General features: G+C 42.2%; 1 protein-coding gene across 1 annotated transcript; it reads right to left on the bottom strand.

Annotated features, from left to right (window-relative positions):
- Nucleotides 1-36,878: 36,878 nt before the first annotated feature.
- Nucleotides 36,879-138,916, bottom strand: tgfbr1b (transforming growth factor, beta receptor 1 b). The gene is made up of 9 exons (XM_084049024.1): nucleotides 138,621-138,916; nucleotides 93,335-93,586; nucleotides 77,798-78,061; nucleotides 75,286-75,516; nucleotides 70,002-70,169; nucleotides 69,453-69,609; nucleotides 54,118-54,242; nucleotides 53,517-53,647; nucleotides 36,879-42,860 (listed from the first exon to the last, which is right to left on the bottom strand). The coding sequence occupies exons 1-9, from the start codon at nucleotides 138,688-138,690 to the stop codon at nucleotides 42,735-42,737; spliced, it is 1,524 nt and encodes a 507-aa protein (XP_083905150.1). The 5' UTR covers nucleotides 138,691-138,916; the 3' UTR covers nucleotides 36,879-42,734.
- Nucleotides 138,917-144,179: the final 5,263 nt, after the last annotated feature.

Raw genomic sequence — 144,179 nt, 5'->3', positions numbered from 1 at the left:
ACAACTTCTCTTTTGGACTGCTTCAGGACATCTGACAGTAGCACAATGGACCATTGATATGCACGAGTCGAGTCGGCAGCTTTTGTAGCTTGGTAAAAGGTGCGAATGGTGCAGCCAATATGTATCTATTGTTGTCGGAGGAGCACTTTCTTTTTTCTCGCCTCCATCTTTCAGCAGCTAGACTGGGCAAGAGCTCCATTGACTGGGCCAAAGGCCTGAGTAGCTCAACGGACGCTACGCTTCTGATTTATACATTGGCTTTTCAAAAATAGCAGATACAAGCTCACAGCGTGTCACGCACGCACACACGCATGCACACACGCACACACGTACGCATGCATGCATGCACACATTCACTCATGCGCACACGCGCGCACACACACACACACACACACACACACACACACACACACACACACACACACACACACACACACACACACACACACACACACACACATTAAATCAGCACTGAAGTAAGTTGGTGACAAAGCTATGTGCTACATGATGCCAAAGCCCTCAGGGTCAGTTGTTAAATAAACACCAATGTAGGCAAGCTGGTCTTTATTAATTTATACTGACATAGACATATAGGATGCAAGTGCAACATGTAATAATTCAATAACGATAATAATTTGGTACATTTTGTCACTATATCGTCTGTTTTCGCTATCTTGCGTGACACTGTCATAAGACGAACTAAGGCGTTCATTTATGAAAAGACATAACAAGTTGAAATATGGAGATACAAGGTTTCTGCCCGACAGCAACGACATCCTGTTACAAGGATGAAGTCTTTTTGAAGGTCAGCTTGGAAGTTATTCCCACCATGGAGTCCCACACCACCAGATTGCCAGTGAAATATTTGCATTGAGTTATGCATAAATTAAGAAAATAAGCTCAGCAATAAACAAAAGGCTTATGATATTAACACGTGTTGTTCTATAACGAATCACCCCAGGCAATTATTACAAGCTTAACCACTTAAGCCTTTTGCTGCAAACCATTTTGTTCCATTAGGGAGGGGTTTAGGGTTAAATATGAGACATTTAGAGGTTTAGGTTTAAGCCTGGTAGGGGATAGAGTTTTCTCTATTTTAGGCTTAATTGAGAAAAGGCTGATCTACAAGCTTGTAGATCTGCTATTTTTGGGCTACATGTATTTTCAGATATTTTCAATGGCATCCTAAAATGTTGACGTCCACACCACAGGACTGTGTGTGTGTGTGTGTGTGTGTGTGTGTGTGTGTGTGTGTGTGTGTGTGTGTGTGTGTGTGCGTGTGCGTGCGTGTGCGTGTGCGTGTGCGTGTGTGTGTGTGTGTGTTCTCAAAATCCAATTAGGACAACATTTTCAGAGGAACTTGTGAAACACAGCGGTTGCAACAGCGTGATAGAGAGCTGTGTGATCTCTCCTTTACACACACACACACACACACACACACACACACACACACACACACACACACACACACACACACACACACACACACACACACACACACACACTCCACCCCACTGACACACATCATTACATTCATGTTAGTACACCTACTCCCAATGAATGTATTAGGCCTGTGGGTCCTCAAACCTTTTTGTGTCAAGGACCTCCAAATTGATAATTGATATATATCTGGCCGGGGACCCCCATCTGAAAACGTTTTGTGCCAGGGACCCCCGGGAGAGAAGATTTGTGTATTTTTTTTTTAAGATATTCAAAATTGTCCAATACTTTCAAGATTTAAAAAAGTTTTAAAAAATTGCAGATGTACAAGTTCACAGCGCGGCACGAAGTGACAGGACATCAACATTTTAAATTACCGGTTTTATGAATGCAAATTTTAAATCTACAATCGATCTACAAGCCGATCTACAAGTGATCTACACTACAGGTCGATCTTCAAGCAATCTACAAGGCTAAGCCGATCTACAAGCTCACAACACGTTGTGCTGCTGTGACGTGTTGTGAGCTTGTTTATTTTCAACCCTGCTAACCCCCAAAACCTAACCTCTAAATGCCTATCCCTAACCCCAACCGGAAACTTTTCCTAATTGTAAAATAATTCTAAAAAAGACGTTTGGCCCTCACAAGTATAGATATACAAACACACGCACACGCACGCACACACGCGCCCACCCACCCACCCACCCACCCACACACACACACACACACACACACACACACACACACACACACACACACACACACACACACACACACACACACACACACACACATGCCTAATGGGGAAGCCCTGTCTTAATTAGCTCAGTATCAAAGAAGGCAAAGGTTTCATAGCAGGCGAAAACACCAGGGAAGTATCACTCCTCTGCACACTGCTTAATGAGATTAATGTTTTTTATAAGACTGACACTGTTTCTCTGTGTGTGTGGGCGTACGGTCATTGGGGCCAACGAGGCCATGGCCCGGTCTGTGTAAACCCAGATCCGCCAGGGGGAAAAAACAAAAAGTTACATTAGCAGCCCCTCACCCTTTAAGTCGCCTTTGTTTTCAAATGGGGCTCATTTGCATTCGGCCGAATTGTTAATGAGTGGCCATTAGGAAACCAGTTTCGCCGTCAAACTGGTTCTCCATTGCGCAGAGACAAGCACCTCTCCATTCAGAAATGTAATAGAAGAAGAACCGTCGTCCTGAAACACCCTGCCCTGCGTCTAAACCGGCGGCCTCGGTCCGCGAAAGAAATGGGGCAGTGTGTTTTGGGTCGAGTGTTCCGTTTTCCACCCGGAATGGCTCGTTAATTTTCAATAGACTTATCAGCCGTTGTTGCGCGAACCACCCCCTGGCCCGGTCAACGATAAAATTCACCATACGCTGTGTGTGTGTTTCTCTGTGTGCGTGTGTGCGTGCGTGCGTGCGTGCGTGCGTGCGTGCGTTGTCGATGTCCTTGCTTATGTTTGTGGCAGCATACAATACATGCTAGGGGTGTGCCGATATATCGTCCCGCGATATATCGCGATACGTTTTCGCGACGATATGTATCGTTTTGGGGAAAAAAAATATCGTTTTTGAAAAAATATTTTTTTTTTTTTTTTTTTTTTTTTTTTCTACAATCATAATAATCAGGCATGCAAACGGCCCCAAAGTGAAAAGAGTGACAACATGTTTTTTTTTCGGGTCAGGTGTCATACTATTTGGATTCAAAACGGCTATTGTAGCTGAAAAGCTACAAGTTTGCATATCTGAATAATGCAAAAACAGAATTATTTGTTTGCATTTTCTTTTTTTCTCCTCCATATATTTTCATAATAAAAAAAGTGCGTATCGTATCGTATCGAAATCGTATCGAAGTTGTGAGCCAAATATCGTATCGTATCGTTTTGTGAAATTAGTGTATCGGCACACCCCTAATACATGCGCTTACATACTGTAGTGACCCCGCAAAAGACCGGGCCGTAACTTGCTCCTTCCAAGCGAGCTAGCTCTCTTGGCGTTGTTTGTTAGCTGCTGGTCTGCCGAGCTGGAGACTGGGGTTAGATTCTTGCTCGGTGCGCAAAACGTTACATTGGTGTCAGAAGTGGGATTCTGGTGGAGCGTGCCCTTGCGTGAGGGACGTGAGGTGATGTGGAAAATGTGATGGGCGGGGCCTATTTGGGCTTAGAAGCCCCATGGGCTCGTTCATATACAGTGGCCCCACCTGCAATACCTCAAATGGCCAGCATGTCCATTCCGCTTCAATGCAACCACTGGGTTCTGGGGGCTTGAGTGTGAAGCGTGAGGGCGCGCTTCTGGAAGGAGGGGGTAGTGTAGCGACCCCACAAGAGACCAGGCCGTAACTTGCTCCACCAAGCGAGCTAGCTCTCTTGGCGTTGCTTGTTACTGGTCTGCCGAGCTGGATTCCAGTTCGATTCCAGCTCTGTATGCAAAATGTTACAGTACGTTAGGCTACAGCAGTCAGTTTCCCAAATTTTCATGTGGAGTCTGGTTCAGATGAGGGTCTGGGACCAAAAACGTAACCCTCAAATTAATACGTATTTGGTCCCAGACCCCCATCTGATTTTTTTTTTGCCACCAGTGACCCTGATACAAGATTTGGGGGACAACTGACCTACCGTGTTATTTTTCCTTCCAAGCTCATGTAACGTACATCACATTATTCCAGAAGAGTTTCTACAATCATATTTTTAAACACTCACTTGGTAATTGTTTTGTCGTTTTTTTCCCCCCGAATTAAAATCTTTCCTCATGAATAACAATGGATGTGCATTTAGTCGAATACATGCTTTTGTGGACAGTCATCTTGCCTATAACAGTAATCTCTTAAAGATTTAGCTTGTTCCTTGTAGAAATGTTTTGGGACAAAGACACATTCTACATGCAGGTAATGTAGCATACTGTACAGTATATAATGACTTCAGCTCGACTGTTGATAATGCAAGTCAAATGCATTTAAATTTGCAGCGATGTTTCCGGTCCACTTGGAATTTGTATTCGGCTGGATGGAAACACACATACTGTTATGAATACACAGCAGCTCCAGTATTTTATACGAATTTGCAACCTATGCTTAATGTCAACAGAGTCAGTGATAGTACTACAATACTATGTTTTCCAATTTCCACACTTACCACTTTGAAATTGTATTTTCAAATTAATTCAATGGTTGGCAACAGTTGATACACCTGACCAATTCCTTCCCCACCATTATACTGCACTTTGAATTTAAATAGTGTTTCTGCAGGGAATATAAGCTTACAGTAAAGTGTTGCGTCATGACGCAACACCAGTTAAAATATTCATATGGACTACTCCAAACATCAAACCGGGCACAGATAGAGCAGTTAATGTAAGCAATGTGTAAACACTATGTGGAAAATATTAATGTCTGTGAAAGATGAATCCAGAATATGCAGGGAGGGAGTGTGTAATGTTATTGTATGTACCAGTATGTATGTATGTATGTATGTATGTATGTATGTATGTATGTATGTATGTATGTATGTATGTATGTATGTATGTATGTATGTATGTATGTATGTATGTATGTATGTATGTATGTATGTATGTATGTATGTATGTATGTACAGTATGTATGTATGTATGTATGTATGTATGTATGTATGCATGTATGCATGCATGCATGCCATATGTATGTCATTGTCAGCAATATACCAAGGATATGAGTATGTGTATAATACTACTACTAATAATAGTTATGGGCTGCTTTAGGGATAGAACGTATAAGGGAGGAAGGGGTAGGCTACTATGAAGAGAACATGGGATGGTGGTGCACTTTTCCTAACAGGGATCAATGAAAACAATCAATTCCAATCAGATGTGAAGTAATCCAATCAAACAGCAGCCGGAGAAGAAGCAGGTAACAAGGATTGATTGAGGAGTGATGAAGACAGATGGAGCTGGACTGATGACAGGAGAACAGAGGGAATCTGATGTGAATGAATACAGAGTGATGTAGGCCTACTGTAACAATCTGTCTGAAAGTTTGACAGAGGAACATTAAAGGGATAGTTCACCCCCAAAATGTTTTTTTTTCCTATCGATTAGTCACTCCATGGAGACTTGAATTCATGGGTATTTTTTTGTTTTTGTCGCATTCCTAAGCCAAGAGACGTGTGTGTGCTTGTGTGCGTGCGTGCGTGCGTGCGTGCGTGCGTGTGTGTGTGTGTGAACGCACCCCACCAGGTGAGCTACTGGGGGGCCCAGATCGCACATGTAAACATATTTCATTTACAGTGTTAGATGCATTTAGCTGACACTATACTGCATTATAATCAACCAACAGTATAGATCATAGTGCCTAGAGACTATTGTTCCTAATGAGTCATCACACGAATACACCACTGTACCACAATAGAGGTAAGAAGGGAGGAATAAGATTTCTATTGACTTGTTTTTAGTTCGAAAAATGTCTGAACATATTTGATTTAGTGACATCACTATCTATTTCATTGTACTAGTAGTTGCTGCAGTTGTTGCAGTCAAGTCAATAGAACCCTAACCCTTGGGCCTTTGCTATCTCAGTGTCAAAACCCACTGACTGAGAATGGGGGAAAGGCTCCAGAACGTTCTGATATCCATTCTGGCTGAATGCTCTGTTTGACTCTGTCGGTCTGTCCTAATAGTGGTCAGTGGTGTAAAGTAACTAAGTACATTTACTCAAGTACTGTACTGCCTGCCTGTACAGAGCAGCAGTGATATGGCAGACAGCAGTGCCCCCTGCTGGTGGTTTTCTACAGGTGGGACAATGGCAAGTCACTGAGTGCAAACCTATTGATTTAGCTTTCTGAAGAAAATCCTCAGCTTGTTTATATGGTAACAGCAGTCTGTGTTAGACATAGGTGGACAGTAACAAAGTACATTTACTTGAGTAGGCCTACTGTACTTACATGCTGAGTATCTGTACTCAAACCTGGGTATTTGTCGGCCTATTTGTGGATACTTATGACTTTCACTCCACTACATTTCAAAGACAATATTGTATTATTAGTAAATCAATTAACGACATAAGCCGTATTTCAAATATAGTGAATATAGCCGATCTACAAGCTCACAATGTATCGATACGTTGTGAGCTTGTAGATCCAACACAAGTATTAAAAGCAAGTCCACAAGTACACATTTGACAGAGCACTCTCACTTGTAGTTGAGTAATGATATGGAGTATTTGACTCAAGTACTGGGTTGAGTACTTTGTCCACCACTGGACATAGACATGAGACCACTGCCTGTCATTTTCCAGTGCATTTACAGGGTGCAGTGTCCTGTCATAGAAGTGACTAATGCAGATGAATCTGTACATTCAGCTACTCACGTATGTATTAGTTAGATTAAAGGATGGGATTTGGATGTTGAGAGGTCACATAGACATCTAACGTGTCAGACGATGATTTAAAATGATAATATACATCAGTGAGCCATCCTCCCGTCTTGTAGGCATATTTGTAGCACCTTCAAAAGTTAAGTGAAGGAGTTTTTCAGTCCATTTCATGTGCAGTCATATGTATTCAATGCATATTTATATGCATGAAAAATAATGATAGATGTACTACCTCTCTGGATGATGATTGCGTCAAACCAGCCAACACCTTTGTCAAGGTGAGGTTTTTGAACCGAGGAAGCGGAGGTAAGGTTGGTTGGTTGAGGTTTTGGAGTTAACAGAAGGTGTTAATACAAAGTCCATGAACAGAAGATCCATTACTGAAAAAAAACCAAGCAGGCAAACACAGAGGTCAAATCAAGGTACAAAATCAAAAAGGCAGTAAGAGAATATGAAGCAGGCAAACTGGTGGGACAGAGGTAGCCTGGCGTAGACAGACTATATCACTGCGTGGATATGAGTCTGGTGCTTCCATGAGATTTTTTTTTTCCCCAAGGGGCGGGATCAAAACAATGGCCCTCGACGCAATTGGTTAGACCTACAACCAACTACCAATTACAGTCTCCCATATTCGAATACTGGGCCCTGATTGGTTACACACGTCTTCTGGAGCAGGAAATGGATTCTCTATGGAGCGGTGCCGGACCCAAATTGCAAATTTTTGCACTCGCAGATTCGTCTGGTCCCAGGCTAGGACAGAGGGACGGACAGAGGACACAGCACAGGACAATCTGCCAGAGAACACAGAGACAAGTGTGCAGGTGTGAACATCCACTCTGACTGTGAATGAGCAGATGAGCGGGCGTGACGGCACTAAAATGACAAGAAATTGACAATTAGGCAGGCCAGAGAACACACATGGTAACAACTTGCAATCAGTCACACCCACAGACAGACCCAGACTCAAGCCCAGTCCACACCAATGAAACTAGTCGCAACTTGCAACCATTCGCAATGAATCGCAGCGGTCTGGACTGACCAGTTGCAGACCGGTTCCATTTGGGGATAGTAGTTGTAAGTAGTTGCAAGTAGTTATCGTTGCAACGAGTTGCATTGGAGTGGACTGGCCTTCAGATTGAGACTGTGTAGTCCATAACAGCCTGGCTGTTATAGGCCTAAAGTAATCACAAAAATAATAAACCAAAATATAATGTTAAAGCATATTTGTTGTCAAGTGGGCAAGAGATAGCATTTCGCCAGAGTTTTGGGTGTCTGTGTATAGGCACTACATCATTTATGTTAATTAATTTCAGACCCCTCCTTATCTTAATTCACTTAATACCCCTATAATTCACTTAACACCCCTCTTTCGGGAAAAAAAAGTTAATAGGCTACTCTCTCATTGAGCCTGCCCTTTGAGCATGAGGTGGCTCTGAGCGCGCTCTCTCTCTCTCTCTCTCTCTGCAACGGGAGCCTGTATCTCAGACAGATGACTTGTAGCTTGTGTACTTTCTGAATCATACATCATGTCGTATTTGAAGCTATAACTCACAGTTATAGCGCTTTGCAGAGATGCAGATGGAAATGTCATCATCACCGGTGTAGCAGCTATACAGTTGAAAGAGGAGACGCTGGCACCAGGAAGATGGTTCAAGTGTTGAGGCTCCTTATGTGGTTGATGTTGATGTATTTTTACTAACTTGCTACACTGGCAGTAATTGGAAGACATTTGACAATGTAGTTAGTAGCCTGCCCTACTGCCAAAGGGCATATAGTATCATGTAAACCTGCACGCCTAAAATAGACAATATAGCTCACTAGATTTTATTTTACGTCCAAAAAGTTAATTGGGCTGTTGCAGCACCAAAATGCATTTTAGAAATGTAAGTAGTTGTGGCAGTTTTTCCCTGCCCCAGTAAGAATGTGCATGCGTTTCACGGCAATCGGAAGCTGTGTTTATGATTTGGGCCACCCCCGCAAACTTTGGAAGCCAATCGAAAATGGAATCTGAAAAATCTGATCACATAGCTACAGAGATAAGTGGATTTGACAAAATATGTAGCAGTAGTAGCAAAAACTGTGTATTTATATGAGGAATCTGACAGATTGATCACATGACTACAGAGATAACATTTGTGTGATATTTGGACAGTAGTAGTAAAAGAAATGTTTTGCAAAAATCTGCGTCATGGTGGCGCTTTAGCAGGCTTGAACATTTTTGGGTGGAGGGTCATCCTTGGCCTGGGAGTGGGCATGCAAAGCTTCCTGCCGATCAGTCCAGCGGTGCTTGTGGCATTTTGGGCAAAACGGGCCCCTCCCAAAAACTTTTAAAGCCAATCGTGTAGTCAATGAAAATCTGATCACATAACTACAGAGATAAGTGGATTTGACAAAGCAAAAAGTGTGTTCTTCAGAGCCAGGCCCAAGAATTTGCACCGTGCAAATGGGCGTGGCCTATTTGGGGAGGCTATGGTTCAAGAGGCCCAAATGTGAATCGGCCTGTTATAGCACCACCATTAGGCAGATTTGAACAATCTGACAGATGTGTCTTGATCACATGACTATAAATGATAAATGTAAAAAATCTGCCTCATGGTGGCGCTTTAACAGACCAATGTGAAAAAAAATAGGTTCTTCCTTGGCCTCTCGGGAGTGTGCATGCAAAGTTTCATGCCAATCAGTCCAGCGGTGCTGGAGATTAGCTGTTTACAGACGGACGGACAGATGGATGGACTCACAGGAACAAAAACATAATCCCTCGCCTCTACCCATTCCGGCCTGGCGGGGATAATACAAATGATATACAGTAAGATAAAAATAAAGTTAAAGTAGCCTACAGGTAGAATGCCAGGTACGATGATATCTTTAGTAGCAGTGTCAAAATGTGCAGGAGCAGAAGGCATATCTAGCAGCAGTGTCAAATGTGCAAAGAAGCATAAGGCTCACATAAAAATATCAAAATCACTTGTCTACAGTACATGGTGCAAGTAACATTTTGAGCAGCTGCTCAGGATTCTTACAGTAGTTTTTTTGTTTTTGCTATTTTTTGCTCTTTTGTTGTTCTTTTGTTTGTTCTTTCATCACTTCAACTTTTTCAGTCTGACCCAACTAAATGATCTCTAATTAAAAACATAGTTATGTTAGATATTGGAAAGAAGACATGATATTTTTAGCCTAACAGTCAACACACATTGGCACAATATCTGAACTCGGTGACCGATAGATTGTATGATATTTTATTACATAGTGAAATACATAAACATGTAGAATAACAGTGGCATGATTTGGTGATTGTTGTCACACAGTGAAATGATCAATCTATTTCGTCCGGTAATGTGTGGAATTTCAATGCTGTGCCAATGGAACAGAACATTTGAATTGACTGGAGAGAGTCTCAGAGAGATGTTTTGTGTTACACTCTTGGGCCGTGATTTATCTGTATTGTTTTAATGATCATTACTGAATAGGTTACATATTTTACACATTACACCTCAAAGAGGTACATAACAAAGAACATTATCCTGTTTAAAGACTGCCTAATGGTTAACCACTTAACAAAAAAGTCACTTGTACAGTATAGAGCCCAGAGGGCTCTACAGTACAGTACAACGCTTGCACTGTAGATCTGCTATTTTCCTGCGTGTGAAATCGGGCTTAACCCTGCCGCACCAACACCTCTCTGCACAGGGCTGTGCATTGCAGAGTCTGCCCACATTCCAGGTCAGATGAGAGAGAGAAAGAGAAAGTACAGGATCCTATAGAATTCTCCTCCTGCCTCAGAAACTGCAGTGGTTCCCAGAGTTACTGTATATACCAACACTGCAGAGCAGGGGAGGCAGGGACAAAGCTAATGATTTGCAGCATTGATTTCCTATAACTTTGTTATTGACTACACTGCCTCAAAAGCTGCTGAAGGCTGCACGCACACGCACGCACGCACCCACACAGCTTTAATGGCCACTGGCAGCCTTTGAGCTATGTGACATTATTTGGAAATCCAAGCTCTTCATTCAGATATCAGAAGTCTGAGGATAATCCACCACAAGGAAATAATCGAATAAATGAAAAAAAATGTTTAAAAGGATCCCTGGCTAATAAGCCTTTTATGTCTTAATACATTATAGTTGCCCTCTATAACAATTCATTTTTTTTGAGTGGTGCCGAAGGCAACCACTCCTATACATGGCTTTGTCTGTGTGTCCGTACAGTGGGGCAAAAAAGTATTTAGTCAGCCACCATTGTGCAAGTTCTCCCACTTAAAAAGATGAGAGAGGCCTGTAATTTTCATCATAGTTATACATCAACTATGAGAGACAAAATTAGGGGGAAAAATCCAGAAAATCACATAGTCTGATTTTTAAAGAATTTATTTGCAAATTATGAGGAAAATAAGTATTTGGTCAATAACAAAAGTTCATCTCAATACTTATATACCCTTTGTTGGCAATGACAGAGGTCAAACGTTTTCTGTAAGTCTTCACAAGGTTACCACACACTGTTGCTGGTATGTTGGCCCATTCCTCCAAGCAAGATCTCACCCCGTAGGATTTTTTTTTAAGAACGGTGAGCAAAAATCCCAGAACCACACGGGGGGACTTAGTGAATGACCTGCAGAGAGCTGGGACCAAAGTAACAAAGGCTACCATCAGTAACACACTACGCCGCCAGGGACTCAAATCCTGTAGTGCCAGACGTGTCCCCCTGCTTAAAGGAGGAGTTCACCCAAAAAATGACTTATTTTCTATCAATTGCACACCCTATGAAGCCTTGAATCCATGGGTTCTTTTTTTGTTTTTGTCGCATTCCTAAGCTAATAATTTGATTCCCGTCTCCTACCGGCTAATGTATCCGGTAGGAGACACAAAGTAGATTATTTGTGTCTCCTACCGGAAATACACACGGTCATCAAATTATTATACACCATACCTACTGTGAAGCATGGGGGTGGAAACATAATGCTTTGGGGCTGTTTTTCTGCAAAGGGACCAGGACGACTGATCCGTGTAAAGGGAATAATGAATGGGGCCATGTATCGTGAGATTTTGAGTGAAAACCTCCTTCCATCAGCAAGGGCATTGAAGATGAAACGTGGCTAGGTCTTTCAGCATGACCATGATCCCAAACACACCGCCCGGGCAACGAAGGAGTGGCTTCGTAAGAAGCATTTCAAGGTCCTGGAGTGGCCTAGCCAGTCTCCAGATCTCAACCCCATAGAAAATCTTTGGAGGGAGTTGAAAGTCTGTGTTGCCCAGCGGCAGCCCCGAAACATCACTGCTCTAGAGGAGATCTGCATGGAGGAATGGGCCAACATACCAGCAACAGTGTGTGGTAACCTTGTGAAGACTTACAGAAAACGTTTGACCTCTGTCATTGCCAACAAAGGGTATATAACAAAGTATTGAGATGAACTTTTGTTATTGACCAAATACTTATTTTCCTCATAATTTGCAAATAAATTCTTTAAAAATCAGACAATGTGATTTTCTGGATTTTTTTCCCCTAATTTTGTCTCTCATAGTTGATGTATAACTATGATGAAAATTACAGGCCTCTCTCATCTTTTTAACTGGGAGAACTTGCACAATGGTGGCTGACTAAATACTTTTTTGCCACTGTATGTATGTATGTATGTCTGTATGTCCGTGTGTCCACCAAGCTAACATTGGTCAAGCATCACGTGACATGTGACAATATGTTGAAAGGGTGTGCTTTGATTGGCTAGCGAGACGCATGACGAAATAGAGCCCTATAAATAGGTGTGTCACTTTGAAACATTGTTTACATGTTTCAAAGTGACATCAGTGCCATCAGCCAAGCTAACATTGGACATGTTAGCTTGGCTGATTGAACATGTTAGCCAAGCTAAGCAAGGCACCACTCACTTCACACAGGGTGTGATTTTTTAAATTAAAAACACCTTACATATTTTATTTATTTCATAAATAGTTTATCTTTCACTCAATAGGGACAACTCCCGTCGCAAGTTGATGACGTCATTTGTCCATGTGTGGTCCAGCCCTATAGAATGTATGGAATGCATGTGCTAATAAAAATATTACAAATATTCAAGTATTCATTTGTTTTTTATTAGCACATGCATTCCATAGGGCTGGACCACACATGGACATACAACATCATCAACTTGCGACCAGAGCGGTCCCTATTAGTCTAGAACCTGGCTAAAATATGTATGCTCTTGATTTAGGAGAGAATATCTCAATTGTTCTTGGCTAATATGACCCCAGGGAACAACTTAGGAACTGTGAGTAATTCTCTATCCGGGACGAAATACCCGAAAATGACATTGGTCATTTTTGGCCAAAAATGACCAATTCCTAAGTTGTTCCCTGGGGCCATATTAGCCAAGAACAGTTGAGATATTCTCTCCTAAATTAAGTGCATACATATCTTAGCCAGGTCTTAGACTATCATGAGTGACAGACAAACAATTTCTAAAATAAACTAAATATGTTTATATGTGTTTTAAATTTAAGATTTGAGTTATATAGGGTAATTATAATGTATTAGGGCATATAATAAAAATAAAAAAGGGCATATAAGGCTTATTAGCCAGGGATCTTTTTAACACAATCCAACAAAGTGATTCTGAAAGAGTATTAAAATGCATGGAGAAATAGACTTTATTCCGAAGATTGTTGATGATATACAGTACACATACACTTGGGAGGAAAAAATGTAAAAGAAAACCCAAACCAACATCCATAAAATAACGATTGGATGCAAATTGTTGCTCAGCTCAGGAACATGGCACTTCTTTCCCCAGCTTTATTTCACAAGTTTACATTTAACATTTTGTCATATATACAATTTGGATAGTATGTTTCAGAGTGTTACACATGATAAGATACACTTTGGACAAAATCAAATGTGGATACTAAATCAGGAACACATAGGAATTAATATATTTAGATTACAGTAGTTTACATTTTCTTAGATTATATTTTTTTCTAAACAAGATGTATTCAAAGAGTATTTGTACAATACAATTTGGCATACACAATATCACAATATCCAAGACTATACATAACCTCCCACCCTCCCACATGTCCGAGGCCTAGAGGGAAATAATACATTTTTATAAACACTTTTGTACTCACCAGCCACTTCATTAGACACATCTCTCCAACTGTATATTAACGCACATTTCTAATCAGCCAAGCATATCGTCTCTGTCAGGTGGAAACCTCATTATGTCCAAAACTGACTTTTCAGGATTCAAATTTAAAAATAGCAAAAGTAGCAGCAAGCTCAAAACGTGTCACTTCGCATCGTGTTTCAAGCTTTCAGATCTACTACTTTTGATGCTTTTGTGCGACACTGTAAGTGTGCTAATGTGCTAAAGTAGGGCGCAAATTTACGTAAAAACACAATAAGTTACAATATGGAGATTTCTGCCCGCCAACAGCGCTATGGCAGCAACTCAAGAGTCAAGATGATCTGCTGCAGTTCCTCCTCCTGCGTTCCTCCAAATAGGGTGGAACGTAGGGATATTGACGCTGGTTTGATTGCTAATTAAAGCAAACAGAAGGGGAGTTAAAGGTCAATCTTGGCATGTACCAAGTGATAGTGTAAAATGTTTCTGGCGTTTAGTGTATAGAAGGCAGATCCAATACAATGATCACCAAAGCCAAGAATTTAAGAGCAGCAAACAGATATTCCCATTCCATTCTTTTGAAGCCTTTTCTGTGTTTATAACAACTTCAGGAAGTTTAGAGGTTTGCCCTAACTAAATTACATCCTTAAGCAGGGCCAATTAACCCTACGTGTTATAACCCTGGCCTAGGGGAACCAGGGAACATAGCAAGTTCAAGGGAGACACAGTGTAAAAAGTAACTTTAGTGTTTATTAAAGATCAAAACACAAATCAAACAAACTAGAAATAAACAGATGAGGTGTGGAAATCAGTAGTCAGTAATGTAATGCGTGTATGGATGCATGGATGGTGTAGTGTGGGTGCGAGTGTTGTATGTATTAACAAATGTTGGAAGGAGTGCAGGTCAGGGAGGTGCAGAAGACAGGGATCTGCCAAAGGACTGGGGAGCAGGCTTTTTATAGGGGCGTGAGCACCTGGGCCCAGGTGCACGCCAATTAGCCTGATGACCTGCATCACTCTGCTCCCAAAGTCCTAGGAACCAAATAGAAACACACAATTAGAAAGGCAAAGCAAGCCAACTCATAACCAGATAACCTAAGTGAAACATATGAAGGTGAAATACATATAGCAACTACACAACATATAACCTATTACAGGGAACCGTCACAGTGGCCCCCAATACCCTAAAAAACAACATTTCACACCACTCAACGCAGTCAACACTCTTAACACTAATAATACTTTAACACGTTTAACTCTACTAATACTTTAACACAATCTACACGTTTAACACTAATAATACTTTAACACTTTCAACACCTTTACCACTACTAATATTCTCACACTTTTAACACTACTAATACTTTAACACTACTAATACTTTAACACTTTCAACACCTTTACCACTAGTGTCCTTGAGCAAGATGCTAAGGACCCTAGCTTGGTGCCTTGCATGTGTGTGTGTGAATGGGTGAATGTAATGCACAATCTATGTAAAGCGCTTTGGATAAAAGCGCTATAATGCACCATTTACCATTTTACCACTACTAATACTTTCACACTATAATACTTTAGCACTATCGACACGTTTAACACTACTAATACTTTAACACTTTCAACACCTTTAACACTACTAATACTTTAACACTTTTAATACTTTTAACACTACTAATACTTAAACTCGTAACACTTTTAACACTATCAATACTTGTCATCAACATTCTTAACGAGCCCACACTGTTTCTTCAGGAACAGTATTTCATAGTTGTGTCTGGAGGGTCAATAGTGGGGGGGGGAGGGGGGAGAGAGGGAGAGAGAGATAGAGGGAGAGAGTGAGTGAGTGAGTGAGTGAGTGAGTGAGTGAGTGAGTTAGTAAAAAAAAAAAAACGTTCAGAGCCACTTCATCACAACTCAGGCTTAAAGAGTTGCTTAAAACGTTACAAGTTGAGTGAGGAGTGTCAGGTTTGAAATATTTTTATCAGACTGCAGCAGCAGGCAGGAAGAATGACATTGGGACGGTCATTTTCAGTGCACTGTATGACGCTCAACAGGACCACGGTTGGTTCAGGCGCATGTGCAATAGAACCAGCTGATGGCCCTGGATTTGTAGTTTGAGTTGCAGCGTTTAGAATTTCCAGAACTTGACAGGCAGCCTTCTTGGGAAGGGGGGACTGGATTTTGACGAGGGAAGCAAGGAGTGGGTCTTCATCCTGGTGGTCAGTGTCTGTTTGAAGCCTTTTTGTCAGCAGCAGTGGCAGCGGGGGCTACACAAAGAACACAAGTTAAAAACACAGCCTCAGCATCAGTTAAACCACCGTTTCTCGACATCCGGTCCGGGGACCACCAAGGGTCCAAATGGACCCTTACAGTCTGTAACTCTCAGAGCTAAACTAACACTGAGGATTATTCAAAGTAGATCGGGGTCCCCGAGGTAAAAAGAAAGAAACTAATTCACTAATCAAATGGGAGTCTGTGGTCTAATACAGTACATATCAAATTGGGGGTCCTTGAAATTCAAAAGGTTGATAACCACTGAATACGAAAGCCTCGATCACTGTGTTCATTCAAATAGAGTGAGAGGGGGAGACAACTGAAGCTACACAGAGTAACAAGCTTCCGTTTGGACTAGTGGTGGTCCCCGGGCCAGATGTTGAGAAACAGTGGCGTAAACGACAGTAGTAATTAGCCTTACCTTTAGAGCAGAGCGAGGGAACTGCAAGGGACCCAGATCCCTGTCCTGATGGACGTATGGCAAGAAAAAGTGAAAGAGAGCATCATGGCTGGCATCGATGGGAGCGGAGATATTGCGGTTAAGCAGAGATGGTGAATAGCACAATTAGCAGCAGGAGCAGTGTGTGTAACTGTGGCCACCCGGCCAGACACAGGCCTGCTAAGTTATAAAGTGCAAAATGTGCTGTGTCTGAACCTTAAAAGAATAATACCGACTACGCCACCTTTTTTAAAAGAGGTATTTGGTCCTCTGAAATATCAGTCACTTAAAAAGTGACATAGGCAACACAGGTTCGACCAATAATTTAAAAAGCTTTGGCAAAGAAATATTTGAAACAGGCAAGGTTGACTGGTTTAAAAAAGGTAAATACCTTTTTTATTATAAAAAGCCCTTTACAATATTCTAAAGAATAAAACATACAACTTTAATTAAACACTTTAAAATATTCAGATACCACAAATAAAACTATGAGACCACTAAAACTAAATAAAAACACTAAGCTAAAATTGTAAATTAAAGTGACCGTGACTGGGAATGGATTGGAGTGGGGACAGTTCTGTTTGGGGAAGTGTGGAGATCTTCTGACGCGGCGCCGTCCACAGCTCCTAGGGGGACAGAGAGCGTAGCGGCAGATCACTCGAATTTCAACAGTTTGCACAACTCGGTTTCTCAGATAATGGCGTAGCCAAATGTTGTTAATCTTCGACAGTGCGGGCCGATTCAAGTACTCACCGACAAGGCAGAGCTATTGCTCTGCCGCTGCGGTAGTTGCGTGTCGCACTGTTCAGTATTCTCTCTCCGTCTCTGAGGTGATCCACGCCGTCTGCTCGTCTCTCTGCTCTTATGTTGTGCTGGCCGTCGCTCTCCCCACTCTCCACTGTCCGTAAATGTTCCTCTCCCTCCACGGTGTTGTCGCTCCTGTGTGTCTCTCTGCTTGTGTCTCTTTTCCCTTTCCCTTTCAAACATTTCCCTGTTCTCTGTTGTACACACCCCCTGTGTGCCAACTGGCTCCGTGGGTTTCCAGCGCGTGCTCTGGTTGGCGGACCGTGTCTGTGCGTCTGTGCCCAGCTGTAGGCGTTTCGCTAATTCCAGTGATTGACAGGCTCAGTTCAGTCAGTGGCAGAACAAAATCATTAATACACACAACACAAATAAATCAACTCAAATAACTCAACATGCAGCAAAAGTAATAAACAAAATCACAGCAAAGTAAGTATAATCGAAATCACAACAAACCAAAATAAATGATATCACAGCAAAGTAAATCATAATAAAAACACAGCAAAATCATAATAATAATAGTAATAGTTCTGCCGACTGACATAACATCATTGAGAAGCAGCGATCAAGTGAATGAGGAACCATTTTTAAAGGGGGCCCTTGTTGAGATGATGAGCTGTGATTGGTGGTTAGAGAAGCATGGCATTTTGTTCCTAAAGTGGTCCCGATGGATTCAAGCAAAACAAGTTGTTGCGTCATACTGTACATGATGGACTGGCCTCCAAATACCTCTTGACAAAGGGTACTAATTCATTGAAACTAACATTTATGTTGAAAACAGGCAAGTAAATGGCCTTAGCAACGTTGTCGGTGAAACCACTTTTCCAGTAATGAGTTGAGCAACCTTCAGCTGCTTTCTGATGGCTATTTCTCCCTCTCCATTTAGCAAATCACTTCTTCAGTATTTCTGTCATGATGTGCATCAGGAGAATAGGATCCATGTGCATGACAACCAGAGGAAGAGCAGGTTCAGTACAAGCAGTGTCCTAAAATATCACAATTTGTTGCAATGCGACATGTTATGAGCTTCTACATCTTCTGTTTAGCTATTTTAATTTTTAATTTTGAAGAAGTTTGAAAATTCTGATATCGTATTATTTTTTGATTGATTGAATACTTTATTAGTCAGAAATATAAACAGCACATGGTACAGTAAGACATTAAGACTAAAAGCATAACACAAAAAAGTGAAAAGAAAATAATAACACAGGGTTCCCACAGATTTTTAACAACGAATTTTCCCAAATAATTTCACCCCATTTCTATGCCTTATAGCCAGTGGTGTAGTGGTGATTTTTTTTACCAGGGGGGGGGTCGGTTAATTTGGTACAAAAAATAATAATCTTGACAGCCTACACACTGAGGACGGGCGGCGGTAAGCGGTGGAAAGCGCCTGTGGTCGAAAATCTGTTGTTGAATGGCCGGTGCGAGTGTCGTGTCGGGTCGTAAGTTTTAGGGAAGCGTCGAAAGCCGACCCAGGGACCCTTTCTAAAATGCAATACAGAGTAGCGCTACTTGGAATTCTACACAAATGCTCCAAATAATTAATTACATCATGCCCCCCCTGAGTGCATTGCACAAAAGTAGATCAAATGAATTATCCTGTCACTCCAACTGAGCAGGTTCAAAGCACACTACTTACGACACTGGACAAAGTCGTTTTTGGTGACATTGAGATGTTGGAGAACCAAGAGGTGCAAGCATACTCAAAATGGCATTGATTGAGGCTCCAGCTATAGTCTTGAGAGCACTTTTGTTGACAAAAGAGGAAATGTCTTTCATACCTTTTATGTTCACATGTAGCCTACTTTTCTTCATGCCACTCTCCATTGACAGCAGGTATTCAATTTCATCTGAGTCCTGAGAGGTTTTCAACAGTTCTATGAGAAGAAAAAAAAATCATGATGATGTTTTTAAGTGGGCGGCTGTAGCCGGTTCTTCCTGGCTTCGTGTCGAAGTACCCTTGAGCAAGACCCTGAAGCCCTAATGCTTATGTTATGCTTATATGTCGCACAGCGGTGTGTCGCACTGTAAATAGCAGATCTACAAGCACGCAACGTGTCACATCTGTGACTTGTAGACCAGCTATTTGCAGTATGCGAAACAGTGGTAGAAGTCAAAGAAAATAGCCGGTCGTACGGTAAGCACAAAATGTGACGCGGATGCAACACATTGTGTGCTTGCAGATCGGCTTTTTTCGATATGCGGAACACTGAGTCTAAAAGACTAAGTATAAATCAGGCCTTACTACTCCCACGTTTGAGCAGGTTGGTGCCTTGCGTGGTGCTGTCAGTGCACAAATGTGTGAATATAACACAAATTAAAGTATAAAGTGCTTTGAAATGCTATAATGCTATAATCAGCTTTCTTTGTCATTCTATCGGAGAGCTCATTTAGAAGTCTGAGAAAGTGCCTTTGTTGCTCAAGACGTCACTGCATTCAATAAAATCCTCTCAATGGGAGTAATTTGGTGGATCTTTATGCTTTATTCCTAAAAGCTCTTTTCCTCTCGCCATCATCCCTGTGGATCAAGGCCAGCAAATGTACTTCTTTCTCACAGTGGATTCACTCATGTGGGAAACTCAATGGTGAAATTAATTGTGCTGCATACAAGAATATCTTTCTTCCAACCAAATGTGGTTTACTATGGTATAGAATGAAAGCTTTCAGCTAGTGTCATTCATTGAAATCGGAAAATATTTGAAGAAGATATGCGCATTTGAAGCTTGTCGAGGTCAGAATAGTCAAAGCAGAGAAAATGGCTTCTAAAGATTTAACACGTTTGGACCCCTTAGGCCGGGCCTGGCAATGGGCATTATAGGTCATTTAATTCAACCCCTAACCACTCCTCTAATCACTCCCCACTAGCTTACTGCCACCTTTCACTGAAGCCGTCTACTCCGAAACACACTTGAAGCAACACAATTAAAATTATATTTTCACAAAGTACTACAATGTTTAGAAAATAGAATTTAAGTGATTTAAGTGATACTTAAATCATAATTAAAAATGTCAGATGGGTGGGCCGTGTGCATTTTCAGAGCATGTTTATTTGAATGATCAATTCATCGATTGTGTGATCCATTGTTTTTCTCCCCGGGGTCCCCGAGGTAAAAAGAAAGAAACTAATTCACTAATCAAATGGGAGTCCGTGGTCTAATACAGTACATATCAAATTGGGGGTCCTTGAAATTCAAAAGGTTGATAACCACTGAATACGAAAGCCTCGATCACTGTGTTCATTCAAATAGAGTGAGAGGGGGAGACAACTGAAGCTACACAGAGTAACAAGCTTCCGTTTGGACTAGTGGTGGCCAGATGTTGAGAAACAGTGGCGTAAACGACAGTAGTAATTAGCCTTACCTTTAGAGCAGAGCGAGGGAACTGCACGGGACCCAGATCCCTGTCCTGATGGACGTATGGCAAGAAAAAGTGAAAGAGAGCATCATGGCTGGCATCGATGGGAGCGGAGATATTGCGGTTATGCAAAAACTCAAGGATCTTTGTCACTGGCCAGTTCTCAATGGCTGGAGGATTTTGTCCAGCCAGGCGAGAGCAACAGTGAATCGAGGCACCCTCCTCAAATCTTACTTCTAGCTTTTTCTCATCGTTCTGGGTGTCAGGGCTGCAATCGTCGGAGCCGGATCCATCATCCAGCTTGATATGATACATGACAATTGCAGAGATGGTGAATAGCACAATTAGCAGCAGGAGCAGTGTGTGTAACATCATTGAGAAGCAGCGATCAAGTGAATGAGGAACCATTTTTAAAGGGGGCCCTTGTTGAGATGATGAGCTGTGATTGGTGGTTAGAGAAGCATGGCATTTTGTTCCCGAAGTGGTCCCGATGGATTCAAGCAAAACAAGTTGTTGCGTCATACTGTACATGATGGACTGGCCTCCAAATACCTCTTGACAAAGGGTACTAATTCATTGAAACTAACATTTATTTTGAAAACAATCAAGTAAATGGCCTTAGCAACGTTGTCGGTGAAACCACTTTTCCAGTAATGAGTTGAGCAACCTTCAGCTGCTTTCTGATGGCTATTTCTCCCTCTCCATTTAGCAAATCACTTCTTCAGTATTTCTGTCATGATGTGCATCAGGAGAATAGGATCCATGTGCATGACAACCAGAGGAAGAGCAGGTTCAGTACAAGCAGTGTCCTAAAATATCACAATTTGTTGCAATGCGACATGTTATGAGCTTCTACATCTTCTGTTTAGCTATTTTAATTTTTAATTTTGAAGAAGTTTGAAAATTCTGATATCGTACTTATTTTTTGATTGATTGAATACTTTATTAGTCAGAAATATAAACAGCACATGGTACAGTAAGACATTAAGACTAAAAGCATAACACAAAAAAGTGAAAAGAAAATAATAACACAGGGTTCCCACAGATTTTTAACAACGAATTTTCCCAAAGAATTTCACCCCATTTCTATGCCTTATAGCCAGTGGTGTAGTGGTGATTTTTTTTTTACCAGGGGGGGAGGTCGGTTAATTTGGTACAAAAAATAATAATCTTGACAGCCTACACACTGAGGACGGGCGGCGGTAAGCGGTGGAAAGCGCCTGTGGTCGAAAATCTGTTGTTGAATGACCGGTGCGAGTGTCGTGTCGGGTCGTAAGTTTTAGGGAAGCGTCGAAAGCCGACCCAGGGACCCTTTCTAAAATGCAATACAGAGTAGCGCTACTTGGAATTCTACACAAATGCTCCCAAATAATTAATTACATCATGCCCCCCCTGAGTGCATTGCACAAAAGTAGGTCAAATGAATTATCCTGTCACTCCAACTGAGCAGGTTCAAAGCACACTACTTACGACACTGGACAAAGTCGTTTTTGGTGACATTGAGATGTTGGAGAACCAAGAGGTGCAATCATACTCAAAATGGCATTGATTGAGGCTCCAGCTATAGTCTTGAGAGCACTTTTGTTGACAAAAGAGGAAATGTCTTTCATACCTTTTATGTTCACATGTAGCCTACTTTTCTTCATGCCACTCTCCATTGACAGCAGGTATTCAATTTCATCTGAGTCCTGAGAGGTTTTCAACAGTTCTATGAGAAGAAAAAAAAATCATGATGATGTTTTTAAGTGGCCGGCTGTAGTTCCTGGCTTCGTGTCGAAGTACCCTTGAGCAAGACCCTGAAGCCCTAATGCTTATGTTATGCTTATATGTCGCACAGCGGTGTGTCGCACTGTAAATAGCAGATCTACAAGCACGCAACGTGTCACATCTGTGACTTGTAGACCAGATATTTGCAGTATGCGAAACAGTGGTAGAAGTCAAAGAAAATAGCCGGTCGTACGATAAGCACAAAACGTGACGCGGATGCAACACATTGTGTGCTTGTAGATCGGCTTTTTTCGATATGCGGAACACTGAGTCTAAAAGACTAAGTATAAATCAGGCCTTACTACTCCCACGTTTGAGCAGGTTGGTGCCTTGCGTGGTGCTGTCAGTGCACAAATGTGTGAATATAACACAAATTACAGTATAAAGTGCTTTGAAATGCTATAATGCTATAATCAACTTTCTTTGTCATTCTATCGGAGAGCTCATTTAGAAGTCTGAGAAAGTGCCTTTGTTGCTCAAGACGTCACTGCATTCAATAAAATCCTCTCAATGGGAGTAATTTGGTGGATCTTTATGCTTTATTCCTAAAAGCTCTTTTCCTCTCACCATCATCCCTGTGGATCAAGGCCAGCAAATGTACTTCTTTCTCACAGTGGATTCACTCATGTGGGAAACTCAATGGTGAAATTAATTGTGCTGCATACAAGAATATCTTTCTTCCAACCAAATGTGGTTTACTATGGTATAGAATGAAAGCTTTCAGCTAGTGTCATTCATTGCAATCGGAAAATATTTGAAGAAGATATGCGCATTTGAAGCTTGTCGAGGTCAGAATAGTCAAAGCAGAGAAAATGGCTTCTAAAGATTTAACACGTTTGGACCCCTTAGGCCGGGCCTGGCAATGGGCATTATAGGTCATTTAATTCAACCCCTAACCACTCCTCTAATCACTCCCCACTAGCTTACTGCCACCTTTCACTGAAGCCGTCTACTCCGAAACACACTTGAAGCAACACAATTAAAATTATATTTTCACAAAGTACTACAATGTTTAGAAAATAGAATTTAAGTGATTTAAGTGATACTTAAATCATACTTAAAAATGTCAGATGGGTGGGCCGTGTGCATTTTCAGAGCATGTTTATTTGAATGATCAATTCATCGATTGTGTGATCCATTGTTTTTCTTTCTTTTTTTTTCATATTAATGTTATATAATCATTAACATCTTAGTGTTTTGCCAGTTATTTGGGGACCCACTTACAATAAACTCACGGCCCACAGGTTGCTGTAGAGTAGACAACGAAGGGTAGATAGCACTAGAATGACCTGTTGTTAAAACTGATGCATGATCCACTAATAACGAGTGATTGGGATCTGCTATTTTTGTTGCGTGACACCGCAATGTGCAACCAAGTATAAAGGTGCTTTAAACTAACATGGCAACACTGTTCAACACTGGTTGTTGTGCAGCTGCTGTTTGACTGATCAGGAATCAACATCAACAGGAACGAGATGCAATGAAACAAAGGCATAGACCTAGACATAGAAAATAGTGAGCGGATTTTATATTGTTATATCCTCAATTACAAAAAAACAAACAACAACAACAACAACAACAACAACAACAACAACAACAATAATAATAAGGGTAATAATAATAATAATAATAATAATAATAATAATAATTGAGCTGAATAAAACCTGGAGAGAGACCACCTTAACTTAACTAAACTACTTTTAAAATAAGAAAAATATACTTTCCTGTCTGAATATAATTGTTAATATCTCATCATCATGATATTGGATGATACGGACTGTTCGTAATGCAAGACAAGTTGTCTGCTGTCCATTGCTGTACAGTAAAAGCTCTCCTTCAAAATAATTATTTCCTTGGAAATAATTATCCCTGGCACTGAAGTGTCTTTTATAAGAAGAGTGGTGGAGGCAGGCTGGCATAGTTCAAGCGAAATATTTCCATGTCCTGGCTGTACCTGGCTGATAAGGGCACAAACTCTGATAAGGGTACACTACAGTAATACAAAATAAATCTTTATTTCATGAACCTTCAGTTGAGAGTTAGACAATTATTCAGCCCAGAACGCTATTGAGTGCTTGAACATAACTATTAGTCCACTCAAAACTCAGACATATGATTCTAAACGAGTCTCCATAGATATTTTTCTTTGATCATGTGAAGGACAAAGTCCCCTCAAAACTCAAACTGTGGGCACTCGGGTGGTGCAGTAATCAAGTGGGCGTGTGCACCAAAACCCTGTCTCAGCCGCGAACAGCCTTCTAAGACCTGAGGCCGATTCTACAAATGCCTTCTAAATCAGTAGTTCTCACTTTCAAGATTCTTTAAAAAAAAAAAAAATCTAAAATAAATAGCAGTTGTACAAGCTCGCAGCACGGCACGAACAACTCATTAAGCAACAACAACAACAATATTGTGGGTTGTGCAGGTTAGATTTAGAAAACCCCTGTGGGATTTATACGGTTAATCTCACCTCATTTAACAACAAAAATACAATACAAATGGGAAGTATTACGAAAAATTGTTTGAACCCCGGCGTCTCTTGGATTTGTGTCATAAGTGTCCTTGAGCCAGACTGAATACCTATTTTCTCCCTTGGTGCCTCACATGGTTTCTTCTGCCATTGGAGTGAATGAATAGGGGAATGTGACTGCAGACCACTTCAATCCAATATTTGAATGTAGAAATTCAGTAGTGTTATCTGAATGTTGACGTCTACTTTTTGGTATCATTACTGGACTTGAATCAATGTCAAATGAGCAAATATTTCTCATAATGGCCTGTCTGCTACGTTCACTGCTCTGAATGTTGCAAACAGGCTTGGACTTCGAGCAGACTGTGACGTAATTGCAGCAGTGGCATTTGACTAACAGTAATGGTCCTGGCACACTGGAAGTGTCAATGACGTGAGCCAATTGAGGCCAATAGCTGGAAACGTGAGTGGGATGGGTTCTATGGTTTTGTTGCTTGCGGTGCAGTGTGGTATAAAGGCTGCTCCTGTTCTCATTGATCGGCATGACAGAGCTGATTATGGCAAACCTGGCCTGAGGAGAGAGACGACTCTTAAGTTAACGCTGACACTGGAAAAGGCCTGGGTGAGGTTTAAGCACTTAAACCCCTGTAGTCTCTTGGAGAGAACTGGACTTGAGTTACAACTGTGCTTTGACCACTTTTTTCCATCTACACCATCTCTTCGCCAAAAATAGCAGATCTACAAGCGTTGCGACGCATTGTGAGATTGTAGATCTGCTATTTTTGGCTAATGTTCCCCCCAGAAAATGGACGCTGGGGTTGAAGTGGTTAACTCTCTGCCACACAACAAAGCACAGTGTGCTCGCGCGCACACGCACACGCACACGCACACGCACACACACACACACACACACACACACACACACACACACACACACACACACACACATTTCTTGTCCTACATCCAGGCCAGCTAGATACAGCAACATAGCATCACACTTCACAAGGCCAATGCATTGACAGACATGGAGATTGGTGTCAGAAATACAGTTGAGACTGGAATAGGGTTTATATACACCTAAACCCTATAGTTGACCGGGGTCCCCCAGGGCTCTATACTAGGGCTTCCGTGCCCTAAATCAAATTATCACCCCAACTTGCATACGGTTACTGGTTTCACAGGTAGCATCTTTGATGTTCATTAAGATAAACATCTCAAAGGTTATGGGATCCAACAACATTACTGAGAACAAGAGTTGCAGTCGCATCATACAAGCCCCAATTGGTGTGGGCTCGCTTGACTGTTCTGAAACTACTGTTGTGAAACATATATGTTTAAAAAATAAGTGATGTTGCATAATGTTCTTCAAACTCTGAAGCTGTTTTTTCTTCAAAATGAAGTAGTCAAAGTAAACACAATTTACTGATTATTTTAAGTTTACTTGTGTGTACTTTTTTTTTTTACACACAACGTGTAGAAGGTATTTTGGACAATTTTCTCCCACAATGACATGCCCAAAATAGGGATGCAAGGTTTTATTGTACTTTTATTTTTGTCACACTTTTGAGGAGAAACAGGAATTTCAATGCCGGTAGCTGTATTGTAAGTGCTTGTGACAATAAAAACATTGTATGATCATTGTGATTGTACATTTTCATTCCACACGTCCAAAACTTTTAGTTTTTAGGAAATAACCTGTGTTCCAATGTATCCAATGTAGTTATTATTTAGTCACAAGCTCTTGTTAATACCTTTCATTGATTAAATATTCATCAAACCCACATACCACTTTCAACCTGGCATCCTTAATTCCAATTTTGGGCATGTCATTATAAGCAAAAAATAAATAAGAAAATCCCCCAACAAGCTCACAAGGCGTCACATTATTGCGTGACTTAACTTTATGCTTAGATAGGGATTTCATTCATGGAAAAACAAAAAGGCTGGCAGCATCAATATACTGTATTTCTTTTTTCTTTTTTTGAAGTCTAGTAGATAGTAGGAGAGACAGATGGTAGGAAAAGCTGAGAGGGAGACAAGTGTAGGAGAGCGGTATAATAGGAAAGCTGAGAGGGTGACAGTGCAGGAGTGACAGATAGTAGTAATGCTTAGAGCGAAACAGTGTAGAGACAAATAGAAGAACTAACTGTGGCAAGCGAACTCATATATATATATATATATATATATATATATATATATATATATATATATATATATATATATATACACACACACACACACACACACATATATATATATATAATGTAAAATATTTAAATAACTACTTGCTCTCAACAATGAGCCAGGAGAGTCTCAATAACCTGGAAATCCTTGCCGCTGAGTGTGAAATGGCTTAGTGAAGTGCCTATTCATTGGAATTTTTCAGGGGCCCGGCTATTGCTGTGGGCAGCCCTGACTAATAGTTTATTCATTGAAGCCACTAGATTTTTGGTAGGGTACTTTGCATCTACTTGATTTGATAGGCAAGCTGTGACAACTTTGGACCGTGTCAGCTGTGTGAGAGAGGTTATGTATGCAATTACACATTAGAGTAAGTGAACCCTGTTAAGCGCTTAAACTCTATACTTCATTGACCAGAATCCCCTAGGGTTGCTGTACATTAATAAGCACCTTTTCCCCTCTCCACCAAATCTCTTTGGCAAAAATAGCTAAAAAATGAGCAGTGGTGGAAAGTAACTAAGTACATGTACTCAAGAACTGTACACATTTGAGGTGCTTTTACTTTACTGGAGTATTTCCAATTTTCTATTCTTTTACTCCTCTACATCTCAGAGACATATATTGTACTTTCTTGTGGGCAAAGTACTGGGTTTATGTGGGCAAAGTACTGATGCTGAAACGTAGGCTACTATGGTGACCTGTCAGGGACCGAGTTGGTTTTAAAAATAGTTGTTTTTTAAAATGTATTTTTCTTTATTTTTCTTTGATTCAAATAAATGGTTTAAGGAATAACAAAAATAAGCGTGCCCAAATCAACCTAAATAACTAAACAAAAACTGAACTGATCCATACATCTGAACTGAACTCTGGACTACCCAGAATAACGCATGAGGTGGACATATATAGGGACGGGTCAGACCACTGTTAACACAAAGGGGGAAAAGACACAGACTACCACTTAAGCACCATAGACATATAAAGGTAGACGCCTCCTTCGGCTCTGAGGCGTCTGTATCTCGGGCGCGCACCAGCTTCCGCCCTTAGTCTCGTGCGTCACAGAAGGGGACCACTGGTTGAGAACCATTGCACTGACAAGTCCCGGAAAAGACGCACTGTGATTGGCCAGTAGTCAAAGCGCTGTGAGCGCTGTGATTGGCCAGTAGTCACTATGAGTGGACTAAGGGCGGAAGTGATACAAGTATTGCGATACAGGTTGCTCCAATGTACTGCAGAGGCCAATGAGGTATCTAGGTTTCTATATCTACAGTATGTTAAGCACACTCTAATAACCCCTGCCCCTCCCCATGGTGCAGGGAGACTGTGGTGCAGTCCAATTGTCCACATTAGCTTCAGATATGGAGCAGCTGATTCCCATTAATTTGGCCAGCCCATGTCCATTTCTGTCAGCAGCTTCCCACAGAACTGGTAACTCAAAGAAAACTCAGTCAACTCAAATGCGAATGAACTCACAGAAAAACAACGAAATAAATGATGTTATTTCAACTGGTTAATAATGTACAACTGAAAATAAACACACTAAATATATAAACCAAAAGGAAGAGTTACCATACATTTTTAGTCTCAATGGCCCTCATTTATCAACGCAGCGTATAAACCGGCGCATATTTTTCCATATATTCGGCCGTACACCAACGTCGAAGTCACATTTATCAACGCATCCTACACAGCTCGTCCGAGCGTACACTTGGTCCCAGCGTTGATAAATGTCACGGCTGAAACCGAGCGTCATTTAAATAACACGCCCTTAAATTTTCTCAAAACGCCCCGATTTTACGACATTAAGACGAACCAGAATACGACCAAAGACATGAAAAGCCAATAAGAAATGTTTCGCCTCGCCACACACGCACACGCACACGCCCCTCTCTCGCTCTCTCTCTCTCACACACACACACACACACACACACACACACACACACGCGCGCCCGCCCAACTTTGTCTTTCATGTCCGTGTCCGTAGCGTAGCGGTACATGAGACTCGGGCGGAATGCAGTGATTCCGTGCCGCCACGTTAATATTGGAGCGTCGGGTTTATATCCTTAACCCAGCCAGGATGTGTAGCCTACATAACTCTCTATGACATAACTCCATAACATAGGACAAGCTACTGTAAGTTTGTAAACCTCACTGTCCATGAAAAGGTGCCGTCCCGACCGCGGGACTCCCGGCGCAAAAGCGCTTGTACATTTTTGAAAATAGCAGATCTACAAGCTCACAACGCGTCGCGATGCAATGCTTGCTTGTGAGCTTGTAGATCTGCTATTTTCAATACAGACAGATCTACAATCTTATCTGAATGACTGTTAAAGCAGTTTGTTTAAATTACTTTATAAAATGATATATTTTCACAGCGATTATTTATTAGTGTAGATATACACATTTAGGAGTGGATTATGTGTCTAGATGCCTGTCAGACAGTCAGACAATGCTGCTCCGCAGGTCTAGGATGGAATAAACGGGTGCAGCCAACGTCAACAACTGGTCTCGACCAGACGTGAGATCTCAGCGTACGGTAGGGTGAAGCCCACGTCAGGATATATTGATAAATGCTGAAAGGTGCGGTGATTACGCCGTACGCTCATTATTTGGGCTGCACCGCGTTGATAAATGAGGGCCAATGTGTGGCTGCTGAGTCAGCCACCACAGTTTACTGTATGTGATGAGCACAAGGAGGGAAAATAACATTAGGTGAGCCAGAAGTGGGTCCAGTAAAGGATTTAAATACCAGGGCTGAATTTGTGCCCCGGTCCAGCCCTGGGGGGACATACTGACATGCACACACTCACTGACTCATTACCAGTGGTGGACAGTAACAAAGTACATTTACTTGAGCGCTGTGCTTAAATACATTTTTGACGTATATCTGTACTTTATATATATGTAATTTGTAATTACACTTTTACTTCACTAAATTACAATTTACTTCACTACATTTGGAATAAGAAAATGATACATTTGTGATTGTAAATCTCTCATCATCATGATATTGGATTATCCCGACTAGTAGGTTGCCTGCTGTCCATTGTTGTACACTAAAAGCTCTCCTTCAAAACATGTAGCTAGCCATCCTTGGAAAAACAATATAGCGTTTGTTGCATGGGTAACTCCATGGCAATGAAGTGTCTTTTATGAGAAGAGTGGTGAAGGCAGGCTGGCATGTTGCAAGCGGAATGTTTCCATGTTCGTGTGAATCAATTCTTTTTGGTTCATGTTTGAGTACCTGGCTGACAAGTGCACAAACTCTTGAGCTGCTCCAGTCCTCTCCTCCTTCGCTGCTGTCAGTCCCGTTCCTGTGATGCACTGGACCTGCCTTGTTCTGTCTGAGGCGCAGTGGTACTCCTTTCTTCTCAAGGGTGCAAACTCGTTTGGGAAGATACACTAACCTTCAGTTGAGTTTGACAATGATGCAGACTGGAAGGCTAATTAGTGATTGTACAATTATTGTATAAAAGGTACAAGTGGACAGAGTCGGAGACTGAGAATTTACTGGTGCTGAAAGAATCGTAATAGGGAAAAATAATCCAATCTCTTTATGGCTTTATTTAAAGAATTTCTGTCTTAAAAAATAATAATATACATTACTTTTGATACTTAAAGGTGGATATATTTTCTGAAAATAAGTGTTAATGAGTAGGGGTGTAACAATACAGTAACTGTATCAATGCATCAATTTTAATTTCAACAATCCAACTATGTCGATATGTAAACGTCAACATATCAAATTGTTTTACTTTGTATTGTATCGTTTTGCAATGCAAATAATCGATTGTATCGATACTTGTACGTTGCATTTAGCAATTTTAAGAGGAACAAATAAAGAGGGGTTGAATTACTTTTCCATTCCATATCGCTACTCGCTACACTTGGTCTATCTATAAATGTGTGTAATCGTGTTCATGTCAAGGTGCGAATTTGTCCATATGTGTTCAAATACAATGTCCACGTATTTGCCAGAGAATCACTGGCCCTCATTTATCAACGCAGCGTATAAACCGCCATATATTTTTCCATATATTCGGCCGTACACCAACGTCGAAGTCACATTTATCAACGCATCCTACACAGCTGATCCGAGCGTACACTTGGTCCCAGCGTTGATAAATGTCACGGCTGAATTTAAATAACACGCCCTTAAATTTTCTCAAAACGCCCCGATTTTACGACATGAAGACGAACCAGAATACGACCAAAGACATGAAAAGCCAATAAGAAACAGGTTCCCCCGCTGGCCTCGCCGCACACGCACACGCCTCTCTCTCTCGCACACACACACACACACACACACACACACACACACACACACACACACACACACACACACACACACACACGCGCCCGCCCAACTTTGTCTTTCATGTCCGTGTCCGTAGCGTGAGACTCGGGCGGAATGCAGTGATTCCGTGCCGCCACGTTAATATTGGAGCGTCGGGTTTATATACTTAACCCAGCCAGGTTGTGTAGCCTACATAACTCTCTATGACATAACTCCATAACGTAGGACAAGCTACTGTAAGTTTGGAGACCTCACTGTCAGTGAAAAGATTGTCGGGCTCCCGAAAATTCTCTCGCAGAAGCACTGCTGCGCTGCCGCGCTGAAAATAGCAGATCTACAAGCTCATAACGCGTCGCAATGCGACCTGTTGTGAGCTTGTAGATCTGCTGTTTTCAAATAGCCAATGCAGCCATGCAGATCTGCAAGCTTAACCGAATGACTGTTAAAGCAGTTTGTTTAAATTACTTTATAAAATGTTATATTTTCACAGGGATTATTTATTAGTGTAGATATACATTTTGGAGTGGATATATGTGTCCAGATGCCTCTCAGACAGTCAAACAATGCTGCTCTGCAGGTCTAGAATGGAATAAACGGGCGCAGCCAACGTCCACAACTGGTCTCGACCAGACGTGAGATCTCAGCGTAAAGTAGGATGAAGCCCACGTCAGGATATATTGATAAATGCCGAAAGGTGCGGTGATTACGCCGTACGCGGCCCTGATTCATAAAGGGATTTGCGACCATATTTTGTACGTACCGGCATTTAGGACAAGTCGTACATTTCCACCTGATGCATAAAGATTTTTTGGTCTGTGTTTTGTGCGTCAGGTGCGCACGTTCTCAGGTCAGCCCCGAGGCTGGCGTACCAGGGCTGAAATGTGCGTATGTCTTTAGAATGCTTTATTCTTCATGCCAAAATCTATTACAACAGTGGCAAACCTCAAATAAAATATATATGTGCCCAACATTTGTCAACACATATATATATATATATATATATATATATATATATATATATATATATATATATATATATATATATATATATATATATATATATATATATATATATATATATAAAGGCTTTTCTAGGCTATGAGTCGCATTTAGAGGTCCCTCAGTGTGTTTGCCAGCGGGCCATCTCAGCCAAAGTGTCACATAATAATGAAAATAGGCTATCATGCCTTAATGACACTGCGGAGGGACGGACGCACTTCCAGTGTCCGTCCTGCGGTATTAATTTGTAGGCTAATAGTCTACTGTAGGCTACTCTACTGTATATTGATCAAATGAACGCCACACACAACAGCCTAATAAATGTTACCATCTGATGAGGAAACAAGCCTAATAATAGTGGATGAAAGCTGTGTCCAGAAGATCTATTCCCCATTCCGACGTAGGACAGTGATATATTAATAAAAAAAATAACGAATTTAATCAATAAGTAATCAATAAGCTCTTGTCCATAATCGGATAGCAGCGTTCCATTTGTATGCTGGATTTCATAATCTTTTTACCTTGGTAAAGGTGCGCAATGTTCATTAGAAAAGGCTTATATAAAATCCTTTCCACATTTTAATAGCCTTTTATTTGGTAATGGGGTTAAACCTTGTAAACTTCTTTATTCTCATTACGCATGAGAGCATTTATTACGTGATCCGCTTCCAGACAGAACAGTAAGTTGTCAAGGCGATGCGACACCGCATATGTTATCTTTAGACGAGAGACGGCAGAGTTGAACTTGCATCAGCGTTGCCAGATGTTGTGAGAGAAATAAGCAACCAGGTCTAGGAAAACAAGCCCAAAAGAAGCAACTGGCACTTAGGCCATTATAAGCACTTTAATTATACCGTTGTGAGCTTGTAGATCTGCTATTTAAAAAAAACTGTGTGTAATAAAATGTGGAAGATTTGGAAGATTTTTAAAACATTTTAACAACACAAATCTGCCTCCAACGGGCACAAAACATTTTCAGATTAGCCTACATATTAACTTGGGGGTCCATGACATAAAAATATTTGACAACCACCGGTTAAAATAATTGAACAATTGTGAAGCAAGCCCAAATAATGAACTACACTTTAGAAACAAGCCCAAAAAAACGCACCCCACAGCTCCCAATATTTACAAGCAACTTTACAGAAAAATAAGTCCAAATTCGCTTATAATAAGCGGACATGGCAACACTGTTTAACACGGTTCAGCACGGTGACGTTGAAGTTGGATGCTGTTGGATGCAGCCTTCCAGAGAGTAATCATCACACCTGGTCATACGCACTGGTCATACGCACGTCTCTGTCATATACGACACCCCTTTTGAATCGCACGTCCGTTAGTGAGTACCAGAAATACGACCTCCTTTACGAACTTCATTTAGGCTACACCATATTTACGACCCTCGTTTTGAATCGGGGCCAATTCGGGCTGCACCGCGTTGATAAATGAGGGCCACTGTGTTTACTTATTTATATCCAAAATAAAAATAAATTGCCTTAAAAAACCTGCACTATCCACGTTTCACACAGATATATTTATTTTGCTAAATAGTTACTGTATCGATTTTAAATCATTGAATCGTATCATATATCGCCATGAATGAATCAATATCATCCATGTATCGTGATGCGTATCGTAGCTCTGTTAAAATGTATCGTTACACCTCTATTAAATAGCTCTATATTTTCATAGTAATCATTGACACACAGTGTTCAGTGACATCTCCGTAGCTCTGTAGTAAACAGAAAATGCATTTTCAGGGCAGGATAGCAATTTCATCTATACAGGATACACCCTCAACTTGCTGACGGTACTCTCTGGTGGCAAGCTACCAGACTTATCTATAGGGCCTGTTTGTCTAGAACTGCCAATCCGACCAATATGCCCTTATATAGGCAGAAATGGAAATCCGGTTGTCCAGAACCGCCGATCCAACCAATATATAGATTGGTACATATACTGATGACATCAGGGCTCTCCATATATGGTCATATAAGGGACATGGACGTGATGTCCCCAGTGGGAAGTCGAAGTTGGTCGGATCAAAAACGCAAATCCCCATACATGGAGTATGGATGTCATCAATATAACATCATAGACTGGTCCAGACATATTTGGGCATGCCTAACACAGAACTCCATATGGGCATAAAAAGGGACACAGACAGAGATGCAGCAATGTCCACATCGGCATAAAGGGGACACAGAGTTATACTCTACCTGTTCAAAGTTTGCATTTTGAATTGATTGCTATAGCGCCACCCTTTGGCAAATGGTTGTGAGTTTCATTTCTCTGGCGTTTTTCATGACACTCTACCATGCTGTAAAGTCTCGTATAAACCGACAGCGTAGATAGTGAGATAGCGGCAGAAGAATAAAACCAACAAATACAAAAGGGTGCCTACGCACTGCACGCTTGCCTCTCAAATAATAATAAAAATTGAACACCCAATAAGTAAAACAAATGGACACACAGTTTTTGGTAATGAAACATTTTCTTTATTCACACCATTTTCTACTCCAACTATGTTAAAAGTTAACATACGCATCAATCCTCTACGTTCCTATGCTGATCTCTCATTCGTCTGTACAGGCTATATATATATTTATATATAAAAGTCAAGATCATAATATGTGTTTTAGAAATCTGAGAGGGTGTGATGGGAGGAGGGCCCGGGTACAGTTTGTTCAGGGGATTCAGCTTCATGGGCCCTCCTCCACATTTTGACCACTTGGTTTTTCTTTTCTTTTGAAACAAAACAACATTGCGGAACAAGGCATTTTGTACCAGAGCTGGGGAAACAGGGTAGCGGGGGTACATGGACATTGGTAAAGCGCTTTGACTGTACAGCTCAGGCTGAACACAACTGACAGGTCATTAAGAGCATGGTATAAAGAGGAATATCGTATACTGCTTGAGCACGACACAAACACCATACAATGTCATCTGACAAAAATAAAAAGTACCATTGACAACAAAAAAAAAGTTTTATTCTGATATTTTTTTTCTTTTAACATTTCATAGAAACAAAAAAAAAACAAGATAAATTGCAAACTTGAGTAAACAAATTGAGAATATATACAGTGAGGTAAAACACATTGGTCTTCAAAGGAGGTATTTTCTTTTTGATTTAATGACCTTTTTCGATGTTAATGCTTTTTAGGTTTTTTTATTTTTAAGCTTTTCAATGATTTATCTATAAAGCAGTTGATGCGCTGATGCAGAGACACAATCACATGCAGGCTGATCATTCAAGGTGAAAGAAATTAGGAAGTCTCGTCTCCCCAAAAAATGTGATAAAGCTTTATTCTAACCTTGTCAAGGTCGCGACAGCCTTGACGCACCAGCTACGCACACACAGCCTGTCTGAGAGAACAGCTCAAGTTGCCAAACCACCGCCCTCTCGTGACCCACATCGTTGGTTTGATCTCAAGTTACATTTCTTTACATTTTAGTCATTAAGCTGGCACTCTTATCCAAAGACTTGCGAGTGAACACAACACTTTGACAGACCATCAATTTGTAGATGAACCTGTTGGCCCTTTTGGGGACCACATCTGTGGCCTTCTAACCAGCACCTTGCTGCCTCTTAAGTCTTAAGGGCCGTTCCACACCAAGCACTATAACTATATTGTTGACCAATTAGTGCTGGGCGATATGACTTCAAGTCAATATCACAATTATTTCAATCTTTTGCCATGATCTTAAGATTAATGAACAATAAAAATCAAGCTCACAGCACATCTCGACGAGTTGCGACGAAGTTAATACAGACTAATCGATTTAGTTGATTAAAAACAATTTATTAGAATCGTTTCTGTGTCCATTTGTTGATTGATAGGTTAAAAAAAACAGCTTTTCCATCATTTTATTAACCTACAGTACTGTATATGAGCAAGATTAAGTCTGTTATTGGTTCTAAATGTCAGTTTCAATATATTTTTGGTTAAATACCTATCACCAATGTAGTTATAGTTGGGGCTTGCACTCTGCCATCAACTTGAGATTTTTAAAACAATATCTTTGTAGTTGGTGCGGATGGCCAATTAACCTCCCTACATCTGCCTCGCATACACACAATGTTTGTGAGAAATTGAGATCAACCCTCTTGTCTCTGTAATTGCGATCCCTGTTACTGACAGGGATGTTTTCCATTTTTTTCCTTCTTTTTTTTTAGTTTGTTCTTTTTTTAGCTGAGGTCCGTTTGAGGTCCTCGTCACAGTGTGTGGATCGTGTTAGCATAGACAGACACATTTTTCAACCTGTGTGAGACGGCGGGACCGAGTGAGCGGACAAACATAGGAAGCCCCGAACTTGCATAAGATAGACTAGAGAAAGAGAGAGAGACAGGGAGAGAGAGAGAAAGAGAGAGACCCGTGTGATGGATATTTGCATGCTCATGTGTAGCTATGGCATTTGGGCTTCATTATACAGATTGTGCTCTGGCTCGGTTCTGCCGAATTGGTTGAAGACCCAGTGAGGGCTGACCCACTGGAGTCAATACATTCACGGCTGCTTGAAGTTTTTCAGTGCGTGGTTAGAAACGGTAGTGCTGCTGGCATATTATCTCATGTCCTCGTATTTGGCCCTCTGTTAATCTATAGAGGACAAATATCGTTAGATTAGCTAATCTTTTTTTTCTTTTCCTCGACTAAAAAAGTGCAGTATAAAAAGGCTGCATATTGAGTGCTTTGCTCCAATCATCCAGGGAACAGACATAATAAATAGATCATATCTCTTCCACTGGCTGTGAGTCACGAAAGGGTCTCATCTAATCCATTTAAGATATTATTATTTGTACGGGATCGGCTTTGTGTGCTATCAGCTGGTGCAGTGTGGCCATCGCGACCAGAATATACCTGGATGTCATGGAGAAGAATGGGCTGGAAAAGACGATGTTGACAGCGACATGAGGTGAATGACAACGAGACGGGTAGAAAGCTAGCAACACCTAGAGAGACAAATACCCGGTGTGTGTGTGTGCGCGCACACACACGTGTGTGTGTGTGGTATGTACAGAATGGTTCTTTTTACAGGTAAGTCACCTTGGGTTTGGAGCAAGGAAAAGAACAAGGCTGCTGGTGATTCTTAAGACAGAATGAAGTTTGTTTGTTGTAGTCGTTATCCTTAAACGGTAGAGGCAATACCAGAGGTGGTGTTGAGTTGAGCTGTTGCTAATGGGTCAAAGAGGATGATCTTGCAGTATACACGTAATACATACTGTACAATCTCGATAGCCTGCTGTCCACTGAAAGCTTATAGCAAGGTGAGCATGTTCAGAAATTTGCTCTGTTGGTTTTCTTACATTAGACCTTTGTTACATTATGAAGGAATTACTGTCCGTATTTGCCCTGCCAGCTATATGCTACAAACCACTTAATAGGATTGTTACCATTTCCACTAGCTTTCGAGCATTGTTACAAGTTCCCCATTGAAAGTAATGGTTACAGCTACAGCAGCTGGTGAGTGAGCTTGGTAACGATGCTTGGCCAACGATGCCGACATCTATTTTCTTCAGTTCTTACCCTACAATGCAACAGTGTCTGGTGAGGGCATGAACGATTCAGTAAGTCAAGGGAGCTCCTACATACCCCTCCCACATTACCCCATGTCACCCTGGGGTACAAAACTCCTTCCCTGGCAAGCTCCAGTAGGCTCTACTCAATGCAACGGCTTTCTACACAACACTTAATTAAGCAAAGACTTCCACCCCTTTTCTGTTAAAGATAGCAGCAATATCCATTGACTTTCTTCCACTATTATGGTAGCTTTTTTTCTTCTCTTTCTTTAATGTCAACTGTGTCTTGCGGTACACAAGAGAAAAAAAGAAGCAGATATTTACAGGTTTAATGTAATTTCTGGCCCTTGATGACTACCTGCCTATCACTTTGAGCATACTTCATCTTTTATTGTAGAGGACATGGTGGGGCTGTGGAGTCATTTGCATGTCGACTGGCATTCATCAAGTGGTCCATTATACTCAACTCTTGTTGAGTCAAGCTGTCTGGGGTTAACCCCCAGATGACACTCAAGGCTGTTAAGACCTGACCAAGCATTTATAACAGGGGCTTAGAGAGGAGCTAGCTCTCTTTACAAAATCCATCACAGCCTCCGAAAAGGACTTGGAAATCTTGCAGCACTCGTCCCTTGTACAGATTAGTCAACACAGACTGTGAATGCATTCCTAACAGGGGTTTCAGACGTGAGTGTTGCGAGTGGACTGAAAAACTAGCTATCCCGAGACCAGTCTGACCTGACCTACAGAGATCTCTCAGAGGACCGGCAGGCAAACGGCAGTGTTGGCTTGACTTGCGACAGAGAGCAACATGGCACAGAATAATCAAATGTAGGCATTTCAAGGATATGTACATCCAACGGTGGCCTTCGCCCCCCCAAAAAGCGAGGCAGACAGCTAAGTAGCAGCACATCAATACATTAATGCATCCATAAAGGAAATGATAAAGACAGCCAGCCAGATAAGACTGACTGGCTGACTGACGTCCATATTGCCACACATTTAAACCTTGCAGTGGTTCTGAAGTGCACTTATTGCTGAACAATTGTATAATCTGTAGTGTTTGATGCAAATGAACTGCATGGTGGCCAACACTGTTATTTGTGCCCGTTTATAAATGTTTGCGTTGTGTACTAAAAGACAAGTGCTTGTTCTTGAACACAAGCGTGAAACTTATTGGTATAGATATTTTGAAATGCGTCTGACAGGTTTAAGTGTATGGCAATATTGGCAATAGCACAGACACTGAATGAAACAAAAACAAATAAAAACAACTGTTAAATCAAGTGCTACATTTACTTTTTTTTGTTCTTTAGATAGAATAATGACCCTATTATCATCATAGTAAAGATTTTTTATATTTTTTACGATATAAAAACAAGAACAACAAAACTTAAAGAGCAAATCCTGACTCTTTTGTGTTGGTCCCTTTAAGGCTTGCTAAACTGAAATGACCAGAGTCATCCGTGTTTACTTATATTTCTGGGTTGGGTTGTTTTCAGAAATGTACATTCTAGTAGAAAACAGATGTTGCCACCAAAAATGCTGGAAAAACCTATGGCTTTGTAAATATCCATTTTTCTGTATTTAAACGAATGTACCTCATGTTTTTCTAAAGAGGATTTTTCTTTACATCTTCCTTCGTCAGAACGAGAAATGAAAAAAAAAGAAGAATATAATTAAGAAAACGCATGAGCCTGCTGTTTTGGGTACCCACGCGTTCCATTACAGACCAAAACAACAAACAAAAGAAAACAAAAAAAAGTCCAACAATATACATTTATAGGGCAACTTTAGTAATGCTTACAAGTCTTTCTTTTCTTGTTTGAGTCTCTCTTTCTGAAGCCACTGTGGACTTTTGCAGTGACCTTAGATACACTCCGAGAGCTCGCCTTCCACACAGCCAACCGGGATGCACTCTGTCTCCGTTACCGGGGGGAGAGATGACAAAAACAGAGGGACATCCCATAAATAGTTGGATCGATGAGCTGATGGGTGAACTTGTTGGGGCGGGGGAAGTAATGGCACCAGTGAGTCGGCTGGTGTGGTGTGACGTGTGGCGTGTCCCTCCCGAGCATCCTTCCTTCCAACCTTTATTCCCTCCTCAATCCTTCCCTCTCTGTACACAGCACACGGGTGTGACCATCCATCTAACGGTCCGATCTAATCGAAGCAAAGCTAACGTATCGATTCTTGTTTCAAACATTCTTGTTCCGCAAAAAATACATTGTTTTGAAATGAAAATCCCACAGTGCGGCATGGTTTGTCATTGTTCAATGCATTGATTTGCAGGCTGCCTTTCAAGCGTCATTGGGGGGAAAAGTCTTTGCAAATTAAAAACAAGCTAGAGTAATTCTGGTTCAAAGTTAGAACCAAATCCAAAATGGCAAGTACCCATACATTTAAAAAAACAAATTGGTTCCTACAGTAAATGTGTGAAAACCTGTTTATTATTGCAAACAAAGCTACATATCTGCAAGGACGTATGTAGCTTAGTGTTTGCCATAACCTGAACAAGTTAAGTGGCTACGTCACACATCAACACAACAGATGTTTAATGATACAAGCTGTGTGTACCATGTGCTACATCTGTTTAGATACGTTCATGGCCAATGGAACAGTGTGTAGTCCTTTCACCACAAATGCAGTTACTAGTTTGGACTTTGGGTCACTCTTCAGTTTTCACTTTGGTCAGCTTTTCAGTAATACAAATGAGAGAGGGGCGTTGTGAACCCCTGTTTTTGGCTCTGCTAGCAAGATGCTAACATTGCTAGCACTGGCTGAAAACATAAAACTGTACACGCTTTCAGGCCTCTTTTAGATTTCTTTCTCTTTTTTTTTTTTACCATTTTAGAACCAAAACGGGGTATCAATTAGAACCGTAATCAACAAATGGACAATACCGTTCCCTACAAGCAGCATGCATAATGGCCATCATAATTTAATTCAGGGATCAACTTAAGCCCTATTTAAAAAAGTATCACTAAATACTATCATTGGCATCTATCAATATCTCTTTTTTCTTTTTACTTGACAGTGATTTAATCTGCTAGGGGATCACTAATATAGCTCCAGTAATAAAATGTTGTGGTGAAAATAAATCACAAATCATTTAATCATTTTTGATCACTTCTTTGAGAGCCGATATAAAATCTAAAATAATTTTGTCTATCTGCAAATATGGAGTCACTATCTGAAGAATGTATGTAGTATTGTTGCATAGCATTTTTAAAACGTTTTTGGACACACGCACGCACGCACACACACCAGCGGACATGAGGAGAAACAAAGGTTGTTTTTTGTTTTTTTTAACCACTTCAGCCCTATTTTCCATTTTCTTTGAAAAGAAAACAAAATCTATTTTTGAAAATCTTTTGCAATTTTCATTGAAATGATATGTCCAAAATAGGGCGGCCAGGGTTAAAGTGGTTAAAAGCAGTGGCACTTTACGGTAACCTGGCTTGAAGGCATGGCGGCGGTTGATTGTTGCTGTTGTTGTTGTAGTAGTAGTTGTAGTCATGATAGCAGAAGAGCAGAGCATAGAAAATAGACCACGTTTGATCTGTATTGCATACTGTATGTTGCAGCATGTTTTCCACTGAGAATGAATGAGGTCGAGTCCAGTTTTTTTGTCTTGCAAATAAAAAACTGCTAAAACACCCCCTAAAAAAGGGGGAAAAAAACTATAGCACAGACAATAAACAAACTGAGAAACAAATAAATAAAAAAAAACTAAAAAACTAAACCGACCTATCAACACCCCCCTGACTGTAACATGGGGTTACAGGATTAACGAATAAAAAAAAAGGGGGGGGACACACACACATCAACTGACTGTGTTACTGTCCGTGTCACCGTGGTACCATGTGTAACACTGGCCAGACAATGTCACCGGAATGAGGGTGGGGCCCATGGCACGAGAGGGGCGTGGGGGGGGGGGGGTCGAGTTAAGGGGGGGGTCACAGGGAGTTACGCAGCCTACACAAAGGGGGAGGAAGGAGTTGCGGTTTCCCCCCTTCCTTCCTTCTCTCCTTGGATCCACCCATCTGGTTATCAATCCGTTCATCCATCCATACATACATCTATGTATCCGTCCGTCCAGTGGTTCCCAAAGTGGGGTGCAGGGACCCTAAGGGTTCCTTGAGGGAGTTCTCTAAATGGACCCTTACAGGTCAGTAAGTCTTTGAGAGTGTAACAAATGGAAACGCTTCCATTTGTACGCTCTCGAAGAGTTATGACGGAGGGGGGTCTTTGTGGTTTCAGAACCATTGCATCCATCTTTTTATCCGTCCGTACGTCCATCCATCCATTTGTCGGTCCGTCCATCCATTTATCCGTACCCCCTCCATCCTCACGTCTGAGTGTGTGTGTGTGTATTCACACACACACACACACACACACACACACACACACATGACAGGATGATTTCAATACAAGTCCACCTGCACAATGTCTCTCAGCAATGATCCACTTGTCAATCAACAACAACAAAAAAGAAAGAAAATGCAATAATGAAAAGAACAAAAAAAAAAGAAAGAAAGAAGAGAGAATGGGGTAAGGGAGATTCTTTCTCCGCCTCCCACACCTCCCAAACGAGGTGGAAGGAGCCAATCAACCATAATCAAGGCAATATTGTTTATAATAACAATAATAATAATATTAATAATAATCATGGCGGGGAGATGGGTGTGTGTGTGTACTGTGTATGTGTGTGTGTGCGTGTGTGGTTGTGTCTACATCTTGATGCCCTCCTGTTGGCTGAGCTGAGACAGTGTCTTCTTGATGCGTAGCGCCGTGAGGCGGGCGGCTCCGTTGGCATACCAGCATTCTCTCATGATTTTAGCCATCACCCGCAAAGCCTGAGAGAGAGAGAGAGAGAGAGAGAGAGAGAGAGAGAGAGAGAGAGAGAGAGAGAGAGAGAGAGAGAGAGAGAGAGGAAGATCGATCATGTTTCCAACGTATATATCGTCACTCTCGGGTAGAAACCTTGTATGTCCAAAACCATAATTTATGCATGCACACACACTGATTCACAGGTGTTTGTGCTCGCACACACACACACACACACATAGGTGTTTGTGCTCGCACACACACAGATTCACAGGTGTTTGTGCTCGCACACACACACACACACACACACACACACACACACACACACACACACACAGGTGTTTGTGCTCGCGCACACACACACACACACACACACACACACACACACACACACACAGGTGTTTGTGCTCGCACACACACACACACACACACACACACACAAACAGGTGTTTGTGCTCGCACACACACACACACACACACACACACACACACACACACAGGTGTTTGTGCTCGCACATTCACAGGTGTTTGTACACACTCACAGGTGTTTGTGTACACACACACACACACACACACACACACCCACCCCAGGGTGAGGTTCTTAACTGGGTGAGCGTGAGTCAAAACAGACCCAGACATTTTGATTTGTTGCCATGTAGTAGTGACAAGTGGGAAAATAAACTAACCAATATACTATATATACACATAACACAATTAAAGTTGCTCTACATACAGCATGTCTGTGGTCCTCACAACACATATCTGGACCTTGCGCCAACATCTGAGAAAAGACCATCTTAAATGAGGCAATTAGTTTTGACAGGTCCCCTGTGTGATGGCTGTGGGCGGATTTACGCTTTTAATAAGCAAAGTGTCTCCTTGGCTGAGACACATTCTCCGGTGGAAACTGGGTCTTCCCTTGTCGGCGGGGGATGTGAGGAGAGGAGTCGTTAACTGTTATAAACAGCAGCTTATATGGGCACTTTGCAAGTGTAAAAAAAACTAAAACTAGTCCAAAACGGGAGCTAACGGGAACTGTGCTGGATCCTGTTCTGCTTACGTCTTCAGGGGCAACGGTTACAGTTGTAGTGATGACAGGAAAACTGACATTACTACAGAGACTCCATCCCTTCGCTCCCACTATGTCTTACATATCGTTGCTGTCGGGCAGAAACCTTGTATCTCTGCATTTCAACGCATGTTTTTTTCCTATAAGTTAATGCCCTACTTCTTCATGCAACAGTGTCGCACAAAAGTAGCAAAAATAGCCGATCTACAAGCTCATAATGTGTCGTGAAGCGATGCGTTTTGAGCTTGTAGATCTTGTAGAGGACAGAGAACCGGAAAGAGAGCGGTACACCGATATGTACAGTAACACTGGTTCAAACTCATTAATGGGGATGGCAACCGTACATTTGTATTGATTCTTCTACCAGACAGACGGCAAATGAGAAGAAGGTCATAATGATGTCATTGGTAGGCAAAGAGTATACATTCTGATGTGCAACGTTGTGGTTGCTTTGATATTGACGTGTTCAACTGAAATCAACAATCTTATTAGACAGTGTGGCCCAGTTGTACACAGGTGATTTGATTAAATAACATGACTCTCGGGCTTTCGACACAGACCCGCTAGACTAGAGAATCGATAAGCCTAAACGTTATTGATTTTTAGGTCTCAATCACTTTGGAACCGTTTCCGCAAAAAGAGCCGGTTCTCGATCCCCATCCCATTAACCACTTAAACTCTATATACTCCTTTTTTTTTGCCGAAAATAGATAATCTACAAGCTCACAAGGGGGTGCATTATGACGTGTTGTGAGCTTGTAGATCTGCTATTTTTGGCGAATGTGCACCCATGTTCATTGAATGTTCACTTTATTATATCATGCCCAGAATAGGGACACTAGGGTTCATGTGGTTAAATCACATTAAAAGGACTTGTGTCCTGGAGCCTGAGCTGTGTGGGACACACTGGTCCCAGGACCAGCACCCATGTACGACTGACCCACAAAGAAAACTGCCACAAGCTACTAACAATCGTGCCTCCACGTCAGAACAGATTTTTTTTTAAATGTTATATTTGTCCGTTTTTGAGTCCGGTCCTCCACCCTTTTTACACTTTCGTTTAGACATTCCTGACTTAATTCCCTACATCTCAAGCCCTTTTTTGGCAGGGTGTTTAGCTAATTGGGAACAAGTGGTATGCGCTTTCAAGCTACGAGGACAATGGGATTCATTATTATAAGAACACAGGTACGAACAATTCTGCAGCTTAAGAACACGTCATGTTTTCTTGAGAAAAAAATATTGGGAAAACTAAATCTTAGAAAGATATTAGTGAATAAGGCCCTTTTTTTATATAACGCGTTGTGCTGTAAAATCAGTTTCACCTTTGCCACTGGGGCAAAGTTTAAATCTACAGCATCTATTCAACAGAGTCGCACTGCATTTGAGTCAGTGGAAACACTGGAAAACCACAGAAGCTTCAAACAGCTACGCGTGTATACACGTGCGTGCCTGTTCGCACGCTTGTGTGTGTGTGCATGATTGTGTGTTAATGTTTTGCAGTAGCTCTCAAACCATACTGATACTATTCCCTTAAATTCTTCATATGACACATGATGTCTGGTTTCTGTATCACACACACACACACACACACACACAGCTCCCCAGACAGACATACAGGTTAAGCGGGTCCAGGCTAGACAGAACATCCATCTGTGTGGTAAAGTGGGTTAGCGAAGGACATCCTGCCTGCTGCTTTATGACAGCAAAATTAGACATCATCACTGTCGGGGCAGAAACCTCTTATCTCCATATTTTTACTTTTTGGTCAATTATTACCCTACTTGATCATACTACAGCGTCACACAAAAGCATCCAAAGTAGCAGATCCTACAAGCTCAAAACGCGTCGCTTCGCGCCGCGAATGAAAAGTAACAGTTTTGGACATACAGTATGAGGTTTCCACCCGACAGAGACGACATGAAAGTAAGATCTTGGTCTACAAGGTAAAAAACAGCCCTGAAATCTCTTAGATTTCTTCTGACACATTTATTACAGGGTGCTTGCCCTTTTTCTAGAAACAAAACAAAAACAAAACACCTCTTTTCATTTAATGACTCTACTTTTTAGAGTTTTCTACGGCAAGCATGTATTTTTGTTGGGATTGTGACTGTTTCAATGTACAGATTACAGATATTCTACGGTTAGACTGATGATAGGTTCTTGGTTTACTTATGTATTAGTTTATTAGTAGATTACTATTGATCTACAGATTGTGTTGTGAGCTTGTAGATTGACGTAGGGTCAGGAGTGATCCAGGTTTTATGTTATTCAGTATATCCTGTGTATTCATTTACGGAAAAGGTAACGGTTTTGGCCATACAAACTACAAAGCGACGATACAATCTGATCATCACCAAAGACATGCCAGTGCCCCTGCCACCACTGTGCCAAACACAAGACCTTCTGCAGAGAAAACGCCTGACAGAACACACTCCCTATTGTGCCTGGCTCTGCATGATTGCTCACTACTCCACATTATTGTCTCTATGTCGAGTTGAGTTTAACCACTTAAACCCTCTACTATACTTAGTCAACTTCACCTGAGTTGGCTCTGTACTTGGTCCACTCTATTCTTTTGCCCATTATACCAAATCTCTTAGCAGAAAACAGCCAATCTACAAGCTCACAAAGCGTCACAAAGCGACACTTTGTGAGTTTGTAGATCAGCTAATTTCGGCTAATGTTCCCCACAAAGTTAGGGATGCTAGTGTTCAAGAGGTTTTGAACATCTGAAGTCATCCACCAGTGCACCAGATGTCAGCCTGACATTTCTGGAGGAGTTTGTCTAGTGAGTGGTTAACCACTTGAAACCAGTGTCCCTATTTTGGGTATGTCAGAACCAGTGATGCCATGGGGGCCACACAGAGTAGGACGGCGTGTGGCCGGTACAATTTTTACGCGCAAGGTACGGCACGGTACGGAGAACGCCCTGCAAATTATGAAGACAAAATGTTGGGCAATAAAATGAATTAGGATTAATATGCCATTCTAATGTATGGCATATTCATTTGTCTTGTTACCAATCTTGTTGCCATCCTATTCCCTGTATGCCAGCCTCTCAACTGCCATACAACCCAAGTTATTAAGTAGTCTCTTATTTACATGGAAGTTGAATAGTTCTGTAACTATATTGCACTTTTCTTTTTCTTTTTTAACCAATGTTGTCTGCTTTCTCTCTACTTTGTAATGTTTTTAGTGCCTTCACCTCTTTTTAATGTGTCTGTTTTCAAAATGTGAAAAGCACCATGAGTTGCGGAGAACGGTATTTTGCTCCCTTGTATGCCTAGTGTGTATTATGGAAGTAACAATACAACTGATTATGATTTCTAAAGTGTGAGCCATTTACTCCAACTCCCATGTGTGTGTGTTTTGCGTTCTTGTGAAACACACTGAGTTTGAAATTGAATACACAAGTTGGGACTGTACCAACGTTATGACTGGTGTAATACCCGAGATTGGAACCTGGAGTTCTAGCGTGGGGCTAGGGTTAAAGCCAAACAGAGGGGATCCACGCCTGGCCAGGGGAGATATTACGATGTTTTGGCTGCTGGGCTAAAGGCTCTACTCTAATTATTACACTGGCATATTTTGTTGCTGTCGGCCAGAAACATTGTATCTCCTTTTTCTTTTTCATGTTTCTTTAGTAAATTAATGCTCTACTTCGTCATACAACAAATAGCTACAAGCTTGTAGATCAGCTATTTTAGATTTTTTGTTTTAAGTGAAAGTGAAAGTGGTTAAGTGTATCTGTGGTCTCTATAAAGATTTGAACCAATGAACAGTATTACAATTTTTTTTCAATTTCCTGAAAAGTAACCGTTTTGAACATACAAGGTTTCCCCCAGAAAGTGACGTACAGTGTGTACGATGCATATTTTTGACAAAGGTAAAAAATCGAAACCAGCGAGAGACCCTTGTTAGGCTACAAACCACAGATCACAACAGATTCTGCTTCCTCAGAGTCAGAACTATTGACTTTTTGGAGGGTTGACTTGATCGGTCAGAACCCAAAAGGCTGCATGATTTAGCTCAGTCATTGACTCATTGGCTACATTCCCCGAGAAATCAGCAAAGGAAGGAGTGAGTTGGTCCACTTTCCGACTGGCGTTCAATGTGTTGTCTACCAACTGTAAACAAAGGATTTTCTGACATTGAACGCAGCCAAACAAAGCAGAGCAAGTTTATTGACTTAGCCCTCTTCTCGACTCTATACCTACTGGATCTTTCTTCTTTTGTAGATAAAGTCAGAGACGCAGTGTGAGTTTGAAAAGCTAGACCTGTCTATGAAACATATTGGTTCACCGTCTGTGTTATTAGTGTCAAAAGGTCTCACTCGCTGACAGACAGAGTGCTATACATTATTCATACTTATATTTCATTCTTATTATTTCACTTTTCTGAACCTTTGGTCATTTTTATTGTTTTTTGCGTCTTCATTATTGTGTTTACTGCTGTTTGTTTCATAGGCAGGGTGATTTCAATTATTCATTGATCTTCATATTTGACCTGTTTTGCCTCTTTTGTTTTGTTTTACTAGTGTGATTTAAATTATTGTTTTTATTATTTTATTATTCTTTTCGTGTGGACCACAAGGAGACTAGAGACCACTTTGTGGCAGTTAAAGTGGATAAAAAAAAAGAATATCAATATCATCACTGTCGGGCACAAACCTTGTATCTCCATATTTCAACTTTTAATTATTTTTTTCTCAAATGAATGCCCTACTTCATCATAAAAGTGTGTCAAACAAAAGTAGTGAAAATAGCTTATCTACAAGCTCACAAGCTTGTAGATCAGCTATTTCCACTTTTTAATTAAAAATAATAATAAAAAAGGAATGGTTTTGGATCCGACAGACGGGTTGTATCCCAATGCCAATTTCATCTGATCATATTCTATTTTAACCTCAAGGTTCAAGGTTGTGTTTTATTGTTACATCTTGTGCACATAAGAGTACAATTATGTTTAGTTCCTTCAGACAATACAGTAATAGAGGTAATAATAATAGTTATCACCGGGTAGTCCATACCTGGTGGTGTGCGCGACCAAGAGCCCATGGCTGCGCATGTGCAGTAACTCAGAAGGTCCGGTGCTTAGAGTTACACAGAATTGACACAAATGCTGATAAACTGAAAATTGCGTTTCCTTCTAGCCTGATTAATTTTTATTCTTGTCAGATCGTTCATGCGCCCTGAGACTGCGTAGCCATTTGTAGACAAATCTCCTCTGTTCTAATTGGATATATTGATGCCTCTAAGGGTTTCGCCCGAGTTAATCGCCAATAGTTGTTCCGGAAACAGAGTCAAAGAGGCCGTGTGTGGCAGCATGATGAAAATCCTGAATGATTTATCAGGCCAACTAAGACGCTGCAAAACAGGCTGTATGATTGTTATCACTAATAACCATCAGACAATCTGGCTATTATTTTTCCAAGCAGTGCTGGGTTTCAACAGCTGCTTAATTTACTAAATGCTATGTTCATTATGTGGTCAAACATGATGTACATAAATTATGCACTAGAAGAAAAGGGGATAAGGTCCTCAACTTTGCAGATTCTTATCAGCCAGCGAGAATACTGTGTGTTTGTAATAAAACAAAAATATCTGAGGCACTTCAATACAGATCAATAACGTCGTATAGTATATGCTAAGGCTAACATTTTGGTAAGATCTATCTATCTATCTATCTGTCTATCTGTCTATCTACCTAAAAATAAATGTTTGTTCAATGATTCTTTTTTCTTTTCATTTTCCTCTCCTTTCCAATATGAATATAATTTCCAATACTTTCTGACAGTTGAACTGAACTGAACTCTTATTCTTCTTTTTAAATGTAACTGCTTCACTGCATTTAATGAGAAGCTTTCACAAAATAATTTCACCCACTCTTTTATAACTGGTAAAAAGTAAACTTGTGATGTTTTTTGAAGGGAGGTTTATTCAATGTCATGTACACATGACAGTGCGTTCATTTTACAAAAATAAAACAACTCTTTGGTTTTATATTTTCTCCCACAACCCCCTTCCACACCACCCCCACTCCTTCCCAACCACCCACCTGTAAACTGAGAAAATAAATTGAACACTTATCTGGAGGAGTTTGTTTAGAGAGTTGTGATGCAAGAAGCAGCAACTTCATCTGATACTTCACAACAACTAGGAGTTGAAGGAGATACTTCAGTCTAAACTAGGAGAGACTATTGTTGGGATACAAAGGACGAGTGATCCAGCTTCTGGATCACTCGTCACTGGGGGGCTCGATCACTGGGGTCAGAACTAGCGTTAACTAAAGCATTTTTAGGGTTTTTTATGTGTCACGTGAAGCTTGACCAATCACTTTGTTGACGGGTCTGACCAATCAGAGCGTTGACGGGTCTGACCAATCAGAGCGTTGGCGGGTCTGACCAATCAGAGCGTTGACGGGTCTGACCAATCAGAGCGTTGACGGGTCTGACCAATCAGAGCGTTGACGGGTCTGACCAATCAGAGCGTTGACGGTGAACACGGACAAAGTCAGGTAAAGAGCAGGACCCGCTCTGGCTAGCGCCGCTAAGAATCACACCCTGTGTGAAGTGAGTGGTGCCTTTGATGAGCCCCGTATTGACCCCCGTATTGATGTTGTCATCAATGTTTGTGGACAGACAGACATACATACATACATACATACATACATACATACATACATACATACATACATACATACATACATACATACATACATACATACATACATACATACATACATACATACATACATACATACATACATACATACATACATACATACGGACACACGGACAAAGCCAGATATAGGAGTGGTTGCCTTCGGCACCACTCAAAAAAAGACTAGCCAACTTCATTAACACATTGCCTGCCAGAGTTTTTTCAGAAAAGTCTGTAGCCTCTGCCAGGGTTTTGCCATGATTTTGGTACCTGTTCGCGTAGCCACAGATTTTTTTCCTCCAGTATGATTGATCCCCAGATGGTTTCTAATCACAGATGAGATTCAGGTGTGGTTTCACAAATGTCAACGTTGACATGTTTGGTTGATGTTTCAATATAGCTCAAAAGCAGTAGTTTTAAACCAAAAAACAAAGTGAATTGTTTGTCCGTTTGAATTTTAACATTGAAGTGAATGGAGCAGCAAATCTTCGAACATTTTTAGCTCCTAATCTGTTCATAATTCGACAAGGGTTGAAATTATAAAAAAATGCAATATCAACAGCTGATAATTAAAAGACGTATATATACGTCTTTGGCAGCTAATGTGTTAATACCAGTCGACGCCCACCAGGAGAAGTCGAAAGTCATGTTTTTATAATATTCAAACTGTAGGATTGGTTATTGTCAAGGACTGAAGGGATTCTTTCCTTTTCCAAGCCCAACTGTGTTATGTTATACTGGTTTTGTTTTTCAATGGAACCAGGCATCAGGAGTTGTCAGTCTCAGCCATTAATTAACAAGCCCTTTGCAGCTGTGCCTCTGCCTTCGACGTGCCGAGGTCCGCTGCTGCATGTGTTCTGTTCCACTGATTGACAGGCTGAACTGCACTGCGTGAGAAGTAACACAAGCCGCAAACTTTATCGTGTTGGATAAATGCATCCAAAATTATGTAGGCCTATTATTATTATCCAATGTAGCAGGTTGCCATGGAATCTATAATATTAAAATCAAAACAAAAGCCATACATTAAGGGAGAAAGGATCGCTTTAGGCTATTCTATGAAATCCAGGTAAGTCATATTCGATTTGTTTTCGTCCACCCTAGGCTGTAATGTGTACTGTGAGTCTGTTCAAATAATTTTGAATTTTATAAATTATAATATTCTTGCAGAATATTAACATATTCAAGGCTTCGTAGTGTGAGTAATTGATAGAAAAACGTATTTTTGGAGTGAAGTATGAGTAATTGATAGAAAAAAGCATTTTTGGGGTGAAGTAGAGTTCTCAATTTCAGCCCGGACACGATCCCACCTGACGGGCTCGGGTCGACAATTTAATATTCAAGTTGATCGGGTGTATATAGATTTGAGCCTCTGCTGACATGCAGCCGTTTCTGGCATAATTTTTATTTAAAAAGAATCAGTCCGAGCCGGGGTCGGGCTTATTCCTTTAACCCATTAAGACCTGGAACTGTGTCATGTTTTGATTTGAGCTAAAAAGCATAATTTTACACTTTGGGCTATTCAAAAATAGCAGATATACAAGCTCATAGCGCGGCACCGAGTGCCGCGCTATGAGCTTGTAGATCTGCTATTTTTGAAAAATCGTGAAAATGTGTGCAAATCTTTGAATACATATTTTTTTAAAGCGAACATTTTTAACTCAAATCTTTGCTTCTGGGGGTTCCTGAAACAAAATATTTTGATGGGGGTCCGCGGCCAAATACATGTCATTTTGGGGGTCCTTGACATGAAAAAGTTTGAGAACCACTGATATAGAAACATACGTTTTTCAGAAAACTGTGTGATTTAGGAGACATGTAGAATCGGCTTAGGACCTCTTCTCAACTCTGTATCTACAGAATCTTTCTTCCTTTGCAGTAATGCATTGCAGGTTTGAAAAGCTGACCACGCTACCAGAAGATATTGGTTCACAGCTGCCGTTATTGATGTCAAAAGGTCTCACTCACTTCAGAGACAGAGTGTTATATATTATATATGATGTGTCGTCTCTAGTGTAGTGAACCACTAGAGCGGTGGTTCTCAAAGTGGGTCCGGGCGTCCATGAGGGGGGTCAAAATTAGTTAATATAGCGACAGTCAGTTTAACCACTTTAAACCTACAGTATGTATCGACAAGCTCACAACTCATTGCGAAATTGAAAAACCTTTTTTTGGTTGATTTCTTTTGTTCTTTTTCTGCCTTTATTGATAGTAAATGGTCAAATAAATGGTAAATGGTGTATTTATATAGCGTTTTTATCCAAAGCGCTTTACATAGATTGTGCATTACATTCACCCATTCACACACACACACACCGATGGCGGAGGAAACCATGCATGGCATGCAAGGCACCAACCTGCTCATCGGGAGCAATTAGGGGTTCCATGTCTTGCTCAAGGACACTTCAACACTAACTCTGGGGGAACCCGGGATCGAACTGGGAACCTTGCGGTTTCCAGTTCACTCTACCCGGCCACTCTACCCCTGAGCCACATAGGCATAGATAGTATACAGTAGACAGGAAATGGGGAGAGAGAGATGGTGAGTGACACGCAGCAAAGGTCGTCGGGATCGGGACCTGCGACACGCTGTCAAGCTGTCAAGTGCCAGGACCACTACACCAGCCGTCAGGGCCGCGAAAACCTTTTAACAACCAATTACACATTATTTGCCATTAAACCCACAACGGTTAAGTTCTTTCAAAGTGCTAGCCATGGCTGTCAGCTCAGATTTCACCCTTTTACAATGATGGATTACCTCTAATTCAATTATACTGCCTGCAGTAGACAAAAACACGCACACACACAACACACACACAGCAATAAAACACAGGATCCTGTGTGTGTTTAACAGTAGTTGCTGCGGTTAGCATTAAGTTGAAACCTGAGAACGTGGGCTAGTGTGTGTGTGTGAGTGTGCACAGTCTGTAATATGACAGTGTGTTGTTTACCTCGCAGCTCTGCCAGCGGTTGGGGATGTTAGGCCTTAGTTTCTGTTCACACACCACCTTCCTCATCTCTTCCACAGAGGGGTCAGACTGGACCAAGTCATAGTAGGGAAGCTGGTAGTCCTCGTGGATGCCTGGCGCGCGCACACGCACACACACACACACACACACACACACACACACACACACACACACACACACACACACTCTCCGTAAACAATCTGAAAATGCCTCAATAAAAAAAGCATACATACATAGCTATCTTCCAACTGATTCATCAATTGATGCATCAGTTGCAAGTTAGCAAAAAACTACAACAACAACAAAACTTTTGCACGTTGATACTTGCTGATATTTGTAGATCATCTATTTTCACAGAATGTTCGCTCCAGATTATAGGGACGCTACGGTTGAAGTGGTTAAGCATGTCTCAATGTCTCACCTGATCAAATATTTGCTTTATACTTTGTTTATACTTGATTGCACAAAGCTTTTTTTCGTTTACTGTAGTAGCACTATGGGTTGATATAATAATGGACAACATAACGTCAAACATTTATGCTGTGAAAATGTAGACGCATGCATTCTCTCTCTCTCCCTTTACCTCCCATAGAACAGCGGCTGGCGATCTCCCAGAAGACCAGTCCCATAGCATAGATGTCTGCCCTCTTGAAAGACTCAAAGTGTTTCATGTTGATGGAGTCGTCAAGCACCTCTGGAGCCATGTACCTGAAAACATGAACAGCGCAACATGGTTTATTTATTTTTGCTATCTTTTGCTTTATTACAGTGGTTCTCGAACTTTTCAGGCTGTGACCCCCCAAAATAACCGTATTTTAATTGGGGACCGCCCCAAATAATCATATCTGAACTGGGGAACCCCCACCCTGACAAGCACTTGGAATTGTAGAAGTTGAGACATTACATTTAATTTGACCCTGTTCCACAGATAAATATTGTGAAAATAGCCGATCAACAAGCTCACAACGCCTCGCAATGCAATATCCGCACGGCCCCCAGGTTGAGAATCGCTGATTTAGAAAACGTTCAAAATTATTTAGCATCATTTGGATGCTTCCCTGTGTGTGAAACATGCAACACGAAGATTGACTTGATTGGCCACCCTGGGCACCTAAAGCTTGAGTTAGCGTGTGAGCTTATAGATCTGCTATTTTTGGTGCGAGACACCGGCGCACAACTAAGTACAAATCAGGCATGAAACAATCTGTGTTAACCCATTAAAACAGGGAAAGCATCCGTGTCATTTTAGATTTTAGCTAAATATATTTTAGCAACAAGTTTTTCAGAAAAGCCTTAGGATTTAGAGCAATGGTTTAGAACAGTAGTTCTCAAAAATAGCAGATATACAAGCTCACAGCTGCTATCTTGTACATCTGCTATTTCTGAACATTTTTGAAAAATCTTGAAAGAGTTTGAAAAACCTCAAATACATTTGAATCTTTTAACACAAATCTTCTCTTCTGGGGCTCCCTGGCACAAAACATTTTCAGAAGGAGGGCCCGCTGACAAATATATATCAATTTGGGGGGGTCCTTGGCACAAACAAAGTTTAAGAACAACAGATTTAGAAGGTATTTTGTGGGTTAAGGGTGTGGATTTATTCTCATCCCACAAATCCCCTGGTGCTGCATCTGGTGTTACACAAGCAAAAACAACCACGCTCATCCTCAGCTCCAATCAGTGAGGCGCCAATCAGTGAGTGCGCACCCCCCTCCGCCCTTCCCCCCAGGGGCAAAGCAAATAGTGATGGAGACTAGAGGCAGGGTTTTTCCTGGCTCAGAACAGGCCTTAGGGGGGGTGACTATGCGTAACAGTAAGCATGATTGATCAATGTCGTGATTACAAGTAGCAGTTAAGGAAATTAGCCGCCTTTTTGCATAACTGCATTAACCTTTTGATAAGTTCTTATAATTTTGGCGCGGCTGATTTTCCTTTGAGGCTGAAAATGTTTTTGGTGGGGCGCCAGAAACTCTTAACTCATTACTCATTACACAAGTATTTGTGTAATTTTTGATTTTAGACGGTTGGGCGTTGGCTATGCAAAAATAGCAGATCTACAAGCTCACAGCGCGTCACTTCGTGCCGCGCTGCGAGCTTGTACATCTGCCATTTTTGAACATTTTTGAAAAATCTTTAAAGTGTGAGAAATTGTGACGGCATTTGTAGAATCGGCCTCAGATCTTAATGCGAGAAACGTTTCCTATATCTTGGAATGCAATGAGAAATCATACAGCTAAAACTTTCAATTACCGATTTGCATGCACGCACACGCACACACACACACGCACAATTTGTAATGAGAACGCCTGTGATCAAATAACTTCCACAGTGGGCATGAGGGAGAAAAATCTTAATTAAATTCTTTGAACAAGAGTGTTGTGCAGATAACGAATGGCACCCCAAGAGCCTGGGTGTTCTGCTGTATTAGATGTGCTTGCACGACCACCACGCCCACCGAGTCTGGCAGCACCGCTGCTGCTGGAAGCTTTGCATAAATTAGTAACACCAACACAATTATTTGCATCGTAAGACCTTAATCAATATTAATATTAGCTATTAAAAAGGCAGCGCATGCACTTGGTCACGCACGAACACACACACACACATACGTTTTAAAAAGCTTCTTGAAGAGAAAATACCCGCTTGGCATGGCCTATATGAACTACTTAAGCTCTATTTTATACTTTGGCTATTCAAAAGTAGCCATAACTACAAGCTCACGAGACGTTGTGAGCTTGTAGATTTGTTATTTTAGAGACAAATCTTGAAAATTTTCTCAAAACATTTTGGAGTAGCCAATTATTATTATCATTATTATTATTATTATTATTATTATTATTATTTTTATTTTACCACTGCCAGTGAGGAGCCCCCAAAGGGCGGAGGTAGTTCAAGTACTTTCATTCACGCTGGGCCTGCGGACCGAAACGTCCGTCCGTGTATGATCTGCTGCTGGTGCTTATGATTGATTAAATAAACAATAAATCCTGAAAGGATCAAGTGAGTGCTCGTGTTCTTTTCGAAGATACCATTTCTGCCAGAACCGTGCAACCGATACACGTGAACTGTGAACTATTCTTCTGCTGAGTGCTCACAGCTCGCCTCTCTCTCTTTTTCAAGTATTTTTTCAACTACTTTACTGTACAGATGATTTTTGCTGAGCATAATTTGTGGCTGAGAGGAACAAAAACAATCCATCATATCACAAGCATTATTCGTATCTCATTTCACCACCTTTAACCACCGAAGCCCAATTTTATACTTCGTCGTTCGAAGTGGAAATAGCAGATCTACAAGCTCACAATGCAGCATATTGGGACACGTTATGAGCTTGTAGAGCTGCTATTTTCGTCATTTCTGAAATTTGAATCACCTACTGTATAATGACACGACCCAAATAAGGCTGCCAGGTTGATTTTATTGTGTTACGGTCTAATCCGTAAATTTGGAGAAGTTAGGGGCTTGTATCGCGGCTTAGTGTTGGATTCGATTGTGGCTGAGTGATTTCTGTCTGGTTGACTGGTGTTCTGCGATTTATCAATACAGAATAAGTGAGAACCTGTGATGTACATTTTTGTAATGCTATGTTGGTAATATTTTACAGAGGTGGATGACCGCTTAGTCATCATTGTATTGTTCTTATTGTTGTTTTGTTGATTATGCTTGTTTGGGCTAGATTGGGCGACTTATGTGACTTAATGTTTGTCTGTTTTTTTATGTTGCACTTCACTATATGCTGCAAAACAAACTGCCCTTCTGGGAAAAATAAAGTTCAAGGCTAAGTTGAATATACCGAGACACGTACATTTTGCACCTGTTAGTTTTGTGGGGAAATGTATGGGCCTCTGAGGAGGCGGTGTAAATGTCAGTCTGAGAGCTGCTTCAGATGTGAAGGCCATTGAAATTATTGCTGCAGGCAATAACAGTCTCCTTGATAAAAAGAAAATATATTTCTATGCATTTCCAATATGATTAAAGTAGCAAGGCTTTTATTTTATTTTCTGGACAGGCTAAGAAGCTGTCTCAGCTTTGTCCATCCATATGGTGTTGAAAACATTTAGAAACTAACCCTAGTTATATTTACTCTAAACTCATACCGTTCTTTTATCATATTACTCGCTCAATATTCGCTTATGGGAGAACGTCCCTGGGCGTGATCACAGAAGCATTTATTATACACTCCAGGCAATACTATTGGCTGGACCAAGGTTGCGTGCTGGCGTCATCAGCAGGTACCACCCCCTGCGTGCCCTTCATAAGCACTGAAGAGAGCCAGCCGCGTCATTCAAATTTCCCTTCTCTGAATCACAGAGCAAACTCAACCTATCTCTCAGACGGACATCGCGTAGCTTAACAGCTCGACCCGAGACAAGTGAAACACCTTGGACTCAGAGCGTTACCGATTGTCACTCAGAGACTTGGTGGTAGGCTTTTTAAGCTACCTTCGCTCTAGAGAAGAGCTTGTGTTTAGCCTCAAAAGCTAAACGACAAAAACACTGTGTTAAGCCTCAGAAGCTAACACACAATAAAGTGATAATTCGAGCGACAGAAATAAGCCGAATTAATTACACATTTCCCTTTGAGCCTAAAACGCCAAACCGAAATAAAAAGAAAATAACACCACGTTTGTACCTCAGAAGTCGAACCACCGTGTTACAAAATGGCTAGCCCACAACCCCCTCAGAACGCTGCGGCAAATAAGAGCTTTTCCCCCGCAGCCAGCGGGCCAAAAAAGCCCAGCCAAAGGCAGTGTCCCTGTGGGAACAAAATGTCGGGCTTTGACACCCACACCCGCTGCTTAAAATGCCTGGGTCTGCTACATGCAACCATGGGCCTGCGGCCGGGTTTCTGCGAGCACTGCGATGCGATGGAAATGAAATTTCTGATCCGACGGCTCAGCAAGATAGCAAAGCGAGCTAACGACCCGGTGCTCGGGGAAACCATGGATACAGAGGGAGGCGATATAGACCCCGCTCCCCCTGTACATGACTGGGCAGAGAACGCCGACGAACTCCTACCTCTCGGAGAGGAGGAACCCGAGATGGTGATGATGGCGATGGCCCAACCAGAACCGGAGGCAGGCGATGACGGTTCGAGCCCATCCGACTCCGTACTCTACTCCGAGGATAGCGGTGATGAAGACGATGACTTCATGCCATCCTCCTCACAGTTCGCCCCGATGTCAGCTGTACTGGAAATGCCAGGCGACAGAGGGCACCCAGGAGCAGCGAGTAGCACCAGCGGGATCGATGTATTCGACCTGCTGAAATACGCAGCGGCGGACCTAAACGTCCCTTGGCCCGCGGTGGAGCTCCAAGCAGGACCCACCCAACGAGGACCTAGGTCCATCTCGCTCCGTGAAGAGGCTGCTGCCTATGTTCCCCAGCTGCCCAGAAGAAGTGCAGCGCTACGGGTGGACACAACCCTTCACAGCGTCCTCTCTAAGCCACCCGTCCATAGACTGCGTGGATATGAAGGAAGAAGGCATACATCATCTCCCCCCGATAGAGAGAGTGATGGCCGCCCACCTCACTGGCTCAAGCAGCTCATCCGAGCTCCCCACACGGAGTGGACGCCAACAGACCCTCATGGCTAAAAAAGCCTACGGCGCAGTGGCTCTGTCTGTGAGGGCCCTCAATGCCTCCTCTTTCCTTCTCCACTATGCCGGTAAGCTCCACGCAGCAGCGGATGGTGCCCCGACCCTGGAGACTATGGCTCGGCTCCGCAGAATCTCCGCGGAGAGCCTGAAATTCACCAAAACAGCGATCCAGTGCTCGGGACGCGCGCTGGCCGCCATTGTGGCACAGGAAAGGATCAGATGGCTGGAACTCGCGCAACTGACCGAGGCGCAGCGGAAAGAGATCCTCGACGAGAAGGTCTCCCCCACTGGCCTCTTTGGCGAAGCAGTCGCCAAAATGCAGCGCAGATGCGAGGAAAACAAAAAAGAGGGAGAGGCTCTCCAAGTTTGCCTCCCCAGGAAAGCTCCTCCACCACAACCCCGCCGCAATTACGCACAAGCTGCTACCACGAGCGGGTTCAAGATTCCGCTGAAAGCGGCGCCTTACGCAGCCGCCGCTGCGGCTGGACCGACAGGTACCAGACCCCCACAGGATCCTGGTGCCAGAAGGAAGGTCCCTCACGGCCCCCCTCCAGCTAGAGGCGCCCCACAGCGCCCAGCTGACCACAGGGGTGGCAAGAAAAAGCAGAAGCGGGCATAGCAGACGCAGCCCGCGAGGGAGAGTGGAGAGGTTACTACCCCCCACCCCCACTCTCCAAACCTTCATGTTCCACGGGGCACTCTGCTCGGACGGACCATAGTGACCACGGGCCTCACGGATCACAGTCCAGCAAAGAGAAGAAAGACTGTTCTTTTGCAAAATGTTTATGTTCCAAATGTAAATGCAAAAATGTGTCACAATGTTTCTATATTAAAACAAATAACCCCGTCGCAGCCAGGCATGTCGCCAAGGGCACGGGTGAAAAAATATGTGAAACAAAACAAAACAATAAACCCCAGAAACATGAGCCCGTCACTACGGACCTCTCAACGAGGCACCGTAATGACGGGACCAGCGCACTTTGTCCCGGTGGGACAAAAGCGTTCCTATCCAACGCGCCCGGCGCGCTCGGGGCCTGCGGCCCCGAGCGCACCACGGGTGGGCGCTGTTGGACAGGTCAGAGTGGCTCTCATACGGTCAGGCCCAGACAGCCCAGGCCTACCGCTAGAGGGCGCCATTGCACTCCCCTCGAACGAGGAGATACTTTCCCCTCTAACTATGCATCTAGATGCATGGGAAAAGTGCAAACCACACCCCTGGGTGTTACGCACGATCACCAAGGGTTACAGAATACAATTTGCCTCAAAACCACCGGCATTCGAGAGGATAATCTTCTCTCACGCCAGCGGGCAGGCAGCCAAAGTACTTCAGGAAGAAATCGTCTCCCTATTGTCAAAGAAGGCTATAAGGGAAATACCGAGGGATCAAAGCCAGTGCGGGTTTTACTCCCGGTATTTTCTCGTGCCAAAGAAGGGGGGGGGGCTGCGTCCAATACTGGATTTGAGACCCCTCAACCGCTGTCTCAGAAAGTACAAATTCAAGATGTTAACAAATCCAACCCTACTGGGCATGGTAAAACACCAGGATTGGCTCACATCTATAGATCTAAAAGACGCCTACTTTCACATCCCCATCTCCCCACCGCACAGGAAATTCCTGAGGTTCGGTTTTCGGGGACGAATGTACGAATACAGGGTCCTCCCGTTCGGCCTATCACTAAGTCCTCGGGTGTTTGTGAAATGTACACAGGCGGCGCTGGCCCCGTTGAGACAACGCGGCATTCGCGTGGCAAATTACATCGACGACTGGCTTTTGCTGGCAGAATCGGCATCGTCAGCCCTAATACAAACCACGGAGGTGTTGAAACACCTGGTGTCTTTGGGTTTTACGATAAATCACGAAAAAAGCATACTGACGCCAGCACAGTCCATCAATTTCATAGGAATTTCACTGGACACAGTAGCACTCAGAGCGTGCCTGTCGCTGGACAGAATGAGATCGTTTATATCTTGTCAAACTCAGTTTCGCGTAGACAGAACAGTTTCTTTCAAAATGTGTCTAAGGATGCTGGGACTCATGGCGTCAGCCATCTCCCTCATCCCATTAGGAAGGTTACACATGAGGCCATTCCAGCAGTGGGTGGCGGCCCTGGGGATTCCCAGTCACCAGGGACGCCGTCGGGTTGCCGTGACAACCGAGTGCGTCATAGCGTTACGTCACTGGGGGAATCCCAGTTTTCTCTCGGAGGGCGTAACCATAGAGATGATCACGTCCAGGAAAGTCATCACCACAGATGCAAGTCTTTCCGGATGGGGGGCTACACACGAGGGCAGAGCCGTGGGTCTGAGATGCGCGCACATAAATTACCTCGAACTCATGGCTGTTTATCTCGCTCTGAAACACTTCCTCCCGTTCCTAGGGGGACGGCATGTGTTAGTCCGAACAGACAACACAACGGTAGTGTCTTATATCAACAGGCAGGGAGGTCTCAGATCCCTTCTGTTGCACACATTGGCTCACAGACTGATTATTTGGGGCAGTACTCATCTACTGTCGCTCAGAGCCACACATGTCCCGGGAGTCCGGAACCTAGGTGCGGATCTCATGTCCAGGGGCAATTGTCATTACAGCGAGTGGGTTCTCGACCCCGGAGTGGCAACCCAAATTTGGACACGCTTCGGTCACCCTCAGGTCGACCTGTTTGCGTCAGAGGAGAACACAAAGTGCCCACAGTTCTTTGCGATAAGGGGTGCAGCCCCATTAGGCCTAGACGCACTAGCATACACCTGGCCGAAAGTCCTATTGTATGCGTTTCCCCCCCTAACTCTGATTATCCCCGTACTCAGGAGGGTACGGGAACAGAAGCTGTCAGTAATTCTGATAGCCCCGAGGTGGGGACAGTGGGTAGCGGAAATAACTCCTCTCCTATGCGGACAGCCATGGCCCCTCCCACTACGCAGGAACCTGCTCTCACAGGCGGGGGGGGAAATATATCACCAGCATCCAGAGCACCTGGAGCTATGGGCCTGGCTCGTGAAAGGATGAACCTATCTGCGGGGGGTCTCCCCCAGAACGTCATCAACACAATACAGAGTGCTAGAGCTCTATCCACTAGGACTCTTTATAGCTGTAAATGGAGAGTCTTTGAGGAATGGTGTGAAAATTCACACATCATTGCATTCCAAGCCTCAGTCCCAGACATCCTCTCGTTTCTACAAGAAATGTTGGATAGAGGCAGAGCCTTCTCCACTATAAATGTATATTTAGCAGCCATTTCGGCCTGCCATATAGGTTTTGAAGGCACAACATCAGTGGGGTCACACCCACTAATATGTCGCTTTATGAAAGGGGCTCGTCGCCTTCACCCGGTGGTTAAAATCCTGGCCCCGTCCTGGGATTTGGCCCTGGTGTTGGAATCACTTTCACAACCACCATTTGAACCTCTAGGAGGGGTGGATATGAAATTTGTGTCACTGAAAACGGCACTGCTGCTTGCCCTGGCAACGGCAAAACGGGTCAGTGATATGCATGCTTTCTCTGTACACCCAGAGTGTACTAGTTTAGCTGCTGACAACATGTGGGTGGTCTTAAAGCCTAACCCTGCTTTTGTACCTAAAAATCCTCACATGGAGTGCGTCCCTGTAAGATTGGAGGCGTTTCACCCGCCTCCTTTTGCGTCACAGGAACACCAAAGGTTACATTCTCTCTGTCCTGTCAGGGCACTGAGCATATACATGGAACGGTCTAGGCCTTTTAGGAAGGCAGACCAGCTGTTTGTCTCATGGGCTACCCAACGGATTGGTAATCCCATAACTAAACAGCGTCTATCCCACTGGATAGTTGAGGCTATCCAACTGGCTTACTCTAGTAGGGGTCAACGGCCGCCTGAGAGGCTCCGTGCACATTCCACTAGAGGAACGTCTACTTCCTGGGCCCTGTTTAAAGGGCTTTCTATTCAGGATATTTGTGCCGCGGCAAGTTGGGCTTCTCCCTCAACTTTTGCCAGGTTCTATAGGCTAGATGTGACTGCACCGCCTTTGGCACACGCAGTCCTTAGTGTAAACTCCAGATAAGAAGGGGCGATGACCTCCCCCTTGAGGCTGTCAAGGAACTTCGAGATAAGTAGTTTGGGCAATACGGGAGTTTATAAAGTCTCCCATAAGCGAATATTGAGCGAGTAATATGATAAAAGAACTTTAGGTTACGAACGTAACCCCTGTTCTTTGAATATTACGAGCGAGATATTCGCTAAGACGCCCTCCTTGCCTGATTGGCGAGAAGGAAATTGCTTATTTTGAATGACGCGGCTGGCTCTCTTCAGTGCTTATGAAGGGCACGCAGGGGGTGGTACCTGCTGATGACGCCAGCACGCAACCTTGGTCCAGCCAATAGTATTGCCTGGAGTGTATAATAAATGCTTCTGTGATCACGCCCAGGGACGTTCTCCCATAAGCGAATATCTCGCTCGTAATATTCAAAGAACAGTGGTTACGTTCGTAACCTAAAGTTTTATGATGATTCATTGGCGTTCTTAGCACACGAAAGGTGGTTGACTGTTGTTGCAGATGAAAACTATGCTGGGATTAAGGTCATAGGCAACCCGACCTGGCGGAGATCTGTGCTCCAAGCGGCACACTTTTCAAGCCGTTCATGAGAAAAATGGCAACATTGGTACCGTTTTTACATTATTTGGAATTTCCAGGTTAAAATGATCCGTTGCCTTATTTTTAGAGCAGCTCTTGTGCTCAGAGTTAGAGTCAAGAGTTATTTTTCCCTTTTTTTAAAAGGTCATGTCTATTACAGTATTAGCGTTTTTGCTTTATTTTCATGGAAGAGAGTAGAGAGACAGAAAGTTCAAAGAGCAATCATACCGGGACGTTACAATTATGTGGTTGATGCACTAATCTAGTCAGCTACCGCAGCACCCATTATGATAGTTCATAATAATAAATTGTTATATTCTTATAAAAACGCCTCCTACCCTTTTCTGATTTCCCATCCTTTCCTTTTTTAAATGGATTTTGCGGTGTAAAGTGAGGGTCTAACTTTTTGATCCAGGGTCGTACTTTGGTATGTTTTCAGTGGAGTTACTTGAGATGAACAACTATTTTACTTTACATATCGTTTGTCGGGTGGAAACCCCATACGTCCAAAACTGCACCTTTTCAGAATTCAAATTCAAAAATAGCAAAAAATAGCTATAGCTATATAGCTCAAAACGCGTCATGGAGTAGGTCGGGGTGGGCTCTTTGGATGCACTAGCCCCAGGACTACTGAATGATTCAGTTTGTATTATTTTTTTTGTAAATGAATGCACTAGCCTGGGACCAGACGAATCTGCCAGTGCAGATCTGCGATTTGGGTCTGGCCCCGCTCCTTTGTGAATCCATTTCCTGCTCCCGAAGACTGGGGTGACCAATCAAGGCCCAGTATTCAAATATGGGAGACTGTAATTGGTAGTTAGTTGTAGGTAGGGTTGGGTACCGAAATACGGTTCCGGTACGGAACCGATAAAGAAATTGTCGGTACCGGGTACCCAAACAAAATATGTAATTTCGGTTCTGCATATCGGTTCCTAGATGCGCTAAAAGCCGTTCAAACAAAGGCGTTAGAAGTCCTACACAAACAGCACAATCTGAGCAAAAATCACAAATCCGGTAAAACACCTATGTATGGAGAAGTATAGATCAGTAGCGTCTCTCCGTATGGAAGAGTAGACACTGCTGCTTCTCTACGGGCGCACTCAGCCCAGCCTCATTCCTCCCCGCATCGCCCCCCCTCCCCTCACTCACCACCATCTGAACTGAAGTAGTAAGGAAAGGAATAACCTGCCCTGCAAACTTATAACCAAGATTTGCTGTTGTCAACTTGAAAACTAGAATCCACATGTCAGAGGGTGTAACGTTAGTTGGAAAACCAGCGCTAGTTAAGAACTCGCGCAGGGCTAAATAATTAACACCAGCTGTGAACGCTTCTGTTTGAGTGTGTGTGTGTGTGTGTGTGTGTGTGTGTGTGTGTGTGTGTGTGTGTGTGTGTGTGTGTGTGTGTGTGTGTGTGTGTGTGTGTCTGTGTCTTTCAAAAATGAAACTGAAAGTGACTTCTTCAAAAGGAAGGAATGGCAGACCTAATATTATTAATGCATTTTGGCTGTGTGTGCAATCATGCAAATGCAGACATAGTCTTTTGCTAGGCTATTCAATATTTGTTTTAATTTCTTGAATATGGCAGGGTAATGTTTTGAGGCATATTGTATTTTATTACTATACAATAGTAAATCAATAATTCTACACAATAAATAAATCTTTTAAATAACTGATCTCAATATGGACCCATTATAGTTATGATAAGTTTTGCCATAATCATGTAGCTCTACAACAGAGGCACAGCCATGGCAGCAATGGTACAAAAAACTTTAAAAAAAATGTATATATATTTTTTTTTGATTAATAATTTCCGGCTATTCGGTTTTCGGCCAAGTGTTTCCTGTATTCGGTATTCGTTTCGGCCAAGAATTTTCCATTCGGTGCATCTCTATTAAATAAACATTTGACCTCTTATTTTTTTACCATTTTGGAACCGAAATATGGAACCGATAGGAACCGGATCCGATAAGCAGAACCGGAACCGGAACCGGACTCGTAAAAATCCTAACGATACCCATCCCTAGTTGTAGGTCTAACACAGGGGTCGGCAACCCGTGGCTCTGGAGCCGCTTGCGGCTCTTTAACTCCTCCCTAGTGGCTCCCTGAAGCTTTACACATTTTTACAAAAAAATAATAAAAAAATGAATATTTATATATTTTTCACATTTTAATTTTAATTTATGGCTGCTGTATGGGGCCAAACGTGACAAACATTCTTGCGTTTTCCAATGTTGTAAAAATGTGTAGAATAAATATTAAGTTCCAACAATTCTGTCAACTAAGAATTACATCATAGCCTGGGTGCCAGCCAGCCATGTAAACAAACCGGTGGGAGTGTGGTTCACTGCTACGCTATGGATTCTAAAGGCAAAAAAAGAAAGATAGCTGAGGAAAAACAGAGGATTTAACAGTTCGTGGGCAGAGGCATTTGCTTTCATTGCCACTTCAGATGGATTTCCTGAATGTTTGCTCTGCAATGAAAAGTTATCAAGTAAGTCCTGTGGTGCGCGCTGATCCTGGTCAGTGTTGCCAGGTCTGATTATTATAAGCGACTTTGGGCTTGTTTTCCTGTAAAGTCGCTTGTAAATATTCAGTTGCTGGTTGCTTTTCTTTTGGCTTGTGTCTGAAATGTAGTTGCTTATTTGGGCTGGCTTTCAAGGTTCTTTTTGAAAATAGCTGATATAATAGGGCTCAAGTGGTGAAACTGGTCGCTTCTTTTGGGCTTGTTTTCATAGACCTCGTCGCTTGTTTCTCACAGAATCTGGCAACAATGATCCATTAATATCATCATCAATCATTTAATACATTAAAATGAATGCTCATTTACTATTTGTAAGTAACTAATACTTTTTATAGGCCAATATACACTTTATAGGGCTAATATGCCCGTGTTGCCTTCATTATATGGCTTAAATATTGTTTGCGGCTCCAGACATATTTTGTATGATTTTTTTTGGTCCAAAATGGCTCTTCAAACATCTAGGGTTGCCGACCCCTGGTCTAACAAATTGCGTGCAGAGCCATTCTTTTGATCCCGCCCCTTGGGAAAAAAAAAGTCCTCATAGAAGCACCAGACTCAAACCTTGGAACCTTGGATATTATATTAGTAATATCGTCTCATATCTCAGACATGAGACAGAGAGAAAGAGACAGAGACACAGATAGACAGACAGACAGAGACAGGGTTAACAGACTTTGCAACCCAGCAGGTTGGATGACCCAGGAAGCAAGCTGTGAGATGGTATCGTAAATTCTGTATATTTATTCAATCTCTAACACTAGTTTCGTTGAATGTTTATTCCACCAGGGGTCATGTCCTGATACACTCACCTCGGAATTGAAGAGATACGTTTAGTAAATAGCTCATTTCCATCTGCAGTCCTTGTAAAGCAAAGCAAAGTTTGTTGTTTACCCAGGGTGTTGGACTAAGTGCGGAACTTATTTACAGCCAGACCCTGCATGGAAGCCTTGCTTAAGGGCTATTCAGCGGTGATTCATGATTGATGTGATGAATTGGGGAATCGAACTAGGGACCTTCCGGTATCAAGGCCGCCCCTCTAACCACTAGGCCGCAGTGGGTCCGTGTGTGTCCGTGTGTGTGTGTGTGTGTGTGTGTGTGTCCGTGTGTGTGTGTGTGAGCGTGTGTGCCGATTTGAATTTCTCGTATGAAGTAATGGAGCCATAAGGGTCCATGTTTTGACACTCTCCAAAACTAAACTACTCCTGAATTTTGCCGTGTACCTGGCCAATAAAAGCGCCTTGTGATTGGGGATAGATGTTGCAACTTTGTTTAGTTAAAAAAAAAAATGTACTAATGTAGTTGTTGCCAATTCCATCTAAAGTCTCTGCGAATGCTGACCCCTGTTTGGTTATGTGGGAGGCTATAGACAGCTGCCTGTCTCCTCTAATACACATTGGAGTTGCCAGCAGCTTCCAGTCTCACCGGGAGGGTGTTAAGGCATTTGAAGGAACACGCTATCCCTCCCAGTTCTGCTCACTGCTGAACAGCTGCCCCGGACAACCTGTAGGAGCAACTAGTGCAGTGTGAACGTGATCAATCAAGGCCGGCCGGCACTGTGGAGGATCCAACCCCAGCTGTGCCACCCAGATGTTACTATCTTATAAGACCGTACAAGAGCATAGCCATCTAGCTCAACAAAAGACACATGCCGCTCCCAACGTCTGTTAGGTTTTCTTGTCGTTGGCCAGATAAAACCGTTTTAGTTATTTCCATAAGAGAAAGGGAAGAAGAAGGGGAGGGAAGGGGGAAAAGATAAATAAAAACAAAAACAAATGATCTACATATTTATAGTACCTGAGGTAAGACATAAGGTGCGGTAAGTACCTCAGGTAAGACATAAGGAACAGCCTTCCTATTGATCTGAAAGCACCACAGACTCTGGACTCTTTTAAAATAGGCCTGAAGACTTTTTTGTTTCGGAGGGCATTTTCGTGTTGAATTGTTGTTTAGCCACATCTGTTTTTAAACCTTGTTTTTTTTAACCTTATATTTAGTAAGGTTTGATGATGTGTTTTTACCATGTGGCACTCTGAGATTCCTTGTGAATGAAAAGTGCATTACAAATAAAATTTATTATTATTATTATAAGGTGCGGTAAGTACCTGAGGTAAGACATAAAGGTGCATGAGCATAGCAGCAAATACATGCTGTACATGATATGCTATGGATGGTTAGTTATGGTGCCGTTCATTGATATTACGAGACCTTCCGCAATCATAGACGTCTCCGTTAGATGACTTTTTCCTTCGATCTTTACAAGGACTGCAGGTGCAAACCACTCTCACCGGGCACGACACAATATTTCGATTGCTGTGATTGTATGCGTATGTAAAAAATCAACCCCTTCTGATAGGCGAGTTTGGTTACGTAGGTAACCACGGTTATGTGAGTGATTGGATCACTCCAATCGTCTTGCGGTGTTCTAGGGCGCCTCCACAAGAACACGAGTAAGCGGGCGGTGCCGCATAGGAATTTGAGGCATCGCAGAGGGCGACGCCTCCTAGCCGTGGCACAACCCCGTACACAGATTTATCTGCGGGATTTAACTGTGAGTGGCACTCAGTCACATCACATCTGGCAAGTCTACCTCGGTGCCTCCGCTGCCACGGAGGGATACATCATATTGGAGTGATTCAATCGCTCACATAACCGTGGTTACCTACGTAACCATCGTTCTCCACACACAGGCACTGGGTCAGTCGGAGAAATGTCTCTTTAAGAAATAAGGAGAACCTGATAAACAAAAAATACCCAAAACACATGACATGGGGTCAAAAAGGAGAAGTTGCTTAAAGAAGAGTGTGCAGCCATTTAGCGGAAAACTAAAAGGGTTGTCTCTGGGTGACAGTACGCTTTTGGAGTGAAAGAACAGCTCGTGTTTCCATGTGACAAGAAGTCATCCGTCACTGCCAGCCCTCACCTCTCAGTATCGCAAACAGAGGAAAAAATAATTGAGGGAGCGGGAGAGACACAGACAGTAGGAAATCTAAGAGGGAGACCGTGTAGGAAAGACAGACAGTAGGACAGCTAAGAGGGAGACAGAGTAGGAGAGACAGACAGCAGGAGAGCTGAGAGGGAGACCCCGTAGGAGAGAAAGACAGTAGCAAAGCTGAGAGGGAAACAGTACAGTAAAGACACAGAAGAACAGCTAAGAGGGAGACAGTGTAGGAGAGGAGAAGGGTTTGTTTGTGGATACCTCTTGGTTCCTACTCGGTGGTTGGGAGCGATGTCGATGGTGTCTGTGGCAGAGTCGTGGCGGACAGCGAGGCCAAGGTCAGCGATGCAGCATGTACCATTCTTCTTCACTAGAATGTTCTTTGACTTCAGATCTCTGTGGGCAATCGCTGGCTTACCTGCAGTAGAGAGAGACAGACAGAGAGTGACGGAGAGAGGATATGTCAGTTTCTTGTGTAACTCCGCACTTTCTTTATCTTCGCGGCATGCGTGTGTAGATGGAGCTGTATGTACGGTATACATCTATACATAGCTGTGTGTCGGTACGTTCTGTACCCAGCTCATTTCCATGAAATGGCTGTGCCGAATGCCCATTTTATGGCCATGTGTCTGTATTTTCCACCATGAGTCAGGTAATGTCATTAAACTGGTAACTGTCAAGAGCAAGTAATCGCTGTGGGAAAATGAGTCCAAATAGACCTCGAATGGATCCATGTTTTAGGTTGATGCGTGTGCGTGTGTGTGTGTGTGTGTGTGTGTGTGTGTGTGTGTGTGTGTGTGTGTGTGTTACCTTGTGTTCCTACTATTTCCATGTGCAGATGAGCCAGGCCGCTGGCTGTGGACAGTGACAGTTTGATCATTCCTTCCACCGTCACCGTGTAGCGGTTCAGGTAGTCGAACAGGGAGCCGTGCTCGTGATAATCAGACACCAACCACAACTGGGTCCACGTTCCATTATCTACAGACGAGACACACACAAAGAGGGTTGAGGAGTTAAAATGACGATTAGGCCAAAATATGCGCACCTTCTTCCACTGTCACAAACACCATGAAATATAAATCTAATCACTTTCTTGACCTTGGAACAAACCGAAGATAGGTTATGGCTTGATTTATAGTTCGTTGTCGCACAACCAAAATAGCACATGAATAAACGGTAGGAAAATCTCCATAAACAGTAGTTGACGCCTCATTCGTATAGGTTGATTCTTTATTTACAGTGACAAATGAACATTTCTCTGGATGAAAAGAATGACGTCACTTTATTGACTTTATTGATGTAATATTTGTTTTCTGTGTGAATTAATTATACACAAAAAAGACCCTGGTTTGTAAGGGCCTTAATCTTTTTTTTTGATTTAGTGAATTGAAGTACAGTGGGGCAAAAAAGTATTTAGTCAGCCACCATTGTGCAAGTTCTCCCACTTAAAAAGATGAGAGAGGCCTGTAATTTTCATCATAGTTAAACATCAACTATGAGAGACAAAATTAGGGAAATAAATCCAGAAAATCACATTGTCTGATTTTTAAAGAATTTATTTGCAAATTATGAGGAAAATAAGTATTTGGTCAATAACAAAAGTTCATCTCAATACTTTGTTATATACCCTTTGTTGGCAATGACAGAGGTCAAACGTTTTCTGTAAGTCTTCACAAGGTTACCACGCACTGTTGCTGGTATGTTGGCCCATTCCTCCACGCAAGATCTCACCCCGTAGGATCAATTTTTTTTTTTTTTTTTTAAAGAACGGTGAGCAAAAATCTCAGAACCACACAGGGAGACTTAGTGAATGACCTGCAGAGAGCTGGGACCAAAGTAACAAAGGCTACCATCAGTAACACACTACGCCGCCAGGGACTCAAATCCTGTAGTGCCAGACGTGTCCCCCTGCTTAAGCCAGTAGATGTCCAGGCCCGTTTGAGGTTTGCTAGAGAGCATTTGGATGATCCAGAAGAGGATTGGGAGAATGTCATATGGTCAGATGAAACCAAAATAGAACTTTTTGGTAGAAACTCAACTTCTCGTGTTTGGAGGAGAAAGAATGCTGAGTTGCAACCAAAGAACACCATACCTACTGTGAAGCATGGGGGTAGAAACATAATGCTTTGGGGCTGTTTTTCTGCAAAGGGACCAGGACGACTGATCCGTGTAAAGGGAATAATGAATGGGGCCATGTATCGTGAGATTTTGAGTGAAAACCTCCTTCCATCAGCAAGGGCATTGAAGATGAAACGTGGCTAGGTCTTTCAGCATGACCATGATCCCAAACACACCGCCCGGGCAACAAAGGAGTGGCTTCGTAAGAAGCATTTCAAGGTCCTGGAGTGGCCTAGCCAGTCTCCAGATCTTAACCCCATAGAAAATCTTTGGAGGGAGTTGAAAGTCTGTGTTGCCCAGCGGCAGCCCCGAAACATCACTGCTCTAGAGGAGATCTGCATGGAGGAATGGGCCAACATACCAGCAACAGTGTGTGGTAACCTTGTGAAGACTTACAGAAAACGTTTGACCTCTGTCATTGCCAACAAAGGGTATATAACAAAGTATTGAGATGAACTTTTGTTATTGACCAAATACTTATTTTCCTCATAATTTGCAAATAAATTCTTTAAAAATCAGACAATGTGATTTTCTGGATTTTTTCCCCTAATTTTGTCTCTCATAGTTGATGTATAACTATGATGAAAATTACAGGCCTCTCTCATCTTTTTAAGTGGGAGAACTTGCACAATGGTGGCTGACTAAATACTTTTTTGCCCCACTGTAGTATCACATTATTCTACAGATGCATCTGTTCTGGCTTCAACTAGAAATGACAAGGAAATGCACATCAATCTGAGGAACACTCTCAAAGGCACAAAGAGAGAGAGAGAGACAGACAGACAGACAGACATGGGAAGAGATAGACAAAGGGAGAGAGACCGACAGAAACTGGATTTCCATTTAGCTGATTTTCTGAAAAACTAAATAAGAATCTATGCACATTTCCATCCACTAATAATATGCGATCATTGTGAGATGGTTCATGAAATAAGCAGTAGGCCGCACTATTAATCGCCAGTCAGGTGGGACACATATGAATGAATTGGGTCAGTACTCTCCGGTACGGTATCAGTCCTGCCATATATTGCCCACCTGAGCACCCACGTTTAATCCTAATAATGCTGCATATATTGGAGGATAGCCACATCGTTTTGTGTTCCTGCAGTTACCTTGGTCCCCGACTGAAAATAAACCCTGCAAAATGATGGACTTTATTTGGACCACCCGATCAAAGTTGGACTTGGATTGCATATGAGGACAGAAACCATCACAGAATAAGTGTGAGACGTTAATTAAGAGCAGCAAATTGTGCACATTCAAACTCATTCGTAGGCGAGTATTATCACGATGAGATGATCTTATTAAGATCTCATCTTGAAGTGTACTTTATGGAACGTGTCCATGAACATACAGTGGCATTCATTCATTCTATAATCTGAATTTATTATTTGGGAAGCCTACAATTGAAATGTAGGCATCGTTCGGAAACGTGTTTGGTTTGACATGGGAATATATTAACACATCGGGTGCCAGCGTTTTTTCATAACAACTTACCGTGGGTGCCAGCATTCTCCCATTGACTGCGCTTTGCTGTTTGTTGTTTCCACGTGCGTTACAAGCAAATCCACGCAAAAAAAAGCATCGATTCATGTTCTGCCATGAGCCTGGCTACAGGCTGGAACCATAACATTACCCTGCCGAGTTACAACGGGGGGTGGATTGCGCATCGCGCATGACCGTTTTTCCCCACAGGAAACAGATTCGGAGATATAGGCGTTTCAAAGTAGGAAATAGACAGGAACCGGATGGGTAAAAAAAAAGTGTTTCCGGTGAGCGATCTGGCACTTCCTTCGCAGGATTACAGTGGGTGCTCCCAGAGCTGCTCTAGCCCCGCCCGCGCGGAGAAAAACGAAAAAAACAAAAAGACTGAAATCACGGTTCAGACCGTGTTCGGCACCGAAGCTTCGGAACCGCCACTGTGTAAAAACACGGTTCAGACCGTGTTTGGCACCCGATGTGTTAAAACCGACGTGGCTTCTACTTATAATATAGGCCCACTTATAAGACTAATTGTAATACAAGTTATAACTGTGGAAAATCGATAGGCATGCGAGTTAAATGCTTTCTACCTAAAAACGTATTGAGCAAGTGTTTTCATCCCCATTAATTGTTTTTTCGATAAAGCCCGGAAATCAAGCGTAAAATCTTTTTTAGAATTTCAAATTAGAATGTTCTATTCCAAGTGTTTCTATTCAGGAATGTATGCACACAATCCAAAATGCACATACAAACGGGTTGATGGAGACCCAGATAACAGTGAGAGAGAAACAAAGAGTGAGAAAGAGGGACAAAGACAGAGAGTGAGATACATTTAGATGTTGCAATGTTACACAGCTCTGTCTACACATTTCCTTATTCTAGCAGGCCATTTATTTTTTATTCTACACTTGCTTTGGCAATGTAAAAGTAGTTTCTCGTGCCAATAATGTCACTTGGAATTGTGTGTGAGTGACAGAGACAGAGACAGAGAGAGAGAGAGGGAGAGAGAATATCACTTAAAGGAAGAGTATTGAAGAAGTATCGCTTCATTCTACAGGTATGCCATCTATGCTGGCTTCAAATGGAAAGGAAAAGGAAACGTACACCAATCTGAGGAACACTCAAATAGACCCAGAGACAGATACAGAGAATGGTAGGGGATGGGATTTGGAGGTTAGTGGGTGGATTTATTTTCTCCTCAAAGACCTGCCGCTCCAGATGGACAGAGAGACAACAGCTGGACGAGCCAGTATGTAGTGGGTGTTAAATCAGTTCATGTGAAGGACAAACACGCCGTTTGGCTGGTATTCAGCTGAATTATTTAGTTCTTCAATTTGGTTCGATTTCAGTTTAGTGTTTACGAGTGCATAAGTAGTTAAGTTTTAGAAATTTACCAGTTTTAGTTGCGCTTTTTATTGCTTTAATGTTTCACGTACTATGAGGAAAGCCTCGATTTATAGAAGCTGAAAGAATACATGGCATCAGCTTATGTTTTACAAAACGTGTTATTCATTAATGGTCCCATATTGAGAAATTCCATTTTAATGTTATGCGCCATGATCCATTAACATTGCACAACACAGCAGAGCTGGTTAATTACCACAGGGAGGTAAATCATAACTACTCTAGTCGGCATTTATAGCCACGAGCGCAAAAATGGTTGAGTCGAGGAGTGCTTTGGATATCATATCAAGAGTGCTTCTTACAAAGTACAAGGAGCTTTTATTGATGCCCACAATGTCCAAACCTATCAACACTTTGACATTGATGAGCTGCGTTCCTCTCCAAATATTGAACCATTTCCTACTTGAAGCACCGAGGGCACTCCGCCAAAAGAATTGGACTGTCGGGGTGAAGGAATTTCAACTGCGGTGCAATAGGGTGACTCAGCCGCACGATATGTAGTATTATTGCCGTGGCTGAAGCTCCCAAACCCCCCTGCTTGTTATGACATCATTTATCCTGATTTAATCCTACAATAAATGCGCAAAATCTCTGTCCATGTGTCCATCTGTAGTTCTCGAGAACCAACCGTCCAATAGGCCGACTTCGAGTATGGCACACACATCGGCGAGCACCCGATTTGTTTATTTTTCTAACACAGTTCTTACACGAGGCGATCTAAGATTTCCCTATGGGGATTTCAACACAAAAAAAAAAACGCTGCGACCCAGGGGGATGGCGCCCTCTAGCGGCAGTGATGTCAGGATTTTGGTACAAAATCAAATATTTTATGGTCATGATTCACCTCGCCTGGATGGCCTGGTTCCACGCTTAAAATAATTTATACAAATAATAAATATCTATGGGAAAAAATCATGGGTTTTCTATCTGTGGCACCACAAAATAGCCACCACTGCTATGCCCTATAGCAAATTAAGAACGAGGTAAAATTATAAATGAAAATAGTGGTTAAAAGTCCACTCGTTGTACAAATTAGTTTCTATATTGTTATTATGCAATAAGAAAAAACAACAACCATACAAACAATTACCTTTGTTGTCTGCAGCGATGAAGCCCAGGATGTTTTCGTGTCGTAACATGACTGTCTGGTAGATCTCTGCCTCGCGGAACCAGGAGCGCTCCTCCCTGGAGGAGAAGATCTTCACGGCCACCTCCTCGCCGCGCCACTTCCCTCTCCACACCTCCCCGAAGCGGCCCTTCCCTATGCTCTCCTGGAGGATGATGGTCCTGGCGATGGTCCTCTGGACCAGCAAGGGCAGACCTGAGGAGACACACATGCACAATGAATTCAACATGTGTATAAAACATCACAAAGCCATGGGATATAAGGTGTATATACATATATATATATACATACAGTACATACATACATACATAATAAAAATGTAAAATAGTAGATATTTTACACACACACACACACACACACACACACACACACACACACACACACACACACACACACACACACACACACACACACACACACACACACACACACAGAGCATGTTTAATTAAAAAGGGGGTGAAATGTATACTGTGAAATTCCTTATACCGTGGTGTTTTGGTGGATATCAGTGACCTTGGTAGAACTGTGACTTTTCATCCCTACTCACCCTCTGGCAGTGGTGTAAAGTGACTAAGAACGTTTCCCCAAGTACTGTACTTAAGTACAATTTTGAGGTACTTTTACTTTACTGGAGTATTTCCAATTGTCTATACTTTAACTTCTACACCACTACATCTCAGAGGAAAGTATTGTACTTTCACTCCACTACATTTATTTGAAAACTTTAGTTACTAGTTTACAGTACTTTACATATATTAGCCCCTTTAGCCATATTTTATACATAGGTAATTTGAAAATAGCCAATCTACAGATGTGCCACTTCAAAACTTCACACGTTACTGTTCTTTCCCTGAAAGTGGCCTGAAAATGAATTTTTTTACTCCCTTTTCTGCCCTTAAAATGCACTGTTTTGCCCCTGAAAAGAAGTTGTCACTACACACCCCCGTTTTTCCCTTCAACAGACATCCATATACATGAGAACAAAAGAATGTGTGTTGAATAAGGTGTCAGACTCATTATGAGGCGAAAGGTGATTTGACCAGTTGCTCAAATTAATTAGCATCATAAAAGCAGTGATCATCAAAATAATTCAGCATTTTAAATGCCCTTCTTTGTCCCTCTTATTGCCCTGGGAATCCCCTGAAAATTTACTGTCTTGGCGATGGCAGGACATGTGAAGTTTTGAAGTGGCACATCTGTACAAGCTCACAACGCATCGTGAGCTTGTAGATCAGCTATTTTCAAACATTTTAGTACTTTTGCTTTTGGTTTTACTTTAAGTACATTTTGATACCAATACTTTAGTACTTTTACTCAAGCACATTTTGAATTACGGACTTTTGCAACCACGCAAACTTCTCAAAAATGTTGAAATCACACAAATCACACCCGCACTCACACAGAAACGCGTGGCATGCTGCAGTATGGTGTAGAAGGTGGCAGGAGAAGCAGCCAGCGAGTGCTTTGGCCCCACTGTCTGCTGCCTACGGCAAGTTCCATTGAGAGGTGATAATTTATGGCTCCACTAAAAACACAGCCCGTGCCAGTACTCTGTGTGAGTGTCTGTGTGTCTGTGTGAGTGTGCGTGTGTGCGCGTGTGTGTGGCTTCGTTGCCAGCATCTCCCTGACAGTCAGCCCCCCTCCATTTAAGCACCACTCCAATGAGTGCAAGCAAACAGTAATTATGACAAAAAACAAGGATAGATTTAGACCAGCTCTAACCAGTTTCTAAGGATAGAAAGCGTGTATTTGCCACTAGTGAGCTTATTACTTTTCCAGCATCCACTTGAATTTTAGCAGGAGAGAATAAACCAGTTAAGAGCAAAATCATCTCACTTCATAGGATTGTATTTGTAAGCATCTTCAAACACACACAGACACAGTCAAGACAGACACACACACACACACACACACACACACACACACACACACACACACAGAAATATAATGATGATGATGATGTTGATAAGTGAGGACTGCAGCAGCTGCTTGAGAAAAGTGGAAGCGCTCTGTGAAGGCCTTATGAGGCAGGTAGGTAAAAAGGACAATTTTTTTCACTGAAGTAAAAGTATCAATACTGCAATGTAAAAGTACTCTCTACAAAAAAAGTAAGCTCTACAAAGTCTACGGCTATTTTCAAATGGCCAAAATGTATATACTGTAGGGCTGAAGTGGTTAATGTATGTTTTGTAATAACAATCAAAATCTACAAAGTAGCTAGTAACTAAAGTTTTCAAATAATTGTAGTGGAGTAAAAGTACAATATTTGGATCCGAGATGTAGTGGAGTAGAAGTAAAAGTATTGAAAATGGGAAATACGCCAGTGAAGCGTAAAAAATCCTCAAAGGTGTACTTAAGTACAGTACTTGAGTAAATGTACTTAGTTACTTTACACCACTGGGCAGGTAACATGTAATATTCAAAATTCACACACATGCGCGCGCACACACACGTTCCCATGCCCACAACACTGTACCTGATCCCGATCCGGAGGTGGTCATGTCGTAGATGAGGTCCTTGAGGGTGGTCCCCACCGTGATGAAGGGGTGGTCCATGTGGGGGTCCTCCTCGTTGGGCACGCGGTGGTGGTGGTGGTGGTGGTGGTGGGCGGCGGCGCCCAGCCGGTGGCTGTGGCACACGTAGAAGGCCAGCACCAGCAGCAGGCAGAGCACGCACACCGGCCCCGCGATCACAGCCGCCAGCGCCACGGGCCCCAGCGGCGGCGCCTTCACCGTGGGAACTGTACGGGGAGGAGAGAGGAGAGAGGAGGAGGAGGTTGAATAAAACGGACTACGATCCACATTCATTGAAAATTCTCATTTTTGGCTTTGATGTAGGACAGTAGTTTTCAACCTTTTTCATGCCAAGGACCCCTAAATTGAGACCCCCATCTGAAAATGTTTTGTGCCAGGGACCCCCAGAAGATAAGATTTGTGTTAAAAAAATGCAAAATTCAACAAAATTGCAAGATTTTTTCGAAAATGGAAAAAAATAGATCTACAAGCGCGCAGCGCAGTGCGGCACGAAGTGATGCGCTGTGAGCTTGTATATCTGCTATTTTTGAATAGCCAACGTATACGATATGGATAATTGGGGTGAAAATGTATAAACATCTTTTGCTGGGGACCCCTGGAACCCCCTCAAGGACCACACTGGTGGTCCCCGGACCACTGGTTGAGAACCACTGATGTAGGAGATTTAACCCATTAACACATTGCCTGCCAAGAACGCAGATACTGTATGCTTTCTTTCAAATCCAACACTTGCCTGCCAAGAACGCATATTATGCACCCTTTAAAAAAAAATCATGTTTTCAGTGATTACGCTAGAGGGCGTTCTTGGGCAACCTAGGAATAATCCCTTGACTGCGAGAGAATCATAGAAGCAGAGATGAGGCCACCCCGCCCCCCAAAAAACTCCATTGACTCCCATGTTATGGGATTTAGAAAAACACATCTAGCTCGGATTTCTTCTTTTTTTGATGAAAACAAGCCATATTCAACTGCCGATTACGAGAGAATGGACGAACGCAGTAAAAATGTTTTTGCTCCGGTGGATACACAAGACCCTCAACCTCCCCCCAGACAGCTTTGTTTACATCCGTGTTTACATAGTGTTCACAGCGTGGCTTTCCGTGGATCTTCAAAATAAGGCAAAACGCTGGCAAAGATGAATTAATTAATTCCTGGCAGTCAATGTGTTAAGACGGGACCAGGAAAGCGTGTCATTTTAAGATTTCCTCTATTAGAAAAATAGCAGACTTGCAGATCTGCTATTTTTGAATAGCCAAAGTATAAAATATGGATAAAGTGGTTACACAGACACTTTCCCGGTCTTAATGCGTTAAAGGAAGCTAATGAAATACACAGGTCACTTTTTTGAGGTGTGCTGGGTTCGGAATGATCATTAAGAAAAAAATAAGAGTTAACCGAACACTCATTATGCTCCAATGCAATTTATTCGTCATGTTTCTTCAAGCCTAAGCTCTTCGTCAGTTCAAAATCAAAAGTAAATTTTACTTGGACGATGTTCAGAGGAAATAACAATTTGCAATTATTCATAGGCAAAAGCAATATTCTCTAAATGAAATACATTAAGATCACAAAAAAGGATTATTAATTAATCCTGGCATCCCAGGACAAAACCCACAAAATTACATAATTTATCAAAACATTTCATTTAATTATTTACTTCAAATCCTTTTTTTTTTGTAAGCGATTATAGCAAATCTACAAGCTCAACATCGGCTTGTAGAAAGTCAGCCACCTGATCACAGAAATGATGGTTTAAAGACACACGTTAACCATTTTAACCTGGGTTCCCCCCGGTGTCTGGTACTTGGCCCCCTCCCATTCTGCCTAGGATGTTGTGAGTAGAGCTGTTCACCTTTGCCTCTCTTTATAAGCTCACAACTCACTCATGCTATCCTATTTGATCCCGAGCTGCAGGCTCGTGATATTACTGCAGTGTTACTTGTATTCAGTGGTGTAAAGTAACTAAGTACGTTTACTCAAGTACACATTTCGAGGTATTTTTTCTTTACTAGAGTATTTCCAATTTTCTATACTTTTACTTCTACTTCACTGCATTTCAGATACAAATATTATACTTATAGTCCACTACAAGTATTTGAAAACTTTAGTTACTTTGCAGATTTTGATTGTTATTATAAAACGTAACCACTTTAGCCCCATTTAAACATTGGCTATTTGAAAATAGCCGATGAACAAGCTCACAATCGCGACGCGTTGTGAGCTTGTAGATTCTACAAATGTCTTCTAAATCCTAACAGTTTTTTGAAAAAACGTATGTTGCTATAATATCAGTGGTTCTCAAACTTTTTCCATGTCAAGGACCACCCAAAATGATGTGTATTTGGCCGCAGACCCCAATCTCAAAATATTTTGTTCGCTTTAAAAATATATATTTATATTCAAAGATTTGCTAATTTGTTTCAAAAATAGCAGATCTACAAGCTCATAGCGCGGCACTCGGTGCCGCGCTATGAGCTTGTAGATCTGCTATTTTTGAATAGCCAAAAGAAATCTAAAAACAGATTCCCGGTTTGAATGGGTTAACACGTTGATAAAAATAAAGTCCCTGGGGGGCAAGGGGTGGGCTGTGTTGTGGTGGTCTTCGTCATCAAGCCAGTCCCTCAGGAAACCGTCACTGTTTGACATGAAAGCCGACCACGACAGTGATCCACCTGTCAGCTCGCTGACAAATGTCAAATCCTCTTGAAGATGAAGCGACTGACGGTCTAATCAAACTGTTTTGTAAATCATCTCTTGGGGGAGGGGGAGGGGGAGGGGGGGATTATCAAGACCCCGTCAAAGGGCGGCGAGATCCGCGCGGATCAAACAACATCGCCGGCGGATAAATAACAGCGGCGTGGGGATATATTCGTCAGTCGTGACACGTTCCATCTGGGGTGCTTGAGAAAAGTTATAGCCTATTCCTAGAGAATAGAACTAAACTTCCGTCGCCTGTGCAGTGAATTTCCAATCAAAGTGAAATATGACTCTGGACGGGGGGACGGGGGTCAACCAGACTAAAAAGAGTGATTATACCAGCGTTTTTCTAACTTTTTGTGTCAAAATCTCAAGGTACAAGGTATTCGTAAATAGCAGCTACACAAGCGCATTACATAGCAAGATAGATACAATAGCAGATCTACAAGCTCACTACATAGCTAAATGGATACAATAGCGTCTCTACGAGATCACTACATAGCTAAATAGATAAAATAGCAGATCTACAAGCTCACTACATAGCAAAACTGCAAACAATAGAAGATCTACAAGCTCACAACATGGCAAAATAGCAAAGAATAGCAGATCTACAAGCTCACTGCATCGCAAAATAGCAAACAAATTGAGATCTACAAGCTCACATTCAACCGCCATTCACCGCTTGTGAATGACATGCTACTGTAAATGTTCTTATAAGCCAGTTATAAGAACATTAAAAAATATATTTTTTTAAAGTAAAAAAATCTTGTGTATTCTGTTTAGACCAGACGAATTCTAGTGAGTATCTGCAAGGCCGTTAACACATTGAGTGCCATAAACGAGAATGTCCATTTTTTCTTTTTTTTCTTTTTTTTTCTCCCACAAGGGGCGCTCTAACGCAACTTAGGTATGATCCTAGCACCCTTTAAAATGGAATGGACGGATGGAAAAAAAGGTCCATATCTCCATACTTTTTACAGTGGTCAAAACAAGCCATTTTCGACGGACGATCACCCTACAATGGCGGATCGCGGTCGAAATATTATTGTTCCAGTCGTCCAGCAACAGATCGGCGTAAGCGGTAAGAAACGCTGGCACTGGATGTACCCCGTTTTAAAAAACCTCTGGCACTCGATGTGTTAATATGGACACCGGTGTGTTTTCCGTCATTATGTCAACAACAACTTTGATGAACGATGGCAGCAGTGACGGAGCAAAATTCCACCTTTGAAGCTAATGAAAAGAACGTAGCCGACAGACATACTGTACACAAAGTAACATGTCACTTGGGCAGGTGGTTGTCAAGGTCATCGCCAAAATAAAAGCCACGGCGTCATGGCACATCGTCCATGACATCATGGTGACATTGTCCGACCCCGACAGCAGGGCATTTTTCCGACGTCTGATGATGCTAAAATGCCTCAAAGATAGCGATTCGATGTGTCCGAGGGACTTTGGATGAGTAGATACAAACTGACATCATGAGAAAGTAAACGAGACTGAGGATTGTGGGGGGGAAGAGAGAGAGAGAGAGAGAGAGAGAGAGAGACACACAGAGAGAGAGACAGAGAGAGAGTTTGAAAGGTGATACAGAGGGCAAAGCATACTGTTCACGAGGCAGAACTTGGATGGAATTGCTGCTAGCCACCGGCCAAGTAGGGACTAGCAGAGCTCATCCACAAACCATCTGCCTCCCTGCTGGGGTAGCTGGACCAGAATTCTAATGCGTGTCGCTCGCTCGCGCACGCACACACACACACACACACACACACACACACACACACACACACACACACACACACACACACACACACACACACACACACACACACACACACACACACACACACACACACACACACACACACACACACACACACACACACACACACACACACACACACACACACACACACACGTATGTTTGTACTATTAGACTTGTTTGGACCTTTGACAGTCGTCCACACAGAGGACATTCACTCTCCGATGCCTGGCCAGTGACCAGTGTCTGTGAGTGGTAGGTGTGTGAAAGAAAGAAAGAAAATGAGAAAGAAAGACTCGAGTCGACTGATTAAATGAGAAAGAAAGAAAAAGTGCAAAAGGCACGGACAGCGTCGGGAGAAGCAAAGAGGAGACACGTAGTAAGAAAAACAAAGACTGCAATCTGCAAGTCAAAAACAATGCTATTATTCCACCCCAGGCGTTGAAACAAGCTTGCCATAGTTGTTGGGGAGTAGCTGCGAATCAAGTAGCACAAGGCGTAACCAGTAGAGGATTATCATCTGCTGGGGCAGTGATACAAAGCCTGTCTTGTCTGATGTTCTACCCTTCTGTTGATGTTGCTACTTCAAATGATGACCAGGGGTCTTACAGATCGTGATCAGAAAACTAAACGCCAGACAGTGAAGTCAGAGTTTGTTTAGATGTCAGGATAATCCTTCTCTCTCTCTGGTTTGTATTACTAAATCTGTGAGGATATCAAGATTTTTGGACACCGATTTTATGAATGCCATATTTTAAAATAAATTAAAAAAATGTAACGTACGCATGAAGCCGGAAAAATCGCGCTGCGACGCGATCTAAATCTGCTATTTTTCGGTGCATGACACCAGCGAGCAACTGAGTTTAAATCAGCAAGTTTAAATCAGCATAAAGCATCTTTCTAATCCCTAAATCTAACTTCTAAATGTGTAATCCTAACCAGAGTTTTTTTTCCTAATTGTTAAGCATCTCTCTAAAAATCTTTTTTTCCAACAATAAAACTATATTCTTTCTGGTGAGGACCAGGACAATGGTCCTCACATTGTCTATTACTGGAATTCTACTACACTTGTGGGGACATTAAGGTCCCACAAGTATAGTAATACAAACGCACGCTCACGCGCGCACACACACACACACACACACACACACACACACACACACACACACACACACACACACACACACACACACACACACACACACACACACACACACACACACACACACACACACACACACACACACACACACACACACACACACACACACACACACACACACACACACACACACAATATCTCTTAAGAGGATATTGAGGCTTTTTTTTCACAGCCAGGCAGCTATCGCTATAAGCCGTCTGCGGTGTTACTGCCTGTTAACACCATTTGTACCTCTGTTACTACTCGGCCCAAGTGCTGGAGCGTGATCCACACTACAGAAATGAGGCTTTGGAAGAGAAGAAAAAAAGACTTGGTACTTAAGCCATTAATTCCAGGAACACACAAATCTACAAATGTCTTCTAAATCCTAAATGGTTTATGAAAAACGTATGTTGCTATATCAGTGGTGCTCAAACTTTTTCATGTCAAGGACCCCCAAAATGATATGTATTTGACCGCGGACCCCCATCTCAGAATATTTTGTTCCAGGGACAGATTTACAAGCTCATAGCGCGGCCGCACAAATGAGCTTGTATATCTGCTATTTTTGAATAGCCAAATACATCTAAAAATGACACAGATGCGTTTCCGGATTGAATGGGTTAAGTAATAGAATCAATTAAAAAAAAGTTTTCTGTGTTTGCTGGCAAACATTTGTGTCCAGAGTGCTACAGGGGTTAAATTCCTTCTGTAGGCAGAAACTGGCCATTGTTTCCTCCAAGAGTTCTCACACAGCAGATGCTCTGTGGTATTTACCCTGCTGTATCTTACAGGACTACTCTTACTCTGTATCTGTAACCTAACTGCTGTGCTGCCTCTGTCGACTGAATTCCCCCCCCCCCCCACACAGGACCAATAAAGGTCGATCTATCTAATTGGGTGTAATTTACTGTATGCTGTAAAATAAAACTGAAACTCTCTTCTTGGGGCATGTTCACAATCCTGGTTCTAAAAAAACATCAACATCACTGTGCTTTTACATTAACCCATTCAATCCGGGAACGCATGTCATTTTAGATTTGAGCTATAACCATAATTTTATACTTTGGCTATTGAAAAATAGCAGATATACAAGCTCATAGCGCGGCAGTATGAGCTTGTAGATCTGCTAATCTTTTTTAAATCGTGAAAATTTGTGTAAATCTTTGGATACATATTTTTTAAAGCTAACATTTGTAACTCAAATCTTTGGTCCCTGGAACGAAATATTTTGAGCTGGGGGTCCGAGGCCAAATACATATAATGTTGGGGGTCCTTGACATGAAAACGTTTGAGCACCACTGATATTATAGCAACATACGGTTTTCAGAAAACTATTAGGATCTAGAAGACATTTGTAGATGCGTAGAGGTGTTGTGCTGTGGAATGCCCACTTCCACCTGTGGCAACCACATCCTCCCTTCCTACCTACCTACAAGAGAAGCCTGTTACGTAAATTGAATACACTAGATGGTAGGCAACCATAATTATTGTTAAGTATGGACCTTTGAAATATCTTATCTTTACTATTTTCACATGGCTATTAGTAGCATCATGTTTTTTGCTTTGTCCAAATCATTTTCTTTTGGTTTAGTTTGTCTCTTCTGCCCAGTCTGTGATTTTATTTTTATTTATCTTATGTTTATAGATCACAGACGTTTTTATTTTTTTTATTGTTTTTTTATCTTCTCTTTTCTCTTTCCGTTTCTCTTCTCTTTTCTCTTTCTGTTCATTATTGTTTTTTGTTTTTAATATTAAATAAATCAATCTATAGGTAATGTAAACGGTGAGGTACTCGCATAAGCCCCCCAGGGCTTCTTACCTCACCGGCACAACAACTAATACTGTAAACTTTCCCATGGAAAGAGCTATTAAGTTATGCTTATGTTTGTATAACTGTTGTGCAAAGCAAATAAATCAAATAATTCAAATAAATCAGAACCGGTTCCTTTGCATGAATCATTCGCGCCGGCCCCAACTCTAATCCTTGCCAGTTCGACAACCCGAGGGAAAACCTGTTGCTGTGTATATCATTGAGGATACAATGAGGTCACACCAGGTCTCATTGGATCCTAATGAGACTTGTTGAATATGTGGAAATTAAACAATATTACATACATTATTACCAAAGACACTGGGATCAAAATACTGTATTGAGATAAAGTCGGGTGGAAACCTCATATGTCTATTGTCCAAAACTGTTACTTTTCAGGATTCAAATTCAAAAACAGCAAAAGCAGCAGATCTACAAGCGAAGCAGATCTGCTACATTGGTGTGACGCTGTAGTATGATCAAGTGGGGTGTTAATGTACAAAAAAACACAAAAAGTTAAAATATGGCGATCTATGTGAGGTAATGCAATATGTTGGTGGATATGTATGCAATAAATGATTCTGTTAAAATCCAATGAACAAACGTAAAAAGAAAACGAAGAAAACAAGTTAAGTTTCTGCCCGACATCAACAATATTATTTTTGAATGGCATGCAGCCAAACTGAGGGGGCACGGCGTCATGGCCTCCATTTTGCGTCGGCACTGCTGCTGCCGACGCACTCTTTAAAAATTGACTTTGGGTGAGGTGTTAAATGCAAGTCTAACTCTAACTTTGCAATGTCTATTCTGAGAAAAGTAAGTTTTGCAAAAGTAAGTTTAATTAGTGAGGGTTGCAGAGCGATTACCTGGCTTATTGCGAAAAAAAAGTTGTGTCAATAGCATTCTGGAGCGCTTCGGTGGCATAGAGTAAATGTCCTGGCCACCAGTGGTGGAAAGTAACTAAGTACATGCACTCAAGTACTGTACTTAGCTGATTTTTTGCTTTTACTTCTACTCCAATACATCTCAGAGGCAAATATTGTACTTTTTATTCCACTACTATTATTTTAAAACGTTAGTTACTAGTTACTTAGGGGCGGCCATAGCTGAGTGGTTTGTGAGCCCGCCTAGGGAGCCAGAGGCCCTGGTTGCCCCAGGTTCAATTCCAGGCCAGGTCAGCATATGTGTCGATGAAATGAAATTTGTCCCTGAGCAAGACTCTTAATCCCTAATTGCTCACAGGTTCTCATTGGAAACAAGACCGCAAGGACTTTCATGAACGACCTGTTAAAAGGAATTATCCTTACTTTGCAGATTTTTACAAAACATGCATTATATACTTTGGCTATTTGAAAATAGCAGATCTACAAGCTAACGTTGTGAGCTTGTAGATCTGCTATTTTCAAAGATTTTTTATACATTTTGAACACTTGTGAAATAGTGAAATTCTGCATAATAAGAACTTTTACTTTTTCTAGTTTAAGTATATTTTGATGCCAATACTTCTGCACTTTTACACAAGTACATTTTGATTACCAGACTTTTACTTGTAACAGAGTGTTTCTACATTGCAGTGTCGATACTTTTACTTAAGTAAGAAATGCGAGTACTTTTCCCACCACTGTGAAGACTAGGGCTCTGAATCCTCTGCGTGGTGCCTCCAGCTTGGCCGAGAGTCAATACGAGTACAACTGGCTGTGTTCATGGGAGGGAAGCCAGGTGGGGAGGAGGGCTATTGTTGTTGCAGAACAAATGACTCCTACAGGTTGGTCAAGGGCGATGATGGCAGAGATGGTAATGTTGGTGGTAATGTTTGTGATGAGGGTGATGATGGTAATATAATGTGATCAAAATGATGATGATGGTGATGATAATGGTATTAATTATAACAGTAACAATTATTAGGTATATATTAGATACTTATTATTACTAACTTGTAGCTGCACAATTATAAATGGAATTTAGATTTATTCCTAGATCCGTGGTTCTCCAACTATTTAATTTCAAGGACCACCATAACTCTGAAGAGTGTACAAATGGAACCAAATGGACCTGTAAGGTCATTTGGTTCCATCACGACACCTGTATTGTTAAATTTGCCGACGACACAGCTATTGTTGGTCTGATTGAGGATGATTAGATAAGCTATAGAAGAATAGTGGATGAGTTTGCTGGTTGGTGCAAGAGTAACTTCCTTCGGTTGAATATGAACTCATTCACTGCCATTCACTAAATAGCCCAATTGCCTCGATTTTCTTACCTTTTCAAGTAGTCACAGAATATTTATCTCCAGTATGATCGATCCCCTGATGGTTGCCAATCACGGAGGGTTTCACTGTGCTTTCGCGAAAGAAAAAAATGATCGCGACCGAGACAGTATAACGTGGAAAAAAAGTTAAATTACAGTACCGAAGTCTGACGTAATTTACACATCCTAATAGGGATGTCCGATATTATCGGCCTCCCGATATTATCGGCCGATATTAGCATAAAAATTGATATCGGGAAAATATCGGTATCGGTTTTTGAAAAAAAAAAAAATGTTTTTTTTTTTTTTTTTTTTGCTTTATAAATAAGTTACAGGAGTTCTTACTGTATATGGTGTGTGTGATATGAAATTTGAGCTTACCCTAATCACAATAATCCCCGCATATATCGGTATCGGTTGATATCGGTATCGGTAATTAAGAGTTGGACAATATCGGTATATCGGTTATCGGTAAAAAAGCCAATATCGGACAACCCTACATCCTAACTGGGTCGCGTTTTTTCCCCCCCGTTCTGAATTCCCATAGATGTGTTTAATATCGCGTCAAATAAGAACTGTGTTCCAAAAATAAACAAATGACCCCTGCGGTTTTACTCTTATGGATATGAAGCATCAAATGACGGTGAGAAAACCCTAATGTTAAGTCCGCCGAATTAGTTACATTTTCGCCAGAAACGGACTGTTTCAAATATGAGTGACTGACTGACTATCATAAACGATACAGAGCGACCTCCCTGACAATATCGCAGCGACAGTTTGTTTATTTTTTGGACCACGATTCTTATATGAGACGATTCTAAGATGACACAATGTTATTCTCCATAGAGAAATTACTTTACAACCCAGAGGATGGACGGGTGACGTCAGGACTTCTGTACTATAAGAACACACTCCATAAAATCATCAATGTATCCAGCAAGTTAGCTGGGGTACGACTTGAGATCATGGCAGCAATGTATGAGACCCGGGTGCTTAGGAAGAGTAAAGCCATTGTTAGGGATAGAACGCACCCGTTATCCAGTCAATATAATCTTTTACCATCAGGACGACGGTACACAGTGCCAACGTTGCAGGCTAGAGCTTCAAGATCATTTCTCCCCACAAGTATAGGACTTCTGAACAAACAGGCCCCATCTCAGTTCTTTGCATAAGATGTAATGTGATGCCTCTTGAATTATGACTGGTAGCCTTTTCTATGCACTGTCAATGTATTGTCTGATCTGTCTATGTATTGTGTATTTCTGTTTGGGGATTTTTTTGTATCCTGATGGCTGCTCGGTACAAAATGAATTTCCGCAAGGACAATGAAGCATCTATCTACCAGTCTGAAGACAAGCCAGCGGGGGGGGATCAGCAGTGACAAGACTACACGAGTGTGCAGGGAATTGCAGGCAAATTGGTACTCAAAAGAGAATATCTTGTGTCACCATCCCCGCTATCACAAGACTAATCAGCTTCCTGTGGGGCTAAGGCGACATGGCCGAAACATCACAGTGGGATGGCTCATTTAACCCATTCAATCCGGGAACGCATACTGTCATTTTAGATTTTCATAGCTATAACCATTCATTTTAGATTTTCATAGCTATAACCATTCATTTTAGATTTTTATAGCTATAACCATTAATTTTAGATTTTTATAGCTATAACCATTCATTTTAGATTTTTAAAAAATCGTGAAGATTTGTGTAAATCTTTGAACGTTTTTTAAAGCGAACATTTTTAACTCAAATCTTTGCTTCAGGGGATTCTACAAATGTTTTATTATGAACAAAAACTTACGTTGCTATAAGTGGTTCTCAAACTTTTTTCATGACAAGGACCACCCAAAATTATTTGTATTTGTCCACGGACCCCCATCTCAAACATTTTTGTTCCAGGGACCCCCAGAAGCAAAGATTTGAATTAAAAATGTGTATATATATATATATATATATATATATATATATATATATATATATATATATATATATATATATTCAAAGAATTGCACGCATTTTCCCGATTTCAGCGAGTGCACTGGGTGCCACGCTATGAGCTTGTATATCTGCTATTTTTGAATAGCCAAAGAAATCTAAAGTGACACCGATGTGTTCCTGGATTTAATGGGTTAAGCAGTCACACCAGGCTAGTTGCACACAGTGAGAGACAGAGCCTCATCTGGCTCTCATGATGTTTGTTTGTTCCACTTCCCTTGTGGCTGTTTAGCACGCAATCATCACCACAACAAAAGGTATGGAAAACAAAGATGTTTCATTTAACCCATTGAGACCTGAAGCCGATTCTACATGTCTCATAAATCTCAACAGTTTTCTGAAAAACGTATGTTTCTATATCTTTTTCATGTCAAGGACCCCCAAAATTATATGTATTTGGCCGCGGACTCCCATCAAAATATCTTGTTCCAGGGACCCCCCAGAAGCAAAGATTTGAGTTAAAAACGGTTCGCTTTAAATATATATATATTCAAAGATTTGCACACATTTTCACGATTTTTCAAAAATAGCAGATCTACAAGCTCGTAGCGCGGCACTCGGTGCCGCGCTATGAGCTTGTATATCTGCTATTTTTGAATAGCACAAAGTGTAAAATAATGCTTTTTAGCTCAAATCTAAAAATGAGTTCCAGGTCTTAAAGGGTTAAAAGCCCTGGCTAGTCATCTGCGCTACAAGTGAGCCTGTCAACAATCACATTGTGATGTTTTTCTTATTATTGACAGTATGCTGTGTAATAGTGTTTCATTATTTTTCCCAAAGCCAAAATTACCTCGGTAGTTGATGCAGACGTGTACACGTTCATGTGAAGACAATTCCGTCTGTGATCACGATTCTGTGTGCGTGATTGTCTCCAACAGGCCGAAGGCGTGGCAGAGACAATGTTTTGCACCATGTCCGTCGCTACAAATGTTTTCTAAATCCTAACAGTATGTTGCTATATCAGTGGTGCGGCAACTTTTCCATCTCAAGGACCCCCAAAATGATGTATTTGACCGCGGAAACATTTTTCAGATCCGCCTGTTATAGCTCCACCAGGAAGCACATTTAATTTATACAAATGTTTTAATATTACTCCTTCAGATTTAATCCAAATTTCAAGCAAATCGGTACACATGATATCTATAGTCATGTGATCAAGATGGATCCGTTTTGATTGTTCATATTCCATCCTGATTGGCTAAGATTGACATCTGAAGTTTGAACAAAATGCCTCAAATCATGAACACAGCGTCCGATTGCGGTGAAACTTTGCACACACATTCAATCAACATTGCTGGCCCACAATAACCTACCCGACCCTACCATAGACCTGTGTTCCGAGGAGCAATTTTTAGATTTTGCAAATAGGACTTATATGTGAATTACACAACATTCAGAGCTAAACCGTACAGCCCGACCAATATGCTGTAAAGCAGTTTTTCACAAACTGTTCCGTGCCATCCAAATTGTAGGTATGTATTTGGCCGCACAACCCCCCCATATGAAAACCTTTTGTGTCAATGACAAATAGACGATTTAGGTTTGATTTTTTTTAGAAAATTATTCAAACGTTTCCAAACCATTTTTTCAAAAATAGCAGATGTACAAGCTCGCAGTGCGACACAAAGTGACGTGCTGTGAGGTTGTAGCGATAAATAAACACACCGTGTAATTTACAGCTAAACATTGCTCTCAAGAATGTTCTTGAAAACATGAAGAGAGAAATAGCAGCCGTGTAATAAGCGGGATAATCAATGGGGAGCAGGCCATTATTGAGAAATAAACACTTTCAGGGTGATAAAGACCCCTCCGTGGTGTCTAATCACCCCGTCTGGGTTTATTTCTCAATAATGACCTGCTCCCGATTATCCCTATAACACACTCTATCATAGATTGGACAAAAATATATTCATTAAAAAAATGTTACGTGCTTAGTGTGTTGAATGACATGAATAAGGCACTGTGAACTCATATACATGCTTGATCATTCAGGAGGTATTATTACTGCATGAATTCACACATTTACATGCATGAACCGACCGTCATTTTCACCGGAAATGAGAAATGAAAAAGATCAATTTTCTGAATTGCCGCACTGAGACATCTCATTCCAAGGCCATGGACAGCTCTGACAAATGCATTCAAATTTATGTATTAAAATCATGACAAATGCGTCATTGTAGAAAAAAGGAAAAGGCCTCCACCATTTAAAAACTGACGGTCTTGGAGCGTCGTGTTTGACAAGTCGAGGTCGGCTGATGAACACACACAACTACATTAGAATTTGAGAAAAAAGACATTGTGAGAAAAATGGTCCTGGTCCTCACAAGAGGATCTTGGTTGGTGTATGGTTAATGCATCAAGACCGGGGAAAGCATCCGTGTCATTTTAGATTTCTTTAGCTATTCCAAAATAGCAGATCTACCAGCTATGAGCTTGTAGATCTGCTATTTTTTTGAAAAATCGTGAAAATATGTGCAAAAATGCAAATATTTTTTTTATATATTTTTAAAGCGAACATTTTTAACTCCAATATTTGCTTCTGGGGGTCCCTGGAACAAAATATTTTGAGATGGTGGTCCGCGGCCAAATACATATCAATTTAGGGGTCCTTGAAAACCTTTTTAGACATGTATTTGGCCGCGGACCCCCATCTCAAAATATTTTTTTCCAGGGACCCCCCCGAAGCAAAGAATATTCAAAGATTTGCAAAAAAAAAAATCACATATTTTCAAAAATAGCAGATCTACAAGCTCATAGCTATGAGCTTGTAGATCTGCTATTTTTGAATAGCCTTAGAAATCTTAAAATGACACAGATGCGTTCACGGTCTTAATGGATTAAGAAAGCCCCAGTTAGGAAAGGATTCAGGTTTGGGTTAGGGGTAGGATTAGGAATGTAGATGTTAGTTTTAGGGGTTGGTGTTAAGCTTGAATTGTATACTTAATGGCTATATTCAGCTTTAGGGCATTTTCTATGGCATTCATGAAATTGCCTTTTTAAAATGTTTTAGACTAATACAAACGTGTGTGTGTGTGTGTGTGTGTGTGTGTGTGTGTGCATGGATTAAAGCAAAATATAATCTCACGGCTGTGAAACAGCGTGAAAGGAGCCCCCACACACACACTAGCGCCGTTTCATAAAATTAACATATATTTAGCACAATATGTAAAATGATGACGTTCACAGCCAACCAATTGAAGAAACTGCAGATTGAGGCGTAAATCTTTGCTTTTATGAAATGTCCGCGGACGTTTCCAGGAAGATTGAACATGGATTTTACTGCTAGTTAGCTCTTTCATCTTAAAATAACCGAAAATAGGCCATCTACAAGCTTTACAACTTGTAAAGCTTGTAGATGGCCTATTTTCGGTGAGTGACGTGATGCCATAGAAGCAGTGGTGTAAAGTAACTAAGTACATGTACTCAAGTACTGTCCTTAAGTACAATTTTGAGGTACTTTTACTTTACTGGAGTATTTCCAATTTTTCAATACCACTTGAAAATAGCCGATCGACAAGCTCACAACGCGCTGCTTCTGAGCTTGTAGATCTACTACTTTCAAACATCTTACTACTTTTTTTGGTACATTAAATATATTTTGATGCCAATACTTTTGTACTTTTACTCGAGTAACATTTTGAACACAGGGCTTTTACTTGTAACAGGTACTTGTACAGAGTACTTCTTCCACTGCATAGAAGACATGCTGACTTCTATGGAATCCAAATGACTGAAATCAGAGGTGGCGACTGAGAACTTTAATCCATGTGCGTGCGTGTGCGTGTCCGTGTGTGCATGTGCGCGTGCGTTAAACTCACTAGGGAACACGCTGGGGTCTGGGTTCTTGTTGCAGTAGTCCGTGTTGCAGCACATGGGGTAAATGCCGGTCTCGTCCTTGGTGGAGACGGCGCAGATGAAGGGCCGGTCACGGGGGATCAGCTCGTCCTCGTTCACGCACATGCTGCGCTCGGTGGTCATCCGGCCGCTGGACTTGCGCACCGCCACGAAGCACACGCCGTCCGTGGTGCAGCTGGAGTTGGAGCTGCAGCGCTCGCAGTAACACTGGAGGCCTGCAGAGGGGGGTAGAGAGGAAAAGGGGAGGGGGTTTAGCTCAAAGACCACTGTTGATTCAGCTAGTTGGTGCATAAGTTGATCCAACCAATACAGTGGTTGTCAAACTTTTTGCCATGCCAAGGAGCCCCAAAATGATGTATTTGGCTGTGTGGACCCCCCACATCTGAAAAGGTTTTGTGCCAGGGTCCCCCAGAAGAGAAGATTTTTCTAAATGATTCACAATTTTCAAAACATTTTCAAAAAATAGCAGATGTACACGCTCGCAGCGCGGCACTAAGTGGCGCGCTGCGAGCGTGTAGATCTGCTATTTTTTAATAGCCAACATATAAATGGATAAAGTGGTTAAAGTGGCACATTTTGGGGGGGACCTCCTACAACCCCCAGGACCCCTGGGGCTTTGAGAACCAATGAACTAATCCACTTAATTAATTAAAAATCACACCCAGTGTGAAGTGGGCGGTGTGTGGTCATCACAACATGACTCACTTTAAAAAAAGGATAAATGACTTTTTTTTAAAGTCCATACTGCTATTCATAGGGCTGCACATGTGTCATGTGTTTCGCTAGCCAATCACAGTCCTGAATTTGCAAAGTCAGCCAATCACATTACAGTTAGTGGTGATGACACTAGCTGTAATGTGATTGGCTGATATGAAAAAAGTAGAGATTTGCATTAACAATGGAAGGGTTAGGGGGTACACAATTTTTTTGGTCTGAGTCCTATTTATAGGACTATGCACATGTGTCATGTGTCTCGCTAGCCAATCACAGTGCTGAAGAGAGTCAGCCAATCACAGTGCAGCTAGTGGTCATCACAGTGATGGAAGCTCACTTAAAGAAAATATAGATTTGCACTGAATGTGTAGGGGTTAGAGGTGTACAATGGGTGGCCAATCACAGTGCAGGGTTAGGGGGGTACAATGGGTGGCCAATCACAGTGCAGCAAATGTCAATGTCCCAACCTCACATATAGGGGCGGTTACACCGCCCAAAAAAGAAATACATTTTGAAAAATTGTCGATCTACAAGTAGATCGGCTATTTTTGTGCAACGCCGTTGTATGGCGAAGTATAAAATCGGTTAATCAGACTAGTCAATTTGAAATAATGTAAAACAAATAAACAATTTGGGTACAATTCATTTATACAAGATCATTTTTTGTATTGATACTTTAAAAAGATTACACTGGAGAGCTGCAGGGGGGGGGGGGGGGGGGGGTAGAGAGGAGTATGGGTTTAACTCAGGAGAACTGAGGCTTAGCGCTATCGCAGACAAATAAGACAGTGAGTCAGAGTGTAGATGGAAGGTGCGAGCGATATTATTATTCTCAACACATTTCCAACAGTAAGCACAACCTGACAACAACCAACAGCAGCTTCTCTCTGCCATATGTATTTGGCTGTGGAGTGCGGACCGCCACCTCAAGAAATATGTTGTGCCAGACCTCCAGAAGCAAAGATTTGGGTTCAAAATGTATATGTATTTATATATATATATATATATATATATATATATATATTTATATTTATATTTATATTTATATTTATATTTATATTTATATTTATATTTATTTATTTATTTCAAAGACTTGTACACATTTTCATGATTTTTCAAAAAAGATATACAAGCTCAAGATATACAAGCTCATATATACAAGCTCATAGCGCGTCACTTCGTGCCGCGCTATGAGCTTGTAGATCTGCTATTTTTATATAAGGTTGTGCGGTTTCCAAGATTTAAACCTTTTGAAACCCCCCAAACCACACCCCCTCAAAAAGCGCGGTACTCGGTTTAACCATCTAATTATTTATTTTTTACGTGGCCAGCGGCCACATTACCTGCTCTGAGATGACAGCTGTTAATATGCAATTAGAGACTGCTATGACAGCCTATCGCCACAAGATGGCTCTTTCCCCAATACACACTCTGCAATAAATGCATAATCAAGTTATCCATTTAATGAGCCGTTAATGCCGACACATTCAAACAAAGCAACGTTACGTTTCCAGCCAACATTTGACAAAATGACCATTTAGACAGGCTACTATTGCTAAATCAAATTAAAGCAGTTAGTTTCCTTTCAGTGTAAGAAACAAACATCATCATTTAGGGAGAAACAACAGCACTTTATTGACTGGGACATACTATGTTCCTGCACTTAATCTTAACTGATTGTCAAGTCTGGATATTAAAACTTGCGTCAGTTGTTTATGTCACAAGTCAATCAATGTGATTTGAAATGTGAGTTTGTTGCCCCACGCCGTCACTTTAGTTCCAGGGGGGTCTGTAAAAAAGGAAACTTGGATGTTTGTGTTTTGCCACATCGTTGCCCTGAATGGTGCAAACTGCAGTAGGCTACTGTCCTTCAACTTCCAGTCCTGAAAAGACTTGGTCAGTGAGACAAGTGCATGGCAGCAGAAAGACTTGTCATCTTGTCTCGTCTCTGTTCAGTTTATGACAGACAGTCAGTCACGCAGTCACGTTGCTATAGTAACCCGACACTGGCACTACACATGTTACAGCCAAATGCGTACTTCGTCGTAGGACGGGGCCGTGCGCCGAAAATAGCAGATCTACAAGCTCACAACCGTCAAGATTTCACAAAACCGTATTAAACCATAAAACCACGACACCACACCTTATTTTTGGATAGCCAAAATATAATTCAAGTGGTTAAAATGATAGTGACGCTATATTAACAAATTTAGCTGGGGACCCCCTGGTGCCCCCCAAGGACCCCTGGCGGGTCCCCCGTACCCCATTTTAAGAACCACTATTATAGATAGCAGCACAGTTGAATGGACAATCCTATTCATGTAGCAAATCACTAATCATCACTGCTATGTGACAGTATGTGCACACAAACTCATTCCATGCGAGAATAATTTCAGCTCTGAGTAACATCTGCGTAGATAAGTGATATGTATAAAGGAAGGGAGAGACCGTGGAATGAGGAAAGGGTTTTATGGCGTGATTTTAATGGGACTATAAACCATTCCAGATAACACTGGCAACACAGGCCCTACTGTGTTGAAAACTCCATGTCCTGTACCAAACCTTTTGAACAACTCATCTTTTACACAGTGCAGAGGCAGCACTGTACATTTATTTTTATTTTCATACCAAGTTTAAATCTTAACAACAATGTATATATTTTATTATTCAATAAAACAAACTGTTGTTACTCGGGTGCATTTTCATTTCTAAACAAGTCACAGCTCACTCACTGTAGGTCGTTTTAGGATATTCTAGTTCATGTTTTGGGGTCAGTTATGAAGTTAGCGCTTACATTTATGCTCTGTGAAAATCTTAAGGTTTGGCATTCAACTAAATTGTTAATGTATACTAGAGTTTACTAACATATTAATAAGCTGAACTAGAAAACATGAATGAATCCCAGGAGACCATGATGAGGGGGCAGACATTTTACAACAACCACCCTTTGATTTCAGGGGCAGTTTGAGATTAGCGGGGACATTCTTTACCATTTTCTCTGCCTGCACATTACTGACACTTGTTGGATGTTTCTTTAAACAGTGACGTTACGGGCCTATTTTAGACAACGTGACCCACATATAAAGCACAAGGAAAGACAGGCTGTAGCTATGCCACGGCAGTGATGAAGAGACGGTGACAGTCCTACTAACGCTAATAACATCACACACACACACACACCATTAGCTGCCTGGGGGTGTGACCAAGCGTGTGTAAGTGTGTGTGTGTGTGTGTGTCTGTGTGTGTGTGCGTGTAAGCTTGAGAGAGAGAGAGCGAGAATATGCTTGAGTGATTCAACCGTTGGGAATAAAGAGCTGAAGACACACACGCACACACACACGCACACGCACACACAGAGCCTCATTATCTCCCACAGAGTAACACTCGCTAGCATTCACTCTGCCACCCCACCTACCCACCCACCCACTGTCATCTCTTTCACACACACACAGACACACACACACACACACACGCACGTGCGCGGAGTGCATTTAGAGACGGGGTGCCATTGAGCTGACAGCAGTAGTAGGCAATATAAGAGCTAGTTTAAGTTTAGAGGGCTGGAGATTGAGTATTCAGGCTTCAACTGTTACAACAGGGCTTTTCAGACAGGGAGCGATACACACACAGACAATCGCTCGGCAACTAAACGCCAGCCGATGTACGCCTGCTTCATCTGTATCAAACCGTTGTCCTGAGCAACATCCCAATCACCGTTAATCGCAATAATTTGTACGACAATTAATCGTCACGTAAAATTCCATGATCGCGTGGCTGTAAGTCTGTCTGTCACGCCACGTCTGTCCTTCTGTCAGTCTGCCGGTCAGTCTGTTCCAATAGCGTTTCTCGTCACATCCACAGGTGCGTTTTATCAGCCAGTTACAGACCAGGCATGGGCGGTGGAGCGCACAATAAACTGAAGACGTCTGCTTAGGGAATCTCTGGCGGTTTGAGCCATTTAGCACACACTTCAGCAAAGCAGGACACACACACACACACACACACACACGCACACGCACGCACGCACGTACACACACGCACGCACACGCACGCACGCACACATTTTGGAGCAAATGCATGCTGCTGTTGCAGTCTTGCACGGACATTCCAAACCAACATTTCGCTACTTTTACCTGTATGAGTGACAAATAAATCCTTCTTGATTCTTGACACGCACACAAACACACAAACACACACCCACAGATTTCTTACCCTAAATTTAGGCCAGGTAGATACAGCAACATAGCATCACACTTCACAAGGCCAATGAATTGACAGACATAGATATGTAGGTGTCACACACACACACACACACATCATGCACAGCAAAAAAATATAAATACAAAAACAACATATCTATATGCACGCACAGAACAATGGTTCGTTTGTGCTGCGCAACTCGCGCTTTGTGCAACGCAATAACAACATGCCACAGGTGTGGACGTTTTTTTAGCGTGAGCAGAAAAGTTTAACTGGACAGGACATTTGATTTTCCTGGCAACACAAGGAAGAGGAATTGAATTCACTCATGCGAGTTCTCTACCTCTCATTTTGGTCAAAACATCAGAGCTTCGTCTCTTGGCTTCTAAACTGTTTGGACTACGTCGTAGGGTGTCGTGGGTCAAAAATAACAGATTTACAAGCTAAGAATGCATCGGGATGCGACCAAGTATTATGTTGTAGATCTACTCAGTGTCGCCTAGAAATAACATCAAATGACAGCATGAAATGTGTGACCTCTTGGTTAAGTCTTAAAGTAGTACCCTACAGATTATACCTCCATGTTATTAAAATTAAACACTTATTGATATTGATTGAATATTTAGCATATTTCACTAATAAAACAAAAAATCCCTTCTTTCTGGCAGAATAATTATTTGAGGGTCTAGTAATCAAATATGTTTCATTTCATTCATTTAAGTGATTTATATTTATATATAAGTTATGTAATAGTCAATGTTTTTACTGAACATACCATTTCATTGCAAATTCCCATAAAAAAAAAAGGATAGAATTTGTTTTTGAGAAAATTAGAATCTGAAAGAAATCTGCATTTGCAGACTTATTATAAAATGTTTTTTATCAGAATCGGACAAGAATATTCGAATCAGCCCTAGTTTAAAGAGTCTCTCAGTTGTTCAATGAGAGGACACAAGTGGAGAGACAAAAACAATGACTGTTAATTTCTGTCTTCTAAAATAACAGTGGTCCAAAATAACACAGCAGCATTTAATTATACGGCACAGACAGATGATTAGCATACTGTGTGTGTGTGTGTGTGGGGGGGGGGGGGGGGGGGGGGGTGTGTGAGAGAGAGACATTAGGACATAGTCTGAGTATCAGGACCTGTGTCTGTGTATGTGCACTCATGCATACTGTACATGTGGTGTGTGTGTGTGTGTGTGTGTGTGTGTGTGTGTGTGTGTGTGTGTGTGTGTGTGTGTGTGTGTGTGTGTGTGTGTAGATACAGTACAAGGGTCGTGTCAAGGTCAGCAGACATGAAGCTGTGTCTCTTTCTCAGACAGACAGGAAGGAAAGGAAGAGGGGGATGAGGGAACAGAGGAGGAGAACAGATAGACGGCGAGAGAGAAAACTAAACACAAAAAGAAAATGAATGTCGACAACAGATTGCTCAACAGGCTAGACAGAACAACACACACGCACACACGCACACACGCACTTTATGTGAGAGAGAAGAGAAATTTACAGGATCCAAACAAAAGGCTCTAACCAAGGTTCCAGCTAGCAGGGTGTGGCATGCATGCGAACACACACACACGCGCGCGCACGCACGCACGCACGCAGAAGACACAAGTTGTGGTATTCAAGCTAAAAGTGGGGGGAAACATGAATCACTTACTTGAAAGAAAACAACACGCACAACATGTCTGTCTGTCTGTGTGTGTGTGTGTGTGTGTGTGTGTGTGTGTGTGTGTGTGTGTGTGTGTACAACACGCAGAAAATGTCTGTCTGTGTGTGTGAGTAAGTGTCTAGAAACCAAACAGAGCTGGCACCATGACAGCTAAAGGAATGAGGAACATCACACACACACACAACTAGGGCTGTGCCATATGACTCTGAATCAAAAACATTCAGGGATATGGGGTCGGGTGTGGGCTCCGCTGGTCGCCACGACTCAGTTCAGGATTCCGGGTTCATACGCAAGGCTGGTTAACCACTTAAACTCCAGGATCCATATTGTGGGGAAAGCTTTCGCAGAAAATAGCAGCTCAACAAACGCTATGTGTTGTAAGCTTGTCGATCTGCCATTTTCTGCGAAAGCTTTCCCCACAATAACAGAAACAGAAAATAATTGGCAGCAGCTTTATTGTGTTTTGTTGCTTTTTGTGTTTAGTATGTCTTTGTTTTCTCTTTTACTTTTTATGAGCTGGGCTGAGGAGGGGGGACATTGGTTGATTTTGATGTTTTGATGTTTTTTAAAAAGCGCAATAAAAAAATATTAAAATGAAGAAAACAGAAAAGACACTAGTCCTGAGGGACTCTGGTCAACCAGAGTTTAAGTGGATAAGCTCTGGCGCCAAGTGGCATGCAGGCCAGGCTATTGTGGAGTTTGGAGGTGATTGGAGACGAGGGGCAGTTGAGGGGATTGGAGACTTGGGGCAGGTGCGCTGAGATGTGCTGTGGAGCTCTCTTGGGGCGCTGATGAGTGCTGAGTGCAGAGAGAGAGACCACAGATCATTAGATAAAGGCGAGGGCAGGCAAGCCATAACAAGTCCCTCAGGGCTCTATACTAGTGCAGCGTGATAGTGATATGCAACTGCTTTCTGCCAAGACCCGGAAAAGTCGCGCTGTGATTGGCCAGTGGTCACTTTGAGTGACCGTTGGGGCAAACGCAGTCCCCACAACATCATTTACTATTCTGTCCCTATCGGTACATAACTCGAACGGCGCTGAGTCGAATCAGCAGACCATCGGCTGGTCGTCGCGGGCACTCGCGCCTGGAGGCGCTCGGGCGCGACTTCCTCAGCACCCTGGGCAAGACCTGGGATGTTGGTTGTCTAGGAAGTTGACAAGCGAAAAATGGTTGAATTTGACAGAAGTACCGCCCAAGGAAATGACGTTGATGCTTTACAAATCTGTTAACATTCTCCGTGAATGAAACGAGTGTTGTGATTGGTCAAAAAATATCGTTTCCGGGGGAAACGGAAATCCTGTCCACTCAGGACTTCCTAGACACTCGCTGCTTTAGGTCGTGACCAGGCTCTTCTCTTCGCAGATGAGTGAGGCTGGGACCGAGGTTAATACTAGTGTATTTTCTGTTTTTGCTCTACATTAACTCTCTCAGTGCCACACAACTAGATATCCCGAGTTTTTTCTGAATGCCCTCAGTGCCAGAAAGAAAAATCCAGAGTAAAAAAAATATATATATATATATATTATTATTTTTTTTTTGGAAAAAAACGTTCAGAACCCAAGATATCATTATCTGAAGATTTGCAGCTCCATCCACTCCTTGTTTAACTTATAACTGAAAAAGGATGTATCTCGCTTCCTTTACTTTGAAAAAAAAAAAATGCTGGCACAGTATGAACATATTTTCTTAATTCATTGGCACTGAGAGAGTTAAATATCGTCTCTGTTAGGTAGAAACGTCATATGTCCAAAACGAAATGGTTACTTTTCAGGATAAAATTTCAAAAATAGCAAAAGTAGCAGATCGACAAGCTCAAAACAGGCGTCCATGTGAAAATATCGTATTTTCTTGTAGTTTTTTTGGATGTGTTAGTTGTGTCTCTTGCACTGGGCATCTACAATTGACATGCACAACCAACCTCGCAGCACCGAGGACGCCTATTTTGTTATGGAGTTTTTGCCACTTCAACCTCTACAGTAAGTAAGTAAGAGATGTTATTTCCTCTTAATGTATTGAAAAAATGATATATTATTGTTCTCCCCATGTCTCTTTTATAAATAAGAACCAAAAAAAGAGTCAATAAACAAATAATTAAATGTTCACGCTGTATGTACACATTGTGCAGCCTCATTAATCAAAATTATGGTTTCAATATGCAGAAAATATAGTTGACCTTTTCTGATAACCACATCACTGCACAATAACTTATAAATGTTTAGACAAGCTTTTGTCGTAATGTTATTTGTGATGGTATAAACTTATCTTAAAAACGTTAAAAAGGATTTGGGGAAAAGGCATTGTTGTTGTGGAGGCAGATGCACTCATGTAATACTTGCAGGGGTTGTACGATTCAAAAAATGTAATAAAATTGGTCTGTTAAAAGAAAAAAGAAAGAAATTTATGAAAAATGTATAATTCTATTGTTCTAAAGCATAATGCAAAGACTTGTTTCTCCTTTAACGGTTTGCTTGATCGGGTCAAAAAGTTCTGCAATATTCTAATTCACTGGGTTAGCACCCCCTGGCAAAAAAAAAACAGTAGTTTAAAACAAACCCTACTAGATTAAAACAACAGGTAAACAGTAGCCCATAAACGTACCGGCTCACAGCTTACAGGCTGTATGGGGAAGGAGGAATGGAGGGCATGGCTGAGGAAACTAAGGTTGAGCAATATACCAAAATATTCCTATCGGCCACCGTCAGCCCAAAAATCTGCGATTGCCAATATATTCGTGCTATAAAAGGAACTAAATTGTGAGAACAGCTCCGCTCCCCAGTTCAATGTATACTTCAACGTACAGCGGTCTGCGTGACGAAAATAGCAGATCTACAAGCTCACAACGCGTTGCGTCTGTGACGTGTTTCGAGCTTGTAGATCTGTTATATTTGGCGCACAGCCCTGTAATACGACAAAGTATACATGCGGAGGATGTTTTTTTCAGGACTAAAATAAGATCACAACAAGCTAGGAGATGAAGGGAAGTTGAAGGAGAGTAGCGTACCCCAGTTTGCACCATTTACGGCAACGATGTGGCAAAACACAAACATCCAAGTTTACTTTTTTACAGACAGCTTTTTTATGGACAAAATAATAAATCCTGCCGCTGCGGGATAAATTAAGCTTTGCTCTCAAACACACAGTAGCTGATCAAAAGACAACTAGGAAAGCAAAAGCTATTCCCTCTTACGTCCGCTCTCATCCTTTCCATTTCAGTTGACCGGGGACAACGGTCCAGGACAGCTGTTTTGTTAGACTTGTCGGAAATCAGTGCAACAAGAACGAAGAACAGGAAGGCCCAAATTGACTATCATTTTGTGCACGCTTTATATTGCGCTTTACATTTAATTGAGCTATAATTGAAGAGTTGCATTCTCGAGGAGGCAGACCATTACTTATGCTAAATAAAATGACAAATATTGCCCCAAAACAACCGACGATTGCCAATATATTCGCAATATTGTCCAAACTTAGAGGAAACTCATCTATAGTTTGAAACGAGAGACAGAGAGAAGGGCTTGGAACATGTAGCCTACTTTCTCAGAAACTCGCATTAAATTGGGTTGACAGGGACATGTCATATTGGACAAATGGGTTTTGTGACAAACGTTGCCCTGCTGCTATTTATCAGGAACTAACCCCACTGAACACACTAGGTCGGGTACCTGCCACTCAACAGCCAACAGACAATTGCCCGTGTGGGAGGACAACTCAATGTGTTGGGGTGTCATGAAAAGGACGTAGCTGTGTACACCAGGGTGAAGTAATAGCAGACCGACGTATTGGCCGTTATGTGGCCTGTCAACATTATTACATAATCGCCTAGTCGCGATTATTTGAGATATTCATTTGAACCACTTTGAACCTGGTGTCCCTATTTTGGGCATGTCATTATATGCGAAAATGTACTAACGTTTTATTTATAAATTATAAAACGTAAAACGTAATTAAAAATAGCAGGTCTACAAGCTCCCATGTCACGATACCACCACGATCTGCTTGTAGCTTTATAGGGCTTAAAACACTACACTAAGTAGTGAATAAAATGTTATTTTGATCATTCTGTATGGTAGAGTTAATAGAATAAAACTACCGTTCTAGTGTGTTCAGAGCTTGGAAGAGTTTATTGTATTGTGGGTGAGTCGCTCTGGATAAGATCAGCTGCTAAATGCCTAAATTGTAATTTCATTATAGATTTCAGATAATATACATCTGTGGGGGATTCTAAATGGCTGACATCCAACCGCATAGGCATTAAGCAATCTCTTTCAGCATTCAAAACCTTTAGTCTACACAATATTGCTGGGTAGAATAGCCCTTCTTCTCTCAAAGTTAATGAGAAGCTGACAATTAAGTTAATTACATGAATTCGCAAGGGCCCTCACAGGGGGGAAAACTGCACTATTAATATGACAAAATGGGATGTTTAGCAGCCATTTAAGCCCTATTTTATACTTCTACATCATAGGATTGTGCCGTGTGAAAATAGCCAGCCTACAAAGCTCACAATGAGTCACAATATTTTTTTTTCCCTGAAAAAACATCAAACCACAACCACCACAATGTACAAAACAACAAGCTGTATATACTTCGATTTATGTGACGAGACAATGAATCAAAAACAAGCGTTTTGGTGCCAAAACCTGTGCAGAGTATAAAACAGACGGCGACGCGAGACCACGATCAGATCAATCGAATGCGTACACCAACCCCCTCTCAGTCTCCGAAAAATAAATGATGTTTGCTGTTCCTTAATGCCCACCATCACTGACGTGAATACAATTACAGAGTGTGTGTGAGGCAGTGAGTGGGTCATGCAATAGCAATCCCAAGGCTCCACTTGATAGGACAAGTAGAGGTCGGACGTGCACAGGGCCAGGCTTGCAGAGAGAGGAGATACTATGTGCAGACGCTCGTGCTAATCTATGGAGACTGGCGCCCACGCCAACAGACTCAACAAAGATGTACGTGTGTGTGTGTGTGTGTGTGTGTGTGTGTGTGTGTGTGTGTGTGTGTGTGTGTGTGTGTGTGTGTGTGTGTGTGTGTGTGTGATAGCGAAAAAGAATCACGACAGGTAAACCCAGAACGTGCGTCTAATAAAGTGCATTGTAACCAGTAATTTCTCAAGACAGATTCTGCTACCAGTAGAATCTGTCAGCACCGCTGCCCTAAACATATAGTGTTTGGTTGTTATGAAGAATAAACACAGAAGCACCTGGGAGGGAGTGGACAAAGAAATGGTTCCTGTCCCTACACAAAAAAGGAGGCTTGACCGGCGTCCATCCGTCCGTTTGAGCACGGCCTCAACAGCCGTAGCTGATTGCAACATAAGGATGCAACCAGTTACACTGATTCAAAGGCACCACTCTCTTCACACTGGGTGTGATTTTTAGCGGTGCCAACCGCTCTAAGCTTGACTTTGTCTCCGTGTCCGTCCGTCCGTCCGTATGAGCGCGGGATGAGCACGGCAAAGAAGCAAACAGCTATAACTTAAGTTTGCAGCATGCCACCAAGTCCAAATTTGGTATGTGGACTTAGACCACCAATAGGGACGAGCATGAATTGATGACGTTATCAAAGAGGGGTCCAGGGACCCCCAGCGCCCGTATGAGCACGGGATGAGCACGGGATTTTAAACAGCTATAACTCCAGTTTGCAGCATGCCACCAAGTCCACATCTGGTATGTGGACTTAGACCACCAATAGGCACGAGCATGAATTGATGAAGTTATCAAAGAGGGGTCCAGGGACCCCCCGCGCCCGTATGAGCACGGGATGAGCACGGGATTTTAAACAGCTATAACTCCAGTTTGCAGCATGCCACCAAGTCCACATTTGGTATGTGGACTTAGACCACCAATAGGCACGAGCATGAATTCATGAAGTTATCAAAGAGGGGTCCAGGGACCCCCCGCGCCCGTATGAGCACGGGATTTTAAACAGCTATAACTCCAGTTTGCAGCATGCCACCAAGTCCACATTTGTTATGTGGACTTAGACCACCAATAGGCACGAGCATGAATTCATGAAGTTATCAAAGAGGGGTCCAGGGACCCCCCGCGCCCGTATGAGCACGGGATGAGCACGGGATTTTAAACAGCTATAACTCCAGTTTGCAGCATGCCACCAAGTCCACATTTGGTATGTGGACTTAGACCACCAATAGGGACCAGCATGAATTACTGAAGCCCCGCCCCCTCTGTCTTCCCATTGGCTGGCCTTCAAACAGCCATAACTCAAGTTCGCAGCATGCTATGGAGTACAAATTTTGTACACGGACTAAAGCCAGCAATAGGGACTAACTGTCATTACTTAAGCCCCGCCCCCTCTGTCTGCCCATTGGCTGGGCTTTAAACAGCCATCATTCCAGTTTGCAGCATGCTACCAAGTACAAATTTGGTAAGTGGACTCAGACCACCAATAGGGACGCATTGAAATGAGTTAAGGCCCGCCCCAAAGGCACCGCTTCCTTCACACAGGGTGTGATTTTTTTTCACCGAATGGGTTCCCAGATTGTGTAACCAGTGATCCTAGCCTGCGAGCAGCAATATGTAAATGTTAGTGTTTGTGCAGGTCTGAGTGTGTGTGTGTGCGTGGGAGCATGTCCGATCTGTAAGTACAGACTACATTATGCAAAGTTAGAAAGCCCCAGTGGCGGTTCTGCGCAAGTCATTCACTACTTCCTAACATAAAAACACAGTTTCTGAAATCAACTGGCCGATATGGCAAAACATATAGTAAGGAAACCAGAGGTTTAGGGTGCCGATCCAGACGACCTTTGCTGCGTGTCTCTCCCCATTTCCTGTCAAGTCTACTATCATATAAATAAAGGCATAAAAGCCCAAAAAACTAATCTTTAAAAAAACAAAAAACGATGATGAGTGGTAGCTCAAAGTATACGATGCATTGCAGTAGGAAATGTACGTGTACTTTGACATGCAAGCCAAAAAATGCAGTCTAACTGGCTGTTGCATTTATTTCTGCTGTGTGATGGATCATCAATTCATAGAGTATTTTGATTGGTTGATTGATTGATTGATTGATTGATTGATTGATTGATACTGGCTATACACAGGCTTACAAGACACTCACTCATAATTCACATACATACACCAAGACGTCGTCCATAAAGTCAAATTGTCCAGGCTGTGAGTTACGGGTGCATCGTTCTTCAACGCAACTGCCATTCCTCCTCTAAGAATCGTATTAATGTCCAAAGACATCATTATCAACATCAATTTCATTGTGATCCACTGCAGAAAAAAACGTTTTATCACCCCTCCCTATTTGACGCCAATGCCAGTGAGCTTAAAGGGTAAAAAAAAGATAAGGACAGGGTAGCTCTCGCTATGCACTGGCTAACAACAAAACTCAGCCACTGCACTGTATCATGAGTGCAGCAAGTACACAAAGCCAGGTCATTATAGACGAGCATGTGGCATTCAAATGATGTGTGTGTGTGTGTGGGGGGGGGGTCCCTCTAAATGATTGATAGTTAGTAGTTAGGAACCAAATGGACCCTTACATGCCTGTAACTCAGAGAGGACCTTACGGGTCCATTTGGTTCCATTTGTACACTCTCAAAGAGTTACGGGGGTATGTGGCCTAATCATGCATACCAAACTAGGATGTGGGCTCCTTGGAATAAAAAAAAAAGGTTTGAGAACCACTGATCTAGAACGCACTGAAGACTGAATAAACATGAAGCAACGATGCTTCCAGGCAGACACAGGCAAACAACTGTGCAGCTGTAATGTCTGTGTGTGCACTACAGCCCACGGTCTGGATGTCTTCCCCCTGTGTGCGTGCGTGCGACCCGTGCGTGTTTCCTGGCTGGAAATGCACAAAAAGGTGTGCTATTTGATATTGAATGTTACAGAGACACCGTTTTCCATTCTTTCATGGCACGACATCTGTAGATCAGATCTGCAAGCTACAAGCTAACAACAGCTAACAGATATATGACGTTATGCTTAATTCATGCCTTGTCGTGTGTGTGTGTGTGCTAACCATATCGCAATATATCACAATGTATTGAATCGTGACCCGTGTTATCATGACGACACAGATATCGGCGGATTCTTGCCAAAACACAGCTCTAGTGTGACGTGCATGTGTGTGTGCGTGAGTGTGCTTGCGTGCCTGTGTAAACAGTTGGGTAATGTGGGAATTTGAGCTCTCCGTAGTGGCTCTTCTTGATCCAGTCCTTTCCCTGTTTTTCATTGCTTTTTCCGCTTCTCTTTTTTTCAATCTATCCCTCTCGTCTCTCAACTCCGCTGCTCTCTCCCTCTCTCTTTCTCTCTCCCCTGCTCTCTCTCTTTCATCTCTTAACTCTGCTGACCTCTCTCTCTCAACTTTACTTGCAGCCTGCACTGTGCTGTGTGAACCAAGTGCCTCGTTCACGTTTCACTCTGTATGTGTGTCGTGGCGGGTGAGTCTCGCATACCGCTGTGTTTCAGGTCAGTGGAGGCCTCTCAGGGGTGACACACACACACACACACACACACACACACACACACACCATGCTTAAACAGTGGAAAAAATGGCAGAGGGGCCTCTTCGACTGGCCAAACACAGGACAGAGGGGGGGAAGGGACAGAGTGAGTGAGAGAACGCGGGGATAGGTCTTTTGTGTAAACTCAAAACATTTGCCAAGCTTTTGGCATTGGTAGTGTAAGTGAAAAAAAAGCCTCAACAGTTAATCAAACTAATGATGATTTAATAAATACATACAAAGTTGATTAAGTAATCGATTTTCAAATGTAATGGAAATAGAAGACCTCCATATGGACCACAATGGAAACAAGCTTTTTGAGTTAATATTTTAGCATAACCTTTGACTGTACTACCTGTAAATCGTGTTCATAAAGTATTCAATCAATCAATCACAACCTGTCGTATAGCGATGCATTGTATGCTTGTAGATTGGCTGTTTTTTGTTGTACAACAGCGTTTTGCATTGATTCGCTGATACATTTGAAAATATATTTAAAAAACGCACTTCGCGATTATTAGATTAACCCCGAAAGTAATCTATAGAACTAAGAATTGATAGTTGCAGCAGCCCTACTTGCATGCCCTGTGGCCTTCTAGTGGGTACCTGGTAAACTGGAGTTTAAGCTGGACAGATGGCTTATTAAGAGCTAGAATACAGGAGCTGTTCTTTTATGGACAAGAGGAAATGTAAAGTTGAAACCACCCATCATACATTTATGCTGCCTCTGTCCTGCTTTTAGCACTGCGGGCTACTCTGTCCTCAACGTCTGAGAAGAAACCATTTCCTTTTAGTAAAGATGAACATGTTCTCTTGGAGATGCAGCACTCTTTAAGCGCAACAGTGTCTCTGCAATTTGAACCATTAAAAAAGAGTAGCTAGACTCGATAGACTAGATATCAGCAGCATTTGTGGCTGGCTGAGAACAGACAGACTCGAGATCACGTGAGTTTGGTGGCAAAGATATTTCTATTGCTATTCTCCTAGAATAAATACCAAAAAACTAAACTAAACCAACAGAGCACTGCTTTCACATTTACATTGTGCTACATTAACACATCTTTTCAGACTAAGATGCTGTTTGCATTCACTTCAGGACATCTTCTATGAGAAAAATATAAGTTTGAAAATCTAACTTTCAAGATATAAAATATAACTTTCACTCCATTTATTGTACCTGCAAGATGGCTTTGACGTTTGTGTAACTTCGGCTGGTGAACGCCACACTGATATACTTCGTCATAAGATAGTGTCATGTGCCGAAAATAGCATATCTACAAGCTCACAATGCGCTGCAAGCTTGTAGATCTGCTATTTTCAGTGTCGAAGTAGTCTCGCAGAGAGAGTGAGAGGCAGCACACGGATAGAAAACTGAATGAAGCACTTCGGAGCCAGTCCTTAACCGCATTCACGTAGACGATTATATAAAAATCACTGTGTGCGCAAGGTATCTCCGGCATTATTACAGCTGAACTTGGGGAATCAATTAAATACTCCTTTTTCAAATCGCAATAATCAGTTGATCATGTAATTGTGGGAAGCCGAAATTGAAAATTGTGATGATTGTTAAGCAGAAACTTTAGCCCATAAGCCTTCTCTCGGCTAGGTTTAGGTGGAACAAACTGAGCCTGTATCAACCAGAATAGTAGTGCTAGAGGTTATCTGGAAGACGATTATGTTGTATCAAAGAAGATCAAAGAGGATCAATGCAAAACATTAATCCTCAATGCAAAAAAAACAACAAGGCAAAGTAAAGTGAAAAGGAAAATACAGAGATCACACATTAACTGTGCCTGTGAGCATAGATCTCTCTATGCTGTACTCTCCTCCACCTAGAACACCAATGACCGTCGCTCTGGGCGATGGGATTGATCACATCATTGAGCACCTGAGTGAGCGGCTAGGTAGGTGAGCGAGTGCCCACCCCACACCAAGCAGTCGATGGTCCAAATTGCCACGGGTCGGTGGACAGAATTTGTGATGAAGTGAACCAAAACGAGCACTCTCCATCTCACATCTCAGCCAATCACAGCGACTGGGGGCAGGGTTTTAATTCAACTGCCTTGGGGGTCGCTCACCGGCGGACACAGTCCATTATAGTATAGCTAATAGCTAGCAAAATGCAGACATGCTGTACAGCCCACGGTAGCTCCTAGCTAGCTCTCCTTCAATCCACACACGGCTAGCTAGTCCTGTTTCCAGCCATCCCTCTGAGCTGCAATGCTCTAGTCCAGTGGTTGAGGTTCCCAAACTTTTTTAGCTCAAGACCCAAAAGAGAAATTAGACGTTTGCCCGGGACCTAAACTAGTGAAAATAGCAGAGCTACAAGCTTGCAACGGGTTGCTTTGTGCCACGTTGTGAGCTTGTAGATCTGCTATTTTCGCTATTTCTTAAAACGTTTTGATTATTTATTTATGGAAATGATTTGATTTATTTATTTTGAAATAAGTTGGAATTTAATTGATGAAAAGTTGTGATTATATATATATATATATATATATATATATATATATATATATATATATATATATATATATATATATATATATATATATATATATATATATATATATAAAATATTTAATATAAAAAAAAAACATGGGTCCCGACCCACTGTTTGGGAAACAACAGCGGTCTAGTCTAATCCATTAAACACCATAATTTCACGCCCACATGCCGTAACAGGGCAACGGGCCAACAATGCACAGCCGGCCAAACCCCCCCCCCCCCCCAAAATCCATCCCCCAGCCCATCACTCTCCTCTTCTCCCTGATTATATCTCCCACTGCACTTGTCCGTCCTTCCTTCCCCCTTCTCTCTCTCTCTCCTCATAACAATGGAGGGGGAGATGCAGAACAGAACACGGAGAAGCAAGAACGAATGAGCGAGGAGATCGGGGAGGGCAGAAGTCGATATTTGCCATTTAAAGTGTGTGTGTGTGTGTGTGTGTGTGTGTGTGTGTGTGTGTGTGTGTGTGTGTGTGTGTGTGTGTGTGTGTGTGTGTGTGTGTGTGTGTGTGTGTGCCAATAGAGCTCCAAATGAATTGTGTCTGATTTTCACGATGTCAATCAACTGACGAGTATACTGAGTGATACCACACAACTGCTTGTTGGGGGTTGGCCGTAGCCTGGGAAGCAGTAGGTCCCATGGTTCGAGACCCCGGCAACGTGTCGAGGTGTCCCTGAGCAAGACACTTAACCCCTAACAGCTGCCCCCCGTAGCTCTGGATACTTAGGATGGGTTCAATTTTAGACACCTCAGTTTGTCGTATATGCAAATATACAGTGACAAATACCGCAAAGGACGGCGGACCAAATTAACCCATTAAAGACGGGAAAGCATCCGTGTCATTTTAGTTTTTTGTGTTGGCTATTCCAAAATAGTAGATGTACAAGCTCACAGCGCGTCACTTCGTGCCGCGCTGCGGGCTTGTACATCTGCCATTTTTGAAAAAAAAATGTCACACCCAGTGTGAAGTGAGCGGTGATATTTATGAGTTATTAATTTCATCATGCATCTCGGTAGCCAATGACAGCACGTCCTGCGAAGTGACGTGCTTACATTTTTTACATTATTATTAATTTCATCATGCGTCTCGCTAGCCAATCACAGCGCGTCTGCGAAGTTTGAAGTTAATTTCATCATGTGTCTCGCTAGCCAATCACAGCACGTCCTGCTGGGTGTGATTTGTTTTTAGCCTATGGGCGTGTTTTCCACAGCATGGCGTCACAGCGAAAGACAATTTTTCACGACGGAAAGAAAAACTTTCACCACGGATGGGTCCTAAACCCTCTTATAGGAACGGTTGCACCGCTCAAAAATTAAAATCTTGAAAGTGTGATAACTACTGATTTAGAAAGCATTTGTAGAATCGGCCTCAGGTCTAAATGAATTAAAACAACTGTAAAGTTGTATAGGGAAACGCACAACTCCTTTTTTCCTGGGTGTTCTGTTGAGGGGTTGGTTGAGTATGTGTGTATGAGTGGAGGGGTGGGGGGAGTATGTGTGTATGAGTGGAGAGGGGGGGTACATCAGGCGGGCTCTGGCCTCAAGCAGCGGAGCTCGGAATTTCAAACGAACTGAAATCATTTTTGGAGTCAAGAGTTGTCCTCAGCCGACCCCCTCCCTTCCAGCTGTCTCTCCGTCCCCGACAGCTTCATTCAGACACATTCCCCCGTTCAGCTGTCTGAGCGGCGGCTATGAAAAGAAGAGCGGCGCTAACGCTAATCATTTCGGCGGGTTCGGATCCACGCCCCGCTCGCTCGCTCACTCACTCTTTCCCGGTCCTAATTAATGGAGCGGCAGATGGGAGGTGTTGGGGAGAGGCCCCCGGGGCCCGCGAGTGTGCACTGACGAGAGGGAAACTTCACTGTTTTTTGGAGGATCAAACGGGACCGGGCCGGCCAGTAAAGCGGAGCCAGCTGACAGCTGATGTGGATTTTGAGGCACATCTGGCCTTGTGAGTAGAAGAATCTAAAAAGGCACACTAGTACAGAGTAGACAAAAAACAACAACCTCAGAATGAAAGTTCACTCTTAATCTAAAAAGGCACACTCCCGAGTTGAACTTTTCTACAGTTTCAAATTGTTTTCAATATTACTTTTTTATCGCTCAAGGGTTCCTACTGCAAGGAGAACTATTTACTATTAAGCAAGACTTTGAGTGAGCATAGAATTGTCAGACTTAAGGTAGGGTAAGTGATATGTTTTGGTTAAAACTAAAAGTTTAACTTGCACCATATTCTGATAGTAATCATTGCCATGGTGTGTTTATTCAGTCACAAGGGCCTTCCTGTCCCTCAAGCTCTTTAAGAAACAGAAAATACATTTTCAGGTAGGTGGCAACATTTCAGCCGATCAGGAGACAGTACCCAATTTATCAGCTTCATTTTTATAGTGTTCCAGTTCCAATTTTGTCTGTGCATTTCTTTGTGTCATCACTTCCAATTTCACTTGTTTAATCTGTATCCTGTCTGAGTTCTCTATCCTGATTGGATAAAATCAGAACATGCATTTTCGGTTTAATAAAGAACTGGAGAGCCATGGAGACTCCTGTTACTGATCAGAATATAGAACTATTTAGCACTTGTTTCAACCAAAGAAAATGACTTACCCTACCTATAGAATAATAATAATAGAACTTGTTGCCGGTGATGTGTTCATTAGTAATGAACGTGTTTTTATCCTGAAGCACAATCCAGGCAGAGTGTAATTTATAATAATTAATTATAAAGTAATTTGACCCGTCTTGCCATGTACGCCTCTCCTTTCTCTGCCCTTGACTTCCTTCATGAGGCATTTTCTCTCATTAAGTTTTTACCTGACTCACTTGTACAGGTCAATGTTTTGCTTTAATCCTTGTTGTATTGTATTATTGTTTTTTAATTATATTGTGTTCCATTGTACAGAAAATAAAGCATAAGTATGTCAAAATATTAATCTGAGAAAAGAAAGGTCACTGGTTTGATAAACAAAACAGCCACTTATCCTCCTGTTGTAGCAACCTTGAACAAATAGACTACATGTCTATTATTCCTGACAACTGCCTGGCTAGTAGCCACAGAGACACTGAGCAAAAACAATAACAATATATAAAATGATCAATTGAAAATTGCAGATCTACAAGCTCACAACGTGTTGCATCGATCTACAAGCTCCCGGTTATTTTAACTTGCCCTGAGGATTCGGGGCATCCATAATTGTCAGAGTCAGACCCTGCAGCATTACGAAAAAAAGGGATCCTTTCGGATTTTAACGATTCCGGTACCTTAATGATTCCCTCTTAACGGTCCGATTCCTTAACGGTTCCATTTAATGATTCCTGTAGGGGGTTCCAAATGGACCCTTACAGGTCTGTAACCCTGAGAGTTATGGTGGTCCTTGAAATAAAAGAAAGTTTGAGAACCACTGTAATTGTATAGCAGACATGAAGTCCACATTACCAGCTCTGACAGTGTGATAAAACTAGTTCCAGAAACTGTTCCAAATGTGATGGAACCAATTACGGTTCCTTGATGTTGGATCCAATTTTGTCCACAATTCCATGCTGTGTTGATGTGGGAGAGATAAAAGGCAAATGTTGATCAAATTAACAATTCTTTAATTAAGTAATGGAGATGTTTAACATTATTTTAACTCTCAAGAGTTAAAGATCTATAAGGGTCCATTTGGTTACCAACTCTCCACCATTTAGCTGGGGACCACCTGGAACCCCCTCAAGGACCACTGGTGGTCCCCGGACCACTGGTTGAGATTGAGAACCACTGAGTTAGACAATCGATGTATGTGCACCACGGATTTGAATTAAATGACAACTCTTAACACAACGTTCTTTTTTGGTATAAGCTTAGGCCTGTTTTCATCCATGCTGCCAACTTGACTGAGTGAGCGAACGTGCACACACACAAAACAGAACACACACACACACGCACGGTTGGGAGGGCAACGCAGGGCAAGCTGCAACTAAATAAACAAATTAATAAATACATAAAATAACCAAATTAACAGTCATGAGCACGATCTAGCTCAGGGCTACTCAACTTAAGATGCCTCAGGGGCCACTCAGCAAAATACCAAAAGTCCAAGGGCTGCAAGCTAAAAATGTCGGTCCTATTTTGGATTTTTCAATTTTGTAACACACTACACATTGTTATAAGAAAATGTGCATTTTGACATCATATTCTTTTCACTGTACCCGTTTATTTTGTGTGTATGTCCAGTGGTGTCAGTTCACCAAAAGCTAAGGTATGGCAAGGTTAGGGTTGGTGGTAATTCCCTTTTTGAAAATGAAGAGATTGAAATAAGGGACACCTATCCTGGGGGGGGGGAAATGGGGATCAAACCCCCCAAAATGCATAGAAAACTATGCATTATTATACCTATAACACAATACAAACACAATGGTCTTACACCTGCATCAGGCTACTATTCATGATTTTTTTGGTTTGACCATGACGGGCCGCAGAGACGCTGCGTTGGGGCCGTATGCGGCCCGCGGGCCGCGGGTTGAGTAGCACATTCTAGCAAGTGTCAGAATCTATTATAAGTCTGTTAAGCAACCTTGTTGAGCAAAACAAATGTAATTTAATTTAGATGTTATCATTATTATTATCTCTAAGTCTACGCTAACCTGTACCTATTCTGTGTTTAATGCTTACTCCCCGTTGCTGATAAAACACCTGCATCTACCCACAGGGATCAATGATGGTCTCTATCTATCATCAATCTCTGTGTTCTCCTTTGTCTCAATCCACAGAACTACTGAATTAAAAGCAGACAGTTTAGGCCCGCCAGCCTTCTTTCTGCTCGGCTTGGTGGAACAAACACTGACCCCAAATCAACCAAACTTTGGAACCTTTTAATAGGTTTCCAGCAGGGACGATTTAGCAGTGAGCTGGAAACCGCTTGTGTTGATGCCGAGACGATCAATACTGGAAATACGCACTGAAGACTAGCCATGCGGTTTGTTTTAAAGGAGGAAGGCAAATATAGCAGCTTGAATTCCACTTAGGAAGGGTACCAGTGGTAGAATGTAACCAGTGGTAGAAAAAGTACATTAACTCAAAGTACCGTACTTAAGTACAGTTTCGAGGCATTTCTTTACTTTACTTGAGTATAGTCCAATTTTCAATACTTTTATTTCAACTCCACTACATCTCAGAGGACAATATTGTACTTTTACTCTACTACGATTATTTGAAAACTTGAGTTACTAGTTACTTTGTAGATTTGAATTAAAACATGCATTAACCACTTCAGCCCTATATATACACACATCAGCTATATGAAAATAGACGATCTACAAGCTCACAACACGTCGCAATGTGAGCTTGTAGATCGTCTATTTTCATATACAGTAGCGGATATTTTCCAAAGATTTTTACACATTTTGAAAACTTGGGAAAATGGGACATTCAGCATAACGACTACTTTCACTTTGTGTACTTTAAGTATGTTTTGATGCAAACACTTTTGTACTTTTACTCAAGTACCTTTTTAATACAGGACTTTTACTTGTAACAGAGTATTTCTACATTGTGGTACTAAAAGTAAGTAATTGTAAGTATAAAATCTCAGTACTTCTTCCACCACTGCAGGGTACAGCGGAGCACTGTCAATGCCACACAAGGGGCATGCCAGTAATTGACCGGACAGGCGGACACTGCGTCAACTCTATGATGCAGCCTGGACTACTGCAACTCCCTCCTGGCTGGCGCTCCGGCATCTGCCATCAGACCCCTGGAGCTTGTTCAGAAAGCTGCGGCTCGTCTGGTGTTCAACCGCCCCAAGTTCTCTCACACAACTATCCTTCTCCGTTCCCTGCACTGGCTCCCCGTAGCGGCTCGCATTCAGTTTAAAACCCTGGTGCTAGCCTATAGGGCAGCGAAAGGAACAGCTCCCTCTTACCTCCGGGTATTGGTCAATGCCCACAACCCTTCCCGACCACTCCGGTCGGCCACCAAGGGGCGACTGACTCCCCCGCCACTCAACGGTCCTTCTGGTCGATCGACACGGTCACGACTTTTTTCTGTTCTGGCCCCACAGTGGTGGAATGAACTTCCCACTGATGTCAGGACAGCAGAGTCACTGCCCATCTTTCGCCGCAGGCTGAAAACCCACCTCTTCAGGAAACACTACCCTTCCTCTTTGCCTGGCCTACTTGTTGTTAACTAGTTGTACGAATGCTTGTTTTATTGTTGAATTGTTTATTGGATCTTGTTTAGTCAATACAATTATTTGTTTTTAGCTCCTGCTCATTTGACTACTTTGTCTCATCTGTTTAAGGAAATAGGTAGCTGATATATTGCACTTTTACCTTAGCGCTAGGTATGCTCTTGGTTGCTTGTTATTGCAGAAAATGCACTTATAACCTCTGGTGATTAGTAGCTTTCGTTCCCTACCTTTGTTGATTGCACTTATTGTAAGTCGCTTTGGATAAAAGCGTCTGCTAAATGACTGTAATGTAATGTAATGTAATGGTAACATCCTGGGTTGGATCCCTTCCATATACGTTCTTGATCCCATTTTCAGAGTTGATTAAAATCACACCCCTCTGCTAACACATGCATCCTTTTTGCAAGAGCACTGGTTATATTTCCACGTCCCACTCCTTTGTGAGGAGTCATTCCCAATATATCCTTACCCGAGCTAGCTACCTGCCTGCTGTGCATAATAATTCCGAATGAAACGTGCTTCGCCTGTACAGTGCCGTGGTAGCAACCTACGCTAGTGGAATATTTTAATGGTGTGCCATTATCGTGGGATGAAACCGTCTCAGATCCACCAGTGATGCCCGGCCCGCTCTCCTTCCCAAAATCTCTTTCATTTGGTCTCAATTACATCTTTATTTCTCCGTAGTAAATGTTCAATATCCACTGTTAAGCATGAAACATCTAGTAGTCTTACCCCACATGCCACAAGTGTCTAGGCTATATAACAAAGATTAAAATATATACTTTTATAGGATCACACCCATATCCATAGGAGTACACAAACTACTATCGACCAAAGAGGAGACGGTACAGGCTTCTCCATGTGCAACACACAACAGCTGAGCAGTGAGCAATTCAGTAAACGGCGAGTGGAGAAGAGGGGGCCAAAGAAATGAGTGTAGGAAGGCCTATAGGAGGAAACTGCAGTGCAGTTTCTGAACCCCTCGTTTGGAATAACATTAAGTAAAGGGTTTTCTGCAATGCTGACCAGACTTGCCTCTTGTCTCTTTGTCAGTACTCAATGTAAAGACTTAAAAAGCCTATCAACAGAACCTAGTTATAATTAGTTGAGCGGCCTCTGATTAAATCTAGTAGAACAAAACAAAAAAAATATACAAGACCCCAGTGCATTCAAAGCAAGTAGGAGGAAATAAAAATAAATATATATATATACATATTAATTTTAAAAAATATAAGTGGGTTCCCCAGGGGTCCTTGGAGGGGTTCCAGGGGGTCCCCAGCAAAATGTGTTAACATGACTATTTAAAGATAGCACATATACAAGCTCACAGCACGTCACTTCGTGCCACGCTTTTCAAATTTTGAGGGGGGGGGGGGGGGGCCTGGCACAAAACATTTTCAGATGGGGGTCCGCGACCAACTACATATCAATTTAGGGGTCCTTGACACGAAAAAGTTTGAGAACCACTGCTTTAGAGAGATTACGAAGGACACTGGCGGCAAGCTAAAAACCCTTCAGAGAGAAATGGCACCACATTCACTTGCCTAAACCCCCTTTCAAGGCCCTGCTGCCATCTGCAGCATCAGAACTGCAACCAATGAAAAGATGTTTCTCTGAAGAGAGAACATGAATCGATATCAGTGAGACGTGATGCGGGTCTCGGTCTTGGTGCTGAAAAGAATGGACCGTGAAAATACTCTTAACAGATGCTGGAAATGGGCTGCATTCACTTCCTCTGTGCCGTGGAATCTCTAAGAGCCGTGTAATTTGCAGTCACTGAGTTCTGTAGTGCCTCCAGACCAACCCGATTCCATAAAATGCAATCTGATTAAGACTAAATAGGCCACGATTTTAACAGGGTTAGGATGAGAGCGGATGGGGGGGTGGGGAGGAGAGACAGATTGCTGGGCTTTTAAGTGGTGGAAGGGGGAGCAGGGCAGCCCCCAGGAGAGGCTCCAAATGAAAAGAGAGGATCAAGTTTAATCTAATACATTGATGCATGGCAAAGGAGGACGGGGAAGCAGAAGAATGGCACAAAACAATGGCGTCACATTTCACAAATCAATAGCAATTGGATTACAACCCCCCCACCACCACCCCGCCCACAGACCATACAGTTACCCACAGATACACACCGTCAAACACACAACACAGAAGAAACATCTGAGGTAGTAAGTGAATTATCCCACAGTACCCGCACGCACACACACAGACACACACATACCAGGAGAAACATGTGAGGCAGTAAGTGAATTATCCTGCATTCAACAGTGTCCAGCAGCAGCAGCAGCAGCAGTAGTAGCAGTAGCACAGTATTTGATGAAAAGGAGAGAGCAGCAGAGACGGAGAGAAATATGCTGCAGAGAGAGAACAAAGCACTAGTGCTTTTTGCTATTCAATGTCGTCAATTTGTTGCCTAGTACAATACACATTCAGCCGTTTACTAAACATTTTTGGTGGGGAAGAAACAAACATAGCAATAAACATAGCCATTCTAGAAACTCACAGTGAGCTGGAAGATCTGCTATTTTCGCCAAATGGTTAAACCATTTATTCTTACATTCTTTCACCAGTACATGTGGTGGAACAGACTGAGCCACAGGCAGATTCTCACTGCCATCCCAGCATATTGCCAATGGCGATCCAGCTTCGTATGCAGGTGGCCTACTTGGCACTCGACTCACTGCAGTCAAAACAAGAGTCCCCCCCCCAGGGGCCTGAAACTTCTTCTCTTACCGGCTAATAATTAATTCATTACTTATTCTGAGTCATAGCAAACAAGGAGCCGGGCAATGTCAGGTGAGTGGACAAAACATGAGATGGCCCTGATTTAACTTGGATTCATCTGCAAGCCAAATACGCCTTGATTCATTTTGCATTGTATGTACGCGACTATTTTCACTGGCGGTTAAAACAATGATTTTGTAACCGTCTAGTCACCTAGTCTAAAATTAAACAGCTCTACAAGCTCACAACGCAACACATTGTGAACTTAGTATAAATCAGCACGCAACTGATGTATAAACTACCCTTACAAATCTAAATAGTTGAGTCAGCTAAATGACTTAATTCCGACAAAAAATAGAAAATTCTCATTCTCACGTGAAATCCAAATGGGGTAAACCATGGTTAAGTTCGCTGAAACGTGTACATAAGTGACCACTCCATTATCCAATAATCCACATGCTGGTGTGTTTGTTTGCGTCTGGAAAATTGCCATTTCCCTAAAAATGTAGCCGTAAGGCAGTCAGCCTTTAAAATACTGAAAACGGCATGGGCCATCAGGACCATCTCCTATCATTAAGTTTCAATAATTTTCACTGGCTGCAGTTCTGATGCTACAGATAGCAGCAGCAGGGAGGGACTTGAATGGGGTGATGCATGTGGTGCCAGTTCTCTCTCCCTCTCTCTGAAGGCTTTTCAGCTTTCATATGCGGGCAAGAAAGTTAAGTACAGAAACTAGAAAAGTGTGCTCCTTGGAGCACAGGTCTCTGCCAGGCCAGGTTGCCTAGTACCTAGTGCCTTCAAACTTTGGAAGGCAGAAGTCAACAGGAATAGAATCTGAACAATCTAATATATTGAAAATATTGGAAGGGGTACTTCCAACGGGGGTCAAAAAAAGGTTGGGGACTGTTGCATTGGGACACTGCATAAAAGTGCATATACCGTACAACTACTTGGCAAATTCAATTTGATCATTTGGTTTTTGAATAGAATGCTAAACTATTTCAACAAAGTCGTACATCGTACGTAGGACCTGAATACATTTGCTAGACAATACAAGTATGGTAAACACCACCATTGTATAACCACCTGGCCTCTGCATCCAACATTATATCATCGTGGCAGTCCTAGCGACAGCGACCCTGTTCCTGTAAAGTCACCCAAATAGTACACAACACTTGACACCTCTAACCTGTGGGCAAACACTCAGTCTAGGATAACAATTTAATGAAAAAACTAGAAAAAGTGCTCCTCGGAGCACAAGTCTCCGCTAGGTCAGGTCGATTATTGTGGCCTCCTGGTGGCGCTATAATAGGCCAATGTGAAAAGGGTGGCATTTCTTCTTAGGCCTTGCACGACAATCAGACACTGCATTCATGATTTGAGGCATTTTGTTCCAAAAATGTGGTTTGCTAAATTAGACCTGCTGGTGGCGCTATAACAGGCCAATTTGAAAAGGGTGGCATTTCTTTCTGGGTCAAGTGGGAATCTCTGTGGAAAATTTCATGGAAATCGCATGCTGCGTTCATGATTTGAGGCATTTTGTTCAAAATGAACCAATCCTGCACATTTTGAAAGCCAATTTTAGCCAATCAGGATGGAATATGGAAAATCAGACACATCCGTGTTGATCACACGACTATAGAGATACTGTGTACCGATTTGCGTGTTTTTTGGACAAAATCTGTAGGAGTAATAGCAAAAAATGTGTTTTGCAAAAGTCGGCCTCATGGTGGCGCTATGACAGGCTGATCTGAAAAATGTGGGGCAGAGGTTCTGCTGTGGCATCGAAGGAGTGTGTGTGCGCAGTTTCACAGCGACAGGGCCAACGGTGACGGAGATTAGCTGCTCGCAGACAGAAGGACGGACACACGGACACACGGACGGAGGGTAAAACATACTCTCTCGCCATGCCTTCGGCCTGGCGGAGACAATAAAAATAAAAGGTTAAGGCAACTCACATTACGTGTGAACTTACAAGTATAATAAACTCATTACATCCAATGGGGCGACGCTTAGGGGCCGTCACGATCATGACATTTTAGTTGACAATGAATTATTATTGCAATTAATGATTTAATTGTGTTTTTGGAACATAAACAACATTGGAACATAAATAGGGAGGAGCCCTGGTTGAAAGTGATTAACAGTGTGGACAACGTGGAAATAATAATGACAATTATGACATTTCTGTTAATTACATCCTGTATGTATTTATAAAGATAAATGGAAGCAATTCTAATCATTAAGCAAAATAATTGCCACTAGCTCAAATTATTGCGTTAAGAGGATTATGCAATAACTGTGACAAGCCTAAGGACTCTTACTGTAAGAGACGGGCGGTTATTTCAGGTCACAGTGGCAGACTTTTAAGGAGGAACCGACCATTTCAAAACATCCTAAAAGTATTTTTTCCCTGTCTCCAAATCGTAAACAGAAGTGAGGATTTTAAGCCAAGTGATTGAACCCGCTATGTGTTCACTCATGCAACATTCACCATTTACATTAACTCATAAACACGATGCGTACAGATCTGTATGCTACTGGCCACATGTTTCCCTGCCCCCACACTTTTACTTAAATCATTGTGTTTTGTGTGTCTGTGTGTGTGTGTGTGTGTGTGTGTGTGTGTGTGTGTGTGTGTGTGTGTGTGTGTGTGTGTGTGTGTGTGTGTTTCCCCTTATTCAGCAGGACCTGTCAGCTCCCAGAGTCATTTCCATAGGTCACAGCCTTCCCCCCCACCCCACCCTCCCTTTAGCCCTCTCCAATATGCCTAGTCCTTTGTCCCTAACAGATGTACGCTCTGTGTGCGCTGAGATGTGCGCTGAGTGTGTGTGTGTGTGTGTGTGTGTACGTGTGGGGGCCCAGAAGAACCTCCCCCTCCCGGCCACACTACTAACAAGGCCTGCTGGCCTGCATGCACACCCCCTCCCATTGTTTGGCCTGTGAGCCGAAGCTCAGAGTTGTGATATAAACCAAACTGATCCCTGAAGTTTACTGGGACGAGAGCAACAACAACAACAAGACTCATCTGTCCTTGACATCCTCTCTCGGACCGGGAGAGCACGGCGCCATGAATATATAGACATACCTGGCTATGTGCTCGGCATAAACACTGTCTGCAATTCACAAGCTTCAGGATGAAAGATGTGCAGCTTCTGCAGCCGAGAGAACGTGTTGAGAATCAATGTTACGATTCCGCAACACCCGCAGAAGCCTGCATTTATTTCCCCCAACACTTGTTTTCTAAGCCAATAATACCGAAATATTGTGCGATACACTGTGCAGTCTTTTGAGCAGACTGCACAAAGACTTCACACTGGTGACTGGTGTGAGCACAGAAGCCTGTCCACCCACCCACACATGACCTCAACCCCTGATGGAGACCTCACACAGATGGTCACACCTAAATAAGTTTTGCATCACAAAGCAACAAAAAAAAAAAAGACAGCTTTTAGGTTTCCCACAGCTGACTTCTGCTCATGCCAAAATATCACTGCACATTTCACAGGAATAATCTTGGTCTTGGTTTTTACCAGGTGCTCGAAGAGCAGCTGGTCTACAAACCGACAGAGCTACTTCCGACACATTAGAGATTTGCATTAGACACATTACATTTGCATTCGACACATTTTCAACACATTTGCGCGTCATTGGCTGTCCTTTAAGCCAATGGGGATACTTTCCCAAATCCCATACTCTGCACGGGCGGGCCTCGTCCTCCCAAGCTATGGGACTAGACACGCCTCTGACTGCCCATGAAGACAGTCTTCTAGGGCTGGCTGATTTTCCAGAAGAGCTGAAATGAGCAATGAGCAAATGAAAAAAAACGTCTAAAATATTCTAAACCCACTATAGCAATCTGGTAATATCAGGCTACATATCACTTAAATGTCAGAGCTTAACTCGGCATGTAAATCTAACTATATAAATGGCGAGCAACTTCCGCACCCTGGGTGCGACACCCCACAGCTCTGTTATCGAATAAACAACGCACCGCCAGACCACATGTCGGCAACTGACTCGCCACGGCGGCCGCGCTGAATTTACGCCTCGCGTAGGGGACATCTCACTGCTCACTACAGCTTTTCCACCGCGCAACATAATTAATTCTACTCACCAAATGTCGGACAAAACGGAAGGGGAGGCAGCTTCGTACCGTTTACCCTGCGCACGACCTCATCACCACAACAGCTGCCAGCCGCTGCGGGGGTTTTTTCCTTTTTTTCAAAACTTTTTTTTTGGTCACCATTTTCTCCAGGCACCATTTCTGGTGTAACGTGCGGCAGCATGCGCTGGCTTGCGCCGCCATTGCACTCTGCCCATCTCCTCCACACCAACACACACGCAGCTCCTTTGCTTCAACCCCCCCCCCCCCCCATTGGCTGTCCTGGCTGTCCTTCACTCCTTTAAGCCAATGGCCACACGAATGGGGAGACGGCCCACCCCCCACAGTAACAGCTCTCCGCTGTCCGCTCCCCTCATTCACTGTAACAGTTAGCCTCAGGCAGGACAGTTAGCCTAAATGCTAGCGTGTTTCATTAGAACTAGTTTGGCTATTAAGTTATTATTTGGCCATGTTCACACTGACTTCACTCATCGCTATTGTTGGGAAGACCTGTGTGGTGTCTAAAAATGTTGCCACCACTTATATAAAAAACATTATTAGCATTTAGCGTCGCAAATTCTGTTGCCAGGTTTGGCGAGAGAAACGAGCAATCCGAAAAACAAGTAATCAGGTCTATGAACACACACACACACACACACACACACACACACACACACACACACACACACACACACACACACACACACACACACACACACACACACACACACACACACACACACACACACACACACACACACACACACACACACAGAGCACCTGGTAGAATATGACTTCAAGTCATTTTCTTTCTTGTTTAAGTACTGGAGAGGGGATTATGTCGTGCACAGTGCACATGCACGGGATGCACGAATCAAGATATGGAAAAAACGTCATCTCATTCAATTTTACCTCAATACATATGCTATACAATGGTATAAATGCAAGATTTGCAATCAATGTTATTTTACACCAAGTCACCAACAACTGAATTTCTCCACTGCAGTATTGGAATATATTATATACTGTACATAGGTAGGAAGTAGGAACATTTGGTACAATGCATGTTGTATTATACCATCTCCTGGGGGGCACTTAAAAAAGTAACACTGGAGTAAAGGCAGCTACGTCAGCGACTTCTTGCTGTTGGTATAAACTTTATTATAGCTCTTTATTGCCGTTTTTAATCTGACATAATGAACTGTAAACAGTAAAGCTTTTCATATGGAAGGCTTTGGTAAGCTCAGCTGCTTGCTGCATTAAAGCCTTTTTACACGTCGAGTAATTAATTTTCAATGAGGTGAGCGTGTAGGTCCTGAACTGCTTTCTCCGTGACGCGCAGGTAAAGACGAGTTGAATGAGCTGAACTTGAAACAAGCTATCAAACACTTGGAGCATAAAGGGAATAAAGGGATTTTTGTGATTGGCTAGCTTTAGGTTCTCCCTGTACTTTAAGCTCTCCCTGTACATGCAGGGAGAGCTTCCATATCGTTCCCTTTTTGCACAATTGCCCCAGAGTAATTTTCATGAATGCTCAAAGTCTCTCTGGTATTTAAGTGGATCGCATTTGGACCCTTCTAGCCAATACCTAAAATTGATTAAGCATTTAATCTAAGCACACACTATTCTACATTTTATGATTCAATAATTTTGAATCCGATAGAGAGTGAGAATCTTGGGGGGGGGAGCGAGAGCGAGAATAGGAACATGGGACATGTCTTATGAATATGCAGTGTGTTGATAAAAGAAGGCAGAGCGATAAGATCACAGCAGCTGTTATATCTCTCTCACACACACACACACATCCCTACACAGACTGGCAGATGCACAAATGGGGAAATGCACTCGCGAGTCTTCACAAACACACACAAAACCACAACCATACAACTGCACACACACACACCGGCTGCTGACACACACCGGGCCATCAGTGTGTGTTGCAGCAGAGCTGACATACACGCACAGAAACATGCAAATAAACAAATGTGACAGATGTGGACCTCCTTCCAAACAAAACATCCTAATCTCTTGGCCTGGCAGGTTTGAAAATGGAGTGTGACTTGGTGGTTAGCTCATCTGCACATAGAACACAACAATTAGTCTTGGCGAATGGGTGTATTTATTAGTTAACCACTCTTTGCTTCCACGTAATGATGATTAGAGATGTAAACTAAAAAGTTATACGACATATGCTATATCAGTGTTCATTTTATTGACTAAAATACTAAGATTTTGATATTTAGTCGACTAAGACTAGACTAAGACTAAACAATTTCAGATGACTAATATAGGACTAAAACTAAATGGTGTGTTATTCCAAAGACTAAGACTAAATCAGAATTTTCTGTCAAAATTAAGACTGTGCTATATGTGCATTTGTAAAATGGTTGCTTCTACCAGAGTACAGCTAATATCCACCCTAGCTTTTTATTGAAATAGGCATGCATCATTAGAATGCCACAGCTTGCTTTTCAACTCCCCATTCCCCCATAACCAGGGTTTGAAATTCCACCTGCCAGGCTGCCACACGCGCATTCCCCTCACCCACTCACAAAGACACACTTGATGTGGCCACTGTGTATCGTGTCTTTCATTTGTATGTAAATCTTTTCAAACGCTCTCCTACAGATCAAACTAAACCTACAACAGAATCAAGACATGGCTGGACACTGAGAAACCCTGAGATAATGATGCCGTTTCTCTCAGTCATAACTGCTTTTCATCTCTGCCCATCTGCTTCTTCTTCCTTCCACCATCAAACATTACTGAAGTGAAATGATCACGATTCTATGCTATTCTGAACTGAAATACTACGGAGCATGAGGGTAGCTGACGTGATGCTTGTGTGTCAAGCACGTCATTGCAATTTTCCTGATTTGATGATTCCCGTCCTTATTTAGACTTTCTAGTCTAAATAAAGTCTAAAGAACAAGCCCATGCACATCTGCAGATAACCATAATCCTGTGTTTGCAGTCCTTAGTGGAAGCCGTGTAGTTGTGCCTGAAACAGGAGCATATAATCACAGCCTGAGGCTACAGGTTAACACAATCCAATCCACTGCTGTCACTCAGACTATAATAAATCAATCACTTTTATAATAGTCATACTGTATAGTCTACCTGGAGGTGGTGTGTCTGATGCGTGTGTGCATATATGGGGGGGAGAGGGGGGCATGTGTGTGGGGGATGATGAACCTTTGGGAGCACACACACAAGGTACCGACATGGTGCATGTGTGTAGTGTAGAAAGTGTCACTCAAATACTCAGATATTAATGCTGTTTGACAGGCTACACCTGCACGATCGACATCACCAATCCATGACAATTGCTTTTGAGTAGGGTGGCTGGGGGGTGGTCTTCTTCGCGTTCGGACATGCACACACAGCACAAAGATGCTGCCATGTCACCCCTGATTAGATTTGAATCCATTGAAATGTGCCAACACATTTACAACAATCAATGGCCACACTCTCAGCCAGTTATGACCCTGAGGGCATACAATAAAAAAAACAGGGGGAGACGCAGTTCAAAAAGTAAATTAGTATTTATTAAATGATCAAAACCAAATAAACAAACTCAGTACGGTCAGTGGTGTAATGCGTCGTGTATGCATGAGTTGGAAGGAGTGCATGTGGGTGAGATGCAAAAATCAAGCATCTGCCAAAGGACTGGGGAGCAGGCTTTTTAAAGGGGCGTGAGCACTCAGGCCCAAGTGCTCCCCAATTAGCCTGATCACACACTGCTCCCCAAGTCCTGGGAACCAATGAGAAACACAAAATTAGAAGGGCAGAGCAAATGCACAACTGTACTCATAACCACATAAGTGAAACATCAAGGTGAAATACATATAGCAAACTACACATAGGCCTACTACAGGGAACCGTCACACACCCCAATAAGTTATAGGTGCGGGATCCATTCGGGATCATAGAATATTAAGGGAGTAGAGTGCATTCCAGCTTAACCAGTCGATGTGTAACACCAGCTCAGTGGACTAGTGGTTATAGTGTCCTTCCTGAGACTGGGAAGTTGGTGTTCAATCACAGTCCAAATCATACAAAAGCAGAACACTGTAAAATGGAACCCACTGCCTCCCTGCTTGGCACGAGGCATCAAAGGGTGGATTGGGGGTAAGTCCCTGCAACATACTGGCGTCATGTCCAGGGTGTGCTTGTACATCAAGCTGCCTCACGCTACAGAAACAGGAGATAAGCTCCTGACTATGGACCACATGGCTCGGGAACCCTTGATTCACATGGCTACAGTTTACTTGATGCGGTGCCTCAAAATCCTCCAGATATAAAGGTGAAGCTGGTGTACTTTAAAACTATGTAGCTGTGCTCACTTTCGCTTTCCAATAATGATATACAACCTGCTCATCCACAGCCTGGTTGCCATAGCGTTGTTAAAGTGGTTTTGAAAAACAACCTGTACATAGTTTGGTGAGAGATTGGGGGCAGGGATAAGTTAGAGGTAGAGTCACAAAGGGTCAGAAACTTAGCAATAAATTTAAGTTACTTTTTTTTTTTTTTGAAAGTTAAGCTTGGGAATTGTAAAATCTTACCTTATAATATTGTAGTTAAGTTATTTAGGGGGTAAATGCAATAGGCTAGGCCTGTCACAATTATTACCCCCCCCCCCCCAATTATTACCCCTCCACACACACACAAACATTCGTCGATTAATTTCAAACATTTTCCAATAAAATAGCTTTCGTGATGTGTTGTAAGCTTGTAGTTCTGCTATCTTTATGTTTTTTTTAAAGTATAAAAGTATTATGTAATGTCTTTGTATATTTAAGTTATTTGTCATATCTGCCCTGTGCAATTTCTGATTATGAAGCAAATAAAGAAACCAAACAGAAGTCAAATCTATAGTCATTGTTTCAGTGTTCAATGCAAAAAAAAAAAAAAAAAATTAGCCATGCACTGTGCATTCAGCTCGAAATGCAAATTTGAAAATTGCCACTTGTAAATTTGGCAGCTTCCCATCTTATAAGAATTCAGTAGTTATAACCCTCTGCACAGTGCATTTTAAAATGTAAACAGCGAGACACTGTTATGTGCGACAAGCAGAGTATACAAGCAACGTTTGCCAGCTAATGTGCCTTAAAAATCGATATGTTTACAAGTTCTGTCAAAGATACATCAGATAAGGTAAATGCTTTCCCACCCCCACAGAGTCCAAGCTCTGAGGCAACATCATCGCCTCCACCTCGGCCGGGACCTTCTGGTTGGAAAACGACAGGGGAATGTGCCCTACTCGTTGGCCGGGGATGGTATTTGGAGGAGATTATGCAATCCTCCATTTGCGTTATGCTCTCCTGGTAAAATCCCACGCTGTTATCAGGTGAAAAGAAGTCGCTGGTGAGTGACCACATGTGTATCGGAAGAGACATGAGGTTGTCTACAACAGTGGCTCTCAACCTGTGGGTCGTGATTTTGTATAGCAAGATAGCATTGGATGAATGCTATGCCTCCCTGAACTAAATTTGCTGATGCCCCCAGCTGCACCATGGAAAAAAGCACAGAGAGAGAGCGGAAGATAATAGAGTGACAAATAGATATTTGTGTAACCAAATTAGATTACACAATTTAATTTGTACACAATGTGTCACAATGGCACTGCACCAGACTGCATGCTAGCCATCTAGCTACTTGGTGTACAACAGGAGATTATTTTAGGAGCAGGCCTGCATGTAACACGGGTTATGCACTCTCCTTGGCTGTCGCTCTAAACTCCTGGTCATGAAGTCAATAGACAGTCAACTTTTCACCACTGTGGTCCTTCCAGCACCAATTAGCTGTTCCCTCTGCTTTTCAGCTTCGGCTTTGTGAATCAATTATATTATGAAAGACTGAGCAAGTGAATGAAGAAGGAAGAGTGGGAAAGAAAGAGAGTAAGAATGACAGGGGAAAGGACAGAAAGAGACAAAGAGAATATGTGAGAGTGAGAAACGCACAGGGAGAGTGGGGGTTATCATTAGAATCTTGGTTTGAGGTCTGCAGAGAACAGCATAAACCACTCTGGGTCAGTAATGTCTAACCCAACCTTTGCCAAATGCACAGCGAGAGCGGGGCCCAGCCAGAAGGAGGTGCCCAAATCGCTGGACAGAAAAGCAGGAAAATGACTGGAGCCTTATCCTCTGGAAAATAAGTGTTGAAAAGCAGGCCAATGCTAAATTGCTGTAAAAGGTGCGATTCTCAAGTGGATCGCTGTATGCGCCAACTCTGACAACTGAGATTTAGGTTTATTTGGAGTGTATCAGGTCCCTTGGTGTGAAACCAAGCAAAGTTTTCAATACTGACTCTACTGAGTGCACTTTTTCAACCATCTCAAACTTCAGTAAAAAAAAGTTCTGAGCTTTGACAATAAATGCATTACAAATTCTTAATTATTTTTTCACTCAGCCTCTTGACACCAGCAAAACTTAATCAGACGTGTTCTTTCTAATGTTAATTTAATACTCAAAATTGAAGTACACATCAATTGCGAAATCACAAATACCACATTAAAACATGTTTTAGCATCAAGAAAATAGGACAAAATAAATGTTGACTAACAAGTAATGTTACAGTACTGGTACACACAAAATAAACGCCCCCGGTGTGTACGGACATTAACACTAACTGCAGAACCATTTTCACCAATAGTTTACTGCGTTTGCAGCCAAGTAGCATGCACTTAAATACATAATGATATGCTGTTACTCTGAAGCACTTCAGAAAGGGGAGCGAGAGTGGTCGGCCGAAAATACAGAATTGCACCCCACACAAGTTGGTGGGGAGTAATACGGGAACTGTAGCACAGCACTAGGCCTGTCACAATAATTACATGATCGCCTAATCAAAGTTGTTTGAGATAATCGTAATGCAACACGTTGTGAGCTTGTGGATTGGCTATTTCCACTTCTTTTTTCAAGTATAAACTTATTAAATATGTCAGTCAATTTCTTTGTACATTTAGGTTATTTTGTCATATCTGCACTGTGCATACTTCAAAGCCTAAAAGCCAAACAGAAATACATTTTTTATTCAAACAGTATGTTCTAGTGTTAACCCATTAAGACATGGAACGCATCTGTGTCACTTTTTGATTTGAGCTAAAAAGCATTATTTTACACTTTGGCTATTAAAAAAGCAGATATACAAGCTCATAGCGCAGCACCGAGTGGCGCGCTACGAGCTTGTAGATCTGGCATTTTTGGAAAATTATGAAAATAGACCATACCCGGTGAAGGGCGCAGGCGAAAATAGTTGCAAACGTGGGGTTATTGCAGGTGCGGTTCCCCCTCGCGCGTCACCCCTCCCCACGGGCAACCGCCCGCCCAAAATATTTTGAGATGGGGGTCGGCAGCCAAATAAATATAATTTTGGGGGTCATTGACATGAAAAAGTTTGAGCACCACTGATATAGAAACATGCGTTTTTTCAAAATACTGTTGGGATTTAGAAGACATTCGTAGAATCAGCCTCAGGTCTTAATGGGTTAAACGACAAAAACACAATTAAATCGTCAATCGCAATTATTTATGTGACAATTAATCGCCAAGTAAAATTTCATAATCGTGACAGCCCTACACAGCACCTAAAATGAGACATTTCCCAGGGGGCCTTACCAACATTTGTGAGCCTGACAAATCATCTCAGCATTCCTGATAATGCACCTCATGGCTTTAATTCAGAGCAACGCAAGTCTGACAGGAATTAATTAACCAATCACGTGTGTGGTGTCTTTTCTTTACCTGCATGTGTGGACTCTTTCTATCTTTCAAAGCAACGATCAATAGCAAAACATGTTCAACTGACCCCAAACCCAACAATAATACACACACACCCCTCCATAATTATGAAGCCCTGGGGAGTGCGGAGAGGGGGGGGTTCATAAATGCATCAGTGCCTATGAATCCTAGTGGCCATACTGGCACAGCAACAACTACTCAAATTAGTTGTGCTTCCTTGGTCTGGGACAACAGGCTGTCCAGGATCAACCACATGCCTAACATTCCTTCACCCCCCTACCACCCCTAGCCCCCTCATTACAACACTGACCAAAGCACAGCAGCGGAAAAACAAACGCCACACAGGTATTTCCTAGTATGAATGAAGGAAAGAAACCAAAATGGCCGCTCAGATGGACATAGGGGTGTTTCATGACTTGAAAGATTCCGCAGGTGCCTTTCAGCTGCAGGAACAACAAACTTACTTGACACATTTAAATGCAGGCTTGGGAGAAATAAAGCAATTTCCTTGTCTGCTTAAGAGACTGGTCTTGAATGCCTATGTAGCCTTGCTGTGCGTGCACACACACACACACACACACACACACACACAAACACACACACACAGAGGCACGCACACACACACTCTCTCTCTCTCTCTCTCTCGCTCTCCTCTGAAAAATGTTGCCTACTAATTAAATATTCTTGATTGTGCTTTTACTGAAATATTAACCAAGAAAACAGAAAATTATGAACGTTGTTTTAATTGAAAAATATATATATTTTATTTCTTTAAAAATATTATATTTTTTGCACATTCATAAAGGTATCTGACGAGCCCCTCCAAATTATTTGGCGACCCCCAGGTTGAGAACCACTTGCCTAGGCTATATGTTCATTTAAAATTAGTACCCTGGTGACAGATGCTCTCCATTAAGCAGAGAGCGGTGCAAATCTTTTTGCAGAGACATTGAGTGATGTATTGAGTAAGCCAGTTTGTCCCTGGAGAGGAAAGTAGGACCTCTGCTTAGTGCTTCCTTAGCTTTAGCCATGCAGTGAATGGCAGCCCACGTATGCATTGAAGCCGGAATGCAAGGATACAAATCTCTCTATTATGAAAATCAGCCGTCCTTGACAGGATTTGCGGCACAGGTTTGAAAAAATGTAGTACACTTTATACAAAATTAAGAGTCTAGCAAGCTAGTCTTGCAGGCTGCGGTCCCAGCAGGCTTCAAAATGTCCACCATTGTGTCCATCACCAAGAAATCCAAGGTGACATGTCTGAATAACTGGAGACCTGTCACTCTCACGCTTTGAGAAGCTGGTGAGAGAATACATCTGCTCCACACTACCTGCCTTGACCTGTGTCAGTTTTGATACCGTCAAAACTGATCCACCGACTTTTTGGTGGAACGCATCAATGGCGCTGCAGTGGAAAGGGTCAGCGAGTTCAAGTTCCTAGGAGTACACAGAGGAGGATCTCAAGTGAGATACACACCAACGCACATGAGGAAAAAGGCCGAGCAGCAACTATACTGGATTCGCGGGAGTTAGGCCCCGCATCTTCAGATTGTACCATAACAGCTCCATTGAAAGTGTCCTGTCAGTCTGTGTTACAGCCTGGTATGGAAACTGCACTGCCCGAGAAAAGAAAAACCTACAGCAGGTGGTGCGGTCAGCAGAATGCATATTGGGAGGGGAGCTCCACTCGCTCCAGGAACTGTACAAGAAGAAGTGCGTAGTCGTAGCTCAACGCATCATCAATGACAGGCACCACCCCAGCCACAAACCCCTACAACGACCGCGGCCGGGCAAGGCGAGCCTACCGTAGTATCAAGGGCCAGATTACCTACAAGGCATGACTACCGCATGTCATCAGGCTGGCCTTGGACTTTTGCTTTCCTCATAGACCTACCTGTGAATTATACCAGTAAAAGCAATTTTTTGTGGACTATGTGGTTAAACTTGACAACGCACTGATACCCTTCTTGCACCTTAATGTCTATATTATGAATAGTATATACCAGCTGCTATGCTCATAGACCTTATTGCTAATTCCTTGTGTTCATAATGTTCGGATGGATATCCTATGTGTAAATATGTAGACACCTTGTTGTCTTTCTTTGATTTCCTGCTTTTTTTTCTTCTCACAAAAAAACAGCAAAACAGCAAACAAATACGTCAGCTCCATATATGGGCACAAAAGGGGGCTTTTGTGCCCATATATGGAGCTGACTTATTTGTTTTCATCAGATGCCATGACGACACATTGAGGTTAGTCAACAGACTCCATATTTGGGCATAGCTGCCTGCATTGGGAACTCCTTATATGGTTATAGCTGAGTCATAGTGACTTGAGCGTGATGACGTGGTCCGCACGTGGTCAAAAATATTACTAGTCTATGGCTCTGCTGCACTCGACTATGTAACGTGTTCTAAATCAACACTGAAAGGCTTGCAATTGTAGCCTACTATTGTCATAAAGACCTATATTATATATAAAACAAACTGTTGAATATTGACATTAAAATCCCAATCTGATATGACTGCTATGAATATTAGTATTTTTAAAATGTATGTTCCGCTTGCCTGTCCTTGTCAGAAGTAGAAATATAATGGTTAGGTACTTGGCTGCATAAACACAGAATACATTCATGCTGCAGCTGATCAGGTATACGTACAGTATAGGCTGATTTAAGAGAAGCACATCAGAACAGATTAAAACCTGAGTCATACGATGGTGTCGCTTGAAAAAAAGGCAAAGCCAAATAGAGTATGAGTCAAATGTCTGAAGATACAACACTGTTACTAGCGGTCAGACTAGTTTAAACGCAAAACAAAATGAAGCCATGAACACATGGAAACTTATACCTGTATATATATATATATGACACAATACTCTGGTGTAATTTCTTACACCTCTGTAGGGTACTAAGCTGCACATCCTTTATACAGCCTGCTCCATCTAAAATGGACAAATGTACAAGGCCTAGGGGGACGGCAAGAAGTGAAAGACTCAGGAGAACGGATGAATGAGATTTAAGACAGAGAGGGAGACTAGGCAACAGGCTGAGTTTAGCTAGAAGACACACATTACCCTCACACAGCATCAGCTGAGCTTATGCATTTCTGCCTAAAACCTAGGTGACTAGTGGTGATATATTACAGTATATATTATATGCAGCTCAGAGACAATAACCCCGATTGATTACTGATTTCGGTATGCTTTCTAGAAGTGTTAGTCTTAGTCGGGATTGCCATTGATAAGTTGAACCTAGATAAGCACAAAAAAACAACATTAGGGTAAGGGCTAGTGCTGCACGAATCATAACATTTCAATTTGTGCGTATGTGATCTCATTTCTAAATGATGATTCAATTAACGTCACGCTGAACATTAACGTGTGGATTTATCCGATTCAGAACAATTCCAATTGCAATGTAAATCACACTTAGGCAATGTATAACAAAACACCTTATTAATTCAAAATTGACGTCACAACTGACTGAACTGATCACGCAGCACTTTTCAATTTGTCGCTACGGTCATTTTCCCGTATGTCATTGTGCTTAGCTGTAAATTCCTCAAGATGAAATTCAACATGTATTAGTTTTGTTTGCGTTGTGTGTTTGAAGAAAGGAGAAAACCCTAAAATGTATCACATTGCATTGGAGGGACGCAGATCTACAAAGTAAGAATATGCAAGCAATGCAAATGTTTTAATATTTCTTTTCCCATTCCTAAGTGTTGTGAATTAAGATATAAAACGACAACATAAATGCCAATTCTAGCTGCAGTATATCAGGTATATCCCCAGAATGGAAATTTAAATGAAGTAGCAAGGTGGTGCATCTAAGATACACTTTGTACACTATGCACATGTTGGGATGATTTATGAAAGCTGCAAAGCCGATGTTCACATTTCTTAGTTGTGCATTTCTGTAAATAATGTAAATGTATACTATGCGGTTGTGTTGACATTGGGTATGTAGGTCATGATGTCACGTAATCATGTCCATGTCTGGAATTGTCTGGTTAGGGTGATTAGTCCCACACAGTCAACAGACAATCACTGTCTGAGACACTCCTACAGAGGAGTGATAGTCTCACACCTGTGAACATAGAAGGGGTGCATGCATATATATATAAGATGATGTTGGTATCAATGGTGTAAGACTCTCTTGATGAAGGTCCAGAGGGACCGAAACGTCATGTCAATTTGAAAAAAACTAATGCTTCTGGGCAAGAGCAGAGTGCAAGATTTTTGTTCATGATTGCTTCATTTGTCACCATCCAACGCACCTACATCTGAACGAAGTGGAATGTCTGGATATTTTCTTTGCAATATCCCCAGAATGAAAATAGGTGCTCATGTAAGTGTTACCATGTTGTAACACTGTAGGTGGTAGCCTTATTACTATGGGGGGCTGATAACCTCAGACCCCAAACTTCAATGATAGCAGTTCCACCAAAGCCAACTAGGCTGAATGAGAAAATGAAGCCATACCCATAAATCAGCACAGAAGAATTATCAGCATGGTATTACTTTAATTACATTATAATAGCAGCCCAGATGACAAATGAAAACCCTCATTTCCTTATTTACCAAGCCGTAGCTCAGAGTCTCAGTGTGTATGTGTGTATGTGTGTATGTGTGTATGTGTGTGTGTGTGTGTGTGTGTGTCACTGTGGAGGTGTCGGAATTGAACCTTTAACCAGCATATTCACTTCAAGCTTGCTCCGTCTCACATAAAGACGCACAATGAGATTCTTACGTGTACCAATCAAACACACACGCATGCAAAAGCGCAAAGCACAAACGTGTACAGTTTTTTTTTGCCACATGAAAATGGTATCGGTTCTCTTTCTGAAGTAAACATTAATGCTACTCATAACCATACCACAAACCCACACCATACCACAAACACAGAGCACAAAAACCCTACTGCTGGACATAATAAGGGTAATAATAATAATAATAATAATAATAATATTAATAATGATGATCTGCCTTGCCCCAGAGCCAACAACAAAGAATTTAGAGGCGTTAGCACAGGGATGGTTTACGTGAGGACACAGGGCTGTGTGTGTGTGTGTGTGTATAGACAAGCATGGGGTTGGTAGATGTCTGTACATCACACCACACCTCTCCTCTCCTCATGTGCAGCAGCACTAAAGGATGCTTAGATTAAAAAAGGCAGTGTTCAACACATCACACACAAACGAAGCAATCCCCCACACAAACCAACATAAGACAGACCATAAATTATCAGATAATATCAAACCGGGGCTTATTATTTCATGGTTTAAAGGGGGGGGGGGCACTGTCTTTTTTTTTCCTCGCACAACCACATCACATGCTGCCTGCAGCCCGAGACAAAGAAAGACCACAGCTTCCCTTAGGGCTACTGTGTGGAGAACGTCAAATCACTGCAAACACGAGGGGATGGACATGAGGACGCGCATGGACATTGGACACACGTGCAAATAAATGATGAGCATAAAATCAAATCATTCATTTTTGCCAACGAGTACAGTTCTGTGTTTGCGGCTGGCCAATGTGTCAAGAACAGAACAGCTTCCTTCCAGTGTGTGTGTGTGTGTGTGTGTGTGTGTGTGTGTGTGTGTGTGTGTGTGTGTGTGTGTGTGTGTGTGTGTGTGTGTGTGTGTGTGTGTGTGTGCGTGCTATTAAACAACCACATGATGCAGCCAGGGGTTTGCAAATTAAATATCAAACATCAGTAGACATTTAGCTGGGTTTAAAAGTAACGGGCGCTAGGAAATAAGCTAGCCGTGGTACTAGTACTAGCCAGCGAGCAGCACGGGGCAGCGTGCTACAGCCATGGAGCTGTAGTATGGAAAATAACAACTGACCCCACCGAGAAGGAAAGGGAAGGCTGTTTAGACTATAAGAATGTGTTTTTAACAGCTTGCATGGAGAACTGACAGACAGTCAGACAGACAGACACACTGGGCCACGCCACAAGAATTGGTGAGGGGGCAGAAAGAAGAGAAAATAATAAACTTCAACCAGTGGGGGAAAAAACTTGTTCAGCTCAGCTGACGGTTTTGATGGGTTTTTTTGCAGAAGTACACTAGTTTCGTGCACAGCAGCAGCAGCCCCAAGACAGGAAATAGTTGAAAAGGGCTAGGTTTAAATAACGGGTAGAGCCCCGGACACAGACAGGAAGACTATGAAAGAATGAGAAACATTCAGCCCCGGAGGGCAAGTTGGTGTGTGTGACTTCCATTCCCGTCCAAGAAAGGGGTTCAAACTGAGAGGTAAATTAATGAATAACTCAAAGCAAACAGCAGCAGGATGCTGACTAAAACTTTGATTTACTCAAGAGGGAGGGAGGGGTGTTGGATGTGTTTGACTCCTCCAACCTCCCCCCAAAAAAGTGCAAATGGCCATGACAACAGCCCCACTTGCCCCGTTGGCCACACGGGACCTTCGAGATGTTTTTTCAAGCCCTCTTTTTTTCTTGTTTTGTTGCTCTGACTGCTAGTTGCCTCAGACAGGAGTTCCTGTCCTGTAACGCAGTGGTCCTAAAAGTGGGGTCCAGAGACTCTCTGGGTCCATTTGGTTCCAAATGGACCCCGAAGGGTCTGTAAGTCCGAGAGTGTACAACATGGAACCAAATGGCCCCGTACGGGTCCATTTGGTTCCATTTTGTACACTCTCAGAGTTATGTTGGGGGGTCTTGAAATTAAAACGTTCGAGAACCCACTGCTATAACGCACGGCTCGGCGGACCCGGACAGCGACCGACCTGCGCCATCTTTGAGAGAGAGACAGGGTTTGTGTGCCTGGAGAGAGAGGAATGAAACAAAGAGGAGGAGAGGAGAGGAGGGGCTCGAACCGCTGCTTTTTAACTTCACACACACAACAAACCACAGAACGGAAAGGCACAAACAAACATGGAAGGTTCTTCTTTCTCTTACCGTTAGTTTCATGTATCCTCGTTCCGAATAAGAGCGCGAGCAGCGCGAGGCAACACGGTAACGCATCCATCGTGGCTTTTTTCTCTCGGTTGTTAGTCCACTGTCACACTACTACGGTTGTTACACACTGGCTGGACCTCTCTCTCTCTCTCTCTCTCTCTCTCTCTCTCTCTCTCTCTCTCTCTCTCTCTCTCTCTCTCTCTCTCTCTCTCTCTCTCTCTCTCTCTCTCTCTCTCTCTCTCTCTCTGTGTGTTTCACTTGCTCGCTCTCTGCCCCTCTCTCTCCATCTGTCTGTATGTCTCTCTCTCTGTTTTTCTCTCTTTCTCTGTGTGTTTCTCTCTCTCTCTCTCTCTCAACTTGTCTGTGGTGGTGGTAGTGTGCAGTGTTGCCAGATTGTGTGAGAGTAACAAGCAACCATCTCTATGAAAACAAGCCCAGAGATTTAATTGTCTAATGTTATTAATTAAACCAGTGGTTCTCCGACCGCCATTTCCTTTTTTTAAACGCACCTTCATCTGAAAAAAAATTGTGCCAAGATTTGTGTTGTAAAATGTTTCAAAAAACATCCCAGATTTTTCTATAGAGTTTTCAAATAGCCGGTGTATATAGGGTTAAAGTGGTTAAACTTCAGCAAACCCAAATAAGTAGCTCCACGTTAGAAGAAAAAAAAATCCCCAAAAAATGCAACCCGCAACTTCCAATATTTAGAAGCAACTTTAAAAACAAGCCCAATGTTACTTATAATAAGTAGACTTGGCAACACTGATAGTGTGCCTTGTGGTGGCTGAGTCAGTGGGGAGAGACAGATGCGCTGCCATTGGCTGGGAGGGCTGCCACGCCCCGCCCATGGTGGCCCCGCCCACGGTGGTAACACTGAGTTGTGTGACTGCAATCTATGCTGTAAACAAAACAGTCTGTTGCTCTTCAATGGAGTGACAGTTGATTGAAACAGCTGGATAACACAGGCACATCTTGAAATGCCACTGAAATTAGATAATAATTTCGCTTTACATTTAGCTGTTTCACTTATTTCAACTTTTGCTTGTTAAGGTTCATACCCCGCCATTTAACAACTGGCGGGGTATGATTTATGAACCCCCCCACCCCACTCCTGCATAGAGACTGAATGAAATTATACATTTCAGAGCAGAAGGCTAACCATTTAATGACTGTTTAATATGTCAAGAATCGCCGCTTAATTGCAAGTAGCCCATTTTTATCTCACACACACACATGACTCTTTCAAAAAGGGAACATGAGGAGGGGCCCCTGTGCACATCCCAGTGGGGTGCAGTTTGAAAAGGTGAGTTTTCAGACTGCAGCAGAAAATGGGAAGCGAGTCTGCAGTCCTGAATGCAAAGGACGCATTATTACCTATACAAACCGCCCGTCGCCCGACCTGCTATATAGGCCTACTGTAGATCTGCTATTTTCAAAAGATTTTTATACATGTGAAAACTTGTGAAATGGGACATTCCACGTAATGAGTGCTTTTACTTTTTTTCATTATTATTTTTTTTATATTTCTGCTTTGTGGTATTGATACTATTACGTAAAACATTTCAGGACTTCTTCCACCAAGATAGATAGATAGATAGATAGATAGAGTTATCTGTTCTACTGAGAACTGTATATGATATATTATATTATTATTATTATTATTATTTTAAGACAGAAAATAAATGTATAACAATGACACAATGTAATGATAACAATGGACATATAAGTGCTGCTGCGCTTCCCAGACATTTCATTTATATCATAATCCTCACACATAGGTACATAATGTCGTCTACTGCCGTAGACACACACACACACACACACACACACACACACACACACACACACACACACACACACACCAAAGACCCTTTGACCTACCGTGCTGTCCAGTCCTTGGTGACCGTGACAGAGATTGATGATGGTCTATTGTTTGATATCTATCTGGACTCTGCATGGCCCTGCATACATACACCACCACGGCACACACACACACACACACACACACACACACACACACACACACACACACACACACACACACACACACACACACACACACACACACACACACACACACACACACACACACGCGTGTGTGGACACACACACACACACACACACACAAACTTCTACACTCTAAAGAAAAGTATATTTTAGGGTCGGCCCAGTGACTCACCTGGCAGAGTGCATACCATTAATACCGTTAAGTCTTCGCGCAGCTGTCCGGGTTCGATTTCGACCCAAGGCCATTTGCTGCATGTCATTCCCCATCTCTCTCTCTCCTGCCATTTCTTTTTTTTTTCCATTTACTTTTTATTGGATTTTTCAGAACATGAAAACAAACATTCACAGAAAAGAAAAGACTAACACATTAACAACAAACAAACCGAACATACAAAACATACAATTACAAACATATAAGGGGAGGAAACTGTCTCTCTTCTACTTGGTCACTTATTGACTACTATGCATAGGCATAATCCATACACTTGGTCACATTTCAGAAAATAGAAAACAAAATGTCCATTAATGGGACAAATCCAACATACACCTTGTTCATTATGGTCAATCAAAGAAAATAAAGAAAATTAAATTAACTGAATTCAAATAAAATCTGGTCTTAATGTAGAGACATAAGTAAGCCATTTAACCAGTTGTCCACAAAGATTTCAGTCCGACCTCTAAAGCTGAATGTAATTCTCTCCATAACAAATATATTATAGATTAAATCAATCCACTCATTTATAGTTGGTATAACATTTGTAAGCCATTTTTTAGTTAAGGCAAAATAGTGAAAATAGCAGATCTTTAATGTGACATGTTTTAGATTGCCTATTTTCGCTATGAATACTTGAGTGCCTTGAGATGTTTACTGGCTCATTGGTATGCCTTGGTCACAAACATTTTGAAAACCATCGATCTAGTTAATTGATTCTGAGGAAGAAACAGACAAATAGTCCATGGGCCCAGGTCAGAATTTTCACTAATCAGGGACACTCAAGGTGGCAAATTCTAGTTTGGTATTTTGAAAAGGTCTATATCCCTAGATAATATTTCAACATGATAACCCTTCCCAAGTAGTAGCTTAGTCCTAGTTATCAGCCTTCAATGACACCAACCATAGATCCAAAGAATGAAAAAATCGCCTAACCTTTTTTGAATAGAACATGTCATACAGAGGGAAAAAAACATTATTCAATCTCTTACATTCACTTATTTAACCACATGAACCCTAGCATGCCTATTCTGGGGCAAACATTCAGCAAATGGCATGTCTACAAGCTCACAACACTTCACGTATGATGTGAACAGCATTTTCACTAATCCGGGTCACTCAAGTGCAACATTTTGCAAAATCTAGTTTTGTATTTTGAATAGGTCTATATCCCTAGATGATATTTGATCATGATTGATTGATTGATTGATGTACTTTATTTAGTAAGACATGAGAACAGTACATGGCAGTACATAACAGTACATGGAAGTACAAATTCGCAATACAAGGTCTACTAAACTGGATAGCTCATTAAGCACTTAGCTTGTTTAAGATGAGATCCCCATGCACACAAATCATGTTGACATATAAGAGACAGACAGATATACACACTACTATACAGAATGTCATACAATCAGTTTACAGGTTACTGGTATGAAGAAGGTATGATAGCCTTTCCCAAGTGGTAGATTAGTCACAGTTATCAGTCTTCAAAGACACCAACCATATATTCAAATAATGAAGAAAGCGTGCCACTTTTTTTGAACAGAACATGTGATACAGAGGGGGGGGGGGGGGGGGGGAATAATTTTCTCTCTTTCATTCACTTTAATAATAATAAAATAATAACTAGAAAAAGTGCTCCTCGGAGCACAAGTCTCCGCCAGAAGACTTGTGTTGGGAATGTTGGGAATGTTCTAATTCTTATGTTCTAATTCTTACAAAAAATAGAACATGTTACTGTGTCATAGTAACATGACACAAGTGTCCTATCCGTCTGTATAACTGTCCTATCCGTCCTGTCTGTATAAGCGTCCTATCCGTCCTGTCTGTATAAGTGTCCTATCCGTCCTGTCTGTATAAGTGTCCTATCCGTCCTGTCTATGTAAGTGTCCTATCCGTCCTGTCTGTGTAAGTGTCCTATCCAATTGTTACAGTATCCGCCATTTCTCAGCCATTTCGTGATTATTCCTGTCTTACCTCACTTTGAAAGAGGCACAGACTCTTTCAAAGGGACACATGTATTTATAGGCCGCTATACGTCACTAGCCAATCAGATCACACTATTTCACCGTATTGTCACGTGTCACGTGAGGCTTGACCAATGTTAGTCCCAGTTTCAGAAAGTGAAAACAAACTCTCCTGGCGGAGACAATAATAATAGTAGCTTGAATGTATATGGCGCCTTTCAAAAACAATGAACAACCAACAGCCAAACTAACAAAAAAACAAACAACTATATGCCATAAGCCTGAGAGAATAGGTGTCTTTTCAAGACACACAGCCTTAAGAGTCCAGTGTTGCATGAGCATGGAGCAGGAGCATGACCAATCCCTATTGGGAGAGAGTTCCACAGGGTGGGGGCTGCCACACTGAAGGCTCTGTCCCCGACAGAGCCTTCAGAACAAGGTTCAGAACATGGTTCACTTGTTTGCCTTAGGGACAGAGAGGAGGTCCAAGTCTGTGGACCACAGGGTCCGTGACAGAGTCGGTTTATGGAGTAGGCTTGAGAGGTACTTTAATCAATGATCATCATCATCATCATCATCATCATCATAACTGTCATACCAATATCAATTCTTCAGTATTCGTCATCGTCATCATTATCATCATCATAATCAATCAGTTCCACTTCATCTTCCTCCTCTTCCTTCTGATTGCTGCAGGTTTGTAGCTTACACATTTTTGTGCACTTTAATTTGTTGGCAAGGCAGGAACAGTCTGGAAGCTTGCAGGTCCGTACACACTTGCAGGCCATAGGTTCCAGGACAGCCATTGGTGCTGAGGCTGACAGGCTGGTGGTAAATGCTAAATGGTGCATTTATATAGCGTTTTTATCCAAAGCGCTTTACATAGATTGTACATTACATTCACCCATTCACACACCGATGGCGGAGGAAACCATGCAAGGCACCAAACTGCTCAGAGAAATTAGGGGTTCAATGTCTTGCTCAAGGACACTTCGACACTAACTCTGGGGGAGCCCGGGATCGAACTAGGAACCTTGCGGTTTCCAGTTCACTCTACCCGGCCACTCTACCCCTGAGCCACTGCCGCCCCATGGTGGTGCATGTGGAGTGGGCTGTTCATGTGAAACAGTGCAAGAGAGTTGTCATAGTCTCCAATGACACACACACCTTCACATTACTGCTATACTACACCCCATATACTTACTTCCAAGCACTGAGGATGAAGGAGATCTGGCAGCAGTATGGCACTGGTGAGAAGCGGCGCATTCTCCCACTGCATCAAGCAGTCTCTCATCTTGGAGCACCACTAGCCAAGACAGTGAGCAAGGCACACATCCTGACTGGAGATGACTGCATGAGTAAGGTGGGGAC

Source organism: Gymnoscopelus microlampas, assembly GCF_963454915.1.
Source record: "Gymnoscopelus microlampas genome assembly, chromosome: 22".
Classification (NCBI taxonomy): domain Eukaryota; kingdom Metazoa; phylum Chordata; class Actinopteri; order Myctophiformes; family Myctophidae; genus Gymnoscopelus; species Gymnoscopelus microlampas.
The sequence above is the reverse complement of the archived record's forward strand: the minus strand, read 5'-3'. Positions and strand labels throughout refer to the sequence as shown.

Coding starts and splice junctions, on each gene's coding strand:
- tgfbr1b (XM_084049024.1), bottom strand. CDS start 138,690: ATGGATGCGTTACCGTGTTGCCTCGCGCTGCTCGCGCTCTTATTCGGA. Junction 93,587..138,620: donor GAGGATACATGAAACTAACG/GTAAGAGAAAGA, acceptor CCCCCTCTGCAG/GCCTCCAGTGTTACTGCGAG. Junction 75,517..77,797: donor CACCTCCGGATCGGGATCAG/GTACAGTGTTGT, acceptor GTGTCTCCTCAG/GTCTGCCCTTGCTGGTCCAG.